General features: G+C 39.3%; 1 protein-coding gene across 4 annotated transcripts; it reads left to right on the top strand.

The window, feature by feature from the left end:
• The first annotated feature begins 16,491 nt into the window (after positions 1-16,491).
• Positions 16,492-76,581, top strand: LOC148031245 (uncharacterized). Of its 4 annotated transcripts, none has more exons than XM_087684764.1 (11): positions 16,492-16,698; positions 16,785-16,927; positions 17,633-18,192; positions 18,292-18,332; positions 18,425-18,536; positions 18,840-18,947; positions 19,080-19,132; positions 19,284-19,321; positions 74,462-74,753; positions 74,845-75,245; positions 75,341-76,581. In XM_087684764.1, the coding sequence occupies exons 2-11, from the start codon at positions 16,899-16,901 to the stop codon at positions 75,486-75,488; spliced, it is 1,782 nt and encodes a 593-aa protein (XP_087540890.1). In that variant the 5' UTR covers positions 16,492-16,698; positions 16,785-16,898; the 3' UTR covers positions 75,489-76,581. The 4 variants fall into 4 exon arrangements, with proteins under 4 accessions (XP_087540890.1, XP_087540889.1, XP_087540888.1 ...); XM_087684763.1 differs by having other exon boundaries at positions 16,823-16,927; XM_087684762.1 differs by having other exon boundaries at positions 16,820-16,927; positions 75,341-76,578.
• The last annotated feature ends 67,598 nt before the right edge of the window (positions 76,582-144,179 follow it).

Raw genomic sequence — 144,179 nt, forward strand, 5'->3', positions numbered from 1 at the left:
CAACCATGCACGCTGATCATACTTGTCATGTAAGTGCTTTGGAGAGCTTTGATGAGTTTATATATATAGGAGAGTATTTGCAGATTGGCCATTATCTGAGTACCATGTCTAGATAGGATGGATGGATTGATGCTGACTTTAAGAAGATCAGGAGGAAAGCTTATGGTTTCTTCTTGTGGTGTGGGCTTCTTTGGAAGCATCCACTGAAGTGAGGATAATATCTATTGAGAGTTGTATGTGAAAGAGATTCATAGGTGTGAGTCATGAGAGAGTTTCATGAAAGTTTTTGGGTAGGACATAGAGCTATTTGGGCAACCTATGAGAAGAGATTGCTACTGGTGTAGAGGTATGCATAGCAATATCTCATAGTTTGTTGGGACATGCATTGATTGTCAATTGTTTTCTTCAGTGAGGCATAGAGACGAGCTTCACCATACTTACCCACTATGTATTCACTACAAATGGGTTCTTGATTTGATTACTATACCTATTGGATTTTGGCAGATGCATTACATTGTTTTGGCATGAGATAATCTCACGAATTGGGTGAAAGGAATAACATTGAGGACAAAGACTACTTTAGTGGTCTATAAGTTTCTGTTGAATGATGTTATTTGCAAGTATGGCTGCATTGGGAAAATTATAGCAGATAGAGGTGAGTTGGATGCTGATGAGGCTAGGGAGTTTTTCTCTCACCTTGGCATTAAACTTGCTTTGAATTTAGCATATAATCCAAAAGGCAATGGGAAGAGTGAGAGAGGCCATCCACGAATTGTGAACGCCTTGGACAAAGCATATGGTGGACGGGTCAGAGAGTGGCCTAGATTGTTTCCTTACGCCTTATGGGCTGATCCCACTACCTAGAGTGTGAGCATAGGTTATATACCACTTGATTTGATGTATGGACAAAAACTAGTCATGCCTATAGAGACTAGCACACTCACTTGGAGTGCTTTACCATGGCAGTAGGGTGAGATGACTAGAGAGGATCTTTTGGCTCTTTGTATTTGTCAGTTGGAGAAGAGATCTGTGGATATTGAGAGAGATGTTCAGAAGCTCAAAGAGGCCAGAATTCACAGAAAAGAACGATTTGATAGCAGACACAGATTGAGATCTAGAGAGATTGAGGAGGGAGATTGGGTGTTGGTTTACAACAACAGTCTAGTACTATCCGCAAGGTTCAAGATGATGGTTTGCACCTTATTTGGTGCAGCATGTCCATGACAATGCTACATATTCCTTAGAAAATCTTGATGGTATGGCCTTCCATATACCAATTGGACAAAAGAGAATCAAATTGTTCAAGAGGAGAGATGATGCAACCTATGCAGTTGAGGAGTTGGATGATGAGTTTTATGGACTTGAGGCAGGAGATGATGTAGATGAGGATGTGGATATTGCAAATGATTTTGTAGAAGATGAGGAGATTGGGTTGATTATCAAGCTTGGCAGTGATTAGGATGGGTAGCTACGGCCCATCTAGAGGGTGTGCAAATTAGGAGGGGATGGATGTCGTGATGCTGCAGTTCCACCACTACAAACGTGAGGGTAGATTCTTTTGCCAACAACTTGAACTCATTAGTTAGCATCATTAGGACTTTGTTTTCCATTGTGTGTGTCTTTTTGTTTGTCACTGTGTTATCTATTTGAAAATTTGATTGCTTGGTTCCATCCTAAATTTTTTGTATTCGCTAAGTAGTACTTAGGTGCAAATAGCCCGCGTGTATGTTTGTGTATGTGGTAGCTCATGTAATGCTTCCTAGTGTTTCTACATTGTCTATGTATTCAGAGAATGATGAAAAGGATCTTTAGTGTATGCATTTTAATGTCAAGACAAGTGAGAATGCCAGATTTGTACTTACGACCATACGAACTTTGTCTAATCCAAATTCAAAAGGCCAAGACATGAAGAGCACTTGCTTAAACTGAAGCAACATCTTGGAATGAGTCTATCAAAAACCTGGGGACAAATTATGCATAAGATTACATTCGATCAAACCCAAAGCTTTCCATGAAAAAGGATGTGAACGGTGACTAAATAAAACCAGTTCCTTCTTAAAAGTGTGAACACAAAAACAAATCATTTGAATAAATCGTAAGCTAATGATTTAGCTTATCAATGATTGGAAAAGCTTTATTATGGGAAAATCAAAGCTAATGATAGCTATGAAAAAGTTATGATCTATGACTATTTGGAGGAGACGATGCAAAAAGTCAAAATAAAAAAGAAAGTAAACATTGAGAGGGGGGACTATGCAAGATAGGAATGGACACAAATGGCACCTTTCCCCTCCACTTTGGGGTTGTGCCTCCACTAGGTGCCACCTATTGAGCTGAGCTTCAATGAAAACAATCCATAATGGTGGCCTTTGGTCTTGTCATGGAAGACACGATGGCGCACATAACCAACATAGCCTTCTAATCACTCTTCTGGCTCCATTTATTTGCATACAAGGTCCCCTGCTTTTGTGTTGTTAAAGATTCTAAAGATTCCTCTCCTAGCTGCTTCACCATGCCTCTTGGCATTTCTCTATCAATTGGGAATCATTCTGATCTTGATGAGGAAGACAATGACCATGAACATTTCCTGTTCATTCCGAACGAGCCATTTGATGGCATAGGCTTTGCAAAAATCATGGAAATGTCTCTAAGAACTTGAACTATGGACCGAGTCTTAGAAGGTGTGATCTTCTAGAATCCCAAGTCATGGAGTTGCTCAAGCTAGTAGATTTGGATGCATCCTTTGCAACAAATTCTATTGTCAGTTGCTCAAGCTCAAAGAGTAGTACTGGTGAGAAGATTGGGAAATGATCATGAGGTATTGTTGTTAGATGAGCCAACAAGGGCTCTTGATTCTTTATCAACTCAGAACATGGAAGACTCAATAATCAAACTTAAGAAGTTGAAAGGCCACATCATTGTCCTTGTGAATCTATTGTGGCTTCAATCTAGTTCATGAAGATGAGCTTGTTTAATGAGAGGGATTTGGAAATCACAAGAACTAAAATATGGCTATGGGTTTAGCTCTGGGATTGAGCTTTGGATTTGTAATGTGGCTTTTGATTTGTACTTGGAATAGAACTGCAATATAATAGACCTTTGACATCAAATCTGTTGTCTTGAATCAATCTTGATATTGCTTCCATCTGTCATAGTGTTCCAGTGATGAGTGACTTTCATGAACTCCTACACATACTCCATGCAACAACTAGTGGGTGTGGAAGGGACCCCATCAAGGAAAAATCAGGCTATGGTATATAGGAATAATTGGAATAAGAATTTTTCCATGAGGATCTGGAAAAAAATGCGTAGGGACACATCCCCACACATAAGACCTTAATAGATTGGATTGACTAATCAAAAAGGGCCTAACAGCTAACCACTAGTCATACCTCTAGACGTTCCCACACTTAAAACATGACCAACTCTTGTAATCAAAGGGGATAGGGTAAGAAAACTTGGCCCAATTTTCAGATGGTCAAGGTAGGCCATTTGTTATATGTAAAGGATGTTAGGGCTTGCAACATCACACTTGTCTAGCAATGGAAGGGACCATGCAATAACACCCAGGGAGGTAGCATTGTTAATGAAGATTCAGTAAGTTGTCAATGGTGAGATATACATCATTTAAGCTTGACAGTTACCCATGTTGGAATGATAGATCAGTCACTCGTCCCATGACTTACGTCACTTGAGGGATAATAATTGAAACCCATATCTTACACGTGGTTTATAAATCGACAAGAGGGATGGTGCAAAGGGAATATGCTACTGTACACAATTACTGGTGCATTGGTGTGTCCCAACCCCTTTGTCATATATGTGTAAGATGGAAGGCTAGGGAGCCTTATTGTGCATTGCACCAAACAAAGTGAGGTATGTAGTGGTGATGTAGGAGGCCCATCCTGTGTGCACATAGGGAAATGAGAATGTACTAGACTCCAATTGTCGTAATATCCCTCAATCCTCACCTCTCCATTGAGGAAGATAAATCAATCAAGCTCAACCCCCATCTATCTCATGCTTTGTTGATGATTATAGGAGGAAATCAAGTTCTTGACACCCATGGATTGAATCCTTATTGCCTCTTATGTGAAGGTTACATGCCCTTTGCACAATTAATGGTGCAATAGTGCAACCTGCCCTCTGTCGACATACATGCAATAAGAAAGGCCATGGAGCCTTATAGTATCATGTACAAATTGTGCTTTGTGCATTGACAGGCCCATATCATGCATGCAACACTCCATTCACACAGCTCACCTCTATGTTGAATATAAAGGACAAGGGCTAGTTACTCACTCCACCCTCTATCTCACACTCTGTTGATAAGTTTAGAGGAAAGCCCATACTCACATCCCAATCCACTTAGGATGAAAGCTTGCATCCCTCAAGGGTTGTTGATGAAGATCGACTTCGTCTGGTTAATGATGTCGACTTGTATTGGTTGATGAAGAGGTGTACTCACGGAGATAGCCAACAAGTCTTGTACTTGGATTGCATATTGGAAATGTGGTATGATGTAGGAGTTAGAGGCACTAATGAAGCTGCACGAGGATAAAATGCACCAAGGGAGGAAACTTTGGAACTCCATCCTGAAAGATTGAAAAACGATTCAACCATTCCAGAGACTACAGAATGTTACTACCTTTTCCATAGCCAGCTTTCTATCCAAGAGTATGTTCCGCCTTTTCTTTGAAGAACGAGGCTTGTTATGCCAGGGAATTTCTTCCTTGTCTCCCATAACAGCTTTGATTTTTCTCTCCCCCTTTTTAAAATTTTTATTTCTTTTTCCTTAGTCCTAAGGGTGTTTCCACCTTTTCTCAAAGAATAGGTTGGCATGACAGGTCCAAGCGGTCTGGGTATGCCCATGGGATTGATCTCTAATCTAGGAACGGCAGGTTTTGCATCATTAGGTGCTAGAAGGGCCAATGGGGCTCTTCTTCCGAAGAAGTTAGGTGGCCTATTCCTGTAGTATGGTGAGTTGTACTACTGTGCGTAAGGAAACCTTCTTAGCAATCAACAATGCATTGCATCGTGGCCAAACCTTCCGTAATTTGCACAAGGCCTGGATCTTGGATCCTAGCACTCGGTAGGGATGTGGTTGCCTCCACATTGCACACACTGGACATGTGGTCTAGTGGGTCTCTTTACCAACTCCTGCAACCGTGCTAGCTCCATCCTGACTTCGGCTAGCTCTTGGGTCTTGTGCCATGCTCTTGCCCTTATCTTGCATATCAAGGGTTGATCTCTCACTATAGGTTGTGGCTTTCTCTGTGGTTCTTTGGCTAGAGCCATCTCAATTCAAGCTTCTAGCGCTTCTCTCCCTAAGCTGGTCATCTACCGTTATTGCCTCATCGAAAACCCTAGCGAGCACATCTCTCTGCAAGCTCAAGTTGCTTGCTAGTGCCTTGCAAAGTTCCTCGCTGGGGATTCCGTTTATAAAAATGGTAGAGACCACTCTCTCATTTGGTGGTTCGTTGGTAAGGATTCTCCTAAATAGGCTACATACATGAGTGACGTAGTCTCTAATGTCCTCTTTGTCCTTTTGACTAACATTCATCAGTCAGACTATGAGGTTGTCCGAATACCCTATCTCTGAGAATCTCTTGATGAAGAGATCCTTCAGGAGATTGAAGTTTGTTCGCTCTGTTGCGTCTAGGCTGGTGTACCACATCCTTCCCTTATCAACCAAGCAAAGCCCGAAAGCCTGCGAGCGTTGGGTGAGGTCCGTGAGACCATTGGCTTTGCAAACCTGCTCGAATTGCTCCATGAAGCTATAGGGGTTGTTGTTGGGCTGGTACTTGTCCAGTTGCTTGGCCACGACAGGGATCTTATTGTGGCTCCTTGCCCCCTACGTGACTCCTAAGCCTGTGAGCAAAGAGGTGGCTAGCATAGTTGCACTCTGTTCTCCACAATTGTGTTATCTATGAGCCACTTGGTGTCAAGCTCCCTCAGCGTTAGGTCTACCTCTAGCTCCCCCTCCCTCTCTGTGTTTGGCCCTATCATGGCCTTACCAGGTAAGGCTAGAATGCATCGTGTCTCGTGCACCTCTAAGTCTTACCGCAATTTCCTCGTCCTTTCCTCGCGATTGTACGCAGCAATGCTCTGTAGCGCTTTCCTAGCTGCCTTCCTCTCCTCCTCAAGGCTTGTAACTACTTCCTCGATCGGTTTGCCGTGGATCACGGTCCTTATTAGCCGGTCATATTGGTCAACCATATTCTACAATTTGATTGGAAACTTGCCCAAGTCCAACTGGTCATCCTCTTGGTCCATGTCTGCTTCTGACATTTCTATAGCCTCTCGCTCCACCAGGTTGTCGATCAGTCCAATCAATTGGGTAGCGATTTGCCCTTAATCCTGTCATCTTTGAACTCTCCGAGGTCTTCAGGGTCCTATTCATGGGGCTTTGTGGCACCTAGCTATGTCTCAGGGTCTGCTCCTACTAGTGGGTTCTTTGAATTATTATGATTCTATGTGAGTTCTTCGTTATTGAAAGCAGCCAATTTTGTTCACACTTGTGCTTAGTGCTTTCCAGTGCACAATGCCAAATCAGGCTTTCTCCCTTTTAGTGCACTTTAAATGATGAAATCAGCGTGGGGTGCAAATGCAAAATGAACAATGCAGTTACCGCTTTTCCCCCTTTTGTTTAATATGGCTCTAAGTGCATTTCCTAGCTATCCTCTCATATTGTCTAGGGTCTATGCTGCACACTCTACACTTCATCCAGGTCAGATTGGAATATGAGGGTCAGTTTCAGCTCTAAGTCTCGTCTTTTCTATGGCCTGCTACTAGAGGTTGACTCTCGGCTACCATGTGTAGTTTCTCCAATTTCTGGCTTCTGAGATCCGGGTCAAGTACTCAGGGATGTTTGGGGATGTGTTCGGAGTGGCCTTGGCCTAACGAGATGGCTCCCTTACCAGTTTAAAACGTTCTGCCTTTGTGGTCTGATTCCCAGAATCAGACCGCCCGTCCGATTCTGGGTGGTCCGACTGTCCAAGTCGGACTGTCCGATAAAACCTGATGGCCTCTGACTAGAGTTGGTCCGACTGGGTGGTCCGATTGGTTGGGTGGGTCGGAGTCTAAAAATGGGTCCTACTCAAAATGGGTCTTACTGTCACGTGGTAGGGTCCGATTGGTAGAGTCGAACGGTCCGATCGCATAGCTGGTCCGATCATACTAGGTGGTCCGAGTTTAAGGTAGTGCGTCTAAGTTAGACGGTCCGACTAGTGGAGTGGTCCGACTGGTAGAGTCGGATAGTCCGAGTGTCCGATTCTGGGACTCAGACACTTGCAGCCTGGTTCAACTACATTTGTCGTAGTGCAGTTGCGAGGCCACGAGTGATGAATGCTACGTGTGGGGGTCCTAGCACAAGCTCCAACTTTTCAAATCAACCAAACACAACTTAGAGAAGGTCAAGGAATACCTAGAATGGCTGGGCGACCGCAAAATGACCGGATCAAACCCCTTCTGTACCTGTACTCACACACTCTCTCTCAAGCTCTCTCTCTCTCTCTCTCTCAATGTCTGACTGCAAAATGAGGCCTCCCCTGACCTTTTGAGCCTCTTATTGCCCTGCTCAAGTCTCCTTCAACCTTATGGTTGCCCCTCTTGCACCCATCTACTCCAAATTTATATTTTATGCCCCTTTCTGCCAGTTTTTAGCTTGTTTTCAGCAGTAGAAAACCCTTCTATTTTCCCTATTTTCTCGATCCTAATACTATCCAAACACAACAAAAATCAAAAACAGTGGTTGAGGTTGATTTACCTACTTGCCTACTCAACAACAAACCAAAATACTTACTTGTTCCGAAGATCAAATCACCTAAATCTCCTATCTATCTCAAGCACTAGTTTGAGCTGAAAACCCTACCTCTATGCTTGATTTGAAATGTGTGGTGCTCAAGGCTCGATTCCCTCTATCCCAGCAACGGAACCAAAATGAAGGGAGCTACAAGCTCAACCCCCGAGACCTACGGACCGCTTATTGGTCAAGCGTTTCAAGCTGAGCGGCCATGGCTACCTCTCACATAGCCGACGCGCCCTCCTTGCCTATGGGGTGTAGTGAGCTTACCTTGATGCCCGATCGAGTACCCTCCTCTCCCGTGCATGCCGCTAGCTCCACGATCCTTGAGGCAAGCTTAAGCAACCTCAATCCCTCTCCAACAAGCTCCATCCTCCATAGCCGTGCGAGACAAGAGAAGAGTAAAGAGAAGAAGATGAAGAGAGGAGATGGGAAGCTTCTTCTCCTTGATTCCTCACTCTCGCACACTCACTTCCTCACACTCACTCACTCCCTCTCTCAAGCACAAGCAAGAAGGCAAGAAGAAGAGAAGAAGAAGAAGAAGCTTTTTGCCACACATAAGAATGAGCTTCTCATTCACTTTTCAACTTTATATACAAAACCCTAAATCCCTTTTGGGCGGTCATCCCCTTATTCCTTTTTTTACATGGCCGATCGTTGCCTAGGCCCTTTGTCCCATTGTTCTTCTATCTTCCTAGCTTCCTTCCTACTACCCAACCACCTTTACAAATTGCACAGTAGGGAGCCTGGTACTCTTTTACAAGGATTTGAGAGCGCCTTTGCATTTAAAGGTGCGCTTTCTTGCTTTTAACTCCTCCAGACTTCGGCAGCTGCGCCTTGGACTTTTGGCGGTTGTTCCCATGCTTTTCGATTTTTTCCAGACTTATTATTCTTTTGGGCGCCTTCTCCATGCCTGCCCTATGCCTTTTCCTGCTTCTTAGATATTTTTATTTTTTCGCTATTTTCCTGTTGGCTGGTGTTGTAGTAAACAACCAGTGATTCCCAACCATTTATGTTACGAATGTCTTGCCTTGCATGAGACATTTCACTATTAGTAACCTTTCTCTTTTCAGCTACATGTAAAGCATGTGCCCATATTTCAGCCTTTTGACCTATCCAACTGTAGACCAAAAGTAGAAGCATGTACAGCCGCATAAGCGTTTCAGACAGCCAAGTCTTCCAACAACTTCTACATACCTCCCTTTCCAAAATTCAAAGCAAGAAGCAATCCCATTTCTTGTGCATAGATCTTGCCATCTTTCCAAAAGATGAGCTGTCGTGCCAAGGCCTTCTGATAGGCAGCACAATCCTTTCTCTTATGCCACAAACTATCACACCACATACATCTTTTTCCTGGCTTAGGGGCTACTGCCCATCCCCTATCCTCTTGTCCTTTTTCATCAAATTTTGCAACCTTCAATTGAAGATCCTGCATGCCTTTGACCAATTCATCTAAGACATCTTCCCTAACAGAGGGAACAATAGCAGGTACAGCCATAGGGTTAGCCACAGAAGCAGGTGGCTTACTGGATACTTCAACTGTTTTTCTCGTAACAGTGGGCAAGCTAGAGACATGCAATATTTCTCTTCTTCTATGCTTTTTCACAAGTGCAGTAATAGCTTCCTTGACATGTCTCCACTCTGTTTTCAGACCTGTCTCTGTAGTCTGATCCTCTAACAAATCATCAAGCTTCTCTTGAAGCTCAGGATCTACTACTTGTAGAAACAATTCAATTTTTTGACTTACAAGAGCTTGCTGTTCTGCAAGATCCAACTACTCAAATCGACTTTCAAATTCTCTTAATAATTTTGTAGCCACAAGACCCTTATTGGGTTGTAAAACCCACTCCTGAAAAGTCTTGTGCGTAATCAAATTGGTATCTTCAATGTAAAATTCTTCCCTGAGTATCTTCTTGAAAGCTACCCAATCAGCATCTTGCATGTGGGCAAGCTAGACACATGCAATCTTTCTCTTCTTCTATGCTTTTTCACAAGTGCAGTAATAGCTTCCTTGACATGTCTCCACTCTGTTTTCAGACCTGTCTCTGTAGTCTGATCCTCTAACAAATCATCAAGCTTCTCTTGAAGCTCAGGATCTGCTGCTTGTAGAAACAATTCAAATTTTTGACTTATAAGAGCTTGCTGTTTTGCAAGATCCAACTGCTCAAATCGACTTTCAAATTCTCTTAACAATTTTGTAGCCACAAGACCCTTATTGGATTGTAAAACCCACTCCTGAAAAGTCTTGCGCGTAATCAAATTGGTATCTTCAATGTAAAATTCTTCCCTGAGTATCTTCTTGAAAGCTACCCAATCAATATCTTGCATGTATAATTTAGTAATTCGTGCTTTTAGTTCATGTACAGTGATTCAAACAAAATACTGGTTCCGTGCAAGTTGAGCCACTCCAAAGAATTCCATCTTTTAAGCATGGGTATGTACATATGTAGATACATTCCTACCATTGAACAACTTCATCTCACACTCAACTACTTACAGAGCATTCATCACAACACTTTCTATTTGACCAAAAGCCTGCATCGCCTATTGTTGTTGTTGTACCTGCATAAGAATATTCATATTTTGCACCAACTATTGCAAAACATCACTGGAGATTGTGTTCGAAGGTTCTCCCATCTTGTCTTTCCTTCTTGTGATGACCTTTCACATCAGGTTCACCAATGTCGAAGGGGTTGTCGAAAGGTCATATCCACCGAGGATCAAAGGTAAAAGGAAGTAGAGATAGGAGATGGAAGAGAAGAAAAAGAATAGATAAGAGGTAAACACGACAAAGACGAAGCACAATGAATCAAATCAATATGTATTGATAGAACCATGAATCCTGTCTGGCGCTACTCATAAGCAATCTCCAGGCATTAGATCTCCTGGAGCTCCCTCGTAGACAAAAAATGTGGATCAAAACAATAACCTCCTCTTTGCTACACAGAACCCAAATCCGATGGCTCTGTTGGCTTCAAAAGGGGAGTAAAACCCCAAGACACCTCTAGGACACATGGTCAGGGATCTCCTAGATCGCTTCTTCTTCTTCTTCCAGTTCAAAGTGCTGATTTCTAGCTGTCAACTGCGATCGCAACGCGGACAATTTTGCCCATCAATCTTTTTTATGAAAAATCCTTTTACTAGCTAAAAAAGCATCTTACTTTTTGCATGCCATCCTAATCTAGAAGTTTTCCTAGCCTTTTCCAATATTTACAGTAAATAATATCCAACATATCTAAAATAGGCTAAAATTGTCCAAAAATCTAGTTTTTTTGGACTATCCATGCCACTCACACTAGCACTAATGACTCAGATCACATTGACTCTCTTTATCAATAATAAAGTCAGATGATGATGCACTCCAGAGTTTTTCACACTATGCCCACGTCGTGGCACGACAACGGGATCGAATCTTCACAGTCAATCTAACAACACATGGCCAACTCCACTTAAAGCGGCCAACTTTCCACCAGACAACACTCTTAGTAAAAACACATGCATACATGCTATCCCAACCAGCTCACACATAGGTAAGTCACCCCAAAAGCTTGCCAACCAGTCCGACATCAACCAAAAACATGAAGCTTCTACTTCCATATGTAGGCAGCGTCATGTGCTATGATAGGCCTCTTCTTTTGCATGTTGACCAATGATCATGATCATCTCGTTTTCCTCCACATCCTCCTCATGAGAAACCCCTAAATTCTACTAACAAAAGACTATCTCAACACAAATGAACCCCCCCACTAATGGCGTCACCTTCAAATAAAGAACACCTTATGTCATGACCAGTAGTGTGCTACAGATGACCAACCTCTACAAAACACCCTCACAAGAAATGAACGCCTCCTCTCTCTTGAAATGGCACTACCTCATTATATAGGCATCCTCTCAAAACAATGAAATTTTGTATTTTTAAAGCTTTTGTAAGCTTTTTTCTTTTTTAAAATTAAGACTTAATATCCTTAGCCAAAGAATCTGAGTGCTTTTCCAATTTGCTTAAAACCGCATATGCATTAGAGTGCATTCATGCCAATGTGGCCATCCCAAAGATTGAAATGCTCGGTCCTTAAAGACCCATGTCTTGACTATGTAGATAATGACCATCCTTCTTCCATAAGATATATCCAAATCACACTATGAATTTACATGCTCATATGATCATTGAATCCTACTAGTAAGATCCATAAATCTTGTGATAAATGGCTCCCCTTATTCTCAAAGGTGGGACTACCTTGAACAAAATAAATACTTTATAACGAAGAAACCCAAGCTCAAGGAAGTATATCAAAAATTGAATAAAATCCAGCATAATAGATCATGGAGCTCAGAGTAGGATAAATCTTTCTTTGAGAAAAAAAAACATGTCCCCTTTTGTCTTCAAAAGAGTATCATCTTTTTGATGTACCTACTCTTGATTCAATGCATTGTGTCCTAACCCAAATTTTGCTTAAAAGATATATGCAATGCTCAACCACATGTGATTTGAGAAGAAGCGCAAAATTGAAATTTATACCATGCAATCATACAAGCAATGCTACACATGAAAAGATGGATGCATTGATAGGATTAGTACCTAGCTTAATCTACTGAGCACCCACGCGTCATGTGAAATGCAACCACAATTTCTTAATTGAGTTAAAATCCTCAACTTCACCTCTCATTGCACAATGACAAAATAATTGTTGTGCTCCACTCCACCTACCAATTGTGGCACTCCACTCCATCACCCAAATCTCACAAACTCTTCAAAAATGAATGGTCCTCAAGATGTTGACCAAGGTAAAAAGACCATCTCACAACTCGAGGAGTTCTTCATGACCATCAAACTGACCCATCCACATTTCCCACTCGTCCTAAGGTTCCTAATTCAGTGATGAATATCCTAACTCTTGTGCATGCAAAGAACAATGCAAACACAATGAAAGGTACTCTCTCAAGTGCATGTGCATCTAAATTTTACTACATATAGTTGTAGCATGCATCATGCTATGCTAGTGCTCAACGATGGGCATGGAAGTAATTGAAGAAAATCAAGAGACGACCCTTGAGTGCAACGTATCCAATAAGTGCAAAGTGAAGTGCTCATGAACCCTTAATCCCAGTGATGTGCAAAGATATCAACAATATATTATATCCGATTTCAGATGTCCAATAGCGTCAATCAAAATGCAGCTTCAATCTATTTAAGAAAACACCAATCTTAACCAAGGCAATCAAGTTCTCAAGCACAAAAAATCAAATAAAACAATCCTAGTTTAATCAAACACAAAAAATCTAACTTGAAAGCAACAATATAAATAGTTACACAAACAACTAAGCACAAAGAAATCTACCTACCTCATGTTTGGTTTTTTAGTCTATGTGAAAAATGTGTGACAATGTCAAAAGGTAATAGGAATGACATTTGTAAGGCATTGGACATGTGGGACCTATTTGATTATGCTTTTAAAGTGCATATTAATGCATTTAAGTCCTCCATCCTTAGTTGTATTATATTTGATTGTAGGCTTTGGGTGGTAGGGAAAAGTGATTCAAAAATGGCATATTACTAGACATCTAGGTTATCCTTTTAGTGTGGAAGTGGCATTGAAGTATTTACTATAGTGGATCTTAGATAAGTTGAATACCAACCTTCTCTATTGGAAATGTCAAGTGTGGCCCTTGTCTCAAAGTGGCAATGCAATTATGCTTCCTATGCTTACTTACTTCTTGTCTCTTTTGCCTTGGTCCAAGAGTAATTTGAGAAAAATTGCGTGAGCTATTTGTTCTATGCTTTGGACAAAAGACTATATTTGAGCCAACATCACTTGGATCTCTTAGGGCCATGTTTGTACACCAAAAGTCATGGGAGGTGTTTGTGTTTTAAACGTTTAGACTCATATGGTTTCCCTACACTAGTCATTGTTTGAGGATTTGTGTGTTGGTTGTCACCCTTTGGTCTTGATTGCTTGTTTTTTCCTTGAAGCCTAGGTTTTGCTCCACAAAAACGATAAAATTAAGGCCTCTTGGTGGCATGTGCTTAATATTGATCAACTAGTTTTCTTCCAAGCTCATTTCTATTGACCCATTTGGTATATTTTTAGAAGCTTGTGCTTCAAAAGGGGGACTTAACATTTGCATGGGGATTGGTCGTAGGTCAATTCTTTCTTGGATGAGTTGTTGGTTATGTCTAGGCTCCTCTAATGGGAAGGAAGACATGATGATCATCCTAGATTTAATTGAATAGCTCATTTGTGATTGGTCACTATTGCTCATGCCACACTTTCTTCATGAAACGTCTTTGTGCAATTTTGCATTGTTCGTTGCTTTTTCGAAACGACCATGACTATCATGGCTTGTGGGATGCACTTGCTTTGCATTTGTAGGATTGACAACCATTTTCTAGTTATGACATTGATCATCCTTTGCAATATTAGAACCTTACAAGTCGATTGCAACTAGAGAGAGCTTCTATAAACCATATTTTTCATCATTTACTTGTTAAGGATTGTAATTAGCTGCTAGATAAGGCTAATTTAGTATAGGCACTTAGGAAAGTCCATCTTGATGGAAGCAAGCTATAATGGAAGGTTGGATTGATAAAACTCAATTCAAATGCAAGGTTTTTCTTTGGAGAATATTGATTGCTAGCTTTCTCCTCACTTTGACCCTTTTTAGGCATTATAACTTCATACTATTTTTGTACTACTAATGTGGAAACTTCTAGGCACATATTCATTTCATGTCCATTGGCTAGGAAGATTTGGTCACTTTTGTGTGAGATTTGGCAAAAAGTAGTGTGACCTTCTCTTCATCCCTTTTGTTAGATTTTTGGCGAAAAGTAGTGCAACTTCTCTTCATCCCTTTCATTAGTTTTTTGGCATGGCTAAGTTTTCTACTCAAACATAACCTCACATGAAGATTATGCTTCACTTTCTTAGATTCTTAGGATGTTGGCACATAATTGGTTCACTTGAAATGCTTTTGTTTTTTATTCTACTTTTGGTTTTTAATATCATGTTGCCAAACTAAAGGATCTTCTTTATTGGCATAGTGATCTTATTCATTGTGCAATCATTCTTCCTTGGATAATTTAGTCCCTTGGCATACATCGATTTCCTTAGCATTCCTCTCTTGTTCTTAGTTCTTTGTGACATTTATAATCTTCCATCATACTTAATTTAATTACTCTTCACACACACATATGGGGGGAGAGAGAGAGAGAGAGAGAGAGAGAGAGAGAGAGAGAGAGAGAACCTACAAAATGAGAGATAGAGATGTGTAGACTGAGAGATTGGAATGGTGGCTCATGGAAGGTCGAATAGCTAGGCATGGCATGCTACGGTTGACATGTGGCACCCTGAGAGTCCCCCAAAAGTTTTGTGGAGGTTTTCACATGGCAACCCCTCATAAAGCTTTTGTTAATGAGTATAATAGATAAAGATGCTAATCCTACTATGAAACCACTCTACCCTCTCTCTCTCTTTCTCTCATTAAATGAGATATACTTGAACCCTCTACCCTCATGGACACATTTTCAAGACATTTAAAGGTGAAAATACATTGCATGTACTTTGGAGGGGCTTTCAATCCAAGTACCCTTTTTTTGGAGGCTTCAGACTTTTTTGTGGAAACTTTACAATTACATACCTAGTTACAAATTCCAACTAATCTCTTTCTAGAGTTCCTTCAAGTAATTCCAATATACCTCTTTTATCCAATTCTTTCGCTTCATTGAATGAACTGGACTATGGTGTAGTACAAAGAATGTTAGGTTGATATACTCCTATGTAAGTTTATAGGTAGACATGCCTTGTAGCCACCTTAATGATGTGACTTATTTCACATTAAAACATTAATTGATGATAAGCCTCATGTAGCAAACAAAGAATGCCTTGTAACAAATGGAGATTGGGTTATAACATACTACTGAGAATGCTCAATTAATATATTCCTAATGTAAGTTTACTTTGATTTGGGTAGATATCTCTTGTAACCATCCTAATGATATACTTACTTTAAATCACCATTTTGATTGATGATTGACCTTGTGTCACAAATAGAGAATGTCTTGTGGGAAATGGAGATTGGGCTACACTTAGCACAAAGAATGCTCAATCAATATACTCTTAATGTTAGTTTGCATCAATTTGGGTAGATATGTCTTGTAGCCATCCTAATGATGTGACTATTTTACATTAAAACATTGAGCAATGATCAACCTCATATAGCAAACAAAGAATGTCTTGTAACAAATGAAGATTGGGCTAGAGAATGCTTAGTCAATACACTCCTAATGTAAGTTCACCTTTATACAAGTAGAGATGCCTTGTAGCCATTCTAAAAATGTGACTTATTTTATAGCACCACAATGATTGATGATCAACCTCATGTAGCAAACAGAGAATGTCCGATGGCAAACAGAGATTGGGCTATGGTTAGTATAGAGAATGCTTAGGTAATATACTCCTAATTGTAAGTTTACTTTGATTCGGGTATATATGTCTTATAGCCATAGCCATCCTAATGATGCGACTTATTTTACATTGGAACATTAATTGATAAATGACCTTGGAAAACACTGATCGAGGAGGCCAATGGGGTCGAAACCTAGTGGTTTGAGTATTAATAATTATACTTATGTGGGTTCAAACCGTTTCCCGAAGGCACATATATCCCATTCACGTACAAAACGTTGACGAAGAAGGATCACTGACTGGTGGCTCGCACACGCCGCTTGCAAAGCTAAAAATATTTCCCTTCACAAGTTGTTATTGGAGACTCCAAGTGCAGATAGATAAACCATCGAAGAACGAGTTGAGAGAAGAGTGTTTGGACTGATGAACGCATGAGCTGCAATTAAAGCAGCTTGTCACTTATTCACTCGGAGGAACTGCCATCGTATCCTGTCTGTAAGTATCTATCGTACATGGCTCTCTTTGCTTTTGCTGTTGCTGTGGCCGGAGATTGAGCGAAGAAGGTTTGCGAGTCTTTGAAGCGAATGTATGTGTGCACCATCATCGGTTGTCGCAGCAGCACACATGCGGCGGGGAGCCCTGATTGGAAGCAGGCGAGTCCTCTCTCTTCTGGCTAAGACTCTTCCGCCACGGATATGCTTGCTTCTCCGGCTTTGCAATCCGGGTACGCTTACAAATTTCCCAGAATTTCCTCCATGGCTATAGCTTTATGTACCGCACAAACGGGGAACTTGGACAGGCTGTGTGTGTGTGTGTGACATGGCATTCAGGAGAGGCTCCCCTTGCAATCCAGTGGAAGAGAGCTTCTATCTCGTGAGTTTTTATCTTCGTTGTATCGCTGACAACATGCCAGAACATCTGGTTCCTGCCATCGTTTCTTAGTATTGTGTTCTACACCTAGTATTTCTTCTCAGTTATATTATGTTCCATCGAAATTCCTTGTCACTTATGTTGTATTCTACACGGACCATTTGAGCTATAGAGATTACTGCTCTAGAGATTTCTTCTCTGTTATATTGTCTTCTACACTCAGCAGTGTTCATAACTGCTTTGAAGATGGCAGCTTGTATCGAACTTCTAGTTCAAGTTTACTGTATTGTTGCATACACCTATATTGTTGCTTGTTTGCATTATCCTCAGCACTAGTTCTAAGGTTAATGTAGCTGAAGAGATTCCGGTACCTGACAATGTGCAATTGCACAGGCTAACCCTTATGCAAAGTCATCAGCTTGTACTCTAGACTTTTTCACAAAATTACTTTCTGTATCATGGCTGAACCAGTCCTGCATGATTGCTTCACCTTTAGGACAATAAGTCTCCTTGCATTGTGTTGGATTGAGGTTCTTTACACAAGTTCCTGTTTTTTCAGGCCAGTTGGTCTGTCACGGTTGGATTTATGGAGTGCCACTTCCACAACAACTTCAGAGTGCGTCCTTCTGAATCTTACAGGGATATCACAACTGGCACTTCTATGCTGCAAGAAAAAGTTCACCTCGAAGTGGTTTCAAGTGGGTAACAGGTCTCGATTGGATGTCAGCAGAAACATAGAAATTTCAAGTACAAAACTTGGAACTGTGATGGTATTTGCTGTCAAATTCTACTCCTCAACAAGTGAGGATCAAGGATGCTTTGAATCTACTGGGAATTTCTTGCCACAGATTCGCTGTCATGCTAGATTATTTATTGAGTCAGATGCTTCATCTCCAGTTTCTGGTTCAATGTCTGTGAATCTTCTCTCTAGGGAAGATACATCCACAGAGACAGTGTTCTTGAATTGTCAGGGGATTCAGACGCAAGGCACATGTGTACAGTTTACTGGGAAGGAAGACAAGGAAGGCTTCATACTTCAGAGGGAGAAAGTTAGAAGGTTGAAGCTTAGTCAAGCAAACAAAGGCCGTGCTCCATGGAATAAGGGTAAAAAGATCAAAGGTAACGTTTTAGCAGATGAACACCCTCTTGCTTACGTGCAGCTTTCTGACTATTTGATAAGGTTAGAACACTTACTCTGTGTAAATTACTTTTCTGGAGACTCTCCAGGAGGAGCAAGTGACTCACTTGACAATACAAGAGTAAGTTTGGTCTACAACCAGCTCAGTGTTGAATGAACAATCATTCTCTATCTAGATGTTTGACCTCTCCTATTGATGTTACTCATGTCCAGGCTGTAAGTGATGAGTGTAATATATCGTTAAAAGAGCAACAGAGGCGCCAGCGGATAAGCCTAGCAAATAAAGGAAAAATCCCATGGAATAAAGGGCTGAAGCCAGCAGAAGGTACAATGGCAGCTTTCATGGGGTATTGTTTGAGAGTTGCCCGTGCTTGTGCATGTATGAATATGAAAGTTGCCAGCAGAAGGTATGATGGCAGCTTTCATGGGCTATTGTTTGAGAGTTGCCTGTACTTGTTAGTTGTGCATGTATGGAAAGGAGGGATAGGACTGCTGGATCAATTGTTCAAACTTTATACTCAGAAAGAAGTGTCTTTTTGTCAGCCCAAGCTTTTATACTTTCGTGCAGCTATTTGGCTGCTTGTGGAACCCAAAAATCTGGGGTTGACTCTCTTTTTGTTTGAGACAGAAATGGATGAGACAACTCTGCTGATAAAAGAGAAACAGAGACGATTGAGGATAAGTCTGGCAAACACAGGAAAAGTTCCATGGAACAAGGGAGGCAAGCATTCGGATGGTACTTCTTGAGCATCCAAACATTCTCATGTTCTGTTTTTGTCTGTCTTTGAGAGTTTGAGGATACTTCACATGAAAATTCCACAAAGATGTGAATCTTGAGTTGTTTTACACAGAGGTTCCTTTGTTACAGAGACGAAAAAGCGGATCAGGGAAAGAACCATTGAAGCCATGAAAAACCCAGAGGTAATGATTTGGCTTTGAGTGAAAACTTATATGTCTTGCTTGCACCTTGAAATTGAAATGAAAAACCGAGAGGTAGTGACATGCATTTCTGTTCAAAAGTGATAGATGTATTAACCTTTGCTTTTGTTTGTGTTTGGGTTTATGGTCAAAGATCCGCAGGAAACTACAAATACATGGACATTCACAAAGGTTGGTGGCCTGTCCCTTTTTGTACTCGTGGTGTTGGACGTGACAATGCCTCTATGTATGTGGCATTGGAAGTGATAACATTTGATCTATGCCCTTATCTATTATTGGGGCCTTTTGATATAATAACCTTTTGAGTGTATACGTGATATCTTGTGCCATTCTTGTTAATTCCTTTTTGTGATGGGCTAATTTTGACTTTGATTTATTCCTTAGCTCTAGGTTACTTTTAGAGATGGCTCTTCAGACTGTATAGACTGAGAGTTTTGCTAATATGAACTTTCAGGTCCCCAAACCAGGGGAAGAAAGAAATCATCAAATCTCAAAAATATGCAGAAATGATGCGATATGAACAAAGATAAGCTGCCATGTGTAATTTGTGTGTACTTATAGAAACTGAGTTCCATATGTAGACGAGGCTTGCATGCTATTTGTTGATAGTAGACCGCCATAGACACTGATCTGTGTGACACACTGACCTACAATAGGGAGCTTGCATGGCAAATCTGTGAAGAGAGTACAGATGTGTGTGCAGATATCAGTCTTGACTGTGACGTAAGCTACATGGCATTAGAGGGACAGTGACCTGTGGTGCCTATGGTCAGGTCCGAGCAAGGTTGGACTGTAAAAACAAGTTCATGTACTTAGTGTTGAGAAACCACTTCTTTAGTTTACACTTCATTTAGGGTGTCTCACTGACAGCCCCAAAAAGGGCTGGTGTCCACATTTTGGTCACTTTTTCAGCTATGTGGGCGCCACCCTAGACAACATATGCCTATAAATGGGCAGTCACTTCATTCATTCTTTACCACCCCACACCACCTCAATCATTCTTCACCCCTCTTCCTCCGTCACTCTGACATTCTTCCCACTTCACTCCACTGTTGCCCATACCCCTACTGGAGGACATTGTAGTTGGTGGTCACCCTTCCTCTTCTCCTTTAGATGCCCTGTTCCTTCATCATCAAGTTTGCATTTGGAGGTCTTCTGTAGTTGACTACCTTCTTTCCTTGTTGATGACATCTCTTCTCCACTAGGCAGCATTAGTCTGCTTGTGTTTTGGGTGTTCTCCACCTGGCGATAGTCTCCACTTGTTGGCTGGCATCAGCATCTATCTTGCATTTTACACAGAGGAGGCCCCCTACAATATGCGTTTGCCATCATCAAGCATCGCCTTCACTTCTGACGACCTTTCCCACACAGATGTCAACGTTTTATAGTTTGCGTTTTCAGCATTCTAGGCTTTGGCATTTGCGTTTGCAGCCTGGCTTGTCTTCCTGACATCTGAGGACTGTGATTCGCTCCCTCGACGACTGGTGATCATCTTCCATATCTCCGATAGCATTAGAGGACTGTGTTTTACTTCCTTGATAGTTGTCCTTCACCTTCCTACTATGCAGATTCCCACAAGTGATGTTGGCTGATTCAAATAGGACATTGCAGTTATCTTTTGAGTTTCAGCTCCGTGGTATCAGCTTTTTTTCTCATAGCATGATTCAGTGTATCATCACTGTATTCTTTTGTTTATGAGTTTCTCTGCTCTCTTAGTATTTGCTGTACACACTGTGTTTCTTCCGGCAAACTCTACTCTCTCTTTGGTCTCTTTGTCATTTTTTTGATATGGTATCAGAGCTAGAGGTACTTAGTGAGCCATAAAGATCCTTTGTATTAGAGAAGGTGAAGATAGGAGGTTGTGGGTGTGGTATCATCCACTGATTTTCCCCTTCATTTCCACTGCATCACCAGGAGATAGAGAGACCCTTCTCTTCCTCTACCACCCACCCTCCCTTTTACAGGATGACACTCTAGTGCTATGACTTTTCCGCAGGTAGATGGACAGACCATTGGGTGCTTCTCTTTTAGTATCATTGAAACCCCCACCGATGCTTGCCACCATGGACCTTTGCTCCCTACACCCCCGGAGTATATGCGTCTACCCCTAGGCACTCGTGCTTGCTTTGCCTTTTGGGCCATCGAGTTTATTTTCCATTGGCTTTTATATTTTTATGCTCAAGGCAATAAGACACATTCGATGCGTGCTAAGCTCTTTCGAGCCACAGGAGGATCGACTAGTATCAGGGCCTCCTCACGACCATCGCAATGCGCTACAAAGGTTGCTTCTACTTCTTCTAGGGTTTTAAGAATGCCACCTCGACAACCGGTGGTTCTATAGTTTGCTCCACCAAGAGACAGTGATTGTTGGATACTGTCCCCTTGGTAGTTCCCTCCTTCATGAGATAGTGGCTGTTCGACACCTTTTGAAACCAGCCTTTCTTCCTTGGATAGGTGGTAATTTCCTAATTACAACTTAGTTACAACAATAACATTTAATTACAAGACTGAGAAATGTAAATTAACTTGATAGTCTTGGACAAATTTCTTGTTGGTTCCAAAACTGGTGCCCCTTCCGGTATTTATTTAACTTAATTGAAGAAAAAGTTGATGTAGAATGGGATTCTCCCAATCCCTTTCGGTATTCCAACTCCTCTTGCTATCCAAAATGATAAGCAAGTCTTCAATTTGATTTGCCCCTTGATTCGGATAGTCAATTGGCCTTCACCCACTTTGATGAAGATGGAAAATGCCCCAAATTCATTGATTTTGTGGTTCGTCCACTTGAATTTGACTAAGAACCGCTTTAGCCTTGTTGAATCCAAGTCTTGGAGCTTCTAATTTTTGGCACGCTTCTTAAGGCCGCTACCAAACTCTAATTTTTGCTTGTAGATTAGGGTTTATAGTAGAGAAATCTGAAATTTCTCAGCCTGTGGTAATCTCAATGTTGTAATCTTCGAAGCAAGGCTGTAGAAAGGTTGGGAGATAAGAGAGAATGCTGAGGAGAGAGAAAATTCAAATTTTCTTTGCGAAGAACTGAAGAAAAACTGTCATTTACTGCTGTTGCCATGTCTTTATAGCTTGTAGATGCAAAGAAGACAGTCATTTATTGCTGTTTCCCTGTCTCAATAGTTCGTAGATGCTGTCACCTGCTGTTGATTGATCTTCTTCTATCCCTCGTTGCCTTAGAAGATCCTCCAATGGCTGCAAATCAGACCAATAGTATCTCCTCCCTCTCTCTTGTAGGGTGAATACACTAAAATGTCTCTCTTCAGTCTCTAAAGACGTTTTTCAGACTTGCATGGGTATTTTTGACAAGTGGCAGCCTTCCCAAATGGTTTTTCTAACATTATCCATAATTAAAAATTAATTTTCAGTCTTTAAATACTGAAAATTAATCTGATAATTATTCCAGTGCCCTGAAAAATAATCTGATTGGCTAATAATTAAATTGGCTAGGTAACTTCCATTCCTTAGTATCTTTGCATGATCTTTGACCATCAGATTGGTGTTAGGTACCATTAAACGGCACTTCTCTAGTGTCACTAACTGACACTTATGGCCATATGAATGACCTAGGCCAACAACTAACACCAGATACCACCAAGTACTTATGTGATATAACTTATAGTAACTTTTGCCCTTGACATATCATGATTTCCTTGGGTCTTGGGCTCGTAAATTTACTCAAATCCCAGCTACACCTCACATGTGCAACATTTACTTAACCATGTGATTAAAAATTAATCCACATGTTAAACGAGGTTTCAAAAATACATGTCCTCATGTGATCTTCCATTACTTTGGCTCCGCAGTCCAGTCCATTGAGAGACAGTGACTGTTGCCCACCCTTGGCTTAGCTTGAGCCTCACCTTTTGCCATTCTCGACTACTCAGGTTTGAGAGACCACCTCTGGGAGTTCTTCAACATCTTCGATACACTAGATACCTTCTTCGACACGATTGACAGCACTTCCTCCATCATTCAGTGATTTGGAGTGATCCATTAGTTTTTAGATTCCCTCTCTTGTAGAGGGGGATTCAAAGGGGGGTGTACTTTTTTTGCCCTTCGAGGGGGCTCCTACTTTTTCTTTAGCGTCCGAGGGGGCCCTTGCCTCTTCACCCTCAAAGGGGGCACCTCCTAATCATGAAGTTTGTCACCCTCCATTTCCTCTTTTGGGATGGCTGTCCTCTTGTTGTCATGTACCCTATTGATACCTAGGATCTTCAGGTACCACTTAGATGGGGGTCTTGGAGATTTAGCCGCGACTCGGTGACAAGGCCTTCGAATTTCTAATAGCATGGAGTTATAGAGCTAGTGGCTTCTCTCTTGACGTGGAGTTAGGTTCTACAGTTCATCCTGTCTATTGTTCCTTACTACGGGTTACCTTTTAGGTGGCAATCTTGGATCTTCAGGATCCTCTATATCTTCGTATCTCGTCACTCCTCTTTCTTCATGCCTTTTTGGGCTTGAGAGGGGGGGTATTGAGAAACCACTTCTTCAGTTCACACGCTTCATTTAGGGTTTTGCATTGACAGCCCCAAAAAGGATTGGGGTCCACATTTTGGCCAATTTTTTAGTAGGCGCCCACATTATGGTGCTCCACCCTAGATTGCTTATGCCTATAAATAGGCAGTCACTTCATTCATTCTTAACCACCCTACACCACCTCATTCATTCTTTATCCCTCTTTCTCTTATCATTCACACTCTTCCCTCTTCACTCCACTGTTGCCTATACCCCTAGTGGAGGACATCGCAGTGTATGGTCACCCTTTCTCTTCTCCTTCAGGCGCCCTAATCCCTTATCATCAAGTTTGCATTTGGAGGTCTTCTGTAGGTAGTTTGCGACTTGTTGGCGTTAGCATCCACCTTGCATTTGCATAGAGGAGGACCCTACAGCCCGCATTTGCCATCATCAGGCATCGCCTCCACATCTGGCAACCTTTCCCACGCAGGCGTCAACATTCTACAGTTTGCGTTTTCAGCATTCTAGGCTCTAGCATTTGCGTTTAATGCTTGGCTCATCTTCTTGGCATTTGAGGACCATGATTCACCCCCTCAATAGTTGATGATCATCTTTCACATCTTCGACTATATTACATGATTGCGGTTTGCTCCCTCAACAATTGTCCTTCACCTCTCAATGATTACTGCGATAGCCTACTACCCGAAGGACTCTGTTTTTCTCCCTTCACTGTGCAGATTCCCATAGGTGCTACTGCCTGATTTAGACAGAAAGGTGCAATTATCTTCTGAGCTTCGGCTTTGCCATATTAGCTTTTCTTTTGATAGCATGATGCAATGCATCATCACTGTGTTCTTCTTGTGTTTCTGAGTTCTCTTCTCTTTCAATGTTTGCTGCACACACTTTGTGTTTTCTCCCCACAAACCCTGCTCTCTTTGTGGTTTCTTTGCCATTTTTTTTGACACTTAGTACCAAGACAATGCAAAACATAAACAAGAGCAATGAGGACAAATGGAAAGCAACTCAATAATGATGAAGATCACACAAGAGCTACCCCAAAGCAAGCCACCGAGAATACTTAGGAGTCACAAGAAGTTGGAGCCAAGAGTGAAGCATAAATGCCAAGAATACTTTATTTTCAACAATGGCATAAATGCACCCCCAATCCTCTATAAAGGGAAGTCTTGTGTTTGTGCATATTGATTCCTCATTTAGCTAGCCATGCCTTCGGTCTATAACTGTGGTCCACTTCCTTCCGGAGGACATTGCCAATTTGTGGAGAACTTCTCAAGTGCTACCCTGCTGTCTACAGCTGCTGCTCATGCACATGACCTATTTCTGGATACTCTACTACTGTGTTTGCTGGTTCTACTAGCTACCCAGCTGCCCATGAGATCGTTGCACACTGGCAACCTATTTCAGAGCTGTCCAGCAGCCTTTTTCATCAGATTTGACTTGTGTTTGCTGCTGTCCAGACCACCCAGCGTCATTGACATCTTCTACAGCTGCTGCCTTGATCTGCAGATCTGCGTTTTCATTGCTGTGGTCGGCATCGAGCTGGTACACTTGTGTTTCCAGTTTGTATGTGCTGCTCTGCTGGTTGCTTGCCCATTGGAGCATTGACACTGTGATGCTAGAATGAGAGACGAACCAAGTTCCAACAAGCAATCCAGCCAAAATAGACACCTCAACAACAATGATAGAGAAAGCAAAGTTAATAATCATTTACACATCAAACCAATACAAGTTACAAGATCACATATTGTAGCTCCTAGACTCAATGAGAGCACCACAAATCTGTGATGCTAGAATGAGAGAAGAACTGAGTTCCAACAAGCAATCCAACCAAAATAGACACCTCAACAACAATAGAGAGAACAATGGTAATAATTGTATACACATCTAACCAATACAAAGATACAAGATCACATCTTGTAGCTCCTAGACTCAATGAGAGCACCACAAATCTTACGACCAAGTCATCTAGACATGGTATTAACTGGTGTGTCTACTATACAAGCTATTCCTTGATGAATTTCACAATGCATGGCCATGACAAGAAGAAGATATTTTAGAGGGATAGATAGAACATTGGTTGTAGTAAATACAAAGACACTCTTCTCTTCAGCAGACATGTTTGCTCCTTCACGATCAAAGCTCTCCACAAAGAAACAGCTGTCAACCCAAGGTTTGCAAATAAGTAGCATCAAGATACCTTTTTACACAAGCAAACTCTTACCAAAATCACACAAGAGGGAGTCAACTCCTGACTGCTCGTGGTGTTCCACAAACACACAAACTCATCAGGAACACACTTGGGGTAGTTCAGCATTCCTGTACCTGTAGTTATCACTCGGTCTTCCACCACAAACTCGCCTCTTACTTGCAACTAGGGTCTTCACTTCTACAAACTACAAATATTAAACACTTGAACAGCAACCCCTCCTCTTCAATCCACCACATACTCATCACCTTTGTCCTCTCAACTCAGCCCCATGCTTGATGATGTTGTTCCATGTAGTTGCTTCTTGCAGCAGTAGCAACATCTTCTTCAAGTCATCACCTCCACCTCTCTTTGTGCGTGTCCACAATCAGAGGCTTCACCTCCTTCCTCCTTTTATAGGCCTAACAAGCCTAGCTTTTCTTGTTGCCTCCAAAAAAGCAACAAGGCTATTATCTCCTTAGTGTCAAAAATGCTGCTCCGTCATCATCATTCCTTGATAAACTTCATCTTTATCATCATCATGTTCATCAGATTAGGCTGAGAGGATAATTCTTGCTTTTTCTATTGTCAAAAAGCCACAATGGCTGTATGTTATATCTCCACTAGGATTCGAACCTACAATATTGCCGTTATGAGCAGCACGCTTTAACCATTCAAACTATAAGCCCATAGCGCACTATCAATTTGATCAATTTGTCACAAGCAATGGAATGAACTTAAAGTCCTTTTCATAAACCAACTTCATAACCGTTCATCTCAGAAAGTTCATATGATTTTGTTCAATAAATCTATATAGTAATACATTAGCACTTAAAGCGCCGTGTTTCTGGCATTAGATCATCAACACAAGCATTCAACACACGCATTGTCACGATGTCACATCCTCATGAAACATGGCTGCATAAAAGCATGCGATAACATTAGCATTAAAACAACCTTTACATTTATACTTAAAAAGTATAATATACTAGGTCATGTTCATATGCCATAGTATATACCATCTCTTGTGTCCCGTGAAGTCAACAATATCAATCTCCTTTCATGATGCAAGCACCTCATTTGGTCATGTCTAGGGTTAATGCACCAAATCATGTATCCTTGGTTTAAAACATCCATGATGATGGTATTCAAACACACGAGCCCTCAGTTTCCCTAGAGACCATGTAGGTGTTAGTAGATGTTGAGAAACCCTTCACCCTTCACATGCAGTTTGTGTTTTTTGCGTTTTTGTGTTTTGCGTTTAGGGTTTGCAGCCCCAAAAAGGGCGTCATTCTAGACTGACTGTGCCTATTTATAGGCCACTCTCTCATTCATTCCTCATGGCTGATTCATTCAATCCGTCACCTCTTCTTTCCAGCCTCTCCCCTACCCTCACACCCCTTCAGGAGGACATGCAGTTCGTGGTTCATGGCTGTCTTCATCATCTTCCTTATGCTACGGCACCCTTGTTCCCTTGTATCACATTCACTCCTTAATTCAGAACTTCATCATTCCATTCATCAGAGTTTCTTCTCTCTTCTCTTCCCTTCTCCATGTCTAACGAGTTCACTCTGTGTTTCTCCTCGCCAACCCTATTGTCTCGCTGGTACGTCATCTTTTGACATGGTATCAGAGTTGGATCTGCTCGAACAACGGCAAAGATCCTCCACTCCAATGAAGGCAAAGATCGATGGCGGGTTCGACTTTCACTTCTCTTCTTCTTCCGCTGCATCAAAATCTCGTTTTTGCAGATTTCAGGTGTTTTAACTTACTAGGACATCTCAGCTGAAGCTGTCCATTGCTGTCTCCATCAGTTGGCACTTGATTTCCAGCCCTCTTCATGCAGTTTGGAGCTGATTTCAGTCAGGCGACTGTTGTTCCTATACAGACTTGTTGCTGTACAACCTGCCATGTCATCACAGTCCTGCTGCCTACGTTTTCAGTCTTTCTCTCTCTTGCAAGCTGTCCTGCCTATGTTTTTAGCCTTTCTCTCTCTTGTTGCTTGTGTTTTTAGTGTTTCTCTCTTTTACAAGCTATCTTGCTTGCGTTTTTAGTCTCTCTCACCACTGCCCGCGTTTTTTATCTCACTGCTCTCACACCCTTCAAGCGGACATTGCGGTTCGTGGTCCATGGTGGCTGATCTCTTCCTTCTTCTGCAAGGCATACTTGTATCCATGGCTTCTTTACCAACAGATGTCCAGACTGTTGGGTGCTCCTACTGTGGCATCACCAGACATACCACCGATTCTTGCTGACTTCGACCTTTGCTCCCCACTCCCTCGGAGTATATGCGTCTTCCACCAAGCACTCCTTGTGCCACCTCTCCTTTTTGGGCCATAGAGATTGTTTTGCATTGGCTATCAGAGTACTATGCTCAAGGCAATAAGACGCATCCGATACGCACTAAGTCCTTTTGAGCACATGGAGGATCGATTGGTGCTACGACCTCCTGAGATCGTCGCAATGCCAGCATCAGTCTTCTCCCACTTATTTTCAGATACATTGTCTTCCGCGACCTACGGATCTGCAATTCACTCCATCGAGAGACAGTGATTATTTGATACCGTTTCCTCATCAGTCTGCTCCTTCAAGAGACAATGGCTGCTCGATGTCTTTCTCTTTTTCGGCTACCTAGTCTGCTCCACTAAGAGACAACGATTGTTGCCCACCTCTTGCTCATCTTGAGCCCCACGTTTCCCCACCCTCGACTACTCAGATTCGAGAGGCTACCTCTGGGAGCTCTTCTGCATCCCAGATACCTTCTTCGGCACGACCAGCGGTACTTTCTTTGTCATCAAACATTTTGGAGTCTGTGATCCATGAGTTTTTGGATTCCCTATCTACTTCAGAGGGGGATGTTATTTCTTTGCCCTTGGAGGGGGCATCTACTTCTTCTTCGACTTGAGCGGGGGCCCCTCCATCTCCCACCTCAAAGGGGAAACCTACTCCACATGAAGTTCTTCACCCATCCTCTACTTTCTTGGGGTAGTTGTCTTCGACCAATCATCTCTTTTGCTGATATCCAAGATCTTCAGGTACCCCCTAGATCAGGACCTTGGAGGTTTAGCCGCGACTTGGTAACGAGGCTTTCATATTCCTTCTAGCATGGATCCACGGAGCTAGTGGCTTCTCTCCCGAGGTTGTGTTTCGGGTTCTCCAGTTCACTCTGTCTATTGGTCTTTACTACAGGTTCCCTTTTCGATGGAAATCTTGGATCTTCAGGATCCTCTACATCTTCTTCCTCCTCTTCTTTTCTTGCCTTGGTCACTTGGTTAGCATGGAGCCACCTTCCGAGATCGAGTACGGGCATATCCTTATGGTTCTTGACACCACACAAAGTTCGACATTTCTCCTATGCATTGCATGTTTTCATAATCTTTGTACTAGGGACGCTTGGGCAAGTGAACAATTTTCCCACGAGGGACACTCTCCAAGTGGTACCTGCTGCATGAGCATTCTTTAGTATGTAGCATTGCATCTCCACCTCACTCCTCTTGTTCTCCTTTTTGGGCCTGAGAGGGGGTGTTGAGAAACCCTTCACCCTTCACCTGCAGTTTGCGTTTTTGCATTTCTGTGTTTTGCGTTTAGGGTTTGCAGCCCCAAAAGGGGCGCCATCCCAAATTGACTATGCCTATTTATAGGCCACTCTCTCATTCATTCCTCACGGCTGATTCATTCAGTCCGTCACCTCTTCTCTCCAGCCTCTCCACTATCCTCACACCCCTTTAGGAGGACATTGCGGTTCGTGGTTCATGGCTGTCTTCATCATCTTCCTTGTGCTACGGCGCCCTTGTTCCCTTGTATCACATTCACTCCATAATTCAGAACTTCATCATTCCATTCATCAGAGTTTCTCCTCTCTTCTCTTCTCTTCTCCATGTTTGCCGAGTTCACTTCGTGTTCCTCCCGGCCAACCCTACTGTCTCACTGGTACGTCATCTTATGACAGCAGATTGTACACCTCATGGATTAGAGTTTGTGCTTTAGTGGGGATTTCCATGTTTTATGCCATAGAAGGTTGAGGCTGGCCACCTTGATTTTGGGCACTAGTTCGTAGTTGGAAGATTGGTGTTTTGGGCGCCCAATTTGGGCTGGCCAATTTGTCATTCACTTTGGTATTCTTCTTGCTTATTTATAGGTAGGATCCTAGCTCCCTCCTCATTCATTCACTTCAGTTGTGTCGTGGTGCAACAAGGGAGAGGGTGCTGATTGCTGGTGGTTTGGAGCTCAAGCTTTGTACTGTTTTGTACCTTGTTATATGGACTCCATTTTGTGAGTATATTCTTCTTGGGTTCTTTTGTTCTTTGCAGTGTTCGCTTTGTTCTTTGTGTTTATGCAGTCAATTACAGCAATTTCTCTGTTCTCTATTGCTGCCCCCCATTTTGACATGGTATTAGAGGTCCATGTTAGAGTTTTTGGTGCTGTTTCTACTTCAGGTCTGCATTGACTCAGTGCCTCATTGACGCCTTGGGCTGCATGTAGGGATTGATCAGTCTACTCTTTTTGTATTCAGCTTTCATTCAGATTCAATGCAGATTTATTGCTTCATTCTCTTCCTTCAATGGAGTCTTTCTCTTCTCTTCTCTCTCCTTGTTCATGTTCTTCTGCTATGCACTCTATAATCAACCTCCCTTTCGTGGATGGGTGGTAAATCCCCGATTACAACTTAGTTATAGCAACAAACAATTAATGCAAAACTGAAAATACAAATTCACCTATTGATCTTAGACAATGCACACCCAATTGGCCCCAAAATTGGCGCCCCTTTTGGTATTTCTTTAGCTTTATTGAAGAAGAAGTTGATTTACAATGGGATTCTCCCAATCCCTTTCAGTATTCCAGCTCCCCTTGCTGTTCAAAATCACTAGCAAGTCTTTAATCTGATTTGCCCCTTGATTCAGGCAATCAATTGGCCTTCACCCGCTTTGATGGAGATGGAAAATGCCCCAAATTCAATTATTTGATGGTCCCTCCACTTCAATAGGCTAAAAACAGCATCAACCCTGTTGAATCCAAGTCTTGGAGCTTCTAATTTTTTACACGATTCCCGAGGCTACTGCTAAACCCTAATTTCTAATACAGATTAGGATTTACAGCAGAGAAATCTGAAATTTCTCAGTCTCCAAGGGTCCAAATGCTGAGATCTTCGGATCAAGATTGTGAAATGGTTGGGAGATGAGAGGGAAAGCTGTAGAGAGAGAAAATTTAGAGTTTTGTCATGAAGAATAATTGAAAATTAGTCAAATGCAGCTGGTATCCTACCACAACAACATGTAGATGCAAAGAACTAAAGAAAATTAGTCATTTACTGCTGCTGCCCTGTCTCACCAGCCCGTAGATACTGTCACTTGTTGATTGGTCTTCTTTTGCCCCTGGCTGCCTTAGAAGGTCCTCCAATGGCTGCAAATCAGATCAGCAGTCTCCTCTCCCTCTCTCTTGTAGGCTGAATTTATAAGAATGCCTCTCTCTAGCCTCTAAAGACGTTTTTCAGTCTTGCTTGGGCATTTTTGACAAGTGGCAGCCTTTTCAAATGGTTTTTCCAGCATTTTTCATAATTAAATATTATTTTTCAGCCTTTAAATATTAAAAATTAATCTAATAATTATTTCGGTGGCCTAAAAAATAATCAGATTGGCCAATAATTAAATTGGCTAGGCAACTTCCATTCCCGAGCGTCTTTGCATGATCTTTGACCATGAGTTTGGTGTTAGGTACCATTAAACACGACTTTTCTAGTGCCACCAACTGACACGTATGGGCAAATGGATGACCTAGGCCCACATTTCGCACCAAATACCACCAAGTACGTGTGCAGCATAACTTATAGTAACTTTTGCCTTTGACATCCTGTGATTTATTTGGGTCTTGGGCTTGCAAATTTACTTTAACCCTAGTTGCACCTCACATGTGTACCATTTACTTAATCATGTGATTAAAAATTAATCCACATGTTAAGTGAGGTTTCAAAAATACATGTCCTCATGACAGCCTCTCACATGGTATCATCTGTGAATAAATATCCTAACACAGAAACACAAATAACACGGTACAACAAAGTGTAGACTGATAGAAAAGCACAGTTAGGGTTAGGGTAACTCAGAGATGCTGAACATAGAGAAGGAATGAAATGATATGACTATTGAATATACAACGCCTATGCACCAAACACACTATGTAGTGAATGAATATTGTATCTTGAATTGATGTATTTCAAGGATCAGGAAAAGGGTAGTGAGCTAGAGAGTGTGTCGTACTCCAAATGGATCCTGAATCGTAGCAAGGCAACCTCTAGATATCGAATACTAGCAAATGTAGCTAAGGAAGGCTGGATCTGATGCAGATGGCAGTGCAAGAGAGAGAAAGATTAAAGATGCAGGTGAGGAGGGAGAAAGACTAAAAACGCAAGTGAGGAGAGAAAGACTAAAAACACAAGTTGTAAGAAAGAGAAAATAGCAAATGCAGGCTACAGGAGAGAGAAAGACTAAAAACGCAAGAAAAACTAGCAGCAGTAGTCAACATGCTGAAATCAACTTCGAGTAGTGTATGGTAGGCTGGAAACAGGCGCCAAATTGTTGTAGATAGCAATGGTCAGCTTGGGCCGCGATGTCCTGTGTGTTCGGGGTGTGGACAGCAAGTTGAAATACCTGAAATTTGCAAAAACGAGGTTAAGATTGAATGGATGACAATATACCTATTTATAGAAAGTTTGGGCCCTCCCAAGTGGGTTTGTGCTTATGGGATATAAACACTCTCTAGGAACAGATTTCTTTTTAAATAAACAAGGTTTCTTTCTTAATTAAGCATGTTTTGGGGCGCTTTAAGTGAAGCTAATGCATTTTAAGCTCAACATCATCACCAAACAAGAGGACTTGGAGACTCCAAAACGAGAAGATCATACTTAGTTTGCTGGTTGGAGCAAATTTAAATGAAGTGTACGATGCATCTACAACTCTTCCTTATAGGATGTGGCTGATTTACCCTCTGTTTGGGCAGACTGGTGGCACCAAAACATAGAGTTTTTAGTGTGTTTGTAAGTCTATAAGAGCATTTGATAACTTAGATGAGGAGTCTAGCTATTCTTTAGAAGATAGGCGTTCTCACTAGTTTGAATGTTGTGAAGAGCGAGCGAAGAAAGAATATTAGAGCCATGTTCCAAAAGGAAACACCACTTTGATAGGTGAACAAGATCAGGATGGCCTTCTTCCACACTCGCTTCTTTACATGTTTCTTGTATACTTTGGGCCCTTGCATAGTTGTGGCATCCTTAGTATAGATGTCGGTGCTACCTTTATTGCCAAAAGAAGTTCAACTTGATGGGTTGAACTACTCCTTTTGGTCTGGCAAAGTGAAGTGTATCCTCGACACCTTTGATCTATGAACTTCTGTTACCACCTCTATTCCTTGTCCAGTGGAAGATGCTAGTATTAGTTCTGTGATGGACCAAGCTGCTCATGGGATGGCTCAACTCTTGAACTTGATTCTTTCTATTCGTGAGTCTATAGGACTCTATCCTTGTACATATGTGCACACTTCGAACCGTAGTGGAGGTGTGGATGAAGTTGGAGGACATGTGGGATGAACTTGCATCCCTTGGTCATACTATCACATCAGAGGATATGGCAATGATTCTCCTTATTGAGTTGTCACATTTAAAGCGTGATGTTTTCTACATTAACTTGCTTACCTCTAGGGTTCGTGACACTGTTCTTTGGGAAGAGCTAGCTACACTTGTCTTGGAGCATGATGAGCGACCTAAAGAGATAGAAGTGAGTGGATCCAACTCCACGAAGGCTTTTTACAGCAGGTGCAAAAAGGGGGAATAAGAAGGAGAATAAGAAGGCTACTAACAAGAAGCAATGGGATAAGAAGGGTGAGAAGAAGTCCAAGTTGAAGTGTCCACATTGTGGGAAAGTCACTCATTTGGAGGAGAAGTATTGATAGAAATATCCCAATTTGAAGCCAAAGGAAGGTTCCAAAGACTTAGGCTACCCTGGCTATCGTAGAGTTTGAATTCCTTGATATGTTTGAGGTTGTAGATATATCACTTGCTTCTTCCACTAAGGAGAAGCCATGACTTGTGCATAGTGGAGCCTCTGCACATGTGAGCTACTGATAGGATTGGCTTTAGGATATGCTTGCCAAAGGGGATATTTGTCACCATTGGTGACAAATCATCCATCCTAGTTCGTGGAGTGGAGAGTATTTCCCTTTTACTAGATCTCGAGGATTTTATTGCCAATGTTCTTTGTGTACGAGATTGAGACTTTAACCGTCTTTTTGTCCATGGCTTGTCATAGCTAGGTATATGGGTGGTCTTTACCTAGGATGTTGTCATTGATGAAGATACCTCCATAGGTGTTGTTCTTTGGGCAAGATCATAGGAGGGTGGGCTTCCAAACTCACTGCCCTTGCAGTGTAGTCTTCCCATGAGCTTGGGCTACTACTTTGGCATGCTCGTTATGGGCACGTGAACTTCTACTCCATCAGATAGGCTTCTCGGTAGAAGTTGGTGGAGGGGCTTTTAGATCCTCCCCTCCCCCCCTCCCAAGATTGCCATATTATGCTCTAGCTACATATTTGGGGCAAGCAACATAGGTAGCCTTATCCATAGGTTGCCTCATAGAGGGCTACTATGCTTGAGGTGGTTCAAATTGACTTGTGTAAACCCAAGAGTATAGTTTCCCTTGAGAAGGCCAAAGGTATCTAAGAAAAGTGTGGTGAAGCGTGTCGATTGGACCATGCTTGAGATTGGTCAATCGATACTGGAGCATCGTGATCTCCCTTACTCCATTTTAGGTGAGGTAGTTTCTACAACGGTTCACATATACAATAGATCTTCGATATTAGCTTTATAGGACATGCCTTCATATGAGGCTTTTTTTGGTAAAAAGTTTTTTGTCTCTCATTTTTGCATCTTTGGGTGGGATGCTTATGTTGCAAAAACGTGATATTTTATTGTTTTGCCTAGTATTTGATTAAAAGTTAATCAAATGTGCTAATGCGGTAGTGGGTGGTACTTGGTGTTAGATTTTGACCTAGACTAATTTATTAGACAAATGTTAATGGTGATATTAGAGGCTAGACATTAAGTAATTAATTAATTAATTGATCAATGCCAGTCTAAGGATTAATAACTGCTTTAGGATACTCGGGAGACAAATTGGCATATCCAATCTAATTATTGATTGGTAAAATTAAATTTTTGAGTAATAGAATAAATAATTTTTAAAATTAATGTTTTTAAGAATTAATTTAATAAGCTGAATAATGTTAGAAAATGGGGTTATAAGATTGCCACTTGGCAAAATCTGCCTATATAAGTGGAAAAAACGTTTTTGGGGATTGGTGGAAGTTTATTCCAACCATTCTGAGAAAAAAAGAACTATTAGAGAGCAAGGAGATGTTATTGATGTGATTTGTAGCCACTAGCCACTTCTACAGCAGCAAGTGATAGCAGTTTGGATCCCTCTAGGTGTAGACAACAATCCAAGTTCCTTTTGATAGATATAACAATATACAAGAGGGGTAATAATCTTTATTGCGGTCCTTAGCTGTATGTGACAGCTTCCATGGTTGCTTGAGCAAGGCAATTAGTTTTGCAGCCTTTTTCACAATGAAACTTTGAAATCTCTCTCTCTACAACATTCTCTCTGATTCTATAATCGTGTCTTAAGTCATCTCAGCAAAATCCAACCATTTGAGTTATCATAGGTGGAGATATTAGAAAAGCTTTACTATAAAACTTAATTTACAGCAACAATTAGGGTTTGACACCCACCTTGGGATGCTACTCAAAATTGAAGGTCTAGTACTTGAATTTCAATAGCTAAAATTAAAAAATTTCAAGAAGATTCAGGAGGCTAGCTAGTCAATTTCAATTTGGGCTAGATTTACCTCTTAAGAAGTAGAGTGAAAGTTATATCCCCAAGCAAACTAAGGGGTAAATTGATTTGAAGGCTTGTTGGTCATTAATGATAGTAAGTAGTACTTGGAATAGCAGTGGAGACTAGTGAATCTTAGTTGTATTCCATCCATTTGCAATAGAATATAAAGAAATACCAAAGGAGGTGCCAATTTTTGGACCAACAAGCTATCCATTGTTCGAGATTTGAGCGGTAAAGTGTGTATTTTGGTTTATGTGAATTGTTTACTTTTTGTAATTATTGTTAAATGTAAGCATGAGGAAGAATGTGAGAATGACAATACTTTGAACTTAATCAACTCGATCAATTATTACCATAAAAATGTGTGTGTGTGTTTGAGAGAGAGAGAGAGAGAGAGAGAGAGAGAGAGAGAGAGAGAGAGAGAGAGAGAGAATCGTCAGCATCATGTTGAAAGGGGAAGTGACCCCTCCCCCTTTGCATGAATTTATTGAAATAAAACCACAAGCACCAATGTGACATTAATGTGACATTAAAAGTGATATTTAATGTCACATTAAGGTCATAAGTGTAGAATGTGACATTAAAAGGGATATTTAATGTTACATTAAGGTAAATTTAGGGAAACATGCACGAGCATGACCGTCCGGGCTCTTAGGCGCCCGAACGGGGTTAAGGGGAGCCTAGAGAGTAAGGGAGTCCAGGAATAGTAGGACTCCAGGAAGTTGACGGCTGGCAAAGAGATAAGCTTGAGGGCTAGCACTTATCTAGGCGTGGGTGGGAGGATGAACGGTCTCGTGCTTCCATCTTTTCAAGAAATCTGTACCCGTAATCTAACATTGGTATCAGAGCCTATGTTTCTGATCATTAATCGAACAAGAATCCGTCAGGTCGTCAGTTTTGGTCATATCGCGTGAGCAGCCGGAACCAGGAGCTGTGAAGACGTGACGTGACTCGTCACGAAAGTAATCGCTGGAGTTGCTGGTCATTAAGACGTCGATAATAGTCGACGAGCCGTCAGTCAGAAAACGGGCCGTCAGTCAGAAGCGGGCCGTCAGTTAGAAGCGCCCCGTCACGCCCTGCCCCGTCACGTAAGAAAACGGGCCGTCACTTCTGTCCGGTCCGTCGCGTGAAAAAACGGGCTGTGAAGAGAAATAAAAAGGGAAAAGCCACGTCACGTCACATTAGTGTGACCCATCTCGTTGCGGGTAGGGAAGGTTATATCACATAAAGGTGACCTGTCTCGTTACGGGCAGAAAAAAGAAAGAAATAAAAAAACGTGGGCCGCGAGGACCAGGCGTGGAGTCACCAGCATTCGCAAGGACCAACCAGATCAGAAGTGGAGCTGCCAGTATCAGATTGCAGTTGACGGATAGGACTGCTCCTGAGACGGATAGGACTGCGACTGCTGTGAGACAGACAGAAAACATCATATACAACTGAAGTCACAGTCTGCCATTAAAATCAGGGAAGTATTTTATCTTGTATGCAAATTTCTTATTTTTGCTTTCCAATTCCAGTGTATTAATGGCAGAAAAAGGGAAAGAAAGGGTAACGGAAAGTTCTAGTTCCGGGGATCAACCTATGGCAGATCCCCATGAACCAGACATACAAGAACAATGGGAAGAATTTTTTGCCACGAGAGAGCAATTTGATGATCTTTCTGCTCGTGTGCAAACTCAGGGGGTTCAAATGGAGTTTTTAACTCAAACACTTACTGAAATAAAATCTCAAGTAACTTTATTGTTGGAAAGAGATAAAAATAAGATAGAAATCTCGGATGTCCCATCTTCATCGAAAGATTTAGATGTGACTATGCGAGATCCTAAGGAACCCCAAACCTACCATAAATTGAGGGATAATCCGGCTTTAAAGGATATGAAACCACCTCAAATTTACGGGGAGGAAAAAGATAGAAATAAAGATACAATCTTTAATTTCCTCCAAAAATGGGAAGATTTACATAAATTAAAAAACACCCCACCACATCTCCAAGCATTGGAGGCCAGTTTAACTTTGGGGCCCAAAGCATATAATTGGTGGCGAACTTTAAAGGAGGCGAATAAAATACCTGAAACTTGGGCTCAATTTGAATCTGTCTTTTTAAAAGAATTTCTTCCTGAAAATGAAATGGAAAGAAACTGGGAAGATTGGGATTATGTCAGACAAAAGAGACCGCCCCTACTGACATATCTGGAGGAATATCGTGAGATAATCCTCAAACTCGAAGGAATTGATGAATTCCAAAAAACAAGAGGATTCATTAGGGGACTGGATAAAGCCTGTAAAAAGGAAGTAAAACAGAGTTTACCTAAGACGCTTGAAGAGGCAATTAAATTTGCATTAATTTATGAAGATAGTACGCATCCAGGTACACTCACCAGTCTCACTGATATGGAGCCCAAGTCTAAGGAATTAGAAACCTCAAAATTTGTGGGCAAATTTAAAAGAAAAATGCCATTTTTCAAGGGTAAAAAACAACCTTTTGAAAAGAAACCATATATGAGGCCAAAGCTAAGTCCTGATGACTTTGATAAGGCCAAAAAACAAAAATTGTGTTTTAATTGCCTATCCCCTAACCATGCTGCTTGGAATTGCCCTCAAAAGAAAAAGGGGGAACAAAGAAAAGGACAAGGGCAAGGGAAAAGAAAAACAAATCCATGTAGTGCAGACCTTAGAATTAAAGGGCCATGAAAAGTATAAATCTTTAGAGGTCTTGCACAGGGATATACAACATAAGTGTTATATGTCAACTTCTTTGTGGCAGCCTACTTTTGGGCCACATGATTTACTTAGAGTACATGGATTGATAGCTGGAAAACGGGTTAGAGTCATGATTGATGACTCTGCCACACATAATTTTATAAATTATGCACTTGTCAAAAAATTGAAACTTCCCCAACAAAACAGTGAGCATCAATACGTTGTACGTATGATGCAAGGCCAAGACAATAAAATATGGGATACAATGGTATCCAATTTGGAAATCGAGATTCAAGGATATAAAGATAAGCTTGATTTCCAAATAACGAATACGGAAAGAGCTGATATTGCTCTAGGGAGGGAGTGGCTATGGGGATTGGAACCATCCTTAAAACGTAGCTATCACCATAATACACTGGAATTTGAAAGGGATGGTAAGACTTTTGTCATTCAAGGTGAATATGAAGTATCTGATAATCCTTTGCTGTGTTCTACTGAAGTTCAGAAGCTGATAAAGAAGGAAGTTTGTGAGGTATATATACTATGGTCTCTTCCTGTACAGAGTACTTTTACTTTCTGTAATATAAAGCAACAATTTTCCTATGTTTGCGAATTGAATGTTAATAATGAATTGAATCGTTTGTTAGATGATTTTAAAGATGTGTTTCCTTCTGATTTACCAAGTGGCCTTCCACCAGATAGGGGTGAAATAAATCACCCAATCGATATAAATAAGGATACACACCCAATTTCAAAACCACCGTATAGGTTAAGTGAAACACAGCATCAAGAAGTTGAAAGACAAATTAAGGATTACCTGGATAAAGGGTTTATTCAACCCAGTAATTCACCTTGGGCTTCACCAATTTTATTGGTAAAGAAAAAAGATGGTTCTATGCGACTTTGTGTTGACTATAGAGCACTTAATAAAATAACGGTGAAGAATAAATTTCCTATGCCCAGAATGGAAGATCTTTTTGATCAATTGCAAGGGGCAAAATTCTTCACAAAGATAGACTTAAGATCAGGTTATCACCAAATAAGAATTAAGGCCCAAGATATTTCCAAAACGGCATTTCGTACTAGATATGGGCATTATGATTTTTTGGTGATGCCTTTTGGCCTCACTAATGCACCAGCTACCTTTATGAAGCTGATGAATAGTGTTTTACGGCCCTATCTAGGACATTTTGTAGTAGTCTTTTTGGATGATATCTTGATCTTTAGTAAATCAAGAGAAGAATATTTGGAACACTTATTATTAGTATTCCAACTGTTAAGAACACATTCCCTTTATGCGAAGAAAACTAAATGTGAATTCTTTGCACAAGAGGTCAAATATCTAGGGCATATAATCTCGAAAGAGGGAATCAACATGGATCCAGAAAAAGTAAGGGCAATTATTGAATGGCCACCTCCACAGAACCTGGAAGAGCTGCAGATCTTTCTAGGTTTATCTGGATTTTATCGTAGATTCATTCGAGATTATGCCAAAATAGCTGTTCCAATGATAGACCAACTTAAAGGGAAAGGGAAAAGTTTTAATTGGGGAACAAACCAAAATGAAAGTTTTCAAAAACTTAAGGTAGCTATTGCTACAGCTCCAGTATTATTAATAGTGGATCCCAATAAACCATTTGTGGTTGAAGCTGATGCCAGTGATAAGGCAATAGGCGCGGTCTTATTACAAGAAGGTCGACCAGTTGCTTTTGAAAGCAAGAAATTAGATCGTGCAAAACAGAATTATTCTGTTTATGAGAGGGAGCTGTATGCTATAGTACATGGAATGAAGAAATGGAGGCACTATTTGTATGGTGCCAAACTTTTGATTTTATCGGATCATGAAAGCATTAAGTGGCTTAATGATCAACCAGATTTACATGGGCGTAAAGCCAGATGGGCCGAACTCCTCCAAGAGTTCGACTATGAAATAAGATATAGAAAATGAAAGTATAATATAGTAGCTGATGCACTCAGCAGAATGCCCATCATTATTGAATTGAGTTTTACTCAGTTCACTTCCAGCTTGCTTGAATCTTTAAAAGGGAAATGCCAGGTTGATCTGGCATATTCCAACATATGGGAAGCAATAAAAAATGGGGATCCAAATGAAAGTGCTTCTACTGAGGAAGGAATATCTGAGGATGTTCAACTAGGAAATGGAGCATCAGGGGTTGCTCAAACTGGATTCAAGTGGAAGAATTTTACCATTGATAATGGTTATTTACTCTACAAGGGTAGGGTATGTGTCCCGAAAGATATAGAAATAAGGCGCCAGATACTCTTTGAGTGTCACGATACCCCTAGTGCGGGACATCCAGGAGTTAATAAGACTTATAGTCTTATTAAAAGGCAGTTCTATTGGCCTGGAATGAATAAGGACGTCCTTGACTATGTGGTCAAATGTAATAAATGCCAGGTTAATAAAGCTGAAAAATTAAAAATGGGAGGACTTCTCCATCCATTAGAAATTCCTTCGGGAAAATGGGAGAGTATCTCCATGGATTTTATTGTTGCTTTACCTAGAACACAGAGGGGGCACGACTCTGTGTGGGTAATTGTGGATAGGTTAACCAAAATGGTTAGGTTTATTCCAACTTCAACTGATGTTAAAACACCAGAATTGGCTAGATTGTTCGTAGAGAACATATACCGATTGTATGGCCTTCTGGCAAATATAATTTCTGATTGGGATAGAAAATTCGATAGCCATTTTTGGCGTGCGGTATTTAGGAAATTGGATACTAAATTTAGCATGAGTACGGCGGATCATCCGCAAACAGATGGGCAAACTAAAAGGGTTAACCAAATTCTTGAAGATATGCTTAGGGCATATGTAAGCAAAAGGCAAACTAATTGGGAAGAGTATTTACCGATAGCAGAGTTTGCATATAACAGTGCCAAACACTCTTCCACTGGATATAGTCCATTTATGTTGATGTATGGGTTTCAGCCCAGAGCTCCTTTTGCAGTAGGACTGCATAAGGAAAAGGTTCAGGCAGCTAAAGACTTTTTGGAGGATATGAATAGTATGTTAAAATTTGCTCAAGAAAATATTAAAAAGGCTCAAAGTCGAGCTAGAGCATATGCAGATCCTCACCGAAGAGACATCTCCTTTGAAGAAGGAGAATTGGTCTATCTTAAGGTGCCTGAACAAACTAAAACTATGAAAAAGGGACATTGTCCAAAGCTTTCACCAAGGTATTGTGGTCCTTTCATAATACTTAAAAGGGTGGGAGAATTGGCTTACAAGCTCCAACTACCTGCTGGTAGTAAAATACATCCAGTTTTTCATGTAAGCAAATTAAGGAAGAAGCTGGGTGATTTGGATAATCTAATCTTAAATGGTGATATTAAGGAGTTATTCTATGACCAATCTAATCCACATGAACCAGAAAAAATATTAAATGTTCGTAATAGACGAACGAGGAATACTATTTATCAAGAATGTTTGGTTAAGTGGAAAGATTGTTCAGAAGAAAGCTCAACATGGGAGCGAGTAAGTGCTTTAAAGAAAAGGTTTCCCGATTTACAGTTAGACCTTCCAAATATCGTTTTCGAGGACGAAACCGATTCTTAAGGGGAAGGAAATGTGACATTATAAGTGATATTTAATGTCACATTAAGGTCATAAGTGTAGAATGTGACATTAAAAGGGATATTTAATGTTACATTAAGGTAAATTTAGGGGAACATGCACGAGCATGACCGTCCGGGCTCTTGGGCGCCCGAACGGGGTTAAGGGGAGCCTAGAGAGTAAGGGAGTCCAGGAATAGGAGGACTCCAGGAAGTTGACGGCTGGCAAAGAGATAAGCTTGAGGGCCAGCACTTATCTAGGCGTGGCTGGGAGGATGAACGGTCTCGTGCTTCCATCTTTTCAAGAAATCTGTACCCGTAATCTAACAACCAAGTACCAACCATATATAAAAGAACTGATTTGTTGTAATTTTAAAAATCAAGGTTTTGAAACTCTAATTTTTAAAAACTGTGAGCAATAAGTTGATTCTTTTCTTTAGTGCTTGGATTAGATCGAGCTAAATAGAAATTGTTTCTTGAATGAGAGATAGATAGAAGAGTACAAAGCATGTGGCTGAAATTTAAGCATGAGAGCTTATTTCAAATGAAGAGAGAGATTTTCAATATATAGGTGTGGGCTTGGATGTTGAAAAGTGAAAAGTATAGGCTACAAATAACAAGTGTTTATTGAACATAATAAGTGTAAGGACACTTGTCTCTTCAAAATGACACATGTTCTCTTCTAGATGCTATATGTCACTTTTCTAGAGAAAAAAGTTTACAAAAATTCCACTTTAAAATTCTCTCAAATGGTTAAGAATTTAAGATAGTTGCTAAAAATAAAATTGTTCCTTGTGAATTTCAGAGCCTTTGACACGAATATAATTTTCATTTGAGTAACTTTCAAAAATTGTAATCTCCTAAATTTTAGGAGTTGCTAAATTTAGCTTTTGGAGAGCATCATTATATAGATTGATTGGTTCATGGTTTATTTCTTCGATCATGAGCATCTAGTTTCACTTTTTGAAACTACACATTATATGGGCTCCTAGTCAATACGACTATTCAAGTGCAAAAGTCTTAATGATCAGATTTTTCTGGTCAATTTGATCGCTCGACTAAACTTTTAATTTTTCATGGATATCTCGTCAATGACGACCCAAGTATAATTATAGGGCGTTTTGGCCATTGGCCACTCTTAAATAGAAAGATAAACATGTAGTCATATTTTAAAATACTTAAATAATACAAATCGCCTTTCAAAGTACATGAGTATCAAATTAATTTGGAATCATTGAGCCAATATGTCTTGGTAACAATTGATACAGAAAAGGTTTGTGACCTTCCTTCCTCTTGAAATCCGTTTTGTCCTCAAGACATTGCTTGAAGTAATTTTGATGCTATAGCTTCTTCATAATTTGCAAGTATTTTTGGATAGTCTTTAAAATACTCTTCTGGCATCCATTTAAAATCTAAATGAGAGTAATTTTTAAATTTCAAGAGAAATTTTCTGAAAATGTTTCTTTCTCGTTTTCTGACCATATGAAAGACTATTTGCTCTGGTTGAAATATCTCCTTTTGTTCATCTACTTTAGTTGGACTCTCTATTACAGATTCCAATGGTGAAGGCCCTTTATAAGGCTTCATAAGATGGATATGAAAAACATTGTAAATTCTCTAATGCTTTGAAAGTTGTAATATGTCATAAACATTATTAATCTTTTTAGTGACTTGTAATGATCCATAATTTCTTGATGCGAGCTTAGTGACTTGAAATGAAGGCTCGTTAGAGCTTCTTAGATGAGCTTTGTCAAATTTCAGCCACACCCAATCTCCTTTTTGTAAAATCATTTGCCTTCGATACTTATCTACTGCTTACTGTTGTTTTTTTTGAGATCTTTGAATGGCTTGTCTAACTTGGGCGAAACCTGCATCCATATCACGCACGAACTCATCGGCATGAAATATTTCCCCTTGGGTTTTGAGAATAGGTAATAAGAGTGGTTTTTCATATATGCTTTTACCTGTAGAAGTATGAATTGTGTTGTTATATGCATATTCTACCAAAGGCAAATACTTTTCTTATTGTCTTTATGGCAATAGCACTTTAGCATATACAATATTGTGAGATTGGCTATCTCACTGACTATTTGTTTGAGGATGATAAGAAGAAGAAAATGTAAGCTTTGTACCAAATTTTCAAAAAGAGCTCGCCAAAAGAGACTAGTGGTTCATGGATCTCTACCACCATGATGGATTGTGGAAACCGATGATACTTAAAGATTTATTGAATAAATATTCTAGCCATATGTTGAGACTTGATAGTCTTCTTGATTGGAATAAAATGAGCCTATTTGCTAAATCTACAAATAATAATCCATTTGTTGCCGTTTGTTGCCGTTTGTTGATTTTGACAAGCCAAAAATAAAATCCATAACAATGATTTTCCAAGGTTGTCTCATTTCTAGCAGCTTTTGTGATCTTTGGGTTGGTATTTAATGGGCATGCACTTCGAGGTGGACGAGGCACTCTAATTAGAGGAGTTATTAGGTTTGAATTCATTAAACAATGCTGAATATCTTTAAATTTGTTGAAATGATGGACAAAGACAGCAAAGAAGAGAGAAACCTTTAATATGATGCTAAGAAAGTGCTATAACACCAATCCCCTCCAGTTTTAGAGAGAGAGAATCAGGTCATGTGCTGGTTTTTGGGTTTTCGCTGCTGTTTGAAATCTTAATTTCTGCACTAGCAATAGTCTATGATCTCACTTTTAGGGTTTCTTGCTGTGTATAGCCCCAAAATTTTCTCTAGTAGGTTTGTCAGCTCATGTGTGAGAGTGTGCATGCCTATTAGGTTGGATACATTGCCTTTTATTGATGCATTATTTTAGTGATTTTTGTGTGGCATTTTATGCCAATCAATCAGCATTAAATGCTGGTCGATCAGCTGCCATTTTAGGTCTTTTCAATGCCTATTTATTTTGTGGCTCCTCCTCCTCCCATTCAGTCATCATCGTTCTTCAAGGTCTTCTTGTTGGAGAGAGGAGTCAGTGTTTGTGTCCACGTAGCCAATGACTTATTGTTGTATGCGTCATTCTCATGTTTGGTATATGGATTCCATGTTCCAAGCACATCTTTGAGTTCTTTTTCTTTGTAGTGTTTTTCTGTTTTCTTTCCTTTTTGTCTTGTGTTCAATAGTTTGTTTAAGCACTTGTCTATGCTTCCATTGTTGCACCACTTTTGACATGGTATCAGATTGCAGGATTTGTGAAGAAATGCTCTAAACGCAAAAAGCTTGAAACCAATCGTATGATAATGCACAAATTGATAAACTCAAAACATAGTTAGGGTTAGAGTAACTCAGAGACAATGAACATTAAATAATAAAATGAATGAATAATAAATATATAGTGCTCATGCAGCAAATACACTATCTAGTAAATACTGAACCTTGAACTCTCGTATCTCTGGGATCAAGGCTAAGGTTGTGAGTTGTAGAGTGTGTTGTACTCCGAACAGATCTCGAATCACAGCAAAGATAGCCTCCGAGTGTCAAATATCAGCGAACACAGTAAAGGAAGTTTGGATCTGATGCAAACCATAGTCCAGGAGAGAAATACTGAAAACGTAGGTACATGAGAGGAGAAACAGTTTACACAATAGCTGTTAGATGCATACACATCTGATAGGGGTAAGAGAATGTCAGGCGGTAGCCACATTGTATATTCAATAGTCATATCATTTCATTTATTCTCTGTGTTCATTGTCTCTGAGTTATCCTAACCCAAACCGTGTTCTTCTTTCAGTCTATGCTTTGTCTTATGGTGTTATTTGCGTTTGTGTGTAAGGGTATTTCTTCACATGGTATCAAAGCCGAGCTCTCTGAGAGAAATCTAAACCTTGACTTGAAAGCTCTAAACAAGAAGCAAGAATAACAGAAGGGTAGATGACTTCAACCATTACTTTTGCACCACTTTTCACATTCGAGCTAAATTCATCGAGGAACGAGTCGGAGTGGGCCTCAGAGCTTGCTTTACAAGCTCCCGACATGATCGAATAGACATTGGACTACCATGGAGTTCCACGATCTTACGCGATTACTGCAGTTGAGTATGATCTCATTTTGATGCATAGAGCCCAGCAATAGATAGAAGATGAGTCTAAATTTTACCCTCTAGATTCAATGCACTAATTTGTTAACCATGCAGAAAGGGTGAATCTCTACTTAGGACTGGCCATTCGCTAGTGAAAATTGGCATAGAGTATACTCCATTGCCTTCATACTTATTCTCTTCGGTGCCAGGTATGTCGACCATTTCAAATTCTGTTAATGATGATTTCCCTTCTCCTATTGGTATGGATGATTTTCATGATGAAGGACATATGCAAAATAATTTCTGGTTTACGAGTAATAAGGAAGACATATATTTCTTTATGAACTCAAGACTAGGTAAGCAGTTGAAACAAGAAACTGTAAATATTTCTTCCTCTTTTTTTCCTTTAAAAAAGTTTTGTTTTCAAAGATCAAAATGAAATAGGTGCATCTTCATCATCATTATTTCAATTTAATACATTTAATGGACAAAAAAAAATCCGCATTATTTTCCACATCTATATCTATCACAAATCCATTTAATCTTCCTTCCATCCCACCCTCTTATTCCGTTGCCACATCCTTTCAACCTCTATAAAGTGCACCGCATGTTGCCTCTTATGTAGGATCATATGTGTTTTTATTCATCACACCGAGGGTTTCTTCAACCTTAGGCACAACTGTTAGGACCTCATCTCTTTCTCAGCTAGGTGGTGTTCCATCTTTTTCTCACACACTTTCGGGATCATTGCAACTTGGGTATTTCCCCCAGTCTCTCTGGAGTGTGGATCAGTTGGTGCCATAGTTTTCCTTCATGGCATTATCTAGTGGACTCTTTGGTCATTATGCTCTTTCAGTCTCCATAAAGTGTACCGTATGTTGCCTCTCATGTAGGATCATATGTGTTTTCATTCACCACACCAGGGGTGTCTTCAACCTTAGGTACAACCGTTAGGACCTCATCTCTTCCTTTGCCAAGTGGTGTTTCACCTTTTTCTCACACACTTTCAGGATCATTGCAGTCTGGGTATTTTCCCCAGTCTCTCCCAAGTGTGGATCAATTGGTGCCATAGTTTGCCTTTGTGGCATTACTTAGTGGACCCTCTGGTCATTATGCCGTGTCCTAGCCGACATTTGGACAGGGCTTACGTGTCCAAGTGCCTCCACCTCCACTGATACTTTATGGAAACATTCATGTTTTAGTGTCTCCGTATTAATCGACACTCAAAGGAACACTCACAGCCTATTTTTGCCTACCCATCTCTTGTCCCTTCTTATCAGACATCACCACCACCACCACCACCACCATCAGCACCACCATCTTATCCTCCACATCCATCTTACCTCACATTTCCAACATCTCATGGTTCTACCTCATCTTCTGACAAGCATTCATTCAATGACAATACTCGTTTTAACGAGTCAAACTTTACAATTTGGTTGAACTTGATGAGACATGTTCTTGACTTACATAACCTATAGGATCTTGTGTAGGGATTAGAACCCCAACCCGATCTTACACTTGTTCCATAAGAGGTCGTCCGCTTGTGAAAGGCTTGAAATGCCTCCACTATTATCGAGCTGATGCAATGCTTATTATCTGAGTTTCATTTTTAGTTTCATTATTTTGACTTAGTGTCAGAGCAATGGGCACACTTGAATAACCGCTATGCGGCTCGAGATAGGACTCGTCGAATAAATCTTCACCATGAGCTTCAGAACTTCAAAATCTTTGAGCAGGATGACTTGAAAGTCTAGTTGGCTAAGTATCGGTATCTCCTTGCCAAAATTTCCAGTATAGGGACTCTTAAGTTCTTTGACGATCAAGTCATGTTGTTTCTTAACAAGCTGTTGTGTCAATATTTCAATTTTGTACAGTAAATGGTTTATGTGCCCAATTTACCCACATTCTATGAATTTGAATATCATCTATTGCGTTATGCACGGTTGTTCGATTAGTTTCATATAAATAATCTTCAGAGGGGGACTCTTGTTGCTCATTCTCAGAAGAGCAGTAAGGGAAGGGTATATCAAATCAAACGTAAAATCAAAATCAAAATCAAAATCAAGCAAGGGAATCATAAGGAAACTCCTAGACTCAACTTATACACATCATATGACTTGTATTCTATACCCAAGCCTCTGTAGTCGGGAGGGTCCGCGTAGGAAATAACTTGTGAATCAAGATCTAGGCTCAAGGTTGCGTTAGTTTCGCCACTGACAAGGGTTCGGATTTGGCTTCGCTGGACAATGTATATTATGTCTCCCAACTTGGTTTGAACTTGTTATCTATTCAACAACTTTGCCAGTTGGGGCGAGCAATTTTCTTTACAGTGACCATAGTTGAGATCCTTGACTCTCAAACAGATTTAGTGATTGTGAGGCATAGCCTAATGGCTTATACTACACGATCCATTTTCTTACCGAGCTGACAATCAAGGGCTCCATGTTCCATAGCTTCTAGGTATTAGCCACATCTCAGGAGTCTACGAACAATGAGCGTCTTTAGCATTTCCGCCTAGGGCATCTTGGCTATAACTCTCTTTACGAGTTGTCTCGCTGTGAGGTGATTGAGGCACCTCTGCAGCTCTTAGATTGATTCATGTTAATCTTTGTGGACCCACATCCATTGGTGCCTTGAACGGCGCGTTTTACTTCTTTTTGATAGTGGATGATTATTCGAGATATATGTGGGCGTACTTTCTCAAGTATAAGTCCGATGCTTTCACATATTCTTTTCTTGGGTGTTGTTAGTTCATAACCAGACGGGTCGTCATGTTGGTTGCATGAGGAGTGATAGCGGTGGTGAGTTCATCTGCCACGAGTTTTCCGAGTTTCTACAATAGTGTGGCATCTCTTGCCAACTCACCTCTATGAATTTTCCCTTTGAGAATGGAGTTGTAGAGTGTCAAAACCGGACAGTTATGGAAATGGCACACTCTATGCTGTTTGTAGCACAGTTTTTTAAGCGCCTTTGGGTTGAGGCTACTAACACTATGGCGTATATCCTCAACTGGCGCCCGACTGCGGTTCTTTCTCAAAAGGCCCCGTATGAGGCATTCTTTGGCTCTCAACATGTCATATCCCACTTTGGAGTCTTTGGGTGTCGTATATACACACACGCTTAATGATAAAATAGGGAAACTTCTTTGGTTAATTCTTACTAGGCCAGGCTTAGTTTACTCAGTTAGCATTCTCAATTAGTATTTCACAGCACTAAGGATGTCACATTGGATTGCATGTCTTCGTGTGTTGCGTTATTTATGGTGTACTTATTTTTATGGCCTCACTTATGGTTTTGGTTTATGTTTACAGGGGTACATTAATTCTGATTGGGCAGGAGGTCTTGATACCTGGTGTTTCCATGGCGGCTACCTCTTCACCTTGCGCACAACTTCCATTTCTTAGTTCAACCGTAAGTAAGAGACAGCGGTGGCTTCCATAGCCAAGGTTGAGTATATGGCTCTCTTCGATGGCACCACCGAGACCATCTACTTGAGGATCTTACTGGTGGCGCTTCACTTTCCTTGTGACTCTGCTATTGTTGTCTACTACGACAACCAGAGTGCCATTGCCGTTACAGACAATCGATCATGATACCATGCGTTGTCAGAGGGGTTTTTGTCGAAAGGTCGAATCCACCGGGGATCAGAAGTAGAAGGAAGTAGAGATAGGAGATGGAAGAGAAGATAGAGAATACCCAAGTGGTAAATATTACAAGACAAATCACAATGAATTGAATCAATATGTATTGAAAGAACCTGGAATCTTCGCACTACTCAGAAGCAATCTCGAGGCATTAGATCTCCTGGAGCTTCTTCGTAGAATAAAACGTGCATAAAAATTATAGCTCCTTCTCTGCTGCTCGGAACCCAAATCTGATGGCTCCGTTGGCTCCGAAAGGGGTGTAAAACCTTAGGATGCCTAGTCACGGATCTCCTAGATCACTTCTCCTTTCAGTTCAATTTGCAGTTTTCAGCCTGTTTACAGCGATCGTGATGCGCGCGATTTCATCAATCTGTCCCTCTTGTGAAAATCCCCTAATTGGCTGAAAAAACAACTAGCTTTTTGCATGCCATTCTAATCTAGAAGCTTTTTTTAAAACTTTTTTGGATTTTTACAATAAATAATATAAAAAATAGGCTAAAATTATCAAAAAATTTAGTATTTTCGGATAATCCATGCAACTCACTCTAGTACTAATGGCTCAGATCACATTGACTCTCTAGATCAATAAAGAAGTCGGATGGTGATGCATTCCATACTTTTTCACACTGTGTCCTCATAACATCACGACAGCATGCGGCGTATGGCAGTCCACTTCCACTTTTCTAGAGAGAGTAGGTTGAGCTAGGCACTATTCGCCTAGAGTTTGTGCCTTCATTAGACAATTTTGCAGACATTTTGATTAAAGCGGACAACTGGCTGGTTCTTTAGTACCTTCTACCCAGGATCAGTTTGGATACACCCTTCCCTACTTCAGATTGATGAGGAGAGGGTGCTTCCCTCTTGGTTTCCCTTCCAATTTGAGAGGGAGCGGCTATTTCTCTTGATAGTGACAATGATGATGCTTGCAGTTTTTTCATTTATTTATTCTTTTATATTTTACTTATGGACATTTGTAACTTCATGCGCACTATTAGGATGATATTATTTGTAAAAATGGTACTTGGGCAAGTGAACAATTCCCCTTAGAGCGCACTTCTCGATTGGCACTTGCATTGCATTTTATGTGACCATGACATCTTGTATAGTAAATGTAAGGATAGTATGTTTGTTTTGTGAAGGTCTTGGGTTTGACTATCCCTTATCACTCTCCCATTTGTGGCACAGATATTCAATAGGACGAAAACTACAATTTGACACTTGTTTTCAGCCTACCATACACTGTTCGAAGGAGATTCTATCTATCAATAGTCTGATACCGGTTTGGGTATTGCTATCTATAATAGTCTAGTACCTGTTTTCAATCTATCACACAGAGCTGATTTCAGCATGTTGACTGATGCTGATTGTTTTCTTGCGTTTTTAATCTTTCTCTCTCTTGCAATCTACGTTTGCTGTTTTCTCTCTCCCATAGCGAGCGTTTTTAGCCTCTCTCTCTCCTCACTTGCGTTTTTAGCCTTTTTCTCTTCTTACCTGTGATTTTAGTCTTTCTCTCTCTTGCACTATCGTCTGCATTAGATTCAATTTTCCTTGGCTACATTTGCTGTTATTTGACATGGGAGGCTGCCTTGGTGCGATTCAGGATCCGTTTGGAGTACGATACACTCTCTAGCTCATTAGCCCTGTCCTAATCCTTGAGATACAGGAGTTCGAGGTATAATTCATTCACTACATAGTGTGTTTGCTATATAAGTATTGTATATTCAATAGTCATATCATTTCATTCATTCTTTGTGTTCATTGTCTTTGAGTTACCCTAACCCTAACTATGTTCTTCTATCAATTTGTGCTTTGTCATACAGTGTTATTTGTATGTGTTAGGGTATTTCTTTACAAAGCTCTCTAGCAACTTGGCAAAGCTCGACTATCTTACAAGTGGTAGAAGAGGGTGCCTTATACTCTGCTCAAATCTCATGACCTAGAAAGATGTAGAGAAGTTCCATATCCGTCATCTTGAATATCTCATGTAGTGTCGTCTTTGTTTGGTTGACCTTTTGGATATAGTCGCCTGTCAAAATGAGATCGTCCACATAAAGCACGAATAAAGCATGCCCTCTAGTTGATGTGCAGACGTACAACTACGGATTGGTAGAGTGGAACACCGATGTCCTAACTCGCCTTGGAGGAACGAGTCTATCTTCCGATTTCAAGCATAGGGAGCATGTTTGAGGCCATAAAGGATTTTCTTCAACATGTAAACTTTCGTGGGCCATCTTTTGGCTGCCATTCCTCAAGAACCCCCTCAATCCCTCCATCATGGAGTGTATTACGCGCCCAACGTGGAGGAGGACGATACTCCCCTAGTTGCTTTGTCTTTGATGAAGCCTTTGAAATATCCAGTAGTATCGACTCAATGGGTGAATCTGGTGGCAAAACAATTTCCTTCACCAATGGTGGAGTCTCTAGAGGCATAGGCTCCAAAGGCATTGACTCAAGTGACGAACTCTCACTTGGATATCCAAGAATGGGATGCTCATCACTCTTCCCCCCTTTTTATGGTTCAAAACTCCATGAACTGAACCTCTTGACTCGTATAGACCTCTTGTGAAATGGGATCATAAAGCTTGAATCCTTGTGGGCGACTGTTGAGCTATATCCTAGGAACACTTGTCTTTTGGAAGTAGGCTTAAACTTATTTCTCTGTTTCTTCGAGATGTAAACATATCACAAGACCCTAAAATAAGACACATAGGTATTACAGCTGAATACCCTGAAATAAGACGTCTCCAGTTTTACAGTGTAAGCCAGCGTCAAAAGGGGTCATACCAACCATGACTAACATAGGTGACTGGTTAAGGATGAGGACAACAATGGCATTTGCCCATAGACACTGTGGTGTTTGCTGATGCTCCATCATAGTCAACGCTATCTTGATCACATGTCAGTTCTTCTGCTCCTATATGCCACTCTCTTGAAGTGTTTGGGTTTGCAAACTTGTGGTGAATACCACGATTTGCACAAAACTTGGCAAGCTTGTTGGAGACAAACTCTTTGTCTTTGTTGGATCGCAAGGACTTGAGTTTCCTACTAGACCTGTTCTCCTCAAAGATCAACCAATCCTTGAAACATGAGAATGTTTCAGACTTCTACTCCAAGAAATATACCCATATCATCTTGCTAAAATCATCATTAGCATGAAATATAAACTCCCCTTAAGAGACTCCATTGTCATCAATCCACATAAGTTCATTGAAACAAGCTCCAAGGGCTCCTTCGCTTTGCGAAACCTCTTTGAGAATCACATCTCTATGTAGTTTGCTACGAATGCAAGACACACGGTGGGTAGTTCACCTGAATCTCCGACAATCCATAAACAAGCTGACCACGGGTGTGGCCTTCATAAGGTACTCGTAGTTGAGATGGCTGAACTGAGTATGCAATAGCCTGGTCCGTGTTTGGGAAGAAAGAAGAAGAGAGATAAAGGCCGATGAAGTTTGCATCTTGTAGAATCCATTTTCCTTGTGACTTGCATAAAGAACTTGTTTCAAATCTCCATCAAGAGCTTTGAAGGAGTCCTTATCAAACTTGACCATAAGGCCAAGTGCACAAGTCTTGCTTACTAGAAATAGATAATATCCCCAACTCAACACATAGAGAACCTTTGATGTGTGAGCACCACTATGACCATCCGAAATTAGTTACATATCATCTCTCCCTTTGATAGGGATTGAAGAATTATCACCAATGAGAATTTGCCCATGCATTGGACGCATATTGGCAACACCATTTGGAGTCGTGTTGTGGGAAGTACCACTATTCACTATCCACTCATGAGGTTGTGGGGCCATCATCATTGCATTAGAAATCATTGGTGTTGAATCATCAATCACCTCCAAATATAGGAAGGTTGTTGATGAAGAACCAACCAATACTCCCAAGTCCTTCGTAGATTTTTCCTTCTTGTGTCCTTCTTGTCCCTTTCTAGGCAATCCTTTTTCCAATGATGTGTCTTGCCATAAATGTAACAAGTAGACTCCTTGGCTCTGTTTTGCTTGGCCTTCTTGTCCATCTTTTTCTTCTTGTTTTATCTTTTATTTTGAGAAAATTTATTTTTCAATGCCTTCGTCTTGAGCATGCTCTGTCCTTTGAGTTGTTCCTCTTGATTCAAGACCATTAGGAACAACTCCTTCCACTTATGGGTGTTTGTCAACCTTGAAGCAATGAAGGTGGAGTAGAATGCACACATCAGGGCGGTAACTACAAGAGAAGAGTTATCGCCATGTCCTTTGAGGTAATCACCTTCCTTGCATTCTAAACCTACATTTGCAATTGCCAAAGCTTATTGATATGCTTTCACATGGAAGAGGACTCGTTTGGGTTCAAGATCTGTATCTATATCTTCAAAGACACCCTCTTCATCATGGTCATCTAATTCTACAATAGATCCAATTCCTGCCATAGCAATATTTCTCTGAGTTTGTTCCTCTTGTAATAAGAGGCCTTTCAATTCTACCAAAGTAAAGGGCTGCCTCTCTCTCTCTCTCTCTCTCCCCTGCCCGCCCAACGAACCCCCCCCGCAAAAAAAAAAAGAGTGAGAGAGTGAGAGTGCTGAAGGCTTGACTGGCTGCTGTAATCAATGAGGCATTGAGGATGCACCGACACAAACTTTAATTTTTAGAGGTTGGGGTGCATTTGTCCTGCTGTATAGACCGAGAAAGTGGAAAAAATATGGAGAATGCCCAAATCTGCTGTACATTGATTTAAAAAACACTTGCACTAGTTACAAGTGGCTCATAGAGTGAGATGACTGAATCTGACAGAAATACATATTAGTCTGACCGATATTATAAATTGGCCTGCATAAGAATTTGTACGTGATAAACATGAGGTCAAGCTTGCAAACCCTGCTAAGAAAAGCACAATTATGTGTTTGTAAAATACCGTTGACAAGGATGAAACCACATCAAAGTTGTAGTATTTTCTCCCCTAATGATTGCAGATTGTCCTCAGATGACATATTGTGGAGTTGGTATCTTACAAGCACCTGTAGGCAGCATATAATACAAGGGTGTTGTCGAAAATTTGGATGGGATATCGTTTGATCTTTTACGGCACTTTAGCTTCTCCCGCATCCATCGCCTACTGCTCCTGCTTTTGGTGCTCTTGTTTCCATGGTTTTCACGTAGCACATTGTACCAATCCTGTTTGGACCTCTTAGCCATCAACCAAGCTCTACCTAAAATAGATGAATAAGTGAATACTCTAGTGGATATAACATGTAAGTCTATTGAAGCAAACCTTTGATTACTCTGTTCAATACTAGAATTGTTGGCCTACTTATATTGACAAGGGATCTACTTAGCAATTTGAATTCTAAGTTGTGTATTGGCTCCTCTATACATAGCACTATGGAAATTGGAAGTGGAAAATCTGTTTGAATGCCGACATTTTGATTGGTGGATGAGTGGAATAATTGTTACCCATTTGTTGAAAATTTGGCTGTGGAAAGTTGCAAATGCATTAATGATTTAAATTCTTAGAAAAGAGACCAGCTGTGGCACTAGAAGATTAGAATTGAATATCCTATGAAGAAATACCCTAACATAGAAACATAAATAGAAACCATACGACAAAGCACAGATTGATAAAAGAACACAGTTAGGGTTAGGGTAACTCAGAGACAATGAACACAGTGAATGAATGAAGTGATATGACTACTGAAAATACAATGCTCATGCAACAAACACACTATGCAGTGAATGAATATTGAACCTCAAACTCCTGTATCTCAAGGATTAGGGCAGGGGTAATGAGTTGGAGAGTGTGTCGTACTTTGAACGGATCCCGAATCGCAATAAGGCCGCCTCCGGATGTCGAATACTAGCAAACACAATAGTGAGAAGCTAGATCTGATGTAGACAACAATGAGGAGAGAGAAAGACTAAAAACGCAGTCAGGATAGCCTGTAGGAGAGAAAAATACTAATAATGCAGGAGAGAGAAAGATTAAAAACGCACGCAGGATAGCTTGCAAGAGAGAGAAAGACTAAAAACGTAGGTAAGACAGCTTGGAGGAGAGAGAAAATCGCTAGACGCAGGCAGAACAGCTTGGCGACAGCTTGTAGGAGTTGGCAACTGTTGGAGAAGAGAGAAAACTGCGAATTGACACTTGCAGTAGCTGGGCAACAACTTGTAGGAAGCAAATGCACAGTTGTGATGACGTGGCAGGTTGTATGGCAGCAGGTCTGCACAAGAACAGCAGTCGCCTGGTTGGTGGAACAACTCCAAACTGCGTGAAAAGGGCTGGACATCAGGGGCCAATTGATGGAGATAGTAGTAGACAACTTCGGCTGAGATGTACTCCGCAAATGGGGTGTGGGCAGTAAGCTGAAACACATGAAATTTACAAAAACGAGATTGAGGACTGAATGGAGGGCAGCACACCTATTTATAGAAAGTTTGGGCCCTGCCAAAAGGATTTGTGCATGTGGGACACAGGAACTCTCTAGGATCGCATTTCTTTTAAATAAACAAGGTTTCTTCATTAATTAAACATGTTTTAGGGCTGTTTAAGTAAAGCTAATGCATTTTCAGCTCAACATCCCCTCTCAGGCCCAACAACGGTGCCATGAGAATAGAGGCCAGCCAAGCCCTTTCTTTGGTTATCTTTTAACCCAAGGCGTCTCACCCCAAAGCAACTAGAGCATCAGACAAAGGGTGCGCGTCGGATGCCTAATGGCCTACTAAGACTACAGAGGCGATAGTTATCTTATAAAGGGAGCCCAAGTGATTACCCTAGAGAGGACAAGGTATTGGACAAAGGGTGCACGTCGGTTGCCCAGTGGCCTACCAAGCCCTACAAATACGAATGGAACAAGTTATGGATTTTTTTTTTTTGGAGGGCTTTTTAAATTTTATATATTAAGCATTAAGTGAGGATTTCAAATTAGTTTTTGTCCTATTGAGTATTTGTGCCCCAAACGAGAGAGTGATAAGGGATGGTCAAACCTAAGTCCTTCACAAGACAAGCATACTATCCCTACCATTACTGGGTGTCGGTGACGAAGACAATGACTAAGGTGTGTGTATAGCAAATATGTCAAGCAAGCAAGGCAAGCAAAGCAAGCAAGCAAGCTAGGAAAGACTGCCTTGGAGAAAGAGAGCCCAGTACTCAGCCTCGACCGTGCAAGCCGCCACCATCTTCTGCTTTTACGGCTGGACCAAGAAATGGGAGCTGTGCACAAGGTAAAGAGGAAGCCGCCATGGGAACATCGGGTATCAGAATCTCTTGCCCAATCAGAATCTGTGTACCTCTGCAAACATAAACCATAACCATATGTCAGGCCAAAAGAATAAGTATACCGCAAATAACGCAACACACGAAGACATGCAATCCAATGTGATTTCTTAGGTGTTATGAAATACTGACTGAGTATGCTAACTGGCCTAGTGTGAATTAACCAAAGAAGTTTTCCTACAATAGAACGATAGGTATATTCATCGAAGGGCTGTCCTAGGGTATCCTTGGACAAGTGGACAATAGGATCTAGAACAGTGGCAACTGGCTGTGTCTGATCCGAAGTGTACTGTTCCACGAGCTAAAGTGCGTACTTCTGCTATGACACAAGAATACAGCCCCCAAAACGAACTACCTTCATGCCCAAGAAATAGGACAAAAAACCAAGGTTTGTCATCTCAAATGTAGCTTTAAGCTTAGCCTTGATTTCTACTTTGTTAGCAGAATCTAAGCTTGTGATGAGTAAGTCATCAACGTATAGTAGGATATTGCTAACCCCCTCTGCAGTAGATTGAACATATAAGTTTGGGTCATAAGGGGTAGAATGGTATCCGTGAGTCTGCAATAACTGATCCATCCTATGGAACCAAGACTATAGCGCTTGCTTTAGCCCATAAAGAGCTTTATGCAAGCGGAATACCTTATCCCTAGGGTTCCCTGAAGGAAAGCTCGGTGACTGCTCCACATAGATTTCCACCTCCAAATAACAGTTTAGGAAGGCACTCTTGACATCCATCTGATGTATCGGCCAACCATGGTGAGCGGCTAGCACGAGTAGGAACCAAAAGGAAGTCAACTGAAGTGAGTGATGCGCTGCGGAGATGCAATGTCCGGCGATGAAATGTCAGGTAAAGAGCAAAACACGTGAGCAACAGCAGCGAGTGAGAGCGAGAGATGCAAGATGTTCTTGGGTACAATTGGAGTGTGTACCACTTTAGGTTTTTAGATAGATATATATGAAAGTACAAGTGTGCTAAGGGTGCGTTCACACCCGTGCACATATAAAAGGCACGATGACCCTTTATTCCCAACAACCTCCCACCTAAAGGCAATGTGCCTTAAGAGGAGAAAAGAATCAGCTAAGTCTAAGTATGTACAAAGCTGAAATACATATATCTATCCAACTCCCATCATCTGTCGGCAATGAGCAAACCGCTCTGCTGGAAGACCCTTCGTGAGAAGATCTGCAGGATTATCATCTGTATGCACTTTGACAAGCTCAATACTCTTGCTGTCAAGTACATCTCTGATGAAGTGATACTTCACCTGTATGTGCTTCGTCTTTGCATGAAAGACGGGATTCCGTGCTAGCATGATAGCACTCTGACTATCACAATGAAGAATGGGTAACTCTGTAATGCCAAGATCTCCCACCAGACGTAAAAGCCATAAAGCCTCCTTGCATGCCTCAGTAGCAGCCACATACTCTGCCTCTGTAGTAGACAATGCAACACACTTCTGTAGCCTGGAGATCCAAGAGACTGCTCCTCCTGTGAAGGTAAACACATACCCAGAAGTGGACTTTCTACAGTCCGCATGACTAGCATAGTCTGCATCCGTAAAGCCAACGACAGATGCTTTCTGCTTTCCAAAGCAGATGCACAAATCACTTGTGCCTTTGAGGTATCTCATAAAACCTTTCACTGCTTTCCAATGCTTTTTGCCAGGGTTTGCCATATATCTGCTAACCACTCCCACTGCAAAGGCAATGTCAGGACGTGTAGCAACCATAGCATACATCAAGCTGGCAACAACTGAAGCATATGGAATCTTGGCCATTTCAGCCTTCTCATCATCAGATGTAGGGCTGTCCTCTGCACTGAGTTTCACATATGGAGGCAATGGAACACCAATTGGTTTCCCCCCCTCCATATTGAAACGTTGCAAAACCTTAGAGACATACTCCTGTTGAGATAGAAAGAGTAATCCTTTGGACCTATCTCTGAGTATTCGCATGCCAAGAATGTGATTTACATCACCAAGATCCTTCATGTCAAAGCTGCCATGAAGACTTTGCTTCAACGAATCCAAGGCATGAGTATCCCTGCCAGCAATCAGCATGTCATCAACATACAGAACCAAGATAATTAGGCTACCATCTGCGGCCTTCTTGGTGTACAAGCAGTGATCCACTTGACTTCTTTGAAAACCTTGAGACTGCATAAATGTATCAAACTTATGATACCATTCTCTTGGTGCTTGCTTCAGCCCATACAAACTCCGTTTGAGCTTACATACCATCTTCTCTTTGCCTTTAGCCACAAACCCTTCAGGCTGCTGCATATATATGTCTTCATGCAGATCACCATGTAAAAATGCAGTCTTTACATCCATCTGTATGAGCTCCATATCTTCAGCTGCAACCAAGCCCAAAATGGTTCTCAATGTAGTCATTTTGACTACAGGAGAGAAGATCTCATCAAAATCAACTCCATGTTCCTGCTTGTACCCCTTAGCAACCAATCTGGCTTTGTACTTTGGCGAGGAACCAGAAGTGACCTTCATCTTATAAACCCATTTGCATGGAAGCGTTTTCTGCCCTTTAGGCAACTGCACCAAGTCCCAAGTCCCGTTTTTCTCAAGAGATTCCATCTCTGACAGCATGGCTTTATACTATTTCTTGCTGTCCTGTCTGTCCATTGCTTCCTTGAAGCATGACGGCTCACCACAGTCAGTGATCATGACATAATCAGCCACATTATTTGCACCGGGAATGAATCTGTCGGGCTGTCTAGTAGCCCTAGACGATCTCCTAACCCAATGATCATTGTTTGCTGGCTGTTCAGCCTGCATATTATCATTTACAGCTTGCTGTCCTGGCATTTCAGCCTGCAAATCAACATTAACAGCTTGCTGTCCTGGCTGTTCCTGCACATTTAGTGGCTCATCATTATGGGCAATGGCTGGCTGATCATTTCCAGCATCATTTTCTGCATTCGCAGGTTCATTTACAGCAGGTATTTGCTGCTGTACAGCGGGCACATTTTGCTGTCCAAAAGATACTTCTTCCCGGAATACAACCCTACGAACCTCCTCAGTCTTTTTGGGCTGTTTATGCATGCGACCTTCCCGGAAGATAACATCATTGCTGCGCACTGTTTTCCTTTTCACGGGATCCCACAATCTATACCCCATTTCACCCTCGTCACCATATCCTAGGAATATGCATTTACAGGACTTTGGCTCAAGTTTGCTGCGGTCTTCCTTACGAATGTGCACAAAAGCCTCGCAGCCAAACACTCGTAAATGAGCATAAGAAGGTGGCTTGCCCGACCACGCTTCCTGAGGGACTCCCCCCCCCAAAGACCTGTTTGGTGACCGATTGATCAAGTGAACGGCTGTCATAACAGCCTCTGCCCAAAAACCATGGGGTAATGCAGCATGAGACATCATAGTACGGACTTTATCCTGTATAGTCCTGTTCATACGCTCTGCAACTCCATTCTGGGGTGGATTATGAGGGGCAGTGAGCTCTCTTTTTATCCCTTTGCTGTCACAAAATGCCTGAAAGGCCTTGGACACATATTCCCCACCATTGTCAGAGCGAAGACACTTAAGTGTCTTATCAGTCTGATTTTCAACCAATGCCAAGAAGTTTTTAAACTTGTCAAGTACTTCATCCTTGCTACGAATGGGGTAAACCCATACCTTCCGTGTAGCATCATCGACAAAGGTGACAAAATACTTCTTCCCCCCCAAAGACAATCCTGGCATCTGACATACATCTGAATGTACTAACTCTAGAGGTGAAGATTTCAAAGAAAGAGATTTCTTATGAGATGTCTGCGCATGCTTACCATAGACACAATGATCACAATGCTCAAAATCAGCATAACGGAGACAAGGCAAGTAACCCAAACGAGAAAGAACTTTCATTCCTGTTTGACTCATGTGTCCTAACCGGCCATGCCACAAAGAAACACTTGGCTGCTCGGTTACTGCGACAACATGGTCACGCACACTAGATACATGAAGAGGATACAGAGTATCACTCTTTGAACCCCTGGCAATGACTCTAGATCCTGTACTGATCTTCCATTTTCCATCGCCAAATGTGGTATGATAACCATCATCATCTAGCTGCCCAGTATTGATTAAGCTCTTCTTGAGCTCAGGTACATGACAAACATTTTGAAGAGTAAAGACAGAACCATGCTGAAACTGAAGCTGCACACTGCCAATGCCTGCAATATCACATGCTGAGTTGTCCCTGAGATGGACAACACCATGTCGACCGCCTGTATAATCGGAAAACCAATCTTTGTAAGGGGTGACATGAAAGGAGGCACCCGAATCTAAAATCCAGGTATGCATGTCATCAGCCGAATCGGCAACCAATGCATGGGCATCAAAACATGAAGACACGAAGAGTACATTGTTCCCACTGTCACTATCCTGAGTGACTACATTCACCTCTTCGATCTTGACGCTGCTCTTCTTGGGCTGGCTCTCTTTCTTCTCTTCCTTGCTGTCCTCTGTCTTCTTGCCTTTCCCTTTCTCTTTCTTCCACTTGTAACAGTCACGTTTGAAGTGACCTTTCTTGCCACAGTGGTGGCATTCCACATTCTTGCCGCGAGACATGTTGCGACCCTTGCCATCAGATTTTCCCTTCTGCTGTGATCTGCCCCTGGTATGCAAGGCACTAGACGACTTACTTGATGCATTATTTTGCCTATTCATCTCTTCCATAAGCAAAGAGCTTTCCACGTCAGAATATATAAGCATAGCATTCGAGTTACTCAAGGCAGTCCTGAATGTATCCCAACTCTCTAGTAGAGTGCAAAGCAGAAAGGTAGCTTTAAACTCGTCATCAATGACAAACTTCAAAGCAACCAGCTGGCTGAAAATTGAGTTGAATTCACTCAGATGATTTGACATAGCAGTTCCTTCTTTCATCCGCAAATCCATAAGCTTTTTTAGCCAATACACCTTACCTGTTGCACTCTTCTGAGCATACAATTCCTCCAGTCTAGTCCAAATGGCATAGGCAGTGTCCAAACCCTCTATGTTAAATAGCAGAGCATTAGAGATAGATAGCTCAATGGTCGAGCGTGCAAGCTCGTTCAACTCATCCCAGTCATCTTGTTCCACATCTGCGGGCTTTACCCCTTTGGCCTTGATCGGCTTAGCCTGCTTCTTCTGCAACAGGATATTGTAGCATTGCTTTTGCCACACTGCAAAATTATGTGCACCCTCAAGTTTCTTGATGTGCATAAGATGGCTGCTATCGCTGCTGCCAGCCATGATTTTCAGTCCAAAATATGACCACAAATTCAGCAAATGCAGGCCCAAACTGTCAAACAAGTGACCAAGGTACAAACAAGTACCAACCAGCAATAAGTACCAGTTAAAAGCAGAAATTTCAGATCTGCAAATCAATTTTCAGAAGCACCAAATGTTGTGCTACAGCACTCCACAACTGATGACAGCTGTTCCAAGGACAAATACATCACATTACATGAGAAGTCCCAAATTTTAGCTGCAATTTCTGCTGTACATGCACCCACGGGCATAAAATTTGACCCGCACGGTCAAAAGCCCCAAGGTTTTGTGCTCAAAACATCAACCATACATCTACACTGTCTCTGACATGCATAGAGTAGACCAATTTTGCCAAAATGAAGCAATTTCAGCAAAACCCCCAAAATTTTCAAGTGTCAGGCGTCCAAATTGCATGAAATTAAACCCGCATGTACATAAAATGACCAATTTGCGCACAAATTTTGCTCAAACAGCAAAAGCCCCAAATTGCACGGGGTCCAATGTGCATCAACGTCAATAAATTGGGTCAATTTCAGCCCAATTTTAACATGTACATGAAAAGCCCCAAATTTCGGAGGCAAAATGTCACAAATTCCTGCAATTTCTGAGACAGAATCTCACTGTGTGTCTTGCTCGTGTCAAATCCGGACAAATCCCCAAATTTATGGCTCAAATCTGCCCAAAACACAGAACTGTGCTTACACGCGCGAACTCCTGTCAGTGGGCAAAGGGGGCAGCTTGCAGTAAACCTTTGAAAATTTAAAAATTTTGCAAGAGAAATTTGACGAAAACTGTCCCGTAACGTGACGACTGCTGCGTTTTGACCTGCCGCCAGCGTTTTGACCTGCTGCCAGCTGCACGTGGCCTGGAAAGTCACGAACTGACCTGGCGTGACCAGCGCCTGTGCAAAACACGTCACTTCTGACCTGCGCCTGACCTGCAGGCTGCCTGGAACTGCACGCCTGACTGCACACTGTCCAGGAACAATGACGAGCTGACCAGAAAATGACTGACTGACCTGCGTGCAACCTGGGAAATGTCGCCTGGCTGAAAAACGTGACCTGTGGACTGCGAGAAGCACAAACACCTTAACCGAAGCTCTGCACGGACTGCGAGAAGCGCGAACACCTTAGCCGAAGCTCTGATACTAGTTTGAAGTGAGTGATGCGCTGCGGAGATGCAATGTCCGGCGATGAAATGTCAGGTAAAGAGCAAAACACGTGAGCAACAGCAGCAAGTGAGAGCGAGAGATGCAAGATGTTCTTGGGTACAATTGGAGTGTGTACCACTTTAGGTTTTTAGATAGATATATATGAAAGTACAAGTGTGCTAAGGGTGCGTTCACACCCGTGCACATATAAAAGGCACGATGGCCCTTTATTCCCAACATCAACCGCACAGTAGGGGCGAAGGTCTCTTCATAATCAATGCCATGCTTGTGTTGAAACCCTTGCACGATAAGACGAGCCTTATATTTGTCTAAAGTCCCATCAGCTTTTAGCTTGGTCCTAAAAATCCGCTTTGTCTCGATGACTTTCTTGTGGCTCGGACGATCTAGCAATGTCCAAGTCTCATTTTGGTCAATACTCTCTAGCTCATTCTCCATGTCCTCTTGGCATTGAGGGTGCTGAAGAGCCTCTTGGCATGTATCTGGATCAGAATGCGCTATATAATTAGCTGTAAATAGCGACACAAATGATGCCTGAGGAGCAAGCTGAGTAGATCTTCTCGGTCCTTCTAGAGTGGAATCCGGTGGTAGGATCCCCGAATCCCGTATGGTCTGCTAGTCTAGCGAAGTAATGGGTCTTGCGGAGGGGGCATGGGAGCGGAAGAATTGCGAAATGTCAGGAGCGGGAAGTAGACCAGGCTCAGTAGGCATGATCTTTGATGATGTGGAAGAAGGAATTCGATTGAAATATAGTGCAAAGCAAAGACGACATCCCGCCTAACGATCACCTTTTTTGTCCGAGGATCAAACAAATGATAGGCTTTTGCTTCAGAGGAATATCCCACAAAAATAAGGAGATTAGCTCGGGGAGTGAGCTTTCTTATCTTGTCATTAGACGTGTGTGTGTACGGACGTCACCAAAGACTATGAAGTGGGAAATAACAGACTGAGAGCAAAAAAATGCCTCATACGGGGTCTTCTGAGGAAGAGTCGTAGTCGGGCACTTGTTGAGAATGCACACCAAAGTGTTAAGAGCCTCAACCCAAAGGCGCTCAGGGAACTCTCTTGCGAACAGCATAGAGCGTGCCATTTCCATGACTGTCTAGTTTCTACTCTGTACAACTCCATTCTGAGAAGGGGAGTTGGTAGAGATGAGCTGGCGTGAGATGCCATGCTTCTGTAGAAACTCGGAAAACTCGTGGGAGATGAATTTATCACCGCTATCACTCCTCATGTAACCGACATGACGGTTGGTTTGGTTCTGAACCAATAGCACCCAAGCAGAAAAATATGTGAAAGCATTTGGCTTATGCTTGAGAAAGTACACCCACATGTATCTGGAATGATCATCCACTATAAAAAAGAAGTACAACGCACCGTTCAAGGTGGCAATGGATGTCGGCCCACAAAGATCAACATGAATCAATCTAAGAGACGCCTTAGCACGATGTGAGGTTTGCTGAGGGAATGGGGTACAGTACTGCTTCTCGAGCTGACATGCTTTACAGACATCTTGAGCTAGTTTCAGGCATGGAAGGCCCTCAACCAGCTCACGGCGTGACAACTCCTAAAGAGTCATAACCAAGATGTCCTAAGCGAAAATGCCAAAGGTGCTTATTGTTCGTAGGCTTGCAGAATGTGGCTAAGGCCTGAAAGCTATGGAATACGGAGTCCTCAGCTGTCGGCTCGGTTAGAAAATGTGTCATGTGGTGTAGGCCATTAGGCTGTGCCGCACCGCGAGCAATCATTAAAACAATTTGAGAGTCAAGGACCTCGACTGTGGTTGCAGTAAAGAAGATTGCTCGCCCTAACCGGCAAAGTTGCTGAACAGATAACAAGTTCACTCCAAGCTGAGGGACATGAATGATGATATACATTGTCTAGTGAAGCTAGATTTGGACCCTTGTCAGTGGCAAAACTTATGCAACCTTGAGCCTGAATCTTGACCGAGGAATTGTTTTTTACGTGGATCCACCCGGTTGTAGGGGCTCGACAACGGAAAATGTTTGCTATAGGAGTCATATGATGTGTAGCTCCACTATCCACAATCCAAACAAGAGTTGAAGTGCTCGACTGTGACGAGTGGGCCTTTGTGGTAACCTTGTCAGGAGGCAACTCATAGATGTAGATGAGACTCGTATATGATGTCTTTATGGAGATGATGTGGACCTCTACAGACCAATCAGACAAGCCCTTTGAAGTTGAGAACGTTGTTGACTGAGATGGCTGAGTGGTGGCAGTATGAGTCTGACCTTTAAACTGCCCCTTGCCATCACCCTGCCTCCCTTGCTGGGGGTTGTCCGACTGAGGGGTGGGGACCTGTGACTTAGGTTTTGGTGCTGTGCCTCTTGCCTTCGATCAACACTCGTTGTCAAAATGACCAGCCTTTTGACAGTGTTGACGATACCTATTTTTTTTAGGTACATTCTGCTACCCAGGTTTGAGAGATTGGGATGTTCCTTGTGATTTTCCAGATTGATTTTGCTTTTGATTTTGATTTTGATTTTGAGTGGAGGTTTGGTTTTGTTTTCCCTTCCCTTGTTGCCCTTTCTGAGAATGAGTAACAAGAGCCCTCTTTGAAGAGGAATTCATATGAAACTGATCGAACAACTGTGCGTAACACAACAACACTCAAATTCATAGAATGTAGGCATGGTAGGCTTTGAAACTATACCTTCCACAAAATTGAAGTATTTCTTGGGGAGTTTATTTAGGAACAATGTGACATGATTGTCTGAGGACTAGGGAGTCCCCGTAGTGGAGAATTCAGCAAAAAGACGCCGAAAATCAGCCAACTTGACTTTCAAGCCATCCCGGTCAGTGATTTTGAAAAGTTGGAGCTCATGGTCAAGATTGATATAACGAGTCCTATCTCAAGCCGCATATCGGTTAGTCAAGTGTGCCTATCGCTCAGATGCTAAGTCAAAATGCTGAAGTTGAGAATGAAACTCAGGCAATAAGCCTTGCATCAGTTGCGGAGGCATTCCTAGCCTTCCATGAGCGGACAATTTGGTATGGAACAAGTGCGGTATCAGGTTGGGGTTCCAACCCCTGCACAAGATCCCATAGGTTTTGGGAGTGAAGGACATTTCTCATCAAGTTTGACCAAGTGGTAAAGTTTGACCCGTTACAACGAGTCTTGTCATTAAATGCATGCTTGGCAGAAGATGAGCTAGAACCATGAGGTGTTGGGTAGGTGGGGTAAGATGGATGTGGGTGATAAGATTATGGGGCGTAAGATGGTGGAGCTAGATATGTCTGATAGTTAGAAGGAGGAGGTAGAGGTGTAGGCAAAAGTAGGCTATGAGTGTCCAATGAGTGCCAATTGAGGCGAAGGCATTGAAACATGAATGTTTCCATAAGGTGTCTGTGTAGGTGGAGGCACTGAGACACGAAAGCCCTGTCCAAAGTGAGGCTGGGGCGCAACAATATGACCAGAAGGTTCACTAGGTAAACCCATGGAGGCAAACTATGGAGTCAACTAATTCACACTTGGGAGAGAATTGGGGGGGATACCCAGGCTGCAATGATTCTAAAAATGTGTGTGAAGTACGTGGAACACCACTCGGCTGAGAGAAGGATGAGGTCCTAAAGAATGTGTCTATGTTTTCATAACCCCTTGGTGTGATATGAGGTGTCGGAAATGGAAATGTAAATGGTGTGAATGGAAGTGGAGAAGCAACAGAAAAATGTGGTGGGATGGGCGAGTTTTGAAAATGTGGTGTGTGAGATGCAGATGCATTTTGTTCATTTTTAACATTTAATGATTGGAAATGAAAGTGTGAAGATGATGATGCACCATGCAATGAAGAAAAAGGAATACCGAATTCATTCTGATTTCGTGAAGTAGGTTGAAAAGAAGGAAGGGTAAAAGAAGAGATACGGAGTTTTTTCTTATAATCCCCATGACGTATGGTAACATACAAGAATTGGTCCTCAAGAGGACATTTTCCGTAGTCAACAAACTGGACTGTTTCTTCCACATGATCTCTATCAGAATATTGCAAAGTAGAAGAGGTGAAAGAAGAAGGAATAAAAGACGAATCTAAAGTATCTTGCGCTAGAGTGGACAGAAGAGGATGAAGGAAAGGAATATACCCCGGGTCTTGTTCTCAGAGGGGGACCCATCCCTGATGGAGGTCTCGACGGCCATGCAAGATCATCAGATTTACGTGCAACATTTGAAGAGAGAACTTTATGCATGCCTTCATTTAGAAGCTTTTCTTGAAGGGCAATCCTTCGATCGAGCTTCTCAATCTTCTTTCGTCTATAAGCTATGATCAGTTTGTATTCTTCAGAGGTCAGCTTGTCTAGCTTTTCTTCCATGTAATCAGAAGTGCCTTTCACCATGTTGAAACTTTGTGGAGGAAGTTGATCAGTCCACTCTCGCTTGGTTCTCAGCATAGTTGGTTCTGGAGCTTGAATCAGTGTTGTTGTATTCGAAGTCATTTGAACCTATTGTTGTTCTTGCTTCTTGTGTAGAGCTTTCAGATCAAAGGCCTAGGTTTCTCAGAGAGAACTTGACTCTGATACCATGTGAAGAAATACCCTGACACAAACATAAATAGAAACCATATGACAAAGCACAGGCTGATAAAAAAAACACAATTAGGGTTAGGGTAACTTAGAGACAATGAACACAGTGAATGAATGAAGTGATATAACTACTGAAAATACAATGTTCATGCAACAAACACACTATGCAGTGAATGAATACCGAACCACGAACTCCTGTATCTCAAGGATCAGGGCAGGGGTAATGAGTTGGAGAGTGTGTCGCACTTTGAATGGATCCCAAATCGGAGCAAAGCAGTCTCTAGACGTCGAACATCGGCAAACACGGCGGTGAAAAGTTGGATTTGATGCAGACAACAGTGAAGAGAGAGAAAGACTAAAAACACAGACTGTAGGAGAGAAAGACTAAAAACGCAGGCAGGACAGCTTGCAGGAGGAGAGAGCTGCTAGACGTAGATAGAACAACCTGGCGACAGCCTGTAGGAGTTGGTGATTGTTGGAGGAGAGAGAAAACTGCCAGTCGACACCTACAGCAGCTGGGCGACAGCCTGTAGGAAGCAAATGCAGGGCTGTGATGATGTGGCAGATTGTACGGCAGTAGGTTTGACAAGAACAACAGTCGCTTGGCTGGAACTAGCTCCAAACTGCATGAAGAGAGTTGGAAATCAGGCGCCAACTGATAGAGACAGTGGTGGACAGCTTCGGTTGAGATGTTCTCCATGAACGGGGTGTGGGCAGCAAGCTGAAACACCTAAAATTTGCAAAAACGAGATTGAGGGCTGAATGGAGGGTAGTATACCTATTTATAGAAAGTTTGGGTTCTCCCAAAAGGGTTTATGCATGTGGGACATAGAAACTCTCTAGGATCGCGTTTCTTTTAAATAAACAAGGTTTCTTCATTAATTAAGCATGTTTTGAGACTGTTTGTTGGGATAAAGGTCCGGTTTAACCCCCCGTGTATAGTACACGCACATTGTATATGTGAATGTGCCCTTTACGTGCCCTCAGTATAAATACATTTTATTCTTTGTGTACCAGCACATTGTTGATACACTCTAATCGAATCTTACTTGACTTTGCACTCTCTCTCTCTCTCCAGCAGCCACACTCTCACGCTCACTCCTTGAATTCTGTCACTCTCAGTTGAGCTTCCCCAACAACTGGTATCAGAGCTGTAGATTCTACATGTTTCCTAAAACTAAGGGTTGTTAACAGCACAGGCAGCTCGCGAATAGACTGTTGTGGCATGTGCAGCACAGGTCGTGTTGACCAAATGGCAGGCGAGAGTGGGCGCCATCGACAACTGACTAGGTGAATAGTTCAAGCAACAGGTGGCGTATCGAGCTGAGGCAGAAGACCGTGCGCGTAGGGTGCGACCAAGCGTGTTGGTCACGGGCAAGCTATGACTAGGTCCAGCGCGTGGCGAGGAGAGGCCAGTTGCATGGTCGCGACCCACGCCGGCAAGTCAAACCCTGGGTCATTTTTTTCCTTAAAAAAGAGTTTTTTCTTTAAAAAATTCATTTTACCCACTTTTCTTTGACCGCGTTCGCGCGTGGAAGCACAGTTTCCAGATTTGTGCAATTTTGGCCTGGAAAAATTGGGGCTTCTCCCAGGTTTGACATTGCTTATGCTCGTCAGTGATTTTGAAGTTAGGAATTGCAAACATTGCGTGTAGTGACCTCAATTAATTTGGGGATTTTATTGTTAAAATTTTACTATTTTGAGTAAAATTTCTTGACATTGAATTCCAGAAAATAGGGGCTTTTCATGCATTGGCAAAGTTTTGCTCAACTGGGTCAGATTGGCTGACATTTATGCAATTTTGGACTTGAAATTTTGGGGATTTGCGCAGAATTTGGTAAATTTCTGCATTTTTTACCCGTGTGGTGGCTGGTTCTTGTACAAACAGCAGAGATTTGTTTCTGGTTGAGAAAGAACGACAGTATATTTTGCTGGTTCAGCTTGTGCTTCTGTAGTTTAGTGCATTTACTCTTGTGTTCGTGATAAAATGGTTGCAACTTCTTCCAATTCAGACATTAAGAGTTTGACGGAGATCAAACGGTTTGATGGTCACGGCTTTGACCTTTGAAAAGACTGTATGCAGGGCATTTTGTTCCTAAAGGATTGTGAGGATGCTTTGTAGGAAGACAACTTGCACTAATGTCTGATGCAGATTGGGCGAGAGTAAACAAAAAAGCAGTGGCTTACATTAAGATGGGTGTCACTGATGACATCTTGACTGACATTAAGGGTCTAGATACAGGTTATGCAATATGGGAGAAGCTGAAAACTACTTATGAGATCACCACACTTGTTAATCAAGTGCATTTAATGCACAAGTTGGTGAATATGCGACTAGATGAGTCAAAGCCTGACTCTTGATCATGACACTGCCTGACTCTTGGGAGATCTTGGTGGTTTCACTCAGTAATAACCCCAATCTCTCATATGATGGGGTGAGGGGTTCTATCTTGAATGAAGAAATTAGACGTATGTCTAGTGGAGAAGACAGCAACTCAGCTTATAATGTAAGAGGCAAGGCTGAAAAGAAAAATGCAAATGCAGGACAGAGAAACAAGAGCTAGAGCAAAGGAAAGGAAAAGAGTGACATTACTTGCTATCACTATGGTCAGAAGGGCCACAAGAAACTTGATTGCAGGTATTACAAGAAGGAACAAGAGAAAAAGAAGTATGTAGAAGATAAAAAGAAGAAGGAAGATAAGACAGATGTATCTGAGGTAACCAAAGGCAAAGAAAAGGCCAATGTGGCCTCTAGTGTGGCCATAGAGGAGCTTTCAGATAGAGAGGCTGATGTATTATGTGCAGTTGATTATGATGCCCTTGTATGTCACATGCAGGATATGCAGATTACCAAGGCTGATGTGATTGATGCACTCTTGTCAGTTGATGATAGTGTCACTCAGACTTGGATTGTAGACTCTGGTGCCTCTTTTCATGTAGCTCCTTGCTTGGAGTGTTTTGCTATGTTCAATGTAGGCAGTTATGAAATGGTGTATCTTGGGAATAACCATGCTTGCAGCATCGATGGGATTGGCACTGTACACTTGTCTTTAGAGAATGCTCAAGAGCTTGTGTTGAAAGATGTCAGATATGTGCCATTAAAAAGAGTTTACTATTTGTTGATCAGCTTGACTTGCATGGCTACACCACACTGTTTGGTGGTGGTTTGTGGAAAGTGAAAAAGGGTTCCATGCTGATTGCAAAAGGAACCAAGAAGGACACTTTGTATTGTTTGCACTGTAAAGCCTTAAATGGCAAGTTTCTTACAATTGCTGAAATTTGCAGCCACTTGGAGGTATGGCATAAGAGATTAGGCCATATGAGCCAAAAAGGACTTGTCTTTGAAGAGGGTCGATAGAAAAGGCTCTAAACTTGACTTTTGTAATGAGTGTTAGTTTCGAAAGCAAATAAAAAATTCCTTTTACTCTGGTGTCTCTTGTAAGTCCAATGTCTTGGACTTAGTGCATTGTGATGTATGTAGTATGCCTGTGAAATCATTGGGTGGTGCTACATATTTTGTCTCCTTTATTGATGATTGTTCCAAGAATATTTGGGTATACTTATTGAAAAAGAAAAGAAAAGTGTTTGTTGTTTTTAAAACTTTTCATGCATTTGTGATCACTGGGATAGGTAGATCTTGAGAACTGATAATGGGGGTGAGTTCACATCGACTGAAATCAAGTCCTTTTGTGACTCGCATGGTATTAAGAGGGAGTTTACAGCCCCTTACAACCCTTCTTCAAATGGGGTGGCTGAAAGATATAATAGGGCTTTATGTGAAAGAGTGCGGTGCATGCTGTACACTGCTAATCTCCCTCATGTATTTTGGGGAGAGGCACTCAAAACCGCGGTTCACATTTGCAACCGCTCTCCAAACAGATCCTTAAATAATGGTATCCTTGAGGAGGTTTGGTCTGGTAAATTGGCCTCATATGACCATTTACGCATATTTGACTGTGATGCTTTTGTGCATGTTAGGGATGAGTTGAAGTACAAACTTGACCCAAAATCCACCAAAGGCGTTTTCATGGGCTAGGGTGATGAGGGTGAATTTGGCTATAGGGTGTGGTTACCTCAGTCAAAGAAAATAATTTGCAGCTGTAATGTTGTGTTTAATGTAAGGCAAAATTACTGAAAGACACTTAGCCTCTAACGAAGATATGAAAAAGGTGAAATTTCAGAGTTTGCAACCACCTATTACTTTAGAAAATGAGCCTCATGGTGCTGTACCACCGGCTAAAACTGATGGTCATTCGGTTATTTTTGAGCCAGATGATGAAGGACAACAAATTGGAGCACAAGGAGGCTACGGACCAGCAAGATAGACTTGCTGATTATGAAAATGTAGGTGCTGGTATTGAAAATGAAGGTGCTGTACAACATGAATAGCATGCTGAAAATGGCTTATAGCAGCCAATTAATGCTGAAATTAATCTACCTCCAAATGAAGACCCAATTCTTGAAAATGTTGATCATTGGATATGTAGGTCTACACGCGTAAGAAGGCAACCACATAGATTTGACCCCTCCTTGCATTATGTGATACTTACAGATGAGGGTGAGCCTCTTACATACAAAGAGACCAAGTCATGTGAATTTAGCAGTAAGTGGGAGCTAGCTATACAGGAAGAGATTAAATCTCTATATGCAAATGATACTTGGGATCTTGTGTCATTGCCCAAGGGAAGGAAGCCACTTCTAAAAAAATGGGTGTACAAAGTAAAGACAGTTGATGGGAAACCCAAGTACAAGGCAAGACTGGTTGCCAAAGGGTATGCATAAAAGGAAGGGATTGACTTCCAAGAGGTCTTTTCACCTGTTGTGAAGATGACCACTTTACATGTGCTTTTTGCTCTCATTGCTATCTTGGACTTAGCTGTATCAAATGGATGTAAAAACAACTTACTTGCATGGTGACATTGATGAGGAAATCTATATGAAATAGCCCGAGGGTTTTGTAGTTCCTAGAAAAGAGCAAATGGTGTGTAAACTAAAACGCAGGTTGTATAGGCTAAAGCAAGCACCACGGGAGTGGTACAAAAAGTTTGACATCTTTATGCTATCTCATGAGTTTACATGCAGCCATGCAGATCATTGCTTGTACATGAAAAAGGATACAGATGGTAGCCCCATCATACTTGTTTTGTATGTGGATGATATGTTGCTAGCTGAGAAAAGAAAGACTAGCTTGGATGCTTTCAAAAATCAGCCTTCTCCATGAAAGATTTGGGGAATGCAGAGCGTATTTTGGGCATGAGGATTTGTAGAGATAGAATGCAGAAATTGTTGTTTTTATCTCAAGAAAAGTACATTGAAAAGGTACTGGACAGATTTAACATGGCTGAAGCTAAGCCTTTTGGGGTACCTTTACCTCCTTATCTGAAGCTTAGCAAAGCCAACAGCCCAAAAGATGATGTTGAAGCAAATGCTATGAAGGGAGTCCCTTATGCATCAGCTTGTGGCTCTCTTATGTATGCTATGGTTGTTACTTGTCCCGCCATTGTTCATGTAGTGGGAGTGTTTAATAGGTTTATGTCAAATCCTGGCAAAACACATTGGGTGGCTGCCAAGTGTATTCTTCGATACCTTAAGGGTACATAAAGAAAGTGTATTTGCTATGGTCAGGGTATACTTAGTTTGTAGGGTTATTGTGATGCAGACATGGCAGGTGACTTGGACACTCGTAGGTTCACCAACGGGTATGTCTTTACAATTGTTGGTGGAGCTGTTTCCTGGTGTTCCAGGTTGCAAAACATCGTTGCATTGAGTACCATTGAAGTTGAATACATATCAGCTATTGAAGCTTCTAAGGAAGCTATATGGTTGAGCAGACTCGCAGAGCATCTCGGCATGTCTATGGGTACTGCAGTTTTAGGATGTGATAGCCAGAGTGCTGTGTATCTGACTAAGAATGCCATGTATCATTCCTGCACAAAGCATATAGATGTGCGATATCACTTCATCAGACAGTTTCTAGAAGATGGTCAACTCACATTGACCAAGATCAAAACACAAGACAACCTTGTAGATGGTCTCACTAAAAGTCTAAGCAAAGCTCAGCACGAACATTGCATACGACTAGTGGGAGTTGATTAGTTAGAGGTTCACATCGGACCTTTAAGTGGAAGGTTGTTGGGATAAAGGCCCGGTTTAACCCCCCGTGTATAGTACATGCACATTGTACATGTGAATGCACCCTTTACGTGCCCCAAGTATAAATACATTTTATTCTTTGTGTACCAACACATTGTTGGTACACTAATCAAATCGTACTTGACTCTGCACTCTTGAATTCTGTCACTCTTAGTTGAGCTCCCCCAACACTGTTTAAGTAAAGTTAATGCATTTTTAGCTCAACATATCCAAGAATCTTTTGGAATTACATGGTGAATATCAGAAAATTGTCTGGAATATTTGCAAAATGCTCTAGAAAAGTTTTACTTTTGAGACTGTCTCAAAGACATTTTGGTTAACCCGAGTTTGTTTTTCTGCAGAGTGTGTTTTTTTGTATGTCTGCTTCTTTCCGTTCCTATATGTGACTGCGTTGTGAAATTCTTCTTTGGAAAATGAGATGTGCAGCTTGGAGACCAGGGCAAGGATTAGTGCTGCACTGTCACAAACTTTGGAAGTAAAAAGACAATTGAGAAAAGCTCAGGAATCTTGTTTGAATGAATGGAAGGAGATGATTGCAGAAGCAGCGAGAGTTGGTGGTGATGGAGATGTGATGTATCAATGGGACAGCTATACCATCCTAAAAGATGAGCTACAACGTGCTTGGCGATCAGCCAAGAAAAAGGTAGGTGGCCCTCCCAAATCATCAGATCATCGAGCGAAAATATCAGAGGCAATCAAGGCGAAATGGGCTGATCCTGTAAGCATCCTATAAACGATCTTCTTTAGTCTTCCTTATCAATCTTATGTTTCTGCTTGACTGTGAGATGAGCTGTCTTACCTGATTGCAGGAATATCGGTGCACTGTCAAGAGGGGTATTACTGCCTTTTGGGAAGAGCGTGGTAAACGCCCAAAGGAAATGAAAAGAAGAAAGCAGCCGGTTAGAAAGACTCCACGATTACCCAAAGTCAAGCCTGAAGTGAAATCTGTGATTCCTGGGTTAAAGGCTGCTGCTATTAAGGTTAAGCCTGAAGTCAAAGCTGAGGCTCCCGTGCTAAAGATTACCGATAGAGAGACCAGTATAGAGAATGTTTATGTTCTCAAGGATCAAGCGGAGCCTAAATCAACATCCAATGGTTTGGTGGCATACAGAAATCCTCTGAGTGATATGAGACTGGAAAAGCTGAAGCAAATACGTGCAAACCGTCTGTCTGTGAAGATCAAAAGAATGGAGGCAACAGAGAAAGCCAGGTCTTTGGACCCACCAGTCCCTTACATGATGCTATACAGTCTATGTTAGAATACCTTTTACAGAGTTTACATGTATTTTCGTTATATGTGGACAGGCTTCTCATGGCGGAAGCACAAAAAGCTGCTAGGGTTCTTGAAGCTGCTGCAGTCAAAGACAAGAAGGCATTAGCTCCATTGCTTGAAGCACAAAGGCTTCTAGCAGAAGCTGCACGCTCGTTTGAGACCGCACGGTTAGACAGTTGAGATTGCAGGTGGTGGAGGATCACGAGGGAAGCCTGGATCACATGGGCATGCTCCATAGATCAGTGTCACACATGCTTTAGCCAGTGTTGTGAATGTAAATAGTTATTGGAGGCTTCCGAATCCTTGGAAGATTGCAAGGCTGAGGTTATTATTTGTAGCAAAGCGTAATATCCATTCCGCAGAGTGCCTGTTGCATTTGGAAAGCATGAGTGCTTTTCTGATCTTAACACAAGTGCTACAGATGATTTTCCTTTTTGTTGCCCAAGTCACAGCAATGCATCGACACCTGCGCTAGCATTGATCTTGGTCAGCCACGTTTGTGTTTGTGGCTGATGCCCAAACATAACAAATGATGTCTTTATTATTGTGAACACAAAATGCAATCCATTAAATTGTCGAGGTAGAAGTCACCCAGGCCCGTCTTCGAATTTGGTTCTACAGATGGAAAGAAGTTCTAGAGAGTAGATAATACCAACATTCTCAATCAAAATCCACAACAAAGCGTGCGAAGATCAGTCACCCCAAAAGTATTTTGGTCACTATTATATTTTTCATGGGAAAGCCTCCAAGATGGTTACCTGGGGAGGTTACGACATTTTCTCCCTTTCCAATCAATTTATCATCGTAATATCAATTTCTGTCATTGATCAGGATATTGATAGAATCAAATCTACTAATGAATGTGCCTGCGATGAATATCACACACACGTGTAATATAACCAACCAAACACAAGGGTACTGCTTGTAACTAAACACAAATGTACCGACAAAAGCGGTGGCCCAATTGGTTTGGCGGCTGAGTCGTGGAAGGTTTAAGGTTGGAATCCCAGGACTGGGCAGCTCTCTAGTGCTCCACCCTTAAGGTGAAAAGCGGGGTGATCCTACCATTCCAATCAATCTATCATCTTGATACCAATTTATGTCATTGAACATCATATTGATGGAATTAGGTCTACTAATGAATGTGGATGCAATGAATATCACATGCATGTATAATACGATCAACCAAACTCAGACATACTAACATCCAGCAGCCTAGTTGGTTGGGCAGGTGGGCGAGTTGTGAAAGGTTGGATTCCCACAACTAGGCAACTGTACGGCGCGGAATTTCCCAAGGTAAGGGGCAAATATCGTATTTACTCATTGAAACCTTGTAGGACCATCAGACAGTGCAAATGGAATAACTTTACACTAGACAAATCTCAAAGGCGCTATAAAATTGCATTTTTTTTGAGGCTCTTGCACAATTGTGAGTTGAAACTAACCTTTGTACCCATCACATAGCTTGTATCTTATATACCTTGCTAATTCATCTAATAGGGGACAATGGTATCTTCGTATTTGCCTTCAATGGTTTTAAATCCACACAAATTCTTGACCCATCAATGTTCTTTGCATAAATGATAATTGGACATGCCCATTTGGAAAGCTCAACTACATAGATAAAACCTAATTTTAGAAGCTTATCTACTTGCTCTTTCAAAATACTAGCCCAGCATGGATTTACTCTTTAGAAATAATGAATAAATTTGGAAACTTATTGAGGCATCTCCTTGTAAGCTTCTTTTGATCATTAAGACTTTGTTTTGTGATTTAATGCATAAATGCTTTTGTTTCTTCTAATTTTCTTGGATCTTCCTCTTCAAGCATATATCCAACAACTTCTCAATTCTCTAGTAAGGTAGTAGACCCATGGATTTTGTATTGATCTATGATTGTGGACCTTCAACCTCCTCTTTCTCATCTTAAAAGTAGTAGTGTTTTCTATTGCCTTCACTTCTTTATTATCCTCAATTTGTTGTTTGATTTTCATGTTAAAACCTTTTCATGTCCTTGTTGTAGAGGGTAATAGTTTTACTCTCCCAGGATTGAATTGCACTAACTACTCTCCAAACTCGAGGAGATCAGTCATATATATATGTATGTATCATGTGGGTTATACATTAGGGATTGTAAGAAAATTAATTTTACATATTTTTATATATACAAAAGGGGCATATATAAGGGATTACTTAGAGATTGAATAGAAAAGGATTATGTTTTACTAAGGAAAACTTCATAGATAAGGATATTTATAAGCATACATTGAATGCACATGATATAGAGGGTATAAATTTCCTAGGTTTTAAATCAGGCTTTTTTAAGGTAAGAGAAAAATCATCCAAGCTTTCTCGTATTATTTCACAATCTATCTTGGTTAAAATTTCCAAAATCTCTATATCTAAATTTTCAAATATTCAAAATCACTCAATCTAAGAACTATTTGTGAGCTAATCTTGAATCTTGATAAACTTATTATATAAAATATAACCATTGTATAAATGACTAAGTGATAGTGCACACTTAGAGTGTCTCCATTGATGTAATGGTTTTATAATACCTAGGTTATATCTTACGTTGTATGGAAAGTGTTTTGTAAGTGAATAATGGCTAAATTTTATGTTACTTATTAATATTTAGACGTATAATTTGAGGATATATTGCTCTTTGTGAGGATGGCTAAATGTTGCTTACATTTTGATCGAATTGTTTTTGGTAAGAAAAAACTTCAATCTAAACATTGTATTTTAATATTGAGCATTCTACTTGTTTTGCTTATCAAAGGTGAATTGGTCAATTGTGAGCGCTTGTTTTACGGTAACTAGCTTGTATTGTGAATTCAAAAATAAGATGTCAGTATTATCCTATTTTTGTGTGATAGATAATCTCACACTCTAGGATATTTGTGATATTTAATTTAAATATTATCTTATTGTGTTTGAGATTTTCTCATACATTAAGAAAATATCTAAAATTTTATTAATTAAGATTAACTTGTAGATATTTAAATCGATCAAGCTTAATACTTATTAATAAAGTTATTAAACATTAAATTAATAGTAATTAATATACTAATATTATAATCAATAATCATTTATATAATAATTTAATAATAATGATTTTATATTAATGAATAATATTTTTAATAATAATTTAGTAATAACATCTTACTAATATTAATTTTAACAATAGTTTATCAATGATAATCTATTAAAAATAAGTACATTGTTTAACAAAATGACCTAAATGAGCAAAACTAATTGAAAAGCTTTTGAAAGGATCAAGCTTATTTTTTGATCGAAAGCCTTTTCCATAAAAAAGATTTTGGTTGAAAAGATTTCGATCGAAAAGCATTTGATTTGGTGGTTTATTATTTGATAAAACCTCGAATAATGGTAAGATATCCATTAAGAACCATTCTTTGGGCCAAATCGTACTAAACTTAATACTTGTCTTTTAATGCCATGCTCCAATTATTGGAAATATGAGGAAGATCATCCATATCATGCACATGCATCATTCCCTTCTTGTTGTATCTTTGTAGGACTAAACCTCTTCTAAGAGTTTGGAAACTTTAGACATAGTTCCACTAGTTGACCGTATGTCATGTCCTCTTTTTTCCTCAAGGGATTCTTGTGAAGATTCTAGCTCTCTTGCCCCTCTTCTAAAGATAGGCATGTTACTTAACACTTCCTCGTTCGATTTCTTTTCTTCTTTGGCATACTAGTTTCTTTCCCTTGGACTTGTTTGACTTCATTCTTTTGAAGATCTTGTTTCTTCACCTTGTTGTTTGCTCTTGTTTGCCTAACTATTGAAAATGTTGCTTTCTCCACGCAAATAAAGTTAACTACATTCTTTTCTTTTCTCCATTTGTCTCTTTCCCCATCTTGATTTAGTATTTCTCAATGAGAAAATATTTTAATATATTTTAAATTAGGAAAAAATGATATAATAAATTAACAACACCTAATAACATATCATTTCAACAATTTTAATCTATGATACTCTTTATGTTTACCACATACTATCTTTTATCTATATAACAACCTACATCAATGTTGTGAGAATTTCTAAGGGAGTATGAAACAACACTTAGAAGGACCAAACGAAACCCATGTACCTAGTTAGGAACGGAAATTCTTAATGGCTTTTGTGCTTTCAAAGTAATGTAGGATAAAAAAAAGGCACAGGAGGGACGTTGGTTGGGAATATTGAGTACGCGACTCTTTATGATGTGTTGACATCCAGACTTTACGAGGTTTTTTGTATTCATCTTGTGCATGCTTAACTATTAGTGGGAAAATGGTATTTTGTTAACACGCAAGAAGATGACAACAAGTCAAAGCCCAAGCATGTGAATAAACATTAATGGCATGAGAGTTAATGAATATATCACTTGTATGTCTATACTAGGATAGAAGGGCATTTTGGAGATGCACCTCAAATTGAGTTTGATGAATGGGGGATGAGCACACATATGAGACTCTTTAGCCAAATTGAAGGTTTTAGTAATACTTTGGAAATATAGCATGATCATCTATCAATCGAAAATGTGGTGAAAAGAAGTGAGAAGATATGCTAGGAGCAAGTGCCTTATTTTGGAAGATGTAGTGATCATTGTGTAGCTACTCGTGGACAAGATGGAGGAGTAGTGGAATAAGAGACTCAAATGGTGGTAGTTATGGAAGGGCCATGAGGCTAAGAATAGGCAACATGGACGAGCCTATACAACGTTGTTAATAGGTACTGTTATGAGGGAGGGGAGGCGAGTTTTAAAGAGAAGAGAGAAGAAGATGCTAGATATGGGGGGAGAATTATAGAGGAGAAGGGATTGTTGACAGAGAGAGAGGCATAGTGATAATAAGTAGCACTATTTGTAGGCAAGGTAGAAGAGATTTGGAAGGATGGATAGGTTTTTTTTGTTTGTCTTGAAGGGCTATTATAAAAGCAGAGAAGAGAGAGAAAAGAAGTCGATAAGGAGAATACTATTTCACTTATTGCTCAAACACATGGAGCCCATAGGAGGGAAGAAGCAAGATTCATGAGGCTGCTAAGTCAAGAGATTTGTTTAAGTTTGAGAGTCAAAGTCGCTACTTGTGGATAGTAGAAAGTGTTCATGTTTTTAAATGTTACATGAAGCTAGGGGAGTGAAGTCATTGAGAATTTGTCATAGCTGCTTTCTTCTTGAGCACTATTCTAGGGTTCCCTTGTTTCGTTTTGGAATTCCTAGTTGTCGCCCGTATGTGAGCCATGGGCAGACAATTGTGTACTTATTGATGAAGACTAGGAATATGAGGAGGCAATTATATCATTTGCAGAGTATGTTTGTCTTCACCATCCTTAATGTTATGTCAACTCCTTTTGAAGATCCCTCATGGTGCTGTTGGTGTCACATTCCTAGACCATGATTTTGATGTTCTCATCTTGCTCATGAGCTAGACGCCTATCTAATTTTGTATTTATTCAATGATTGTATGATCACACCTAGTACTTCTCATACCTCTTGTTGAGGTGTTTCTGTAGTGTTAGAGGCCTATCTAACATTGCACTTATTCAATGAGTATATGATCACACCTGCTACTCGTCATATCTCTTGTTGAGCTGTTTCTATTGTGTTGCATAATTTCTTGGATTTAATATTCTTTAGAGAGCATCCATAACATGCTTGATTTAGAAGTTTCAATTTCAATTCTAAAAATAATTTTCTATAGCATGTCAAAATATCTATCAAGATAGTAATTTGCAAGCTATGCAATCCACATGATATATTAACACATAATAAAGGCCTTGAAGTTCTATTAATATGGTAATATAGCTACCATGACGAACACATGCAATAAGTTGGTTATCAATTTGTAAGCTTTGTATCATTTATTCTAAAAGAGCTTGCATAGATATTCCCATTCCAATAACATACCGTGAAAGACGAAATTTCTCTCAAATTAGCATAGTTTTAACATCGATTCTTAGATTTTAGTTACTTGATTCTCTAGCTTTTAAAAATATCTATTGCAATCCATGCCAACACTACATCTTAAACTTGATGAAGCAAGTCTTTTTTAAACATGTAGCCTCAAGCCTAGAAAGTTTTTGTTCCTTCCAAAATGTGACCATCTATGAATTTCTTTCTTTACTTAAAATGACATATAATGTATTTGAAAAGGGGATGCTAGAAAATGCATTATATGCATGTCTATGTTGCAGATAGTATATAATTTAAGGGTTTCTATAGTCCTTAACATGAGATATTTAATAAAAATGGTAATAATGGTTCATAAACACATCAATTTATCCCATGATATAACCTCTACACATTTATAGAAAGGATCATATGACTCTCTCTCTCTCTCTCTCTCTCTCTCTCTCTCTCTCTCTCTCTCTCTCTCTCTCTCTCTCTCTCTCTCTCTCTCTCTCTCTCTCTCTCTCTCTCTCTCTCTCTCTCATATTTGAATTTCTATCATATCCTTAGCTTTTGGAAGAAGAACATCTTCTCCAATCCGCACTAAAGGATGCAACCTGACCCTCTATGGCAAATGCAACGAAAAGTTGTGAAGTCAAGGGTATAAAGCTAGATGAATATTTCATCTTCTAGATAAAAGTCGATAACTATTGCAAATCTTCAAAAGGAGGAAGTCAAACCAAAGGCTTATCTTATCTAGATTCGACTTAGTGTCTTGTGTTTTAAAAGGTTCACCCTTACATGTGGTAGCTTTCATTACCTAGGATTCAATTGGAAACTAGAACTCATCCAACTTGTTGAAAGAAAAATGCAACTTCTCAAAATGAAGAAACCTTGAGCTATAAATGCAAAAGTTTTCAAGGAAAACTTTCATGAACTTCCCAAGGTAAGGAGTGAATATTAGATTTTATCCTTAAAAAATGTAGTCTTTAGTGAATGAAAAATGGTATTTTTGATCATCAAAGTTTCTACCCTATTTTTATATGATTTATTGTTATTTTTTATATTTTTATTTTATTTTTAATTATTTTAAGCAATTTATGCACCATCGAAATAAATTATGCATAGATAATAAGTCCTTACATGAAAACCCATAAATGTCATACATGCACATATCAATGCTGACTCTCCAAGGTCATTGATGCTATGAACAACCATTAACACACTTGGGAAGAATATTTTATTCCTAACCATATAAGACCACATGACAATCCAAATGGAAGAATCGTGTAATAGAAACACCTCAAAGGCGCGCAATGAAATTGTGTTTCTTTGAGGCTAGCACACCATTGTAAGCTAAAAATAACCATACTACCCATTACTTACACTATATCTTTCATGCCTTGCTACTACATCTAATATTTGATTTAAGCAAGGAAGGGGACGATGGCCTCTCCAATATGATCAAATTAAGTGGTTTCAATACCACATAAGTTTTCAACCGATCAATGTCCTTTAATGAAAATTGGACACACCCATTTGGAAAGTTCAATTAGATAGATAAAACCTACATTTAGAGGTTTTTTACTCTTGAGAGTATATGGCATGCGTCTAAGATTACTAAAAGTTTGATATCTACTAGTTAGCTGGAAGACTTGTGATACTCTACTATTATTGAGAGTCAGCCATGGAAATTCCACAAGGGATCATTTATTGTTGCTAAATGAGCTAAATGTGGTGTTTTGTATCTCCTTCATGTATCTGCTTTCAAAATTCACATAATTGTACTAATCAAGCAACCAAATGTATCTTTATGGCATTGTTGGTTGGAATATATGTCTAGAAAAGGAATGGACATCTATCTCATTTGAAACACTTGTCTTGTCTTGACTTTTTTGATCTTTTTTTTGTGTGTACATTGTATATATAGAAAGCATGCATGTTCAACTTATAAGAAAAAACTTAAATAGAAAAAGAAGTAAGCCACTTAACTTTGTGCATAGCGATATATGTGGGTCGATGCCTATGTCAAAGTCTATGGAGCCTATTTTATCACATTCTGTGACGATGCAACTAGAAAAGTGTGAGAATTCACAATGGATAGGAAAGATGTGGCTTTATCTTGTTTTCAAAATTCTCTAATAGTTATAGAAAATCAGTTTGGCAAGACAATTAAGTGACTTTAAATGATAATGGTGGAGAATATGTCTCATGGGTTGAATTTTTTTTGTGAAATGCATGGAATAAAAAGAGAACTTAGTGAACCTGGTCATCCTACACAAAATGGTATTATAGAGCGTATGAATTAGATACTAAATGAAAGTATGTTGAGTGTGCTATCTAATACTAGTCTTACTCAAAGTGTTGGGCCGAGACTATCATTAGGAGAGTTTTGAGATCTCAAAAATACCCAGTAAGAGATTCTAGAGAGAAAATATTTGGGGATAAAAAATTAGTTTTATGATTTTAAAAAAATTAATTTTTAAATAAATGGGCATATCTAGAATCGTAAAATGTCATTGTCATAGTATTCTCTTGGCCTACGTCAAATTTAAAAATCTAGGCCTCCATAAAGATGATAGATTGGTCTAAAAATAATCTAACCTTTTATCATAAAAGTAATAATAAATACTCAATTTGGGTTTTTAAAGACTTTTGGTATTTTTTCTCCATCCTCATTTCCTTATTTCTTTCTCCTTCTTCTTGCTAGTTTCTTTCCCTATTCTTCTTCTTTTCCAAATTCACACAGTTTTCAAATATTGACATTCAATCACATCCTTAGCTATAGATAACACTACAAGATACAAGCCTCATACCGACATTCAAAGTGATGCAAATGTTCATAATTTTTTTTTTCCTCGTCGTTACTAAAAGTGTCGATATAAGCGTCTCTATAAAACCGTCGCTATTTTGTCACTTTTGTGATGCAAATAGCGACGGTTTGTGACGTAAATTGCAATGGAAATAGCGGCGTGTGCAAAAAATTAGCGACACTAATAACGATGGTTACAATGATTTATTTTTTTTGGTGGCAGGGTAATATAGCACCATGTGATGTATACTATTCTACAAATAAATTACATGTTGGGTACACAATGGTCGTCAAGCTAAGCACAAAATGTACTTGAACCCATAATATTGATACAATTACACATAAATCCACCATACATAATGCATTTAAAAAAATAGTAACTACAGATAAGAAAGATGATTGACTTATTGAGGTATCGTGTGTGTACAATCTATTGATGAGTGTAGTACCGTGTCTCTCTATATATTGAGTCTCCAATCCGATGGGATCGCAGTTTGTGATGGAGTGCTGCTGTTGCAAAGAAAACATAATACACCTGTTAGAAACACGATTGTCAATACAAGTGATATTGCAAATGAGAAGGCAAGAAGAACAAAAGAAAAACTTACAAAGATCTTCAGATAATCCCAGTGACCGCCACTTCCTAGATGATGCATGACCCTTGCCTCTAATCGTGCCCTTATTGCCTCTCACTGCTGTCGCCAACGTCCTAGAGAATCTGTAGTCTCCTCCATGAATCTCTGCCAATCATCTGTGTCTAGCCATTGAGGCTTTGAGGTGCCATACTTGAGTGCCCTGCATGCATCCGATCGTCTATGTGACATCTATGTACGCATACACTCCATTATCCATCCAATGGAAAATCTCTTTATTGCGGTGGATAGGTATTGGAAACTCCTCATGCAAGGATGCCACTATATAGTCCTTTCTCCCCTTGGGTATATTCTTCCAATGGTTCAAGATGTTGTGCCGAAAAACTTGTTGGCACAACTCTCTCATATGAGACATCACCCTCCTCCCCTCATAATTCATGATCATAACATCTATCCTTTCATCTACGAGGTATCCATACCCCTTTGGGGTATGTCTAAGGTGTGTCCTCTCCTACCTACAACTGTGCTCCTGGTCATAACCAAGAGACCCTTGTACATCTAGTGTATCCATGGAGAAAAACAGATTCTTATTGAGCCCGTTTTTGCTGCTAGTATGTCTCGTTACCACTTGTTTGCAGACGGTTAGCCAGAGTCACTAGAGTAGATGTCCCCACAGATGTGACAAATCCTGGAGGTGATACACCTCCACCAGAACGATGAGACGGAGACACTGTATTGGTGCCTCCACAATACCTACTTGAGCCATCCTCTTTGGAACTTATACAAGAGCAAGGAGTAGTACCCCTATGTGGAGCCGACCGTGGGCTCACAATATTCATATCTCTATAGCACACCACTCCCTCCATCGAAGCCCAGTCTAGAGTGTCAACCTCGTCTATTAGAAATTGAAGCATCAGAGCGTACTAAAGTAGATCTCATGGAATTGCACGATGGTGTCCGAGACAACTCCTGGTCCACATATCTTTGAATTGGGCCATCTGATCTAGAGACATATGTATGAATATCTTCTACAACTCCTCATTGCTCATCCCTTGACTCATCCAGCTCTCCAAATATCATCAAGGTAACCTACATAGACAAAAAATGGTATTAATATAATCAATATAAAGATTTAAGTAAAGCACGATAATCCACTAAGATAACACTTTGGAAGTTTTCAAAATACTCAATCTCATCTATAATGGTGTTTGGATCCATGGCTTACTATTGACTCTCGTGCTCGAACTTTGCCATGACACCACAATCCATTGTGGAGTGCATTTTGTTGATGCGCTCAATGCAGAAATGTTGGTCGTGCGACCACGCCGCATTGTAGTTTTTGTACTGTACATTGAAATGATTAGATTAGTTGTCACATATAAAATCTAGATACGATAGCTTATAAAACATGCAGTCACCTTCGAACTACATCCCCTCGAGAATTTCCACTCTTCAATAGAAACCTCCACCCCTTCGTGAGAAGTTGCGATGAAATCTCCATGCAACCATCACATAGGCATAAACCATGGCATCTCCTTCAGGCCCTCAAGATATCAAATCGATCGATGGTGCCTATTGTGTCGAAATTGCGATCATGCTTCTTTCCGATATTTCCTGGCATGCTCATACCTAGCGAGCCACGTCTCCATGGATGCATGATGCAACATACAAAAACGATTCACTTTCTCCTCCATTGTAGCATCTATCCTTTTTTCTACCCCATTTTCAATCACCACATCTCTGGTCAGTCTATCATTGTCCTTCAGTGACCATAGTATATTATTTTTTGAATCCATCATTGGTAGCCACCACTGTGAAATATGCGCTAACGCCTCCTGACACCAGCCAACCTTCAGCCATGCTATCTTCTAGTCGAGCTCGTTGTCACACAAAGCCTTTCAAGGTTTTCATGAAGTGCTCTAAGAAGAACATCCATCACGTATGGGCGGGTCATACAATCTCCACTTCATCTACAAGATGCACTGGGAGATGGGTTTATATCATGAGCATACTGGTGGGTAGGTACTTCTCTAAGAGACAGACTGTCTCCACTACTCCCCACCTTGTGGATTTAATAGAGAATATCTTGATCTCATTCTATGAGATCAAATGCACTAAATTCGACAACCTGTAAATCACCCCGCACATTTCTGGAGTGAGATATCCCACGATTGCGATCGGTCGTATAAACTGTCACAAATGAAGAAGCATTATGAACATCAACTAGATACTAAAAAGCAAAATACATAGGCCACTTACAATCGAGGCTAGTACAAAACTGACATATCTTATGCCAATCATGGGATTTTAGCCCTGATAGTTGGCAATCTTTAGAAAAAGCAGATTTGAGGAAACACATAATATCTATCAGGGTGCAGATAGACCTGATAATTTGCTTCACAATGCGCTCTTCTTTAGTGGACAGAATCCAAGGAGTGTGAGGTAGTTGCAAGTGACCATCACTGCTCAACTGTGGTCAAAGTGCCTTCATCTTCCTTACCTTCTTTAAATCCATTTGTGCCCCTATAGTGTCTCTTTCGTATGATGTGGTTCCATAATAAGCTTTCCACATTCTTGAAAATATGCATGGGATCCAACAAGTGGTTGATCTCTAAGTGGGTCCAGTACAACAACTCATAGAAAACTAAGAATTGTCACATTCTTTTTGGATGTGACTCCATGTGGACCATTTTTAACTCGTACAAGCTTTGGGCATTCATTCGTGCTGGAGGCCATCCAAGAAAACCTCCCCTCAGTTCGTGATCCTCTAACAAGAAAGTGGCATGTCCTTGATATACCATCTTTTTCGTGGTTTGTGACCTTCGAGAGTTTGATTATGGCCCACACAATGGACATGCATGATAACTTGAGGTAACTAGACCTGCCCAAAACCCCTATTTAGTCAACACAAACTTGAATGTGCTATATTAGATATCACCAATGAGAACAGAAGTCTACTTACTTGAGCACTCCTTGAATCCCAAAAAGTCATGCATGGTCCACATGGGAATGGCTCGTATATTGGCGGACCGTCGACCATCACGCTTGCTCATATCTTCCACGTCAACCCCCTCCTCCCACAAAATCTTGAGCTTATGAACTAATGGATGGAGATAGACGTCCATATTCTTGACTTTGTAGTGCCTTCCTAGGAACAAGCAAGCTAAAGATTAGGTGTACTTTCTTCGTAGAAAGCCATAGTGGGATGTTGTAGCTAATAAGGACTATAGACCACACACTTTAAGAAGTTGAGCGGAGACCAAATGGGTTCATGCCATCCATAGCAAGACTAAGTTGAATATTCCTTGGCTCTTGTGTAAAGCCTGGAAAGGTAAAGTCAATGTGACTCCATGTGCATGAATTTGTTGATATTCATTGGACTCCATCTATGGATCTATTTTGCGCATGCCATGTTGTCAATCTCGCCATGACCAACGTATAAAACATGTGACGTATACGCTATATAAGTGAAAAGTGTCTGAGAACTTTCTGAGGGATGGTTTGTCCTTGCAAGTCTTGTCGATACTTGTTAGCACCACATTTTGGATATGTCTCCATAGTCCCGTATTTCCCTTGAAACAGCATGCAATCGTTGATACATGCATGGATGCTATTATAGTCCATACCAAGCTTTTGTAAAATGTGTCATATATCATCACAAGACTCATGTATCATATTTCTAGGTGGCAATATATGCTACTTTGACAACCTGAAAAAAAGCATAAAACACCTTGAAAAAGCATATGTTTTTAATAATGGAGTCAAAAAGATCAACAGAGCGTACGTAGAATGTACCTAAATAACTTGGTTACACTCACATCGATCTACCCGTACTTTATTGCCTACACACTTAGGAGCGCAAGTAGCGTCTTTAGGTGAGATACTTGGTACCCATCATATAATGGTATGGACGCTTCCTCTCTCAGCGGATCAGATGACTCGGCATCCATGGGCATCAATGCATCAATCATTGGCTCCATCTTACGCTCTAAGTTTGGAGGAAGGTTCGAAAGGCTGACTATCTCCTTTGGTATCGAGTGTGTAGACTAAGTCATGCCTTCCAATTGGTGGATTGACTCAAGCACTCCATCCATCGCACGCCCATGATCTCTTCTAGCTAGCCGCAATAGGTGCATTTCTTCTTGGGATGAGGTGTCACCTCACTATATAAATTTTATGGGTGTGTCTAATGTTTTTGCATACAATATTCAATTAGTTTGCGAATGTAAGGCATAATTGATATAAACTTTTCTTACCGTTCACTCAAAGTTTGAGATCACTTGATCAATGATCTCCGAACTCATCGAAGCGTCATACGTGTTCTATAGACAAGTGACGCTTTCGTCTGATTGCCAGCTTGCATTGAGAGAAAGGACATGTGACATGCTGATCAAGATATGCCTCATGATCTTGAACATCACAACCATCATTGTTTTCCATTTGGTCTATGTTACGACTAACAACATGTTTTTTTTTTCTCTTAAATTTTTTTTTTGCCTCCATCCTTCTTTGCTTCTCTCTCTCTCTCTCTCTCTCTCTCTTTCTATAAATATTTCTTTATCTCCTTCATCTTCCCTCCCCATTCTTACTTCTTCTCTCTTTTCTTTTTCCTCCCTTCTTTTCTCTATGTCTTTCTCTCGTTTCCTCTCCACTCGCACTCGATGTTGTCGTAGCGCGCAGGGTTAAAGGTCACCACAGGGGTTTGGCAAGAGAAGAATGTATGGGGGTTCAAGAGTTTTTACTCCGGAGATGGTAGAGATAAGAGAAGGGTTGAAGGTTTCAAGCCAAGTTCTTGAAGATAAGAGACATCAAGGTGAAGGTAGATTTAGGGAGAGGAGTAGACGGAAGAGAAGGGGTTTGAAGAAATTGAATATGTAGAAGAATACTTCCAAAAAGAATTAGAAAATATAGCAGAATACTAATAGAGATGATGCATGTTAGTTTGTTTGAGCATTATGAGAAAAAATAACTCTAATAGACAAAAACATGTACAAAATAATACCTTTCTCTATGCTACTCAGATCGCCAATCTAATGCCTCCATTAGCTCCAAAAGAGGGGTTAAATACCAAGAAACTTGACCAAAACTTAGCCAAATCACTCTTCTTTATCTCCCACTTCGGAGTGCTGTTCACTGCTTGAAAACAGCAATAGTACGTCTACCGATTTTGTCAATCTCTCTTTTTACATAAAATCCTCTCAAATTGACTGAAAGCTACATGCTTTCTTTTACTGTCATCCTAATCTAGAAGTTATCTATAGTTTTTATGGATTTTTACAAGAGATAATATCTAGAATATAAAAAATTGACTAAAAACTTGTCCAAAAAAATCTAATATTTTGAACGATGGACACTAACACTAATGCCTAAAGTGGCATTGGCTCTCTAAATCTAAAAGGAAGCAACACTCTAGATTTTTTTACATGGTGTGTGCGTAGCGGCACAACATCCACCCCCTCCTAACCTACACATCCTTTGCCATGTGCCAAAGTCTTACGGATTTGCAGTGTCAGAAGAAGTATCTTCTGCCATGTCAATGTCTTCATCTGCTGCCTCTTCTTCTTCCTCTATGTCTTCATGCTCTTGAATTATATTCAAGTATTTTAGTTCATATGTTGAACTTTCTCTTGATTTGAAGAGCTTGATTTTTTTTCCAGCTATGGGTATCTTCATGCTTGTTCCATCCAATTCAGCTAATGAATATGTGGCATTGTTATGAACAACCTTTACCACATATGGGCCAAACCAACGCTTTACCATATTCCTAGAAGCACTGTATTGATTGTTTAGACTGTTGTGATAGACAAGCACCCAGGCGTTTTCTTGAATTGCTCTTGGCCGAAGTCGATGTCACTTATCAAATATTCTTTTGTTCTTAAGTCTTGCTGTCTTTTGCTTCTCAACAGCTGCTTGAACATCTTCAAGCCTTCTTTCTAGCTGCCATATGCACAAAGTTAGCAACTCTTCTCTACTGATGCCTTCCTCCCAAGGTAGAAGATTCCATGTGAGAATAGATTCTTCAATTGGCATAATTGGTAGTTGTCCATGCATAAGTTCAGTTGGCATATAGCCAGTCACTGTACTGTGAGTAGTCCGGTCATCCCATAATGCAAAAGGTAGCATTTTAGGCCATTCTTTGATCTTTCCTCTACAAGACTTTGCTGCTAGAGCTTTGAGAATAGGTTGGTGCCCTCTCTCACTTTTCCCATTGCCTTCAGGGTTGTAGGCTGATGTTAAAGCCAATTTAATACCCAATTGAGCAAAGAAGTTGCGTGCCTCATTAGCATCCAACTGTCCTCTATATTCAGTTACTTTACCCACACAACCTTATCTACAAAACACTTCTTCAAGCAAAAAAGGACAAACAACTTGAGTGGATTTGGTTGTTAAGGCTTTTCCCTCAACTTGATTGGCTAGATCCTCTCTTGCAAGCACTAAATATCGTATTCCATATTCCTGTAGGCATGGTTAGAAGATCAATAACCCATCTATAATGTATAGACAAGGAATAAGTCGATTGTAACCCATCTCGATGCTTGACCATAGAATACATTTGACACATCTAACATGTTTCAACAAAATGTGCTATATCTCGATACATGTTTTGCCACCAATATTTTTCTTTGACTTTAATAAAGGTTCCCCATATGCCTCTATGTCCTGCCCACAAGCTTTAATGAAATTCCTTCATTATCTGTTGTTGCAACCTTTTGTTACTTGCAACTTGGACAAGTGCTCCTTTCTTCTTCTTTGCATACTTCCATATATATCCTTCTTTAAGAAAAAAACCATAAGCTTTCCTCTTGATATGCTTGAACTCCTCATCAGTCCAAGTCTTCTTCTTCTTCTTCATCGTGCTCAAATATTGGCAGATCTTCAACCAATCTTTTTCATAATCTTCTTCAAGAAAATGAACTAGAACTTGAGCAATGCAACGAGCATGCTGGCTTCTAGTTGACCACCCTATTGTTTTCAGCTTTGGACCAGTTTATGCTGTAATTGAAAATGTATTTTTAGCAGCCATGGTATGAAATTCAACAAGTATAAATTCTTCAGCTTCATGTTCTTCCATCAGCTCTTCTTCATTGTCATATCTTGCACGTGATAGCATGTCAACAACTGGATTCGCCTTTCCTGCAATATGGTTTAATTCGGGGTTGAGAGATTTAATATATGCAATTCATCTTAGCATAGCAATGTCGGGTGCAAAGCAGTTGGCAATCATGCCTAAGAGTGGAAGACAATCAGTTTCTACCACTACGGAAGCACCTATAAAGTATTCACGATCACACTTTAGTGCTGCTACAACTCCCCACAATTCCCTTTTTACTTGTGCATACCTTCTTTGACGTTCATTGAGAACTTTTGCTCCAAAACAAATTGCATACCTGTTACCTTCAAGATCCTCTTGGCCAACAGCCCATCCTATCCCAATGGGACTTGTATCCACAGTAAGGATGATGGGTTGACCATTTGAATAATCAGCCCTTTTGAGAGTGGGGGCTGAAATTAATAGCTTCTTTAATTTATGCATAGTGAGAGTATGCTCATTATCCCAAGGGAATCTTTGGCCTTTTCTTAATAATTGATAAAGATTTTCGGCTACATGAGCAAAATGTGGTATCCATATGAGATAGAATATGCATGCGCCAAGAAATCTTATTACTTCTAAAACATTTGTGTATTTTTCTTGCATCTCATGATGGCATCTATCTTGATTGGCGACGGTTTGCGTCCATAGGGGCCACATAGATGACTGACCACTAGGACTTCTTCTACTCCAAAAATCAACTTAGCTCCAGAAAGGGTAAGATGCACCTCTTCTAGCCTTGTCAAAATCGTGACACAATCATGAATATGGTTAACTACAAACGTTCTGCAACCATCTTCATCAAGCTCCTCATTCTTTTCATTGACTTCACATCCCTTGATAGAAACATCATCAAGAAATGGAAGAGTAAGTTGAATAAAGTCCCTTAAGACTTTGTGCATGGCATTCATCATATGGGCTACAGAGTTTGTTGCACCTTGTGGTAGAGTGCACATGTAGACCAATCCAAGAGGTGTCTTCATTATGGTAATGTCTCGGATTTCTAATGAAAGTTGAAATTGGTCATATCCTGAATATAGATCACCCATAGAATAAATTTCTCTACCTGCAAAAGCTTCAGCAAACTCATCAACAATTGGACACTCGAACCAACATTTTGGATTGTGACACGATTGACAGTTGTAGATCTTGAATGAATCGTAAAGATCCATTTTTCTTAGGCACAGTAAACCATCGGTTTGAGTAAGGTGCTGAAGAAAGTTCCAAAATATTCATTCTGATTTTTTTATTTAGAAGTTCCAGTAATTTGGGCAAATGCGCCCTTGGAACTGGAATAGGTTTGAGGTTCCAAGGTACATGTGAAACTGTAATAATGACCATAGGAGCCACAACATTTGAATCCATACAGCCTATTTCACTTGGCTGAAATGCAAAAGCTTTTCCATGTTTCATTAACATTTGCATAAAAGAGTGTTTTTCAACTGGCAAAAGGAAATAATTTTCATCTATTTTCAGCTCTTTTATACTTTCAGATATGAGCTTGTGACTAATATTGGAAGGATCACAAAGACTTGGCTGATTTGCTGCCCTATCAGCCAACCCTTCACTTTCAAGAGGTAGTGGGACTGCCACATGCTTGACTTTCTTATCCACCGTCTTGTATTTTGTCTCCACTTGTGCTTCAACCTTGTTGAGTAAACCAATGTTTTCCTGCTCAATAAATTCTTAAATTGTTTGATAAAAATCCAATGTACATACTTCTATGGACTGATTTTCAACTTGATTTTTTGTATGAGCAGCTATATATATTTCAGTCAATGTGTTGTAGTAATCAATCCAAAAAAAAACCTGAAATATCTTTATTTTCATCCATCATGTGATAAGTTTTTAGCTCCCTTTTTACATGACGTAAGTATTTTCTTTCAGCTTTAGTCATGACTCAAAGAGACTTATAACAACCCATACTATTGGCTATACATACATATAGATTTGCTAGAGACACAGTTTTTGTAGCATAAGGAGGTTCAATCTTTTTACATGACACACTACCATAGCCTCCTTTTATAGTACTGCAGCTCGAAAACCCTTGAATTCTCGGGCATTAGAAGGCACAGGATAATCACGTAGTCAATCTCTGTTTCGATGATGGTTAACACACACACAAAGAAATTGGATAGCTCGTTCATTTTCCTTGCTTCAAATTCAAGCATAGGAAGAACCATCATCGAGATCTTTTGTTTCCAAGCGGGCCTAAAAAATGTAAGGTTGCCCAAGAATGATAGGGTAACTACAAGAGTCTTAAATAGAAAAGTGAAAATTGTATTTTATGTCTCTAATAGTTACCTGCACATTAGGACATGCAGCATATAACTCTCCAGAAGAGTTATTTGCAGCTCTCATTTGCCATCTTGGATCAACATCTATGGGCCATCTGCCACTTTCATAGATACTCCTTGCCATGACGTTTATCTCCGAGCCATGGTTTAAGAGTGCAATACATGGTGTTTCTTTTTCTCCAATTTTGACAATTGTCTCCATTGTTGCTCTTGCCCAATGCATATGGGATTAGTGACTGCTTGGAATGAACCGAGCCTCTTCCTCCTGATGCATGTGCTAAGATGGCCTTGTTTTCGAGAGGTGGGCTACCCAACTAGTTTGGATCAGCTGACTATTATATTTTTAGCTTTCACTTCTTTAATTTTTGCATTTATGCTTTCTTTATCTTCAGCTTCAATTGCTGCAATTAATTCTTTAATTGCTTCAAGATGAATTCCTTGTGAAGTCAGCTTCTCTTCATCTTGTACAAAAACTCGAAGAACTTGCAAAAAAGCATGCACTGTTTCTTCAACTTCATCACCAATATATTATCTTTTCCTTTTGATTACATTAATAATTACATAATGGAATTCATGTTTGGAAATTCCAAGAATTTTGCCTAAGGTGAATTCAATTTTGCTTCCTAGAATTCTTTCTTCCAGGACTTGTTTGAGATCGGTTGCAAATTCTATGTCAGACTTCAATTTGTAGCCTGGCTGCTTGCCTTTTTTCTTTCCTTTGGTCTTCTTTGTTTGTGTCTCATCTTCCATCTCTTGATTTGGGGTTATATTTTCAGCAAGCTTTGGTTGTTCAGGCGTTCTTCTAGTTATCCATTTTGGAGGGCTAGAAGAGGAAGGCCTGGTTCATCTTCTCATTTTCTCTTTTCTTCAATCAAGATTTATTTATGATTGACGTTAGCCAAATGTGCGAAGGTAGAAAAAGAATCTACAGGTTCTTTCCAACCAGTTATTCCTCGAATGCACTGACTAGCGTTAGCCAAATCTTCTTTGGCTGCTTTACCACATTCCATTTGATCTAGTGCCTGCATCCATACTTTAGATTGCACATTAGCTTTACATGCTTTCAAACTTGATTTAAATGGCTCAATTTGCAGCGCATAGGTAGTTGCATCAATTGGTGCATAGGCATTCTTTACAGCTAAATCTTCTTATCTTTTCTTCATTCCACCATTGCCAAAATTTGGCTCTAGTGGAAGACGAGTTTTAGCTGCATGAATTTTTTCGTCTTTCCAAAAGATGAGCTTCTGTGCTTCAGCCTCACAGAGGGCAGAACACTCCGTTTTGTCATGTTGCTGGCTGTCGCACCAAATACATCGCGTCTTAAAGCCTTCTTTCATGGGTCTTTGAGTTGATGATCATCCTCGTTCTTCAACTTTGACATCTAGCTTCTCCACCTTGGAACTAATTCCTGTAAGATTCATATGAAGGTCACATATGCTTTTAATGAGTTCATTCATGACATCATTTTTAGAAGGAACAGAAGAAAAAAGAGTTGGTTGATTAGTCAAAGGAATAGGGAATTTTGAAGGTGGAACAAGCTCCATCAATGAAGTTGCTGAAGTTGAAGTAGATCCCAATCTTAGTCGCGTCCGCTCTCTTCGAGCAATCATGTTAACTCCATCAGTAACATATGTCCATGCAGTCTTGACTCCTGATTTGGAGATAGCATCTTCTAGGCGATCAATAAGCTTCTCGCAGAATGGAATCTACAGCCTTAAGGAATAATTCAATCTTTTGATCTTCCATACTTTGTTGGTCTTCAACATCAAGTTGTCCAAATTTACCTTCAAACTCATGGTATAAAGCAGTTGCAACTAAACCTTTGTTGGGTTTCTCAACCCAATCAGTGAAACTTTTCTTCGTCATTAGACCAGAGTCTTCTAAGAAGAATTCTTCGCATAGGGCTTTTTGAATGCAGCCCAATATGCATCTTGGTGAAAAAGACCATGGATTCTTTCTTGAAGACCATGCTTGACTAGTTTGGCAAAATAATGGCTCCATGTATGTTGTGGTACACCAATGAAGAGCATTTTTTTTTCAACATATAAGAGAATAAAAACAGAGACATTTTGACCATTAAATTGTTTTAATTCACGCCCAACTTCCTCTAGGGCCTTGATAGCTATGGAATCAATCTTTTCTTCATCTTGCCTTTATTGTTGTTGTTGTAATATTTGGATTTGTTGTTGCTGAGTCTGCTGCAGTATGCACACAAATTGTTGTAGAGTATCTCCTAAAGAATCCCCCATCTTGGAGTTCTCTTACACTGACATTCACGTCAGGTTCACCAATGTCACAACGCGTAGGGTTGAAGGTCACCATAGGGGTTTTGGCTAGAGAAGAATGTATGGGGATTCAACAGCTTTTACTCTGGAGATGGTAGAGATAAGAGAAGGGTTGAAGATTTCAAGCCAAGTTCATGAAGATAAGAGATAGCAGGGTGAAGGTATATTTAGGAAAAGGAGTAGACGGAAGAGAAGGGGTTCGAAGAGATTGAAGATGTAGAAGAATACTAACAGAGATGAAGCCTGTTAGTTTCTTTCAGCATTATGAGAAAAAAATAACTCTAATAGACAAAAAAGTGTACAAAATATTATCTTCCTCTATGCTGCTCAGATCGCCAATCTGATGCCTCCATTAGCTCCGAAAGGGGGGTTAAATACCAGGAAACCTGACCAAAATTTAGCCAGATCACACCTTCATCTCCCACTTTGGAGTGTTGTTCACTGCCTGAAAACAGTGATCGTGCGTCGCACGATTTCGTCAAACTCTCTTTTTACATAAAATCCTCTCAAATTGGCTGAAAGCTACATGCTTTCTTTTACATGTCATCCTAATCTAGAAGTTGTCTATAGTTTTTATGGATTTTTAAAAGAGATAATATCTAGAATATAAAAAATTGACTGAAAACTTGTCCAAAAAAAATCTAATATTTTGAACCATGGAAACTAACACTAATGCCTAAAGTGACATTGGCTCTCTAAATCTAAAAGGAAGCTACACTCTAGATTTTTTTACAAAGTGTGCACGTAGCAGTAGACAACGCATCTCGTTAAAATCAAAATCAAAGATAAAAAATAAAAACTCATAAAATAATACATTGAAAGACTCTTTCTCCCCACTCCTCTTCGTGTCTCTCTCTCCCCCTTTTGCCATTCTCTTTCTATCATTTCATTCTCTCTAATTCTCTCATTGTTTCTATTTTTCTCTCTCTTTCTCTTTCTCTCTATTTGTTATTTTTTCCATCTCTCTTTTTATCCCTCTTTTTGTCCCTTTTTTCCCCCTTCTCTTTCTTTCTCTTTTTTTTTTCCCCAAGTTCCTTCCTCTCTTCACTTCAATCTTTTATGCACCTCTTCCTTCACTCTCCATTTCTTTTTCTCTCTCCCCCTCTCTTTCTTTGTTGCCTCTCTCTTTGTTTCTCTCCACCCCCTCGTTGTTTCTCTCACTCATTCTCTTCTCACCCTTCCTTTCTCTCTCTCTTTCTCACTTTCTTTGTTATCTTTCATATTCTCTCTCTCTCTCTCTCTCTCTCTCTCTCTCTCTCTCTCTCTCTCTCTCTCTCTCTCTCTCTCTCTCTCTCTCTCTCTCTCTCTCTCTCTCTCTCTCTCTCTTCCTTCTTCTCCCTCTCTCATTTCCTCTCTTTCTCTCTCAATGCATCTCATCCTAAAAAAAAACCAAACAAAAGAAAAGAAGAAAGCACAAGAACAAAGCAAGAAGAGGCAATGTACCCATCACAAAGGTCCAAGGATGGATTCTTCGTCTCTCTTCACGACATCCCCTCTTTCTCCCTCGTGCACTTCTCTCTCTTCTTCACGTATAGCGGTGGCGAGAAGCTCTCCTTCTCTCTCTTTCTCTCTTCCTCTCCCTCTCCCTCCCAAAGCCATGATCTCTCTTGCTCTCTTTTGCTCTCTCTTTCACACTCTCTCGAATTGTTTGCGGCAAAATGTCACGCTCCAATTTTCGATGCTTTTCTTTCTTAGAGCGGCGTTGCTATTTGGATGTTGTAGTTTTTCGTCAGAAATGAAAGTCACTCTTTTTCCATTCCCTTGTAGTGTAAATCATTCAATAATCTTTACATTATTGATAAAAACTCTCTTTATTATCTTCATATTTAGTCAAAATATGAGTATGAATTGATCATAAAAAGAGAAAAACTCAATATTGTTTTAGAGTTCATGAAGCATGTATGGAGATTTGAAGAAAAAAAAACCTTAATGTTTGCTTGAATAGAAGGTTATATCATGAAGCTCCTATAAATAATGACACATCTCCTTTTCACAATATCTAATTATTGATGAGTTATATTAGTGATGGTTATAATTGTTTTTTAGGACATAACTCAATCTTATTATTGTAGCGAAATATGTTTTGAGATTGAAGAATCACTTATTAACAAAACATAGAGAAGAGTTGTTAATGGTGAGAACAAGTTAACTTGGTATGCTTTTTGTGTTTATTAGCATTAACATATTAAGAAAATAGGTGTATGATAATTTTTTCATAAATCAAATCATAACATTTTGCAAATTATACATCAAGATTTCTTGTTCAAAGAGCTTTCCAATGATATAACAATTTAACATTTTGGATAATATTTAGATCTAGCTAATTGACATGCTAAATTGATGCTAGTTAGCATATCTAGGGATATACTGTTTGATAAAGATTAACCTACTTTCAATGAGGTTCCACCTGATGATAAGAGTTATCTTGGAAGCATTGGTTAGTTGAATCAATGTAATGTATATAATTGTTAATTACAAGATTCTCTATATAATCATATTTTCTATAAACTTGAAGCTTGTCAGTAAGATCCTCTAGAAGCTCTTGCAGGTTGAAAGGAATATTCAACCTTACCTTGATATACCCGAACTTAGATAAATTTCCTACTTTGTTAACAAAAGATCAATTCATTTGATTTCCAAGATATTTTGAGATTGAACTCCTCACATTAATGAAGTTCCATTTGGTAATAAGAGCTATCTTGGGAGCATTGATTGCTTGAATTAATGTAATGTACATAATAATTGTAAGGCTCTCTCTCTCTCTCTCTCTCTCTCTCTCTATATATATATATATATATATATATATATATAAATCTTTCATAAAACTTGAAGCTTGTTAGTAAGATCCTCCACAAGCTCTTGAAGGTTGAAAGGAACATTCAATGATGAATTTATTTCTTTTGTGAAGAAAGTTAAAAAGCATATAATTACTTATCTCCTCAATCAATTCATTCCTTTAGAAGATAGCCTCTTTTTTGCCAAATTTTATCACGAATACTTACATGTTCTTTGTCCTTGCCCAAAATAAAAACTCATACAAAAAGTAAAACTACTATAAGAAAGGCGAATTTCTTGGAGGTAGACTATAGAGTTGCATTTCATAAGACAAATGAGAAAAAGTTAAAATTTTTGTAGTAAACATGAATTTCTTGGAGATAGACTATAGAGTCATGAACTAAAATTGCATTTCATAAGACAAAGGAGAAAAAGTTAGAATGTTTGTATTAAACACAAATTTATTAGAGACAAACTATAGAGTCACAAGCTAAAATCACATTTCATAAGACAAGGAAGATTAGATTTCAAGTGTTAAATGGACCAAATCAAGGAACATTCAACATTGCCTTGATATATTTGAACTTAGATGAATTTATTTCTTTGTGAAGAAAGTCAAAAATTATATAATTAATTATCTCCTCAATCAATTCATTCCTTCAAAGGATAGTCTCTGCTAAATTGTCTTTATCCAAAATAAAAACTCATACAAAAAATAAGACTATCATAAGAAACATGAATTTCTTGAAGATAGACTACAAAGTCATGAACTAAAATAGCATTTTATAAGACAAGGAAGAAATAGTTAGACTATTTGTAAGAAACATGAATTTCTTAGAGATAGGTTGGAGAGCCATAAACTAAAATCACATTTCATAAGACAAGGAAGAAAAAGTTAGATTGTTGTAAAATATGCGATTTTCTTGGAGATAAACTACACAGTCATGAACAATTGTATCTCATAAGACAATGGCGAAAAACTAGATTTTAATGATTAATTAGATCAAATCTTGTTATAAGACATGCTCAATATAAGTTTACACATTTAGTTGGGGTAATTATACTTTGTATTTCATAAAATAACCAAGTTTTTATTTGAATTTAAAGATTTCAAAAAATACTTTCATGAGGAGTTTCTCAATATTAGCTTTAAATACACATTGCAACATCTTCTTGTAGATCAATATGTGAATATTTATCCCAAAATATAGAAAATAAGTAAACCTCATTTTATAATATCTCAAAGGAGCAAATAGGAACATTTGAGAGGATGTCTTACAAAGAGACTTTAGAATAGAAAAAAAAGAGCCATTTTGGCCTTGAAAAGTATGCATTTTTTTAAAAAATGGTCATTTAAAAAAAAAATCTAAGACTATTGGCCACCTTTTGATAATCCCTATGTAAAAGGTATCTCTATTTTGAACAAGAAATTTACAAAGACATAGTTAATTGCATTCTAAACCTATTTTTTATGAGAAGAAGTCTAGTTTTGGCAAGTGCATACTTGTTGAAAGATATTAACCACAAGGACAAGCCAAAATCTCTAGGTCTAATCTCCATATATCAATCTTTTATGAAACTTTGACGTTGAATATTACTAAATAAATTGCTACTCAAGATCTCAATCCTTGCAAGCCTTACTTTCTTAAAAAATGGGTAGCCACTAGTGAGATTGATAATTAGTTAGCTAGTCGTCTTGGGAAACACAATTTTCGGGGATCTATACATACTATGGGCTAAAAAATAATGTTTCTAAAGTCAAGGGCTAAATCATATAGTCTTGTGTCCTTCTTTATCATCGTCTTATGATATGTGAATATGATAGCTTGTACTACTTACTAGTACTTTGCTTTTCATAAGACATATTGTAGGATTGAATAATCTAAATTTGTATCTTCTTGACCATTATCTTCTAATTTTGTGTCATCCCTCACCAATGTTTTATGAAATGCAAATATGATGGCATATACTAATTTTCCTTCTTAGTATTTCGTGTTTCATAAGATACATTGTCATGTTTCACCACTATCTTATGAAACGTGAGGATGGTAGCTTGCACCACTTTTGCTTCTTTAGTATGGTACCTTGCACCACTATCTTATGAAACATGAGTATGGCAGCTTGCACCACTTTTTCTTCTTTAGCATTTCACATTTCATAAGATACATTGTCCTTTTTCACTACTATTTTATGAAATGCAAATATGGTAGTTTGCACTAGTTTTGCTCCTTTAATATTTCGTTTTTGATACGACATAGTGTAAAACTACGGCCTTCATCATTATCTTCTAATTTTGTGCCCTTCACTAGTGTTTTATGAAATGCAAATATGATGGCTTATGCTACTTTTCCTTCTTGGTGTTTCACATTTCATAAAACACATTGTCCTTCTTCACCACAATCTTATGAAATGTGAGTATGGTAGCTTGCACCACTTTGCTTCTTTAGTATTTCGCATTTCATAAGACACATTATCCTTTTTCACCACTTTTTTATGAAATGTGAACATGGTAGTTTGCAGAAGTTTTGCTCCTTTAGTATTTTGCTTTTAGTAAGACAATGTAAAACTACGGCCTTGAAAATTTATCCACAGTTCAAACAGGTCATGTTTACAATTGTTTTAAAGGTTTTTGGGCCTTTTGAGCTCAAATTTGGAGTTAAAATCACCAAAATTTTAATTTTTGAGTATTTTATGTATGTATTTAAATTTGTAAACTAGTAATGGGGTAATATAGATCCAAATTATTTTTTCCATCATTAACATTGAAATTTTTACAAAGCAATAAATGAAAATGAATATAGTAAGAGCTTGTAACGTTTATAATTATTTTATAAATCATTATTAGCATGGTAAGACAAAATCAACTACTAGGAGATAAAGTATAATCCTAGACAACTATATTAGAAGATTCATCAGGCCTTGAAACCGACCAAACTTTCTAGACCAAGCAATGTTATTTCATTAATTCTTTGAAGCAATCCCATAGAAACGTCAAGATGTAAGTGCAACGGTTTAAGGATTCTCTAATCATTTGAATTTTTTCTACTTATAAACTAATTTATATTTTTTAATTTGTGCTATTGAAGTATATGGTTACCAATTGTATCCAACCACAACAATAGAAAGATAATCAAGGCAATAATAAGATTTTAAAAGATATTAAAAAGGATATTGATTAAAGAGATAAGGAGACTATGGAGAGTGTGAAAATGGACCAAGAAGAATATCTTTTAAAAAACTTAATAAACCGAAGGCATATTCTCAACACCCATGGGAACTAAAGTATCAACAAAAGCCTCAAGGACTCTTAAAAAGGATGTCTCTTTTAGTAAAAGTCCTCATAGAAAGCAATAGCTTTTCTAAATTAGCTTATAAATACTTATGTATGTAATTATGATAAAAACAAATATATTTACTTTAGTACTTCTATATGTAATTATGATGAAAGCAAATAGATTTACTTCAATATTAATACTTGCAAATGTATAGAAAGTAAAGAGAGTTTTTCTTGAATATCTTTATATTGTATACTCTTCATCTCCTATTTGATATTTGTAAAGCTTTTTAACACAAATGTTTGTCATTAAAGAAGTTGAATCAAATATGAATCTATTTTCTATCATTTTAAAGTTAATGAAATATTAGTATAAATGTGCTTTAAGAGCTTTGGGACATTGTTGAATGTCGAATTTCTATATCCATGGTGGTTGAGAGAGAGAGAGAGAGAGAGAGAGAGAGAGAGAGAGAGAGAGAGAGAGAGAGAGAGAGAGAGAGAGAGAGAGAGAGAGAGAGAGAGAGAGAGAGAGAGAGAGAGAGAGAGAGAGAGAGAGAGAGAGAGAGAGAGAGAGAGAGAGAGAGAGAGAGAGAGAGAAGCCAAACAAGGAGCAAAAAAGACGAGTGGGAAGTTTGAAGCACCCAACCTTTTTTGTAATTTGAATTTAGATTTAATATAATTATCATGCAATCACGATCATGTGAGTAATGTGAAATGGATGAGACCCTATGTCATTAATGTAAAGGCTAACATAATTACAATAGAAGAAGTAAAATACAAGTTTTATTAGGGAGGCTTTATTCCTATTGGTCTAGGACACACTCTCTTTGTATTTTTAAAGGCATTTTCATGACCTCAAAACTCCCATAATGGGTGACTACTGTACATTTGTTAAAGAGGTTATCTAATACTACTTTGAATGTGGCATTCTTGAAGAGGCACGATCGGGTAAGAAGCCCTCTTATAAACATTTAAAAGTATTTGATTGTGAAGCTTATGTGTATGTGCCAAAGAAAAAGCACATGTTAATCGCAAGAAGTATGCGACATACAAACCGGACAGTACAAAGTGTGTAGAGGCTTTAGTGAAAGTAACACCTGCAAAGTGTGGGCACACCATAAACATGGCAAAACACAAGAGGCTGTCGCAGAAAAGGCTAAGTGTGGGTACCACCAATATGATGGACATCCATAGGCTGTAGTAGGGGCCTTATAGAGGCTGTAGTACAAGGCTACATGAGGAGTTTTACAAGCTTATGATAAAGACATTTGAGCTAGACATTATAAGGCTAAAAAAGTTAGGAAAAAAATAGGATCAAGGACCATGAGGCCCTTGTGGTTTTTAGCATTTCTTTTGACATAGATATTTGATTCATTGTGGTTCTTCTTGTCTAGCTTCCTGTACTTGTACTTCACTTTGTTTTCCACTTCAAAGTCTTCATGATTTTTCTACTACTACTTCTTATTCTTGTTCTTTTGGTCCTCTTGATCTGCTTCTTCATTGACTTTGCTTGCAATAGTTGCATCAGTCTTTATGTCCATGTCCCCCTCAAGAAAAGGTATCATTGCCTTTGAGGCAACAAAAATGTCTTCAAAATCTTCAAATAAATTCATCGATTGCTCTTCAAAATAAGTAAATCCATCCATTCCTACAAGTGGAATAAACAAGTCTTCCATGTAGTTGAATTGAGCAACAAGAGTAATGTTACTCTTCATGAGAAGCATCTTCATAAAAGACTTGATTTTGGTCATTCCCATGATAGAAATCAACTTCAAATGACTAAGAATAACCATCAATGAGTTGAACTTTGTATGTGTCAAAAGACACAAGCAATGGCATTGAAGTATCAAAAGATACTAGTTTGAAATTTGATGTTTGTTGCTTGAGTTTGACTTGATGATCTTCAAAAAATCTTCATAGCTTCCTCTCATTGCTGATTTGATGGTTGAATACTTGCTGAAAAATTTAGATTAGAATGGCCTTGGCTTGGTTTAAGTGGCAGGAGAGAGAAAATGAAGGAAAAATGAGCTTGAAGGTAAGTGGCTATGGCTATCCTGTCAAAACAGGGACCAGCGATTGGTAAATGAGCTCCCACGAGCTCCATAGGTCGAATCTGCTCAAAACATTTAATATAGAGGACTAATGGATCTAACTCCCCTTAAGAGGGTTTGCACTTATTTTGCCTGAGTTGAGAGATCTAAGCCTTCAAAGTAGTCGCTATCAAATCTGCACCCAGATTTGGAAAAATGCAAATGTCAGGCACGGTGTGCATCAATATCCTTGATTTTTGTAACAAGTTGTGCCTTGACCTAAACAACAACTCTCGAGAAGAAAGCTCGAAGAGATATGACCTGGTTGATGAGATATGGCTGCTCCAACAACGGTAGGTAGGTGTTGTCCATAGAGACAATTATGGTAGCGACTCTAAAAAGAGGCAATATTGAAGATATACTTGCCCAATCTCAATGATTGAGGTGCCAGTAAGGAGCTATGGAAGTAGAGAAACACTTCTCCGGAAGGAAGTTCAGAGATATTTGGCCTGTGGAGAGAGATATAAAAGCTTCAAGCTGACAGGGTGCTGCTGGCTATGGCTGCCATGGAAGCTTCATTGAAGGTAGGAATGCAAATGATGTTGGAGATATGGTCCAATACTCAAACTGAGCTAAGTAGAGATGGAAAGGAGTTGAGAGGAGTGAAAGGAGAGTCGGGCCATACTGAGCTGAACTCTAATACCATGTGAAATACGCAGGATCTAGAGCATGGCTATGGCAGCTTGTAAGCATAGACTAAACTCATGATGACATTGACTGAAGACCACAACTGTTACACAAGTGAATTAGGTTCCAAGATGAAAGCTTGGACTCATAAACAAAATCTTGTGTAGGACCGACAAGTAAAAGACTGACACTAATTGATAAAGAAAATCATAATCATGTATTCATTCATCTATCTAAAGTGGTAGTCACGTACAATGCTTTATAGTTGTTGGATGGGTACAGTTTTTTCTTTCTGTGCATATGGGATTCCTATAGCCTGCATGTCTTCATCCCAAACTGCCCCATACAAAGAGGCTACGTTAGGTGTGATTGCTAATATCTCAACAGTAGTCTTCAAAGGACAAGAAGACTGGGCGGTCACGCCAATCTACGCCCCCTCCTCTCCCAGAGATAGGATCACCACATGGAGATCCCTAAAAGCCATCCCCTTCCCCATGATTCTTGCATGGGATTTCAACATGGTGGAAAATATTCAAGATCGCTTTGAAAGTAAAGGCAACATCATAGGGAGCTTTACTTGGTCTAATAACCAAAGCCCCCCATATATGAGGAAAGCTCGTCTAGATAGGTGTTATGTATCTACAACTATCCTCACATTCTTTGCTGACTATACCCAAACCACATCACACACCATAGCAATGTCAGATCATAAACCAATGATATCTTCCTTCTCACGAGTGTCACTTGCCTCATGTAGAGCAGGCTAGTTCCACGCGGACCTAGACATGTTTAAATACGATCATGTTTATAAGGAAATCGAAACCATATGGTCCAAACATTTCCCAACGACAGGCAGCCCAGCCCAAGCAAGGGCAATTGCCATCAAAGAAAGCCAAAAAATTTTAAGTAGGGCAAAACAAACACAAACAAGGGTAAGGCAAGAGCGGCGGGTAAAATTGTATAAGGAAATCTCTTTCATAGAAGATAGAATAACTAAAGGGGAACCTCACCTTTAGGATTTGCTTCTCTCTAGAAGGCTGGCCCTTAGACATGAAGAGGCCTTAGAAGCTAAAATTTTACACATGTTTTTTAGAGATTGGTGGTCAGACCACACGATAGACCCCGGCTAAGGTCAATTTCAGTATCCTGAAGGCCAAGTAGGCCAAAGAAAGGCTTCCCCTGTTGGAAAAACCTAATATGGCACCTTTGCCTCATACCAAGCAGAAAACCTCATGGTCACCTTTGACCACTTTTTTGACCTTTTTGGGAAAACAAACAAACCTACATTAGAGCAGACAACCGCCGAAGCCATGATTTCTGAATATAGAAAAAGAGTTATCCCACTCGAATTAACTCCAATTTTGGACATGGACATTTCAACAGTTGAGATAAAAGATTTGATTAATTCCTTAGCTAAGAGGAAATCCCCGGGCCTTGATGGGCTTCCCAATGAATTCTTTCAAGAATTCAAAACCTTTTGGTCATGCCCCTCTTGGAGGTATGGGCTGAAGCAATCCATTATGGGGCTCTCCCTATCACAATTAACCAAGGGGTGTTTAAACTAATCCATAAGAAGGGAGCTAAGGAGGCGCTGATGGCGGCCCATAACCTGTCTCAACTCCATGTACAAGGTCTTCGCCAAGGCCTTGGCAAGGAGACATGTACACCATCTACAAGCTTGGATACAGAAGGAGCAAAAAGGATTTGTTAAGGGTTGTTGCATACTGGATGCTATCATTAGTTTGTGGGAGGGAATGGAATATATAGAGAAACAGCATCAAGTCTTTTTGTTTCTCAAGATAGATTTCGATAAGGCCTATGATAGGATGGAGTGGGACTATATACTACAATCCTTAGTAGACACGGGATTAGGCAAGAAGTATGTCAATTTTGTCTCTACTCTGCTTGGGAATGCTACCACAACCATCTTAGTCAATGGTATATTAACGGACTCATTCCATTTGTGCAGGTCCATTCGGCAAGGATGCCCTCTAGCACCTCTCCTCTTTGCCATAGCTGTAGACAGATTAGGCTGCCTCTTAGAGCACTTTAGACTTTAGGGTAAAATCAGGGGCATCAAACTACCTAGTAAAATAGAAATTATACTTAACCTATTTGCAGATGACACTAATGCCACACTCAATAGCGATGTAGATTCCATCCTCACCTTTTGGAACTGCTTGGACATATTCTGTTTAGTCTTAGGCTCCAAAATCAATCATACCAAAATAGGAGTCAGAACTCTTATCCAGGCCCCTCCTCAATGGATCTTAGACGCGGTGTCATGATGTTATGAGGACACAGTGTGAAAAAATATGGAATGCATCATCATCCAACTTCTTATTAATCAAGAGAGTCAATGTGATTTGAGCCATTAGTACTAGTGTGAGTTGCATGAATTATCCGAAAATACTAGATTTTTGGATAATTTTAGTCTATTTTTGATATTATTTATTGTAAAAATCCAAAAAAGTTAGAAAAGCTTCTAGATTTGGATGGCATGCAAAAAGCAAGTTACTTTTTCAGCTAGTTAGGAGATTTTTCATAAAAAAGACAGATTGACGAAATCGCGCGCGTCGCGATTGCTGTAAACAGGCTGAAAACTGCAGATTGAACTGAAAGAAGAAGGAGTGATTTGGGAGATCCCTAAGTAGGTATCCTGAAGTTTTACCCCCTTTCAAAGCCAACAGAGCCATCAGATTTGGGTTTCGGGAAGCAGAGAAAGATCTGATTTTTCTGATCCATGTTTTTGGTCTACGAAGGAGCTCTAGGAGAACTAATGCCTGGAGATTGCTTCTAACTAGTGCAAAGATTCCAGGTTCTTTCAATACATATTTATTCAATTCATTGTGCTTTGTTTTTGTCGTGTTTACCAATTGGGTATTCTCCATCTTTCCTTTCATCTCCTATCTCTACTTCCTTCTACTTCTGATCCCTGGTGGATTCGACCTTTCGACAAAAACCCCTTCGACATTCCACCGGGGATTAGAAGTAGAAGGAAGCAGAGATAGGAGATGAAAGGAAAGATAGAGAATACCCAAGTGGTAAACACAACAAAAACAAAGCACAATGAATTGAATCAATAAGTATTGAAAGAACTTGGAATCTTTGCACTACTCAGAAGCAATCTCTAGGCATTAGTTCTCCTGGAGCTCCTTTGTAGACAAAAAATGTGGATTAAAAAAACCAGATCTTTCTTTGCTGCCAAGAACCCAAATTTGATGGCTCCGTTGGCTTCGAAAGGGGGGTAAAACCCCAAGACACCTGATCACGGATCTCCCAGATCACTCCTTTTTCTTTCAGTTCAATCTACAACTTTTAGCCTGTTTACAGGGATCGCGACACACACATTTTGTCAATTTGTCTTTTTTATGAAAAATCTCCTAACTAGCTAAAAAAGAAACTTGATTTTTGCATGCCATCCTAATCTAGAAGTTTTTTTTAACTTTTTCATATTTTTATAATTGATAATATAAAAAATAGACTAAAATTATCCAAAAATCTAGTATTTTCGGATAATTCATGCAACTCACACTAGTACTAATGGCTCAAATCACATTGACTCTCTTGATTAATAAGAAGTCGGATGATGATGCATTTCATATTTTTTCACACTGTGTCCTCATAACATCACGACATCCACCCCCTCTGAACCTGCACATCCTCCGGTATGTGCCAAAATCCAAGTTGTCACCGGATTCTAAGTCCTCCTCATCCTCTGCAACCATATCCTTTGCTTCTTCATCTTCCATATCTTTCTGGCTAGCCCCTGTATCATGGACACTATTTTCTTCAAATTCTAGCAACTCATGGGCAGTAGATTCCTGCCTTTTGAATAATTTGATTCTTTTTCCTGATATCGGAAGTTTTATGGTTGTCCCATCCAGCTCATTTAATGCATAAGTAGCATTATCAAACACCTCTCTTACCACATAGGGTCCAAACCATCTTTTGGAAACTTTGCACATGGCACTATGCTGATTATCTAAACTGCTATCATAAACCAATACCCAATCCCCATCTTGTATGGTTCTTGGTCTCAGTCTATGTCTTTTGTCAAATCGTTTCTTGTTCTGTATCCTTGCTACCCTTAACTTTGCAGTTGCTGCCTCTATGTCTTCTGAATTTCTTTCCAACTGTCTAATGCGTAAGGCCAACAACTCTCGATTCAACTCCTCCTCCCAAGGTAACACACTCCATGTGACTGTCATCTCTTCTATCGGCATGATAGGTTTTTGACCATACATCAATTCTGTAGACATATATCCTGTAACAGCACTATGAGTTGTTCTATCAGCCCACAAAGCATAAGGGAGAAATCGTGGCCACTCTTTTACCTTCTCTCCACATGCTTTTGCCAATGCCTTCACAATAGGTGGATGACCTCTTTCACTTTTGCCATTTCCTTCAAGGTTATAGGCTGATGTTAAAGCAAGCTTTATCCCCAACTATGCAGAGAAATCATGAGCCTCATCTGCATCTAGCTCACCCCTATCTGCTATAATTTTTCCCACACAGCCATACCGACAAAAGATCTCTTCTAAGAGAAAAGTACATACGACATTTGTCATCTTAGTACGTAGAGCTCTCCCTTCCACTTAATTAGTCAAGTCTTCACGAGCAAGCACAAGATACCTCATTTGCCAAAGACATGTAGGCATTGTGACCAAATCCACCACCCACTTAAAATGAAGAGACAATGGATATGTGGGTTGCAATCCATCCCAATGTCTCACAGATGAATACATTTGACATGTCGTACATGTTTCCACAAAGTGAGCAACATCCTTATACATACCATGCTACTAATATCTTTCTTTGATCTTTGTAAAAGTACCCCAAACACCTCTATGACAAGCCCACAAGATTTCATGAAATTCTTGCATAACAGTTACTTGTGAAGCTCTATCACCCAAAACTTGCAATGGCATACCCTGTTTCTTTTTAGCATGTTTCCATAAGTATCCATCTTTTAAGAAAAATCCATAGGCTTTCCTCTTGATCTTCTTAAACTCCTCATCTGACCATTCATCTCTCTTTGTTAATGTATTGAGATATTGACCAATTCTCAGCCACTCTCCTGCATAATTGTCTTCCAGAAACACTTCTACACAAGATGCAAAACATCTAAAGTGTCTTCTCTTTGTTGTCCAAGCTTCTGTTAAATGCTATAGCAACACCTTGCATTACTAAATTCACTCTTGCAACATCATTTTTAGCCATAAGAAAGGCATCTTCTTCCTCCTCATCCATCATCCCATCTTCATTATCACAGTGTGCTCGAGATAACATGTCTGCTAGACTGGGTTATCTCTTCCTGCAATATGCTGAAATTCAAGGTTCAAAGATTTGATGTATGCAATCCACCAGAGCATAACAATGTTTGGGGTAGCGCAACTAGTAATCATACCCAATACCGGCAAACGATCAGTCTCAATGACTACATGAGCACCCATAAAATACTCCTTATCACATTTAAGGGCTGTCACAATTCCCCATAATTCTCTTTTTACCTGTGGATATCTTATTTGTCGTTCAGTCAATACTTTTGCACCAAAGTGTATTGAATATCTTTGCCCTTCCTCATCATCTTGCCCAATTGCCCATCCAATCCCGATTGGGCTTGTATCAACTGTAATAATGATAGGCTTTCCATGTGAATAGTTAGCCTTTTTCAACGTTCGAGCAAATTTAAAGAGTTGCTTCAATTTCTTCATTGCTTTCTGATGCTTCCTTTCCCAATGAAATTTCTGACATTTTCTTAGAAGCTGATAAATAGCATCTGCTACATGTGCAAAGTGAGGAATCCATATCAAATAGAACACACATGCACCCAAGAATCTACACACCTCTGATACATTCATGCATACATCTCGCATTCTATCAATCCCATCTATTTTTGCTGGTGATGGCCTTTGCCCATAAGGCCCACACATATGCCCAACAATCAAAACGTCTTCAACTCCAAAGACAGGTTTTTGTCCAGAAAGAGTTAAATGCACATCTTCTAGACGTGTCAAAATCCTCTCACAATCCACAATATGATCTGCAACAAACTGTCTGCATCCATGAGTATCCATCTCTTCATTCTTTTCATCCACTGCATACCCTTTGATTGCAACATTATCCAAGAAGGGCATAGTCAATTGTGGTATAAAATCCCTGAGTTACCTATTCATAGCATTTGTCATGTGTGCCACTGAGTTTGTTGCACCCTGTGGGAGAGTACACATTTGTACTAGCCCCAAAGGAGTCTTCATGGTTGTGATATCCTTGCTTTCAATTGCAAGCTGGAACTGGTCATAACCCGAGTAAAGATCACCCAAAGAATAGATCGCTCTCCCTGCAAAAGCCTCTGTAAATTCATCAACCACAGGACCTGCACCCACATTTCTTATGGTCACTTCATCATAAAGATTTATTGAACTCTTGGGTTTCCTATTTGATGGAGACTTCAATCTCTCTTCATACCCTACATCATCAATATGAAGTTTCTTCTGGACCTGCAAGAATTCTTCTTCTGTTAGGTAGCCCCCCCTTTTCGTATTCTACGATATGATTAATACATGTATGTAAGGATATAGAGCTGTCTTGGAAATTCTCTCCCTCAACATCAAGACTTGCTAGTGGTTCTTGTTCATAACCTTTAAAATTCATGTCATTTTTGCCCCAACCTGCAAGGATTGCTAAGCAATAATCTTCTCTAAGATCAAAAAGATGTTGAATACCATTTAGCAACACATATCTCTTCTTGTTGATAAGATAAGTGGGAAATGTTGGAACACATGCAAGAGGACCTTCTTCATCAACCTGTGCACTTGGCTCGATCTCATTTTCTTCCACCATTGTGATATTGTCACTCTTGAACAAACCTACATCAAAACCTTGAACAAGTTGATTCTCAATATCTTCTTGGAACATCTCCTCCTTCTCTTCGACCTCCTTATCCATACTTGCAATATCCTCTAGTTTTCCCTATTGGTCTATATCTGGAGAAGAATTTTCCATGTACTGAAGATACACAATAAATCCAACGTCATTTTGGATCAGAAGGCATTGGTGTTGATACCTGTGGAAAGGGCAACATGTTTATCTCTTTCTGAATTCCTCATCAATGAGGTTGAACCTGCCTAGCAAAGTTGACCTGGATGTACTGGTGGCTCCCATGACATCACTATAATGAACAAATCCATTGACTTCCAAACCTTGAACATGTCTATCATAAAAACATCTGTACTCCTTAAGTTTATCTTCAAGATCCTCGAATAACTCCTTCAAATCAAAAGGAACATTGAAAATTTCCCTGATATAGCTAAACTTGGAAGAATTTCCAGTGATGTGTAAGAAATCAAAGAGCCTATCACCAGAAGTCTCCATTAGCTCCTCCTCATCCATTCCTTCTAGAGATAGCTTTCTCTTTGTCATCTTGACCAACAAAAGATCTGTCCCTGGAAACAAAGCACAATGGTAACAATGTCTAATAAAACAAGATGGAACCATGGAAAGAGGCCCCAAAATTGCATCTTTCAAGACAAAAAAAAGGAGAAATTTTTTTAATTGACCGGTGAAATGCGAAAACAAGGTGTTCAAAGCAAATGCCGGTGAAGAAATTGTGTTTCACCGGACACTACTTGAAGATGAAAGTTGTTTGAATATCTCACCGGTGAAATGCGATAGTTAGCAAAATATCACTAACCAGAGACATTATTTCGCGTTTCACAGGTCAAAAGATGCAAAACAAGAAGAGAAACATGAACTATGAATTAATGCTATTAAAACACATAAATTTATGATAAGATTCTTTTTGGAAGTGCTATGCTCCTTTTAAAAGATACAAAGCACATAACATCTGTAATTTTTCAAGTGTTATTAAAAATTCTTTCTATATTAATCAAATTGATTTTGTTCAAATACTTGTGATAATAAAATTTTGTTACCTATCAGAAATTGTTGAACTGCTCTTCAAACAGGAAGCAAAGACCTTGAAGGGAAGTTGCAACAAAATTTCGGGAGAAAGGAAGACAATATCGGAGAGAATGGCTTCGAAAAGCTTTTATATTGATCGTCAAATGTGTGTTGATAGTTCCAACGAAAAAGTTTGCGTAATGATGAAAAATAAACGCGACTGCAAATTTGGACGAAATTTCCAATATTTTTGCACGCACAAAATACCTCAGAATACGTGCACACGTATCTCACTTAACACACTGTATCAAATTTCTTAGAAGACATGCGCACTCCCTTTTTTCGAGAATACGTCGCACGTGTTTTACTTAACACTTCGCCAAGTAATGCATGTACCATCGAAATCCCCCAATAAAGGGAAGCAACGGCTAAATTCGTTTCATATTTTTATGGTCATGGAGCACATTTTCGTGGTCATGCAGTAGGGTCTTTGAGCACATTTTCGTGGTCATGCTGTGGTTGTGAAGAACGTATTCGCGTTTCACCAGACCCATTGACAAAATTGGTTCTAAACGGACTTTTCCCAGCAAAGCGTGAAAGAATGTATGATTTTCTGCATCCTCCTTCTCAATGCCCAGGCGTCCTTGGATATGCATTTTTTTGATACTTTTCCTTAATTTTTTCTATTATTATGAGCTTATGAGCACTATAAATGAATTCTTTCCATAGTGTGAGCATTCCTTAATGTTGTGGAGATTTAAGGCAATCCTTCAAACTTTTTCCTTAATTATGTGGATATTTTAGGTAATTTTAATAGCATTCCTTAGATCAAAGCTTTGTTTTTCTTCGTTTTGTTGATTACTTCGCTATTCATGAGTTGTCTGGTGAAATGCAAAAATAACATGCTGCAAGGAGGCCTTTTGTCTGAAACTTGCGTTTCACTGGACACACTGGACAAGAATCTGATGAAACGCAAAAACAACATGCTGCAAGGAGGCGCCTTGTCTGAAACTCGCATTTCACTGGACACACTGGACAAGAAGTCTGGTGAAATGCGAAAACAACATGCTGCAAGGAGGCGCCTTGTCTGAAACTCGCATTTCACTGGACACACTGGACATGAAGTAACATCTCTTTTTTTTGGCAGATGGCTAGGACTAAAGCAACAACAAGGAAGGGGAAGATTGATCCTAGGGGTTTAACATCAAAGATTCATGAATCTTCAAAGCCTCCAAAGCTCTCTAGAAAGTCAAAGCCAAGGAGAAAGTTTTCTCAGAATGTCAAGTGCCTAAGGGAGATTAGGAAGGCAATAAAGGGTCTTGACAATGCAATTCCAAAGTTGTCTTTTCAGAGGCTTGTCAGGGAGATTTGTGACAAATATAGTTTGGATAGTTTTAGATGGACAAGAATAGCCCTTAATTGTATACAAGAAGCCACAGAGGATTTTTTAATTGAGTTTTTTCAAGATGCCTATATTTGTGCTGCTCATGCTCATAGGCTCACACTCATGGACAAGGACATGGTAATTCTTAGGAGGCTAAGATATAGATTTTCAAAGGTCCTTGAGCCAATTCCCCTCACTGATGAGAAGACATTTAATATCCTTAATGTGCCTCCAGCTAGGAGAAAGAAAGATGATTCTGGTCCCAAGGTTGAGGATGTCACCCGTGAGAGGGATACAAGGCAACATGAAAAAGAGGAGAAAGCTAAAGAGGAACATGCATATAAATGGAGAGAGTATAGGAGGCAAAGGGCTGAAGAAATGGAAGCAGAGCAACTAGAGTCCTTTGAAAATGAGCTGGCCATCCTTCTTGAAGCAGCTAATCCAAAAGGATTCAATGTGTTTTGTTTCTTACCTGGTGACTTAGGCAAAAGAACTGAGATGATCTCCTTTGATGCTGCATGTGTTCAGATTCTTAAGGATAAAAGAAGAGAAATAAATGACAGTATTATTCTTGTTGGCCTAAGGTATATCCACCCATAATTACTTCTACTTTTTGATATTTTTTTAACAATAAGATTTTTCTTGTTTATACTCACTATTTCTATGCCTTTTCTAGGTGTGTTATGCATGATATGCAACAAAAAATTGAGGTTCTTGATCCATCTATCTCATTCTTTATGAGGAACGAGCTTGATACAAGTTTTGTTGAGTAGTGGTTCAATCTGATTGACTTCGATACTTTGGAGCTCCTTATAATTCCATATAATGAAAAGTAAGTGATTCAATATTCTAATAGAGTTTTTGAGATTTTATCCTACTAATTTATTGAGATATGATTGCTTTCAGTTCTCATTGGAGCTTGATTGCAATAGACTGTGTGGATAAGCAATGTTTTTTAATCAACTCTATGAAAGGAAGCAATGTAAATGCTAAATTGTAAGTTATATTATCCAAGGGCTCCTTGATATTTCAATTCTTTTTTTTGTAAGTACTCTAAATTTCAATATATTTTATATATAGAAGTGCAAAAAGATTAATTGAAGAGCTAGAGAAAAGACCCCCTATGCCGTCTGATTTGCTTGCAACAATGCAATATATACAAGTTGCGGTAAGTTATTGATTAAAATAAAACATAAGTTTATTCTATGAACTACCATCCGTTCTCTTTATAGTTTTACTTTGTGTTGGTGGTTGCAGTGTCCTCATCAGGACGATAGCCATTCTTGTGGCTGGAGGGTGATTGCAAATGCTAGAAAAATGGTTAACTTTGTTTATTTTAATGATGATAAACATGTAAAGGTAATATGAAAGATGTTAAACTTTAAGATAGATATTCATTGCAAATAGTCCATTGATGATAAAAATATAGTCTATTGTAAGAACAATAATGAACTAAAACTCTTTTTTTTTTATAAATGTGTGATAGTTTTCGAAGGATTGCTATGCATCTGAGCATGTTTGGTATGTCAGAGCAAAGCTCTTGAAGTATATAATGGTCAATTGTATACAACCAACAATAGAGATTGGTGGGGATTTGCACCATGAAGGAGATGTGGTGCCTATAACCACGGAAGGTGAAGCCACAACTTCAACACCTTTACCCACACCTTCTATACCCAAGACATCAGAGAAAGGCAAAAGGACTCCTAGAAAGAATAGTTCTCCAAAAAAGAAATAGCTTTTCCATATCGCCTTGTAAGCTTTCATATATAGAAATTTTCCCATCAGCCCTTGTATATCTCATAGAGATGGCAGATATACATCTGCTACAAAATTTGTACATATATTTTATATTGATAGTAAAGATATCTTTTCTTGAATGTCCTTGCAGTGTATATTATTTTATCTCCTTTTCGATATCTGCAAAAAATAAATTACAAATGTTTGTTAGTTAGGAAGTGAGATCTTGATATACATCTAAGTAGATATAATATGATGTGAAAACTTACTCGTTTCTTGTCAAGTTGGAATACAAAGGAGCATGGGAGTTCAATGTCTTCATTTTGTAAATCCATCCTCACTTGATGTAGTGTACATGATTTTTTGATCTTTAAGATTGCAATAATATCCTCGTTGAACAAAATATCAAGATCCACTATAGGATCTTTGCTGAAATCATTAAGATTTTGGTCTAAAGCAACTAGACTACTACCAACAAAATGCCATCGACTATAGTAAAAGCTAAGGATAAAATTTTGAGTAGCAATCATATATTTACAAGCTATAGAGTCTTGATCTATCTTATACATAATTTTTCCTTCTGTCCTTGTATCCCATCCTTCATCAACAAATTGTATGATATGATCATATGTTAGTCTCTTCACTAAAAGCATGGTTTTTGTTATTCTTATCTCCATATTAGAGAATAAATCAATAAATATATTAATAGACATAAACAAAGTAACTTTGCTTAGCTTACTTGAGATATTAGATTTTAGTGCTTTCTGGATCTCAGAAAATATCTTACATCTATAGCCCTCACTAGTAGTTGGACTTGGCAAAGGCCACTCAAATCTTGAAAAATATGGCAAAGGAAGGAGGTTTATTGATCCCCATTGGCAACGCCGCATAGGAATAACATAAGAATGGTCATAAAAGAATATTTCATTCTCTACAAGCTCTGTCTTCTTTTTACCTCTATACATTTCTTCTCCAATTGAACCATGTATAACATCAATAACATCAATAATAGACTCCATTGGTTGCCATTCCTCAAGATTGGAGGGATAGACATCTATAAGACAAACAAATATTATAATAGAAAAACCTAAACCATGTTTAAGAAAGGAAAAAATTTAAGAATCAAAATCTTACAATTTGGTCTATGCATTGAAAGCTTTGAAGATCCAGGTTTCAAACACAGCTCTCTATGCATGAACACATGTTGCACTAGTACCTCTTTGATGTTATTCTTATTTGCTCCAAGCTTAAAATCTCGGATTCTGCCCTTCCAAGCAGAGATAAACGAGCTCTCATGTCTTTGCCTTTTTCCACGTTTTGCTTGTTGCATGGTGATCCAATTACCTTTGCTAATGATAGTAGGAATCCATCTTCCATCAGTTTGGAATGAGTTAAACACTGATATGGATGTGATTTGGGAGCTTGGATGCCTTGTTGAAGGTTGAATTTCTGTATCCATGGTAGAAGAGAGAGAGACATACACACACACACACACAAACACAGAGAGAGAGAGAGAGAGAGAGAGAGAGAGAGAGAGAGAGAGAGAGAGAGAGAGAGAGAGAGAGAGAGAGAGAGAGAGAGAGAGAGAGAGAGAGAGAGAGAGAGAGAGAGAGAGAGAGAGAGAGAGAGAGAGAGAGAGAGAGAGGACTAGGCTACCATAACGGAGGGAAAAAAAATAGAGGAATAAAAGAAAGGAGGGAAAAAACTGAGCGCCATGCTTTTCACTAATTTGAATTTTGATTACATCAGTCATTATCATTAATCTAGAAACATCATTAAATAAAAGTAGCTGAGACTCTATGCTATTAATGCAAAAGATGTCATAATCTAGAAACATCATTAAATAAAAGTAGCCGAGACTCTATGCCATTAATGCAAAAGATGTCATAATCACGAATATAAGAGACTAAAAATAGACAATAAAAATATAAATTTGTAATACTATTATATTTGTATATTTTTGTAAAATGATTTTTTAATTTTTAAAAAATAGAAGTTCCATCACGGAGGCTTTGATCTTATTGGTCTAGAGCACTCTCTCTCCACATCCTAAAAGGCATTTTTGAGACCTCAAAACTCCCCTAATGACAACTATATTCGGAGTTCAAATGACGAAGTTATGATCTAAACAAGTTGCAAACATGTATAGAGCAGAAAAAATGAAAATAGTGAAAAGCAGTAGAAAAGAAAAAGCCAAAAGCTGAAAGAAAAAAGCCTAGTGTGTGTGAGTGTGGATAGAAAACTATATAAGGAGATGAGAATGGAGAGTTAAGGGCCTTCCCCCTTGATTACAATTGTATTTTGTGAGAGAGGAGAGTGGAGGGTTGCATGCTAGAGTGAGCTCTTGTCATGCCAATTTGGAAGTTGGAGCTTTTGGGTGTCAAAGCACCGAGCATCAGCTCAAGGTTGTTAAGGTAGAAAAATATATCTCACTTGGTTTGTTTTCGTTGAATTGTTGGTATTTTCGTAGTGTTATGGTTGTGTGATGCTCTACCCACATTCAAGTTTTTAGTTGTTTTGAGCTTCAAGAGGCATTGTGTTTTGTCTTGTTTTTATATGTGGCTTGTGGTGTATTATTGAATATTTAAATTTTTTAAGTTATGTTGTGCATTTGAAAAAGTCAATTACCCCAATCGGCACTCCTTAACGTCTTGTTATCGGGTTGTGAGTGAGGCTTGCTCTCGATCACCGCTCGCGTAACATCTCTTTTTTGGTGCTCCCACTGAGGAGTGCCGAAATTGACATTGTTGTTATTTTGAATGTGAGTTTGTATTGTTTTCTTGTGATTGTTGAAAATGGTTGATAATTTTCATGAGTTCCATGGTAATCATACTGAAGATCCCAAAAGATTTTTAGAAAAAATAGAGCTATGTTGTTTGATAGAGAGAGTGACTAATCTTGAGGATAAACTCCAGATTTTTAAATATCAATTGCAGGGAGAAGCATGAAATCGGTTGCTTGACTTTGAGAGAAGCTTGAAATTTAGGAGACAAAATTTGGACTATAAGACCATTAAAAATGCATTTCTATCTAGGTTTAAAAAAAGAGAAAGTCAATGTGAGATATGGGCAAAAATAGAAACTTGTGTTCAAAAAGATGATCAGTGTGTTGAGGATTTTGCTAGGGAGTTTGAAAGATTGTGGAATCGATGGAGTTTAGCATTGTTAGAAGGTGAGATAGTCCCAGTTATGTTGAAGATAATCTATTTTGTAAATGGGTTGAAATTAGAAGATTGGAGAGTGAAATAAGAGGTAAAAAACCCTAAGACTTTTGAGGAAGCAGTGAAGATAGCTCAATATCAAGAGAGGAAGACCAAAAGAAAAAAAGAGTTAGGGTTTGATAAACCAAGGGAAAGGTTGAGTTCAAGGGGAGTTGAGAGAAAAGTTTTTGAGGAGAAAAGAGTTAGTTATGCCTATCCTGAGAGAGGTATACTATGTTCTTTGTTTAGAAGAGATGAGTTGACTTGTGAGAAATCAATTGAAGTCTGTGATGAGAAACTCCCTAGGGTGGTTGAGGAGAAAAATACTTGTTTGATTGATTGGAGTGAAGAGTCTAGGAGTGTGAATTCATACCCATTGACCACGGATACTTCTAGTCCAGTGATTAGAGATTTAACTAAAGAAGAGGGATTGACTAATGATACTTTGGAGCTTGAGGACTATAGAGATGAGTTAGAGATGTATCTAAGTTATAAAGAAGAAAAGGAGAGACCAAATTGTTTTAAGGACCAAGAGTTCTCATGTTCCTTGGGAGAGGATCAGAATCAAGAAAGTTTTGATATTTCTGATGAGGGAAGGTGTGATGAAAGTTTTTATAGTCATGGCAGTGTTGCAAAGAGTAAAGACAATTTAGAGAGTGAGCTTGTTTGCCTTGATGATAGTATAAATGGATCTGATTGCTTGAAAGATGAAGCGAGAATAGAGGATGATGTTTTGAGTCTTTTGAAAAACTATGAGGGGGAGGTCTTAGAAACTGTAAGTTTCCAAGATGAAGTTAAGGGTTTAAATTTGTTGCCTAATGAGTTTGTGGAGATTTGTTGTGAGTTTGGTTATGATTTTGTTGATCAAGAGAGTATGGAGGTTTTAGGTTCTGACTCATGTTGTGATTTTGGTGTTGGTGTTGTTGACTCAGTTGAGTCTTGTGAGTCGGTTGGTGATGTTTTGAGAAGCTCTAGAGAGGCTTTTGTTTGTGGTGTTGATGATGTGGTTTTGAGTAGACCTAATCTCTTACTCCTTAATAGTTGTGATGATGATTGTTTGGTTGTTTTAGGCAAAAATGCCAAAGAGAAAACTTCATTTGATAGTCTTGTAGTTTCTTTGAATTCTCCAGAAGTTTTTGATGAAGTTTGTGATGATTTTGATTGGGGTTTTAAGGATCCTGAGAGTGACATTGAAGAGGATGTGAGAGAAAATTTGAATAAGGCTTTGGAAAGAATTGAAAAGTTGAGGGAAGAGAGATCTAACACTAAGGGTAAAAAGTGTGAAGAAAGTTGTGAGGTTGAAGAAAATTGGACAATTGGGTGTTTGGATGAGGATAATGACCTTAATGTGTTGCCTAAAGTACCTATTCGTGAAAAGTCTTTTGAGAATGTTTGTGATAAAGAAATAGAAAAAGTTCACTCTTTGAAGTCTCGTTGTTTGGATGGATGCTTTAAAGAGATTTATTTTTCTGAGATTTTTGCAATGTTTGTGGATGAGTTTGATTTTGGCAACATAGAAAGAGTTCAAACCTTGTTTCAAAACCCTAGCTTTGTCATGTTTTTCTTTCAGGAGGATGGGAAGGGTATGTGGATTATCATTGTGGATGATGAGATGTTTTGCTTTGATAATGTGAGTTGTTTTGAGAAATTTGGATTTGAAATTTTTGAGGATTCCAAAGAGAAATTTGTTGATGATTTTTATGTGCATGTTCAAAAGTGGTTTGAGAATGGTGTGTCATGGATTTTTTTGATTTATGAATTTGAAGAACTCAGAGATAGATTGTTGGATTTGATTTTTGATTGGCTCATAAATGTTGCATCGTTTTATAAAAACAACTGCTGCACATGAATGTTTTTAGACTAGGGGGAGGGCTAAATATGTCAAGTGTTTTTGTGAAAACTGAAAAGCCCTAGTCAAACTGTAGTTAGGTTTGATTTTTGCTAGCTTAGTTATTTGCGTGACAGTTTGTTTTGTTATTTCGTAGTTGGATTTCTTGTGTTTGTTTAGCCTAGGATTTGCTTCTGTCATTTTGTTTGATTTGTTGAGTGTGAAACTTGATAGCCTTGGTCGAGCTTGGTATTTTTTTGAACAGGATGAAGCTTGTGTTTGTCAATAGTTACTGAACATTGAGGAGCTAGGTATGTTTTCTTGTCGAGACTTTTGCACATCATGGGGATAATGGGTTCACGAGCACTTCACGTTACACTTGTTGATGCACTACACTCTTGGGTGATCTCCTGTTCTTATCAAATACTTCCATACCATGGGTTGGGATTATGCACGCTTTGCACCATCATTGAGCACTAGCACGGCATGAGGTCCACTGCAGCTATATGCAGTAAGTTTTAGATGCATGCACACATGAGAGAGCACCTGTCATTGAGCACACACATTTTTTGCACATATGATATTTGGGATGCTCATCACAAAGTTAGGAACCTCTGGTTGAGTGTGTAAGGAGGTTGGGTGAGTTAGAGGGTCATGATGGACACCACCAATTGTGAGATGGCTTATTCTTATCTGCTCAACATCTTGAGGACCACCATTTTCTAGAGTGATTGTGAGATTTTGGATGGGTGGAGCGGAGTATATCATATCTTTTTGATGAGAGTTGAGAAGTGAGGATAACGAGTTTTAAATTAATCAAGAAATTTTGTTTGCATTTTGCATGACGCACGATCATAGATAGACTAGGCACAATTTCTTCAATGCATACATTGTTTTTGTGTGTAGCATTGATTGATTGGTTGCATATCATGGATCCAACATTACATATTTTTCCAAATCATGAATGATTGGGCACAGAGTTTATTTCAAAAAACCATATTCCTGCTAGGGCATACTGCATAAAAAACAGGTTCATATCCAGAGAATGTTTATTTTGAAGACTCAAGGATCAAAGGAAAAGATCGTATGTTTTACATCGTCAGCGAGTATTTCTTGAAGAAAAAGAGGACATGTGTGCTGAAAGTGTGTGAAATTACAAGAACAATAGGCCAAGGAAGGGAATAAGTCGTCAAAGATAAAAGATGGAGAAAAATGATGAGATTTACGAAAATCAGTATTTTTGCCCATTTTTGATAGATTTTTGTAATTCCGGCTGTGGTGGCTTGTTGAGCAAATGCGTTCTGTTCGGTTTGAGTACTCAAACAACTATATTTGAAGTTCAAATGATGAAGTTATGATCCAAACAAGTTGCAAACAGGCATAGAGCAGAAAAAATGAAAACAGTGAAAAGCAGTAGAAAAGCAAAAGCCAAAAGCTGAAAGCAAAAAGGCTAATGTGTGTGAGTGTGGATAGAAAACTTTATAAGGAGATGAGAATGGAGAATTAAGGGTATTGCCTCTTGATTACAATCGTATTTTGTGAGAGAGGAGAGTGGAGGGTTGCATGCTAAAGTGAGCTCTTAGCTTTTGGGTGTCAAAGCGCCGAGCATCGGCTCAAGGTTGTTAAGGTACAAAAATATATCTCACTTGGTTTGTTTTCGAATTGTTGGTATTTTTGTTGTGTTGTGGTTGTGTGATGCTCTATCCACATTCGAGTTTTTAGTTGTTTTGAGCTTCAAGAGGCATCGTGTTTTGTCTTGTTTTTATATGTGGCTTGTGGTGTATTATGGAATATTTGAATTTTTCAAGTTGTGTTGTGTATTCGACAAAGTAAATTACCCCAACTGGCACTCCTTAACGTTTCGTTATCGGGTTGTGAGTGAGGCTTGCTCTCGATCACCGCTCGTGTAACACCGTATTCGAGCACGTGGATGACATCGTCAGCCCAGTATGGTGTTAAATCAGCCTTGAATAATACCTTGTCATTGGATAGGCCAAAGAGATGCATATTTGAAAGTTTGTTTGTTATGCCTTGCCTAGTGGCTTCACCCGTGGGTATGCAAGATATGTGATCTCCCATGTAATGTTATTTTCCTTTGCGTACATGTTTTTCTTTGGTATGTACCATGCACTATCAAATGTGAATTTTCCATCCCTTGTGTGGACCAAATTTCGATGCTTTCCTTTTCTGCAAACTATGGCCCATGTGCCTCAAGGATATGCTACAAAGATACATATCACACATGAGTAAAACTATGCTCAATAGTTTATACAATTCGTACAATTTTAAAATATTAACTTAGTACGTACCATGTAATGTCTGATAGAGCTTTTGTCCCATGCTTCCACCATGTTTTCGTAGAAGCTATGCACAGCATTGATAAATTCTTGCTTATCTTCATTGTTAAACACCATCTTGCAAAGTAAGGGAGCCAATTTGTTAAGACTTATCCAAACCTTAGCTTTGGCCAATTTGGTTTTTCTTCCATTACTTCGATCAGGAACTACAAAATGTAACTTTTTCCACCCATCGTAGTCCTCCGGCCTAAGAACCATGACATTCCCTTCCTCATTGATGGGTGCTGAGAGAAACTACCTAGCCTTTGCACCTCCAAAGCAAGGATATTTTGGCAAGTTACTAGATTTTCCTGATCTCTTCTCATATTTTTCAATTGTCACTTGATGCTTGTGTTGCCCAATTTTTGATAGCACTCGGTCCACATTCCTACATGTTGCAATAACTTCTTTTTCAAGTTGCATCCTATAAGAAAAGAAAATGTATTCATATACAAGTTTCTCCATGATTCTCACAAAATCATGCAATGAACAAATGTGAATACGATCTAATGGAATGTTAAAGATGGGGTTCCAAGTGGGATCTCCTCTATTGTGCGTCGATCCAACACTCGTCACCCTTTGGAAGTTCTTCTTTCCGTCCTTTCCTTCCACCCTCTGTCAAGCAATATAGGCATGGATTATTTGTATTTGTACCATTGGAAATTCCACACATGCATTTTAAAGTTTTCAAGTCTCTTACAAGATGCCATTCAACCAAGTATTGACCATACCCTTCAACCGAGAGCATCTCACCATGTTCCTGACGATCGATGATGCTTGGAATGTTTATGTGTATAAAGAATAGTTGCAGCACCTCAAATGTTTCCTTAGGAACTTCAAATGTAGCGAGCCACCACACATGGCCCTCAGATTGAACACTAAAGTTCACTGGGTTATTCTTGTCAAATTTTAAAGCTCTTTTCATCGGAGTTACACTAACTCTTTCAAGCTTTACTCCTTTGACGACCTCACATTCATCTAATTTTATAACAAATTGCAATTTACCATTACATTCCTCAATAGACATATTGTAGAACATTACCATTGCCAACTGCAACTTGTACGAATCTAAATAGTAATTGTTGAGCTTGGTGAACTTCACCTCATATGCATTTTTGGTCCCAACCTTTAGTGTTTCCATGCATTGAACATGCATGGGATCTCCTATCAACTCCAAAACCTTTGTATTAAGTTGCCATTGGGCCTCTATTAACTTTGAAGGTTGAGGAAGAGGTACGATTCTATTTCTCTTCAGCACATGACCAAACCTAGCCTTCAGACCTTTGAATATCTTTGAGTAAGTCATTGTGCTAATACTAGCCCTGTCACAAATAGATTGTGCATCCACATCTAAGAAATCATTTGATACATCTTTTAATGTGCACTCAATCACCTTTTTCTTCAATGCTCTTCCCCTTTTCTGAGCTTTTTGTGCATCATTTTCTTCAAGCTTGTTTATTGCCTCTTCTATCCTTTACAACTACTCTCTTAATTCTTCATGTTGCACGAGAATGAGCTTGCACTCTCTTTGTAAGCTCAAGCATGTCTTGCCAATCATCTTCTTCCTTTTCCTTGGCCTTGAGCTCTTCCTTCAGTTCGTAGATTTCCTTTTGGTACCTTGCTACTTGGTGAGTCCTCTCAAACTGGAAGGCTTCCAATGCTTCTCTTTTAGCCTCCAATTCAGCCACTACTATCTTCTTTTCCTCATTATCATCGTTTTGTGCTTAATAACATAGCTATTGCTCCCCTTTGTACAATCTACTAGTTACTTGGGAGTGGATCGAGGAGTGTCAAGCCTCGTATAAAGCATGAAAAAATGCTCTCATGAAAGCACCTATCTTACGAGCCTTGATGACTGGTTCATTACTATTTCATGTGCATATAGATTCCTCCAAAGTTACATTTGGGATGGTATTGTGCCACCTTGACAAACATAACATGAACTTCCCCATAAGCTTTGCTAGTCGAACTCAGTGAAGATAACATGAATTATTCCACCACTGAATGGAAAGGCTTAGCTATTGCATATGCCATTAATAAGTTTTGTCATTATTTATTAGTTATGCCCTTCACCTTTTTTGTGGATCATCAAGCCTTATTATATCTTGTAAAAAAGCCATGTGCTACCACATGCATTGCTAGATGGATTCTTGAATTATTAGAATTCAATCTTTTTGTTCACATACAAAAAGAACAATAACATTTCATGGTTGATTACCTTTCATATAACTAGTGGCGAGAAGGCCACAAAAGTTGATGATCAACTCCCTAATGCTCATTTGTTTCACATTCATGAGGAAGCTTAATGAGAAAGCTCAACTCTTGAAAGAGACATACACTAGGTAATGTGAACAAACTCTAGAACCTCTTGCCAAAACCAAGCAACCACGACAGATCTTCCATGACCTATCCTGAAGAGAAATTGCATTATGCAATTGACTGATAGAAATCAAGCTCTTACTTAGCATGGAAATATGTAAAACATCCCTGAGTATAAGAGAAGTCCCATTAGGAAAAACTAGGTGTATATCCCCTATACTAACAATAGTGTAAGACTGCTGAAGGTCTCAATCAATACATCTGTCAACCTCCATGTAGTAAGAAAAGAACCATGCTCTATGAGGGGTAATTCATGAAAGATGCCATAGAGTCCAAAAGCCAATCAAACTCATTGGCCTGATCACTGAGCAAGTAAGTTGTAGGAAAACAAGATGACATGAGTACGTGCTCAATTGCATCATCATGGGTAACTGCATGTACCTCACCACTAGTAAGAGTGGTAACACCTGCTACATCTACTATATCTCTGACTCTCTGCTCATGTCGAGTCCGCCTCTGTCTCTCTACTCTCTAATCCATCTAAAGCATTTTCTTTGAACATGCCCAAGATTCCCACAATGGAAGCAAACAACATCTGAAGTACAAGAACCTGTAGAAGACGACAATGAATCCAAGTCATCATGAATAGGGCTATCCATAGCATCCACGGAGCTCAAGCAATCAAGGGCTATCCCAATGGAGGGAACCCGCTCATAAAGACAATCATTTGCAAGTACATCACTGGTAGAAGCATGCTACAAAGGCTCATGAAACCTCAATAGATCGGAGGACATAAAGGCATCAACCAAGGATGCAAAAGCTCCCACATGAAGAAGAGTCATAGCCAACTGCATGACATAACCAACCACATTATGGTAAAGCATAAGACATTTGTCATAAGAGCATATGGTATGCAACCATGAAATCAGCCCATAACCATAATGGAAAACATGACTCTGTAGTACATCAGACCACATAGTAGCATTCAAGTCAATGCAAGACCTGTAAGTGGCATAAGATCTTGCAATAATCAAGCTCTAAGAGAAGCCCAAGTATCTGTACAACAACATCCAAGTAAGTGGCTCTATAAAATACATGACAGTAGACAAAGTGCATACCCAGGTAATAGCAATTGCTCTCTGACCTGTATGGGCAAAAGCAACCAAAGTAGCATAAAAGCTAGGCAACACAGAAGCAACAAAGCCATAACTACTAAACCCAAGGACTGTCAAGAAGTTTAGTAATCAAGGAGTAGCCCGCAAAGAACCAAGCATCCATGAGCAATGAAATCTCAATAACCAACTGCCAAGACATTCGAGCAAGCACTACTCAAAACATGTATCTGCATCCAAGTAAATCCAAGATCCATAATCGGGGCATTAAGGGCCAAATAGCATCCAAGCTGCATAAGTGATAAGCCAACCAAATGAAAAATTCTCCATAAAATTCTCAAATGCAAGTCGATTCAAGCCCAAACATCTTCCATATTGCAGCCGAACCCAAAAGCATCCACATCAGACATTAGTCCCTTAATGGGTAGCACGAGGCATAAACCTTGTCAAGTGAAATGCCAACTGCAAAGAAAATAACAGTGAACCAAGAATTGAGCTCTACTATTTTCTCAAGAAGCATCCGGGAGCATAAACATCAAAGTGGCATCATCCAAATACATCAGCATATCATCCCGAGTAGTCGGGAGCACTCGTAGACCAGAGGCATAACCAAATTGGAGGTAAAATAACATGTCAAACAAGGTAGCATAAATTCCAACCAACAACAAAGTGTATGCATCCATATCAAGGCTCAATAGCTCTCAAATAGCATATCCGGGCATAAACCATGATGATCAAGCATCAATACATCCAATAGGACACCCGAATGTCAACAAAGAGTGTTATGCATAAGCTGTTCTTGATAAAACCTTGATGCCTAAAGAATGTACAGCAGTAAATCCCTACATAAATCCAGCTATGGAAGCTCAAACCAAGTTCCAAAGCATCTCAAAACATTGGGCAAACATCCCCAAAGAATTTGGGCATCAAATACCAAGCCTCGGGAGCATCACATAAGCTAAGAGCATGACATTTTCTTGTTGTAAATAAACTTAGATCTGTTACAAAAAATTTTGTGATTATAATTTGGTAGATCTGATATCATCATTGTGTCTGGAGTGTGCCAAAACACCAAATTAGACTCTTACCTTGCCTAAATCGGGTTCCGGATGCATGAGATATGAGAAAAAATGGAAAATTTGAGCCAGATTTTGAAACAGGCGCAAAAAAAATGTGAGCTGCTACTATGGGGCCTGCTAGTTATGGAGGATAACGGGGCAAATGGGGACATACAAGGTGCCCAATGAAGCCAAGGAACACCTGCAAAGAGACTATGAGAGTCGGGGAGATACGGGAGATGAAATCTTACCTCAAGGGGAAGAAGCCATGGCTGGCATTGAAGCTCCAAGCTCTAGATCTTCAATCCGGGCTAAAGTAATGTTGGGCCAAGCTCCACGATCAAAATATAATCCAAAGCTGTGATACCAGTTGAAGGGGATGCAATGGAAATGGAGAAGGAGAAGAGGAATATGAGGGAGAGAAGAGCACACACAATGTAGGTGCTGTCAAGAATGATATGACAACCTTATTGCACTATCTCATATATATGAATAAAGAATATGGGTGGTTAGTGTACACGGGCAGGCCCAAGGGCCTTTTACCCCAACACTTCTATCCATGTGCCTTGTCATCCATCAGAAATCTGGTCCATACTATCCTAAATCCAATGGCTAGGCTAAAGCTACCAACAAATTCCTCACCAATGTCTTGACCAAGATTGTTTTGACTTCATGCACCAACTAGGATCACAATCTCATGGCATCTCTTTAGGCATATTGCACAACTTATGAGACTACCATTGGTCAAAACCCATTTTGTTTGATATATGGAATCAATCCCCTCATGCATGTAGAATTCTTTATCCCTAGTCTATGTGTCACTATTCAAGAATTTTGGGAAGGCAATAAATCATGGAAAAATTGCTTTCTTGAGTTGGTGGATTGATTGATTGAAATAGGATTGCTAGCCATTCATGCCCTACTTGCAAAGAAGGCGAGACAAAAAGCCTAGTTTGACAAGCATGTCAAGCAACACTCTTTTGATAGGGGCATTGTGCTAATTTATTCAATCAAAGGATACACATAAAAACTCAAATTACAAGGCCTCATACCTTTTCCTATTATTCCTGTGAGTAGTAGAGATGGGAATGTAAAACTCTAGATAGCTAGACCATCTGCCACTTCAATGGCAATAGAATCCCAAAGTATTACTCACATAGACACCCTTCACATAAACCATTGATGCTAAATATGGAGAGTAATCTACTACACATAGAACCTCTCCCTCTCTCCCTCTCTCTATTTCTCGCTTCCTCCCTTTTTGTCTCTATTTCTCTCTCCCTCTCTTTATCTCTCCCTTCCCCCTCTTTCTTTGTTCCTCTCTCTCTCTCTCTCTTTCTCTCCCTCTCTCTCTTTCTCTCCCTCTCTCTATTTTTCACACTCTCCTCTCTCCTCCTCTTTATTTATCTCCCGTATTTTCTCATTCTCTCCCTTCATTCCTCTCTCTATTTCTCTCTTTTATCTCCCTCTCTCTTCATAAGCAAAATGTAAAGAGAAGAGAATAAAATGAAAAAAAACAATGAGAGGAGAAACAATGTACCAATTTCAAAGGTGTGAAGAAGAAACCCTTCCCCTTCGTAGCTTACCTCCCTTTCCTCCTTTGCACTCCTCTCCTCCTTCTTTGCGGGTGGTGGTGGCGAGAGCAGTGGTCTCTCTCTCTCTCTCTCTCTCTCTCTCTCTCTCTCTCTCTCTCTCTCTCTCTCTCTCTCTCTTGTCTCTCTCTTTGTGACATACACACAAAGCTTCAAGTGCTCTCCTGATCTCTTTTGTTTTCTTTTGCTTGTTTGCTCTAAAAATATTACACTCAAAATTTTGTCATTGTTTTGTTTTCTTAGCACATCGTCACTATTTGCATTGCAAATAATGATGGAAATCATGAAAGTGCCAATTTGCATTGAAAACGACCGTCGATAGTTCTTCATGTCCTTGTAGTGTGACCACTTCTTTACACCAATTGTTGATGGTCATTGTATCCGAAGTATAAGCTTTGATAAGTCCATAACATGGAGCCTTTTGGAGGGGAAATGCTTGTAATACACATTGAGAACTTCTTCCTAATTTGTCATTTCAAAGTTTCTTATGTTGGCCATTGGTACCATCTACACACACTATTAGTGAGAGTTCCAAATTGGCATTTATATTTTCTAGAAGGCTCGAGGAATTCACTATATATAAATCCTTATTATTACCTACAATGAAGGAATACTTTACAGATCCTTTAGGCACAGTCAAAGTGTCAAGCTATGTTATGCGCTACATTTAGGCTATGTTAGGCTTGACTAGGCCAATGTGCACTATTGAAAACTATTCACGTTTTAACCATTGTCATAGGACCCATTTCCATTTTTGAAGAGACTTCAAGTGACCTTATCACTTTGGAAAATATAAAAAAGATTCTCATTGTCCCTTTGAAGTGAGCTTGCCACAAGGCCAAGCCCAATCTCAAAGTGAGTCTAATTCAAGTTGGCCATAGTATTAAGATTGTTATCTTGAAATTTTTAGTGAGCTTGATCCTTGGCCACAACAATCAATCCTTGAAATTGACCTTGGCCAAGGTAAAAAATCTCTCTCTTACATTTATATTCAAGATTATAGGTTTATGATCAATGTCAAAGAGACTAGACCTTGGAGAGAGCTTGATTAGTGATCAATGTCAAAGAGACTAGACCTTGGAGAGAGCTTGATTAGTCTTACCTAGAAGATCGATCTCAATCTATCGCTTTTTGAGATTGATCTTGGTGATATGTCTAAGCTGATTTGAACTCTCTTTGAAAATGATCTTGATCACAAGGAAAGGCTCATTTGATTGGTCTTTGATGTTGGGCTTCTTGGTTGAGCAAAGGTTCCGAGGACATTCAAGCCAACATACACCAGAAATTTCATCATCATTACATACATAGGAACATAAAGATTCACTTGACTTTTCTAGTCCAAGACTTCTTGCTCAGTTTCTTCATAAACACCCTTATTAAATAATGAATTTAGGGAATCGATCCTTACACATTTGTGTTTCTACCAAAGGAAAGTCTTAGGAATTGATCCTTCCATATTTATGCTTCTACCAAAATGCAAATATTTAGTCCAAAACTTTATTAATAGTCATATTTCCTTCTTTTCCTATGTGTCTTCCACTTTTTTGGGCCTTTAATTGGATTCTTCTTCTTCTATTCTTACTCTTTTGATAGGAGCTAGGGTAGCTTCCTCCATCCCTATCAAGTTTACTTGATTCTTCCCTTTGTGATCTAGTTTGGTTCTACTAGGATGAGGTTCTTATAGCTTCATTCCTATAACATAATCATTCCTACTCTCTACAGGGCTGAAGGGTATTGGGTATAATTCTCCTCCTTTCTTAGTGGATAGGGATCTTGAGAATTTTAGGCATAAGTATATGTATGTATCACGTGGGTTTAACATAAGTGATTTTTAAAATACCATATTTACACATTTTTTACATATAGAAAAGTCCCATATAAAGGGGTTACTTATAGATTGAATAGAAAAGGTTTATGTTTTATTAAGGAAAAATTCATAGATTAGGATATCTGTAAATAGGCCTTGAACACATGTGGTATAAAGGGTATACATATAGTGAAATACCCAAGATAGGGATAGTTCAAATTACAGTGGCCTTGTCTTTTGAATGATCATAAGTCATTGACACTTGCTCTCTTTCTAATTGACATCATGATCTCCATCCATAGTTTTCCTATTTGGCATATTCCATCATATGTAGGATAAAGTTTTTTACTTGACTAGCCAAAGCATCTAGATCTTCTTTTGAAGAAATTCCTTCTCTTTAGCAAATCTTTAAAAGGCATTCTCGATTGGGAGATTCTTCCACTTGCAACTATCCTAGCTAATTGATCTTCAAGTGTTTCTCTATAGCTATTCTAATAGCTTTCTAATATTTTTATGGCTTCATTATCGCAATTTGAGCCTAAGAGAGCTCTTAAGTTGGCCATGAAATGATCTTTATTGAGCATAGATGAGGGCCTTTCATTCCTTAATGTTTCTACCATGGCCATTTGTGGAGCTTTGAGACATTCCTTTGTTTCTTTTCTTAATTTATTATAGAAAAGAGAATAAACCATTCTCTTTTGTCAACTCTATGCTAACACAATCCATCTCAATGTCTTCCACAAATTGGGTGACAAATTTTTCCTTGGTCTTAAAAGATAGCTTGAATTCATGCTTTAAAGACTATACACAAAATATCCTTAAAGGGAATTACTAGAAATATGTAAATAGTTTTCCATCACCATAACACCAAAGTAAGAAATATTGGGATAAAGGATAATGTGGCTAACCACCCATCTTACTCACTAACCCTAACTATATATGTAGACACTCATTTTTCATTTTTTGGGTGATAAGATAATAAGGTACTACCATCAAGAGAGCTATTGGAGGTAGCACAAATAGCACCTACTTTGTGTGTGTCTATGTGTTTTCAATTCTCCTTAGAGCTCCAACAATTAATATTAGAGTTGGACGGATTCTCTAACTAGTGCCCCTGATAGAAATCTTCACAGTCTCTATTTAGATGAGATTTGACACACACAAAAAAGATTAAAAATTTCTTGAGATAAGCCTGTAAGACCTTAATCTATACACTATTTTTCTATTTGAGACTATTCTGGGCTTTGTTTTGGTGTGTAAATGCTACATATTATTTTCTTTGTTTTCAAAATTTGGCACAAGTTGTTTAAAAACTACAAAAGAGATTAGGGATTAGTCTCCACTACAGATAGATTATTGGGTATTTGCAACTAGTGATACACTACTAGAAGCATGTATTTTTAGATTCACATGATAGATTTAATAGTTTTTGAGGTGGTTATTTGCTACTATTATATGTAATACATGTTATTAGAGGAGAGAATTTGATGTATATGTAGTAATAATTCTTACGCTATATATATTTTTATACTATCTGTAAATATTCTCTCCTAAATGAGCAAGGAAACAATTTCTTGATGCAATGAAGTGGTCTCAAGGAGATTAATCATATAATATACTTCTCAAAATTTGGATGATGTTATGTTGCTATACCTATGAGGAAGCATTATGTTGTAGTATCATCTTTTAACTATATAGTGATTTTTGTAGCATCAAGCAAATGATATATATTTATTTCTAATCAATCATGAAGTTCTACTACAAGGGATTGTATGTTGTTGTGAAATGAGCCATATGTGATATTTTGTATCACCTTCATGTATCCTCTGTCAAAAATCATGTAATTGTAGTAATTGAGTAGGACAATATATGTTTGTAGCATTCTTAGTTGGGACAATTGTCAAGAAAAGGAATGAAAATGCTACTTGATTTGGGCTATTTATTTTCTTTTGATTTTTACAAAAAAAAATTTGTATGAGAATTGTATAAATAGAAAGCATGCATGTTGAGTGTATCATGAAAACTCACAAAAAGAAGGAGTGATCTACTTTTGACTTAGTGCATAGAGATATATGTGGGCCTATGCCTAGAAAGTCTATAATTGGAATCCAATTTTATCGCATTCATTGATAATGAAACTAGGAAAGTGTGGGCATCCATTATGGGTAAGAAAGATAAGGCTTTTGTCTTGTTTTCATAAATTTTTGGCATTTACATGAAATTTTTCTAGCAAGAGACTTAAGTGTCTCATAATTAATATTGATGGAGAATATGTCCCTCATAAGTTTTTTTTTTTGGAAGCACCTCACATAAAAAAAAAACTCACAACAGCCGATAATCCTACCCAAAATGGTATTACAAAGCATACGAATATGACAATAAATGAGGATGTTGAGTATGGTATCTAGTGCTGGTCTTACTCAAGGATTTTGGATTCAAGCTATGGTGATAATGTATGTATAGATAATCTAATACTACTTTAGATGGTGGCATTCTTGAAGAGGCATGGTTGAGTAGCGAGTAGCCCTTTTATGATCACTTAAAAGTATTTAGTTATGAAGCTTATTTTCATATGAAAAACAAAAGTATAGTAAGTGAGAACAAAAATATGCTAAGTGCATGTTTTCAGGCTATGGACAAAGTGGCAAGATGGATTGTCACTTTTGGAATCCATAAGCTAGAAAGATTTTATGTACTAATGATGTCATCTTTAATGATAAGATGCATGAGCAGCTATTTAAGGAATTGAAACAAAAAAATGTTACCTTCTAGGATGTAGTGCCACATATTACTTGTAGCACAAGTGCTGGTGTTCTAAGTGTGTAGACAAAGGGCACACAAATGATGCTTTAGCTAATGGATAAGAAAGAGTTGAGGCCAAAATTGCTAGTCTAAGTTAGCCCATTGTGTTATGTAGATCTACTCATATCTCTTGTCCCCCTAAGAGATTTTATCCTAGGGTTGACAAATTATGGAGAGCCCTCTTGTTATAGATAGGCCAAGACTCACAATGAAAAGCTGAAGTGGGAGTTGGCCATGTAGTTTGAAATGCATTTCATTATGAAAAACTAGATTTGGGAGTTGGCCATGTAGTTTGAAATGCATTTCATTATGAAAACGTTGAAGGTTATAGTTGACGCTAAACCAAAATATAAGGCAAGGCTAGTGGCCAAAGATTCAAACCAAGAAAATGTTGTGAATTTTGATGATATCTTTTCAATTGTGGTGAAATTGAACTCTTTCCATTGTGCTTTCCTTCTTGTCTAATAATCATATATACCTTTTATAGTTTTCGAAGAATATATTGAAAATAATATATATGCCATGCAAACAAAAGAACTCTCCACTGTCCCTATATAAGGGAAGATATATGTGCCTAAAAGAGCATAGTTAGTGGAGTTTTTTTCAGTAAAGGGAGGAGGCTCCTTATAGAAGGATAGGGATAACACATGATGTGGAGGAGGAGTCATATGATTAGTTGACCATAGTTGCATTGCCACAATTATAATCACGTAAAGAAGTGGATTGTTTTTATTTCAATGATCATAGGGGCTATTCTAAAACTATTTTGGTGTCATCTTTGAGTATGAAAGGTTTGCTCTTCTTATGGGATAGAACAAAGGTTTTTTAAATGTTTATCTCATGACTCTTCACATTAACTTTTGGGCCTATTTTTGTAACTATGAGTGTGCTATATTATTTGTGAGTCTAGAGGATTTTTCTCATGAGTTTCTTTACTTAGTAGGAGATGGAAGCACTTGTGCTTTGTCTATTGCTCTTGGTTATAGGGAATTATTCTTCCGTCAGCTTGAGAACTCCAAGATTCATAACAAACAAGTTGAAAGCTTGAATGTTGTGGGTAGAAATACAATGCTCCCTCATGTCCTTGGTTCTTTGATTCTAAGTTGAAGGTTTCCGTGAAGTCCCTCGAGAAAGAGTCTCCTTCTAATTGTTTGTGAACCGTCAATTTTCTATTGTCACTTTGTTTACATATTTTGCAAGTATTAAGGAGTTCCCATTTTGGACAAGAAAGTAGTGTTTGTCTATACCATGTTGGATGGCATGGCCTATCCAATGTGTATATCTCATGGATTCTAGTTTGGGACTTTACTTAGATAGCAAGAAGTGTTGTACATATGGTCACCCTTACACAAAGTCCTCTTTCAGATTTCATATGCTACATATTTAGAGATCTACATAGAGAGAAAAAAATATATTAAGGCATTGCTATGTATAATCCTCACCCTCATTTGTTTCTAGTATCTTGTGTGGCATTTTCATGCTTCTTTTTGGAGTAGGAAGGAGAATAGAGATTGCACACAAAGAGAGAGAGAGAGAGAGAGAGAGAGAGAGAGAGAGAGAGAGAGAGAGAGAGAGAGAGAGAGAGAGAGAGAGAGAGAGAGAGAGAGAGAGAGAGAGAGAGAGAGAGAGAGAGAGAGAGAGAGAGAGAGAGAGAGAGAGAGAGAGAGAGAGAGAGAGAGAGAGAGAGAGAGAGAGAGAGAGAGAGAGAGAGAGAGAGAGAGAGAGAGAGAGAGAGAATATATGTTTTTGGTGCCTCCAATAGTCATCTTGTGAGAAGCACCTTATTATATTATCACTCAAAGAGTAAAGAATGAGTTTGGATAAGTCCCATTTTAGATTTGATATGCTACATATTTGAAGATCTACATGGAGGAAAATAAATACTTTTCATTACAGTATTGTTATGGATAGTCATCACCCTAATTTGTTTCTAACGTCTAATGCGGCATTGTTATGCCTCTTTTTGGAGTTGTAAGGAGAATAGAGATTGTATAAGCAGAGAGAGAGAGAGAGAGAGAGAGAGAGAGAGAGAGAGAGAGAGAGAGAGAGAGAGAGAGAGAGAGAGAGAGAGAGAGAGAGAGAGAGAGAGAGAGAGAGAGAGAGAGAGAGAGAGAGAGAGAGAGAGAGAGAGAGAAAGAAAAAGAAAGTTATATTAACGTCTTCTAAAGACCAAAACTGGCCTATGAGACAAACTGTGATACAACTGATGAGGTCCAGCTATCCAAAATAAAAGTGCTGAATGAAAAGCTAAAAACTGGAAACTGAAAATACGGGGTTGTGAGTGTGATAAGTGTCGTGTATGTGTATGTGCGTATGTAGCTCTGGTACTCCAGATAATGGCTACAAAAGGGGAACAACTGTCGACTGTGATAAAGTGGTGTGATGTGTATATGTAACAGATGCAGGGAGATATACTATCCTGGGATGGAGTAGCAGTCGTCGAAGTCGCTAATAGCAGGTGATCCCTCCTGGATGCAGGATGTGGTACATCGGCGGTGGAGAGAGAGAGAAGATGCTATGTTTGTGGTGTTCCCCAATAGTACTCTTTTGAGAAGCACCTTATTATCTTATCAATCAAGGAGCAAAGAATGAGTCTGGATATGCATAATTGGATCAATGGGTAAAATGAGTAGTAGGCCACATTGGCCTTTATGCTAATAATCTCCCACTAAAAGACTCAATGTGCCTTTAAGGAAGAAAAAAGAATAAATGAATATGTGACATATAATACATGTGAGCTACTGTCACCCAATGCCCATCAACTCCTCATCACAAAGTACAAACATTTCAAGGGGTAGACTCTTGGTGAGGCAGTTTGCATGATTATCAATAGTATGAACTTTGATGATCCTAATTTACTTATTGTCAAGCACGTAAAAAATTAAGTAATATCTCACCTCTATCTAATTAGTTTTCACATGAAACAAAGGCTGCTTTGCTAACATGATGGCACTCTGACTATCACTATGAAAAATAGTGTGTCTTCATTGAGGCCCAAGATTCTCACTAGACTAGTAAAGTAAACCATATGGATTATTTTCATGCCTCTATTTTTGGAATATACTCACCTTAAGTGATAGATAATGTCGTTTATTTCTACAAGAAATACATCCCCAACCAACTGTATCATGTGGTTGACTTTTTGTTATCAACATTCGCTACATTGTCCAAGTTTGTGTATTCAAGTATACCACTACTACTACTTGGAAAGTATATGCACATATCTCTTCTACCATTCAAATAACTCAAGATGCCTTTCACTACTTCCCAATGCTTTTTGCTAGGATTTCACATGTACTTCCTTTCACTATACATGACTATCACACTTTGAAGCTATGACTAACACTTATATATGTAAGGTGGCATGGATTGCATAGGATAGAAAGATGACAAGGCAGGCATATAAGTTTACATAGATTATCCTTATTATGTTTAGTATGATAATGCATTATATGATGATGATCAATGGTAGTTTTGTGGACACATAAAGGATTATTGATTGGCTAGCATGGAGGATAGCCCATCATAATAGGGATTGTGATCTACACTAGGACCTAAAATAAGCATGTTTACAATTGACTAGGATAGATCAAGAAGCAAATTTACAATTCACCATGACAAGTCATTGTTGTGCATCAATGCGAAAGAGGAGATTATAACCATCCTATTATGTGTAGAGTTGGTCTACCATATCTATAGTAGCATTCAAAGTAGATCAATATGAGATTTTGACCAGTAAATCTTGCATACATAAGGATTAGAAAAGGGCATGCTTTGATTGGTACTAGTACTTTCTTCTTATAAATAGCCGTTGTCAGATGGATTCTAGTCAAAAAGTGGTATCCATTGGGGATGAGAGAGAGAAGGAAGTAGAGAATAGATTATAGAAGAGAGGAAAAAGAAAAGATAAGAAGTACACAAGATAAAGACATAGCTCAATGAATCAAAGCATTGTGTATTGATGGAACCTAAGAAGATAAACAAAATCCTTGTTTGGGACTACTTGGAAGTAATCTCCAACCATTAGATCTCTTGGAGCTCCCTGGTAGATAAAAAATGTGCACCAAATACTAGCTTCTTTTTTTTTTTCTCAAACGACAAATTTGATGGTTTTGTTGGCTCTGAAAGGGGGGTAACAATTCTGGACACCTACTCAGAATTCTCCCAGATCACTCCTTCTTCTTCTCCCTATTTTTTCAAAGTGTTGTTTGCCATCGGTAAATTGTAATTGTGCATTGCGGGATTTCAGAAGCCCTTATTTTTCACATGGGATCTCCAAAACTGGTTGAAGAAATAACTTGCTTTTTGCATCTCAGCCTATTCTAGAAGTTTTATATACCTTTATTGGATATTTATAGGAAATAATATGAAAAATATCAAAAATAGACTAAAATTATCAAGAAATCTTGTATTCTGAATCTAACCATACTATGGACACTAGCACTAATGATTAAGTTGACATTTACTCTCTAGATTCATAAGAAAGCTGGATGTTGATGCACTCTATGTTTTCTCACACTGCGTCCACGTAGTGACATGACATTGTATCTTTAAAAAAAACTTTATCTTATACTCTATCTCCAAAATATTACACACATGCTTTTTGACAAAGTAAATCTAAACAAATATATAAGTCATGTAATCAAAAGAACATTCCAATCTTCTTATATAAGGCTCACATTTGCCTTTGGGCCTATTTATGTAGCAATGAGTGAGCCATATTATTTTTGAGTCTAGAAGAGTTTTCTCTTGAGTTTCTTTAGTTAATAGGAGGTGGAAGCACTTGTACTTTGTCTATTGTTCCTGGTTACAAGGAATTACTCTTCCTTGAGCTTGAAAAGTTCAAGATTCATAACAAACAAGTTGAAAGCTTGAATGTTGTGGGTGGAAATACAATTCTCCCTCATCTCCTCCTTAGTTCTTTGATTCTAAGTTGAAGGATTTTATGAAGTCCCTCAAGACATGGACATAAGTCTTTTAGTATCTCTCTCTGGTTACTAACTTATTGAGCCTCTTAACATTTTCTCCAAAGAGTCTCCTTCTAATTTTTTGTGACCCATCAATTTTCTATTGTCACTTTGTTTACCAAATTTTCAAGTATAAATGAGTTCCCATTTTGGACAAGAAAGAAGTTTTGTCTATACCATTTTGGATGACATTGCCTATCCAATGTGTTTATCTCATGAAGTCTAGTTTGTGACTTTTTACTTCAAGAGCAATAAGTGTTGTACATATGCTCACCCTTACACAAAGTCTTGTTTCAGATTTGATATGCCACATATTTATAGACCTACATAGAGAAAAAAAACTTTATATTAAGGCAATTTTTATGTAGAATCATCACCCTCATTTCTTTCTAGTATCTTTTATGGCCTTCTTTTTGGAGTTGTAAGGAGAATAGAGATTGCAGAGAGAGAGAGAGAGAGAGAGAGAGAGAGAGAGAGAGAGAGAGAGAGAGAGAGAGAGAGAGAGAGAGAGAGAGAGAGAGAGAGAGAGAGAGAGAGAGAGAGAGAGAGAGAGAGAGAGAGAGAGAGAGAGAGAGAGAGAGAGAGAGAGGATGTTGTTTGTGGGGCGTCCAATACTCCTCTTGTGAGAAGCAACTTATTATCTTATCACTCAAAGAGTAAAGAATAAGTATGGACATACATAGTTTGGATTAATGAGTAAGGTGAGTAATAGGCCACACTGGCCTTTACGCTAATAATCTTGCACTAAAAGAACCAATGTGGCTTTGTGAAAGAGAAAACAATGAGAGAATATGTGATATATAATACATGTGAGTTATTATCACCCAATGCCCATCAACGCCCTACAATGTACAAACATTTCAAAGGGAAGAATCTTGGTGAGATAGTTTGCATGATTATCATCATTATGAACTTTAATGATACTAACTTGCTTATCCTCAATCACATAAGGAATGAAGTAACATCTCACCTCTATCTACTTTGTTTTCACATGAAACAAAGGCTTCTTTGCTAACATGATGGCACTCTGGCTATCACAATGAAAGATAGCATGTCTATTGAGGCCCAAGTCTTTAACTAGATGGCTTCTTTGCATGCCTCTATTGTTGTAATATACTCAACTTAAGTGGTAGATAATTCCATGTGATTATGCAATGAGACATCCATGAGGCTACACCAACATACAAGGTAGAACCATACCATGTGGTTGACTTCTATTGTCAACATTCCCTACATAGTTCGAGTCTCTATATCCATGTATAAAACTAATACTTCTCCCAAAGTATATGCACATATCTCTTGTACCATTCAAATACCTCTATATGCCTTTCAATACTTCGCAATGCTTCTTGCTAGGACTTGACATATGCCTACTCTCACTATGATTGTCATACCTTCTTGAAGCTATGACTAACACTTATAGCTATGAGGTGGCATGGATTGCATAGGAGAGAAAGCTAACAATGTTGGCATATAAGTTTACATAGATGATTCTTATTATGCTTAGTATATGATAATGCATGATATGATTACCATGAGTGGTGCTTTTATGGACACATAGATGACTATAGCATGAAGGAGAGTACATCATAATAGGGATCATGATCTACATTGGGACCTAAAATAAGCATGCGTATAATTGACTAGGACATATCATTGTTGTCCATCAACATGAAAGAGGAGATGATGGGCATGCTATTGTGTGTATAGTAGGTCTGCTGTATGTATAGTAGCACAAGTAGATCAATATTTGATTTTGACTGGTAAAGCTTGCATGTACAAACATGAGAAAATGACATGCTTTGATCAATACTAGTACTTGCACTACAAGGATTTAAGCCTATAGCGTGGACGGGTAGTGACGCAGGTCGCGGCATCGCTATTTGCGTCGCTATTTGCATTGCAAATAGCGACACCCCACAGGGAAAAAAAACAGGCCGAAACCGAGCGCGGGTTTATTTCGCGTTTTTTCGTCTACTGTTTTGAGAGCGAGAGCGAGAGAGAGAGTGACCATCATGAGAGAGGGAGAGGAAGAAGGCTTGCCGCCACCGTCACCGTCGTTTGCGAAGGAGAGGAGGAGCCTTCATCGCGAAGAGGAGTCGCCAAACCCTCGCCATATCTCATCGGTGAGTCTATTCTCTCCTTCTTTTGCTTGTTTAGGGTTTAATTCTCTTTCTCTTTTGCTTGTTTAGGAGAGGAAATGAGAGAGAAAGAGAGGGAGAGGGAGAGGGAGGGAGAGAAAGAGAAAGAGAAAGAGAAAGAGAAAGAAAAAGAGAAAGAGAAAGAGAGGGAGAGGGAGGGGGAGGAAATGAGAGAGGGAGAGAAAGAGAAAGAGAGGGAGAGAGAGAGGGAGGGAGAGTGCATTCTCTCTCTCCCTCTCCCTTTTGCTTTTATAGTTTGTGTATATATATTGAGAGAGGGAGAGGAAATGAGAGAGAGGGAGAGGGAGAGGGAGGGGGAGGGAGGAAGAGGGAGAGGGAGGGAGAGGGAGGAAATGGAAGAGGTTGTGGGCAAAACTCTCTATTCACTTTTTTGAAGTGTTCAAATTAACATAGGATGCATGCATAGATAATTCTTGTGTGTGCAAACTTGAGAGCTCTCTTCTCTCTCCTTGTATCCTATTTTCTTATGCTTCACATTGAGGGCAAGGGTGAGGGTGAGGGTGAGGGTGAGGGAGAGTGAGAGAGGAATTAAGTGAGGAACTAGAAGAGTGAAGCTTCTCTCCTATCTTGCATTCTTCTCTTCTTCCCCTTCTTCTTCTACAATTTGGAGGGTGAGAGGTGGAGTTGAGATGAGGTTGGGATATCCCTCTTTCTTTTCTATGCTTTCTCTCTTTGTTGGAGTACTTGAGGAATGGATGGATTGCAAAATAGAGTGGCGTAACCAATTGAGGGAGCCATGCTTGGATTGTGAGGCTGAATTGATTTGAGATGGACAAAACATCAAACCATCCTACGATAGGGGTACTGCATCCAATGAGTATCAAGAGAGCATGTACGTGTCACAATTAGTCCTATTGTCTCACTATAATATATCTAACAAATGGCTCATGCATCATCCAATGATAAGAGGCATGAAGTGTCTTAAATTAATGCTTGATGTGAGAAGTGACAGTCAAACTCAATGAGACTAAGCTTCAATCTCAATCCAAGTGCATTCTAGAAGCATGACCAAGTATATGGCATCAACCATAGACATTAGTGTAGCATGCAAAGTAATCAATAAGCATCAACAAGCAATAAGCATGAAGTTTCTCAGACAAAATAGCATTCAATCCTACTTATTACAGAAGTAAAAACCTCTATAAAATTGAGTAAATGAGTGCTCAAATTAGTCCAATAGCATGCCAAGACATTGACATAGCATCCCAAGTGATCTCACATCAAATAAACATCTCGAGAAGCATAAGTGACCTTCAATAAACAATGAGTAAAGGGTTTTCCCAAATTGTATTACAAGTCATTAAATTGTTTGTTGTAATGTAGACAAGATGGAAAATGAAGAAGGTCATGTTGTTCAAGATCGCGAGGCATATCTTAATCAGCGTGTCTCATGTCCTTGCTCTCAATGAAAGTTGGCAATTAGATGAAAACACCGATTGTCTATAGAACACATACGATGATTTGGCGAGTTTCAATCTGAGATCATTGATCAGGCGATTGCAGATTTTTAGCAAATGGTAATTTGAAGTTAATATCAATTATGCATTATACTCGCAAGCTAATTGAATACCATATACAATAAGATTGGGTCTTGGTGGCAAATTTTCTATCCAGGGAGGTGATGTCTCGTCCCAAGGGGGAGTGCACCCTTTGCGGACAATTAGAAGAGTACGTGGGCATGCGATGGATGGAGTGCAGGAGCCAATCCACCACTCGCAAGGCCAATTTATACCGTCAATGCCAGAGGAGACAGGCAACCTTCCAGACCTACCTACAATCTTGGAGCCTGAGATGGAGGCAATGATCGATGCATTGATTCCCATGGATGTCGAGACTTCTAATATGCTTAGAGAGGAATCATCCATACCATTATATGATGGGTGCCGAGTATCTCGGCTGAAGACACTGCTTGCACTCTTAAGTGTGCAAGCAAAATACGGGTGGAGCGATACGAGTGTGACCGAGTTGTTCAGGTACCTTGTACATATGCTTCATTGATTTTTTTTTTCGGCACTATTATTACAAATATTTGTGCGTTTTCAAGGTGTTTTATGATTTTTTTCAGGTTATTGAAATATCATATATTACCACCTGCAAATACCATGCCTGAGTCTCGTGATGATGCACAACATGTTTTACAGAAGCTTGGCATGGACTACAATAGCATCCATGTATGTATCAACAATTGCTGTCTGTTTCGAGGAGAATACGAGACTATGGAGACATGTCCAAAGTGTGGTGCTCACAGGTATCGATAGGACTTGCAAGGGCAAACCATCTCTCAAAAAGTTCTCACACTTTCCACTTATCCCCCGCATAAACCACATGTTTCATACGTCTGGCATGGCGAGCTTGACAATGTGGCATGCACAGAATAGGTCCACGGATGGAGTTCAACGAATATCAATGGATTCGCGCGCATGGAGTCACATTGACTCTACCTTCCTAGGCTTTGCCCGAGAGCCAAGGAATCTTCGGCTCGGTCTCGCAATGGATGGCATGAACCCATTCGGTTTGCGCTCAACTTCTTATAGTGTGTGGCCTATAGTCCTTGTCAACTACTATATCCCTCTATGGCTTTCTACGAAGAAAGGACATTTCATCCTTAGCTTGCTCATCCCAGGCCGCTACAAAGTCAAAAATATGGACGTGTATCTTCGTCCATTAGTCGATGAGCTTAAGATTTTGTGGGAGGAGGGGGTCACTGTGCAAGATATGAGTAGGCACGATGGTCGGCGATGAGCCAATATTCGAGCCATTCTCATGTGGACGATGCATGGCTTTGCGGGATTGGGAGAGTGCTCAGGTGAGCAGACCCCCGTTCTCGCTGGTAATATCTATATTTTATCTCTTTCAATCAAGTGTTCACTAGGTTGTGGTGTTGGAATAGGTCTAGTTACCTCAGGTTATCATGCATG

Source organism: Lygodium microphyllum, chromosome 9 (assembly GCF_053477565.2).
Source record: "Lygodium microphyllum isolate KBCC chromosome 9, Lygodium_microphyllum_v1.1.10, whole genome shotgun sequence".
Taxonomy (NCBI): Eukaryota; Viridiplantae; Streptophyta; class Polypodiopsida; order Schizaeales; family Lygodiaceae; genus Lygodium; species Lygodium microphyllum.

Bases quoted from the DNA above. Each gene is read 5' to 3' on its own strand.
- LOC148031245 (XM_087684764.1), top strand. From the start codon at position 16,899: ATGCTTGCTTCTCCGGCTTTGCAATCCGG. The intron at 18,193-18,291 runs GTAACGTTTTAG...ACTTTTCTGGAG, and splicing joins TAAGGGTAAAAAGATCAAAG to ACTCTCCAGGAGGAGCAAGT. The intron at 75,246-75,340 runs GTCTTTGGACCC...ATATGTGGACAG, and splicing joins GAGGCAACAGAGAAAGCCAG to GCTTCTCATGGCGGAAGCAC.